At 32.5% G+C, this 134,411-nt stretch overlaps 4 protein-coding genes and 2 long non-coding RNA genes across 46 annotated transcripts; 5 read left to right on the plus strand and 1 right to left on the minus strand.

Moving 5' to 3' along the window:
* Nucleotides 1–1,869: 1,869 nt before the first annotated feature.
* LOC148629703 (uncharacterized) lies at nt 1,870–4,973 on the plus strand. Of its 2 annotated transcripts, XM_088555561.1 has the most exons (2): nt 1,889–2,893; nt 4,874–4,973. In XM_088555561.1, coding segments are annotated over exons 1-2 (582 nt in total). In that variant the 5' UTR covers nt 1,889–2,313; the 3' UTR covers nt 4,876–4,973. The 2 variants fall into 2 exon arrangements, with proteins under 2 accessions (XP_088411679.1, XP_088411687.1); XM_088555553.1 differs by lacking the exon at nt 4,874–4,973 and having other exon boundaries at nt 1,870–4,792.
* Nucleotides 4,974–7,259: 2,286 nt separating this feature from the next.
* Nucleotides 7,260–67,610, plus strand: LOC148629704 (uncharacterized). Of its 38 annotated transcripts, none has more exons than XM_088555589.1 (21): nt 7,261–7,946; nt 13,637–13,663; nt 14,315–14,359; nt 17,478–17,513; nt 50,259–50,398; nt 51,134–51,269; nt 51,688–51,717; nt 52,059–52,094; nt 54,205–54,810; nt 56,197–56,327; nt 56,797–56,865; nt 58,895–59,054; nt 59,499–59,593; nt 60,717–60,888; nt 61,461–61,577; nt 61,752–61,859; nt 62,172–62,288; nt 62,860–62,958; nt 64,485–64,514; nt 65,044–65,155; nt 66,094–67,610. In XM_088555589.1, the coding sequence occupies exons 1-21, from the start codon at nt 7,686–7,688 to the stop codon at nt 66,273–66,275; spliced, it is 2,709 nt and encodes a 902-aa protein (XP_088411715.1). In that variant the 5' UTR covers nt 7,261–7,685; the 3' UTR covers nt 66,276–67,610. The 38 variants fall into 38 exon arrangements, with proteins under 38 accessions (XP_088411801.1, XP_088411715.1, XP_088411742.1 ...); XM_088555643.1 differs by having other exon boundaries at nt 7,263–7,946; nt 56,797–56,817; XM_088555675.1 differs by lacking the exon at nt 56,797–56,865 and having other exon boundaries at nt 7,260–7,946.
* A 543-nt stretch (nt 67,611–68,153) lies between these two features.
* On the minus strand, nt 68,154–98,685 carry LOC148629705 (dihydropyrimidine dehydrogenase [NADP(+)]-like). Of its 2 annotated transcripts, none has more exons than XM_088555573.1 (23): nt 98,526–98,685; nt 88,515–88,625; nt 86,301–86,383; nt 85,733–85,820; nt 85,187–85,348; nt 83,406–83,602; nt 82,551–82,632; nt 82,071–82,158; nt 81,411–81,518; nt 80,157–80,326; nt 79,659–79,869; nt 78,862–79,046; nt 78,159–78,374; nt 77,662–77,826; nt 77,129–77,197; nt 76,345–76,428; nt 75,139–75,259; nt 74,327–74,589; nt 73,553–73,729; nt 72,981–73,127; nt 72,055–72,138; nt 71,237–71,348; nt 68,154–70,940 (listed from the first exon to the last, which is right to left on the minus strand). In XM_088555573.1, the coding sequence occupies exons 1-23, from the start codon at nt 98,562–98,564 to the stop codon at nt 70,798–70,800; spliced, it is 3,105 nt and encodes a 1,034-aa protein (XP_088411699.1). In that variant the 5' UTR covers nt 98,565–98,685; the 3' UTR covers nt 68,154–70,797. The 2 variants fall into 2 exon arrangements, with proteins under 2 accessions (XP_088411699.1, XP_088411705.1); XM_088555579.1 differs by lacking the exon at nt 98,526–98,685 and adding an exon at nt 89,123–89,244.
* Nucleotides 89,444–95,284, plus strand: LOC148629706 (uncharacterized). Its single transcript, XR_015917199.1, has 3 exons — nt 89,444–89,579; nt 91,062–91,159; nt 93,909–95,284. It is a non-coding gene; the product is annotated as an uncharacterized LOC148629706 (long non-coding RNA).
* A 5,887-nt stretch (nt 98,686–104,572) lies between the features above and the next one.
* LOC148629707 (uncharacterized) lies at nt 104,573–107,905 on the plus strand. The gene is made up of 3 exons (XR_015917201.1): nt 104,573–104,769; nt 105,324–105,384; nt 106,639–107,905. It is a non-coding gene; the product is annotated as an uncharacterized LOC148629707 (long non-coding RNA).
* Nucleotides 107,906–109,428: 1,523 nt separating this feature from the next.
* LOC148629708 (doublesex- and mab-3-related transcription factor 1-like) lies at nt 109,429–120,430 on the plus strand. Of its 2 annotated transcripts, XM_088555940.1 has the most exons (5): nt 109,429–109,699; nt 110,778–110,961; nt 113,225–113,438; nt 119,018–119,151; nt 119,575–120,430. In XM_088555940.1, the coding sequence occupies exons 3-5, from the start codon at nt 113,239–113,241 to the stop codon at nt 120,063–120,065; spliced, it is 825 nt and encodes a 274-aa protein (XP_088412066.1). In that variant the 5' UTR covers nt 109,429–109,699; nt 110,778–110,961; nt 113,225–113,238; the 3' UTR covers nt 120,066–120,430. The 2 variants fall into 2 exon arrangements, with proteins under 2 accessions (XP_088412066.1, XP_088412072.1); XM_088555946.1 differs by lacking the exons at nt 109,429–109,699; nt 110,778–110,961 and having other exon boundaries at nt 113,046–113,438.
* Nucleotides 120,431–134,411: the final 13,981 nt, after the last annotated feature.

Below are 134,411 nucleotides of genomic sequence, written 5' to 3' on the forward strand. Positions count from 1 at the left end.
AAAATAACTATGTATTCCTTTTGCACAGACCATTACACTCGTTCTCCATTCCTCTCTGTTTTGGTCTGTTTGTGTTGCCTTATTCCAGGTTTTTGGATTAAGTAGCCTTCTAGCCACCAGTCATGGTTGCCAACTCATTTTGTAGGTGAAAGTGATGTACAGTTAAATAAAATTGAAAGATGAGAATTATGAGTTTTGGACGGCAACTCATCTGGATGATGAGTACTTAGAATATAAATAACTTGCAGAGCAGTGTTATGTTATCACCAGATGAAGTCATCACCATTACGACCTGTACCATAACCTTGTTGATCGATATGGTGTGTCTATTGATCTTTATCTTATTTCTCTTCTCTCGTTCACTGGGTATGTATTTATCCACAAATATCTATCTTCTTTCAATCACTGGATACATATGTGTTATACGTTATGCCAGAGCAGAGCTTGTCGAAACTACTGCCGAACTCTAACAAACAGGCTTCTGGAACAGGGTTATGTTGCTACAAGATTGAAGTCATCACTACAGGAGTTTTATAGTCATCATCATGAACTCATGGACCGTTATGGTGTATTCATCTGCACCATGAAAACTAATTTATTCAACATGGTTTTCCTTTCCTCGTTTGTCTACCCCGGACTTGGCCTTTTTATGAGTAACTAGGCGGGTGTTTCTAGAAAAACAGAGGACGCTTACCCTGCCGGTGCACCTGGTCCATGCTCCCAGTTTTAAGTGGAGTTGCTCATTTGCTTTTGTATGATTTTAGTTACTTTTCTTTGTTGTGTATGTCGGTTTTCCGTGTCTGGTCTTAGTCCCTGGATTACATTCTTTTGATTACCGCTATAACCTTGGTTCCATTGATTACTCTTTATCAATCTATCTTTCTTTTTACATTTTTCCTTTCACATTCAGTGAATATGATTTTTTTCTGTGATTTTTTTTTTAGATTCCTGTATGTTGTATGTAATTTGTTTTTTTGTAAATTATTATTTGTGCTGATGTGACCGCTGATTTACCGATTATGACACAACAGCATGCACATGCTATTTAATCAACAACAATATATTTTCGCCGTAATCACAATGGATTTAACCCACCATTTCGTTTGAAAAGCCTGTACCAAGTCACGACTATTGTTGTACCAGCTGCTCCGGTGGTGCAATATCTATTTAGTCCATTTAACTTGGACTTGACTTGTTCATAAATCGGATTAGTGTTCGGTAATTTTGTTGTTACCCTGTTTTTGCGTTCTTTTTCTTTGTCTTGTCTTAGCCTTTCGGCTTCATAGAAGTAGATTTTGATCCTACTTTCAATTTTCACCAAAGACAATAAATTCAACAAGACATGGTTTATTACCTTCATTGTTTAAAACTTTCATTGTTATAAGTCTGTACAATAGGCGTTAGTAAATTCGATATGCAATTTCATATTTCAAACTATATTTAGAATGTTTTAATTCATAAATGAAGTCAATCATAATCAATCATGACTAACTCGTAACTGACAGACTTTGAGTTTTTCACTTATGCTGCATTATAACAAAGGCATGTCAATTTCAATAGTATATTACATACATCTTTTACATAAAGTATCGACCTGCGATAAAAAAACAAAACAAAACAAAACAAAAAACAAAAACAAAAAACAAAAACCAAAAAAAAACAAAAAAAAAAAAAACCAAACAAACAAGATCTTAGTAGCTGATAAAAGTACGTTAGTAGTCATAGCACCTTTCCAGAATAAAATCAATAATAGGTAAGTCCTGAGTTTCGCAACTATATTCGAGGATGTATTTCGAAATCCAAAAGATTAGTTTTTAATTATCTCATGATGTTCATTACATTATTAGTTAAACTTGTATCGCGCAATGCCGATGTTAATCAAGAAATATACATTCGATTTAGTAGATGTCGTTCGATAGCTTTATCTATGCACACATTGTTATAATATATAATGGATTGTATATTGTACTGCTTTATTTTGTCATTAATATAAGACATGACTTACGTACTGTTACGTTAATCACCTACAGTTCATGTGCGATATATGCGTTTACTATGCAGCAGGTATAATAATTGTATAATCAATTAACTATAGCAGGATAAATCTCCACTGTAACTGAAAAAAAGTATATGTACGCCGATATTGTTAGTCTCGACGAAACATATGTTACAGATATATGTATAAAATGACACATAACATCACCATCGATGATTTTCGTTCTTATGCTGTATATCTTGACAATCTGTGCTAAATTGTGAATAGGTCATTACGCCAAATCATCGGACGTCCACTAAAAACTAGCAAACGCATTAATGCATTTGATGGATGCGCTTAATAATACAATTGGATGTAATGGAACTGCGAACAATCAAACGGCTTTAGCAAGGAACTATGACGCTGAAGGAGCTCTAAAATTCACTGTTGCCGTGGTTATGGTTTATGGAGTTGCTGTTATTGGAGTTTTTGCGGTCAGCTATGTAAGCAGACGAAAGCCACAAAACTTCGACGTAGATAAACAGGCAAGAACGTACGTAAAAACATTGGACAATGTGAGACTTAAGCTTGAAAGGAATAACCGATTACATTCAATAAACTCATTATTGAAAAATATTCATGGAGGTAATGAGCTACAAGTACCTAAAACTAAATCTATTCACGATGGAATTTTATCTTATGTAGCATTCCCTGTTATGGTAGCATCTGGAGATCCACCAAAGAGCCTTACAGGAAGTGTCAAACGAAGTAGTTCCACCGGAAGTGAAACAATAACATCCCCATTAAATTCGGACTATCCCAGTAGACTAACTTTATCAGTGCTTGCTGAGGAAAATGAAAGTGAATTCGACGATATAGACGTGTTAATAGATAATGAGAGAACAGAAAAAGAAAAATGTGAGTTTTTTGTTTCCATATCGTGATACATGCTATAGTGGTGATTTGAAACTTTTCCCATTAATATCATTTTTTTCCTTTGAACGTGATCATATTTTAATAAAAAGATTTTGTACGTTTGTTTGCACTTTTTAAATGCATTATTATTTGAAACGAAACTAAGCGTTTATGCATTTTATGGGGTGAACATTTTGATGGTCATTTGTAACATTTTAAACTACCTTTGAAAGGTGATTGAAAGTCAACTTTCAGAGTGTACCCTAGCTACGAAATTGTAGCTTTTGATTTTTTTTTTTTTGGATTTTGCGATCTAACGTTTCAAAAATAAAAAAAAAAAACATAGTTAGAGCTACGTTTCGCAGCTAAGTGTACCTTACATAGAAATGCCAATCGCGTAACAACTTCAGTGTTACAAGTAAAGCAAGACAACAAATAATGTACGGTTAGAATAATTATACATATAGTTCATATTGTAGAAAAGGATGATAAAGTTATATGTCTGGATGTCACAAAAACATTAATGTACCAAAAGCATGTCGAAAAAATATTTAGCTTAAAATCACATTTAAACAACGTGGTCGTAATACTAGTATGTCGACGAAACATTTAACTGAAAAAGGAGCTATTTATCAACATAAACGTTGGTAAAGGAAAAAAAAAAAGTAAATTGTTTGGAATATTCTTCGAGAAATTAGGATATAAAATAAGGGTAACAACAAAATTACCGAACACTAATCCGCTCCAATATCAAGTCAAGTGAAGTCCAATATTAATATGGCAAAAGCAGAAAAACCGAAGTGCCAATGAAAAGTGACATATTCAAATACAAAATCATTCGAGAACACATAAAATGACATCGACAAACGACCAGACAGACAACGAAAAACACACTAAAAGCATCACTAACTCAACCAAAAAGTTGAAAGATACCTTAGTTATAGTAACAGACCACTTCTCGTTTTCAAATATAATCACGATTTTTAATCGATTTATGAGCTATATAATATTGTAATTGACTTCTTAGTCCTCTGTGATCACGTATTTGTTCTCAATGCTTAAAGTTATTAATTCGTTCCTCTTATCCTTCAGGATAATGGATTTCCTTCCTTTCCAACTATGACTTTAGCTTTACTCAATATATTCATTATGAATGAGGATTTCCCTTAAGTTGTTGATCGTTTGTGTTCTGGTATACTTTTATTATAGGATCTTTTTTAAGGTAAAAATCACAAAGTGACAAAGAATAAGAATGTAAGGAAATACCCTAGTGCTTGTTTTGCGACAATTTTGCTTCAATTATACTTTTAATAACAATTCAGTTTTATATAACTCTTAAACATAAACCATTTATCAGCTGCATTCATCCCCAAAAGTTGGACAAATGAAGAAAATAGTTATTACAAGTTTTAAAAAATACATAACACACTGTCAGTATATAAAACCTTTGATCATCATCTACGTCCGTCGGTAAGACATACCAACTATTTACATTCATTTGTAGTTCTAAACGAATACCGATTTGCACTACTTTTTTTGCCTACATTTAACATGCATCTGACTTTTTGAACTTTTCATTGAGAGTGCAAACAACAAAAATGTGCTGTATCAATTTAAAAACGCATCAATGATACTAAAACATAAAAATTTAGATAACATGTATTCTTAGGTACAATAAGCAGCGATAAATTATACACAAAAGATGTATTTTTTTCATTAAACTTTGTACATTTTCGGTATATCTACGCTTTTACAAGACTATCTGCCTTAAATACCCTGTAAAATTCTACTGTAACAATGAACAATAGATATATGTAGAATAGCAGAGTATGTAGTTTGTGATATATAGAATCTGTCCAGTGGTTATTTCTTACTCTGTTGAAATAAAGTTTTTGTAAGTCATATGTACTATTACTATGAATCATATAAATGCAGTTTTTCTCACATCTTACATGCATTAATAACAATAAAGTGAATTAATAGAAGACGAAGACGACATCCAAACCACGAGGACAAAGTATTATGGAGGTGTAGACAAAACTGGCCTGAAAATAGAAAGTGAAATGAAACAGACAATCGTTATTCTAAGTATGAGAAAAAATATAAATCATTTAATTTTGCTCAAGTAAAAATTTAAGTAGAAGGTTTTATATAAAAATTTGACACTGCAGTAAATGTAGTTCTGAAACTTTACTAAATGGATCTTTTATATATCATTCAACAAAAAAGCACGTATCAAACTTTGGAGATTATATTTAAAATTTGATATGTACACTTCCATTGCTTGCAAAATATAATTGATTTATGCAATAAGATGATCAACTTTTAAAAGAAAGGAAAACGCTGATGTGTAGATACCTTTTTAAGAGGAAAGAAGCAGTAAGTAAAGTTTACGAAAGAATAACCAAGGAAATCAAGTTTCTAGGAAAACCAAAAGAATGAAATCCAGGGATAAAGACAAAGATAACAGATACACACGACAATGACATGAAATTTCTCAAAACGCGTGCAACAAAAACAAAAACGAAAACAAAAGTGAATGAACACCTCTTACTTTACTAAAAACTGGGAGCACGGACCAGGTGGACCGGTAGTGTAAGCGTCCTCTGCTTTTCTAGAAACGCCGAGTTTTTCATCAAAAATTCAAATCTGTGGTAAACGATTGAGGATAGAAAAAAACATGACATGGTGAACAAAACCGTTGTCATGGCAGATGGATACACCGTAACGATCTACGAGTTCATTATGACGACCATAAAACTTCTGTAGTGATGACTCAAATCAACACAACCCTGTTCCAGAAGCCTATTTGTAAGTAGTCTATCCCGGTACAAAAAGTTTGCGTAGTTACGACAAGCTCTTAACTTATGAGTTATGATATGAAGCGTCCATGCCCAGGTGCTGAAGGGATGTTGCCACAGATACAACGTTGACAATATGGAATGAAAAGTCATGGCGTTTATCGTATAGTTCGGTCAATAGTTCCCCTTTCCCGTCGATTTCTAAGTGTGGGTCTAGAAATGAGGCTGACTTCACAGTGTCTGTACTATCCTTTATCTCAAGTTCTTTAGGATAGATGCGATGTATAAAATTCCCGAAATTAGGATTGGGTAAAGATAAGACGTCATATATTATGTATAACGGAAATCTGGGTAAACGATGCTGGATCAGCTATAAAATCAGCCTTAAAATAACTTCATTCTTACAATTTGTTGATGAAAGATATCCCTGATTTTGACATTAGCGGAACTCAAGCAGGATAACCATGCTGTGTGAACTAGAAGAACCGCAGTCGCAGTAAAAAAACCAAACAAACAAACAAACAAAAACAAAAACAAATCAATACAAAACGAACAGAAACGAAAACAAAACAATCATAGTATTCCCATTTAATGTTGCATAAATATAATACCATAACTACCATTTTTTTTTAGATTTTCAACTTTTAGACCGTTGTTTATAAATATATTGAAAATAAGTTTTGTAATAGAAAAATGCGTAAGAACCGATTTCTCGATTATCCCAATTCTAAATTCACATATGAAGTTATATCCCTTTTACGTAACGGTATAATACAAACCTGACTTCAAGCATGATAAAAAAGGAAATATTACATGGTTTTAGTGATGTTATTCCTCCTTTAGTATTTGTCAAATTATCCTCTACATGATTTTTATGCGTCACATATTGTAAAATACACATCTGCTTTTACAATGTATGAGTTGTTAATGTAAAATTATTACAGCATGCACCTAACTAGATAATGATAAAAACTTTTTATTTCACAATTTCTCGACCAATTTCCTGTCAGTTGTTTTGCCTTCTTCATCATAGAAACGTGTAAGATAAGAATGCAAAAACTAATTGAGGGAATAGCTTGTATGATTTTCATTGATGAGTGCGTACAAAACATGCTTGTGGACTTACTGATAAACTAAAGGGAACTTATTACATCATATCAAAAAGAGACAGAATGCGTGTAAGGAAATGAAACGATTGATCTTATTTATATGCGCTTAGTACATATAAAAGATAAATTTGAATATGTGAAGCCCTGAATGTTTCAAAATCAGTTCACCAAATCTTTTTTTAAACAGTCCGTTCCAAGGACTTATTTAATTGCACCAGCGGAGCAAAACCTGTCAAGATAATCTACTATTACTAAGTATAAGTGCCAAATAAAAATGACCTTGTTAGTTTTCTAATCAAGAATATCACGTGGTCTTTGTCTCTATCTTTGGATTATCATAAAAGAGCAATTTCACAAATTGACTAAATACTCTTTAATATTGCATAGTCTGACGATACATTAAATATTGTTACACTTGTACGACTAAATATTATCTTAAATCGTAACTAATTAACTAACTAGCATATAACGTCTCTAATCAACAATGTAGTATTATTTGTACTGCCAGTTAAGTAAAGGACATTTAGTGGCCCGAGACCACACTTTATGTATTCGGATTAACGAGACCTGTTTCTCAATTGATACGTATTACAGTATTTAAATATACAACAACTTTACCCGTTGAAATCCATAAACAATGCAAGGAGATAGATAAAAGGTAGTAGATGAACATCGGATATTTTGAATAAAACCGACCCTTGCGTTTTGCAAACCATAGAAACGCCGCCATTTTTTTTTCTGATGTGGGAATTTCACTCTTCATAAATGTAAACAGGTATTTCATAGCTAATTAGCTAAATATAGTGTATTGGATTTTCATTTATCTATTTTATCTATGAATTGTCACCTTAAAGTGTCGTGGGAAATATTGTCTGGTAATCTGCAATGATGACAACCGGATCAGGTGTTGTCAGAGATCTGTATCGGTACCATCATTGGCCGGAGAGGAAGGATTACTGGTCACATATAAGGAATGATGCTTTTCAGAGTAGTCCAAGGAGAGACGATGAATTACACGGGATTTTCGGCCAAACTGGAGAATATGTCGGGTTCGACAACAAAGTTAATTACAAGAATAGAGAACTGATTCGATACCATCATTGGCCGAACAGACGGAATTATTTAAACAGATGGGGACTTAACAAGGTAGGTTCCTGATAATTAAAGTGTATATTATGCAACATATATGCACAGAAACATGTTTCCGATGTAGATGAGTAATCATGATGTATCAATCCTTGTCCGTGTGCATGGCTCCTCGATCTTTCGGTTAAACATTTAAGGTTTTAGGAAACTTGGACCTATGAATGACTTTGTGTTAACTCTTTTTGATGAATCATAAATTCATTCTGTAAAAAAGTAATATGTATACATTTTTGTCTCTCAAACGTTATCAGCATTTATAGCTTGTGCTTAAAAACAATTAAGTGTTTTTTTTAATATTCTTTATTTGAAAACAAAAATAAAAACAATTTTTTGTTAACGCTTTGACGTCGGTTAAGGTACAAATTACCAAATTTTCCCCAAAAGCGGTTAAACTTTTAAACGTCGGTTAAGTTACAAATTATCCGGTTTCACCTAAAACGGTTAACTTTAACTTTGTAGTAAACAACATATTTCTCTAATCCTATTTACATGAATATAAAGTTACAGTACAAACGCTTTTATTTTAATAGGCTTTATATTCACAATATAGCTTATAATAGCTTTGTGGACTTTCAAGCGTTACGATTCTTATTAATAAGGAAACATTCTTACAAGAACTATGCAGATATTTGTTTTATTCATTAACCAAAATGTTATAGAAATAAATAAAATATACCTTTGTAATTGATTCTATATTTAAATCAAGTAAAACAACAGTGATGTTGGAACGTAGAAAAAAAGCATTGTATTAATTGCAGCAACTACCAAATATTGTCAAAGAACAGCTGAATTTTGATTCTGTATTACTTGACTTTTTTTTATCCTTGACTGATATGCGGTAAACCTCGTTTTCAAGAGGGGCACACACCATATACTTTGAATTAGCAATACTTTAGAGACAAGGAATTTGCAAGCTCGTCTATTTCAATGTCCTTGAGAGCGTCATAAACGTCTAGTTACATATATACAACAATACTGCATTTTAAATCTGCAGCTATCTTGCAAGATTGTGACATGTTTTTTGTCTCATAGACATAGCGATATGACCAATTCCTGATAGATTTATATATCAAGTCCAACCTTCCACCAATTGAAAGATTCCTTGACATGTATAAATGTTAAATAGCTGTATATTTTACACTTGTAATGGGCTATTTAAATACTGATATATTTATTTTGTCAGTTTTATAGTCATTTGTAGAATATAAAAGGTTGAGATAAATAGACACATCCAGAGTAAAAAGCCTCCTAGTAGATAAAGATTAAAAAAAAAGTATACGAATTATACTATTCAAACAATAACATCGTATTCATCACAAATATTACCCATTCTTTCAAAGACGGTGAACATATTGCAACAATTTACATCTCCTGTTCTCCAAGTTCTTGTTGCTATACATACCATTTTATCAAGCTTAGCTGTATCCAAATTTGCTATACATACCATTTTATCAAGCTTAGCTGTATCTTCATATCACAACTGGTGTTCACATCTGTTTCTTTAAATTATTTTTCTTATCAAGTAGTTATGTCTCCAGTCCATTTTTTGTCCATTGTCCATATGAAATGAACTGTAGCACTGACTCTGCAATAGAAGGTCGATTTCCTCTCCAGTGACATGTTCCTTAATTTCATAGACAATTTAAGTATTTTATAAAATTAACATCATATCCAACAACTGAAGGCAAAGAATGACACTTCATTTGTAGGAAAAATTTAGCTTTAGACTCTTAGCATATATAAAAGTATTTAGACATGACATTTGTGTACTATTGCTTCACACTAGCACAAAAATCCCGAACTAGACTTGTTTGTTTCTTCGTGACAAAATGGGAACAAAGGTATGAGGTTAGTAGCTCTTCCCACAAAGGGCCAAGTCAGTATTTATTGGGATTGAGCCAGGTGCAAAATGTAATAAAACACACAATTTACCCCCTATATTCAAATAAAACTCCTATTTTTTTTTCATTTTCAACACTGGGAGGACAGCGACTTTTTCTTATTACAAATTTGGTTCTGCAAATTGAGATACCATGCTTTTTAAAATCTTGTCGGTGGTATTGTATTGTTTTTGTATTGTCCAAAATTGTGAACTATTCATACGTTAGGTGTTGGAGCATTGTTATCATAATACATTAAATATGTTTTAACTCTACAATTTTTTTCTATCTCAGTTCCGTTCGTAATTCCTTTATTCTGTTACGGAGAAGCGACCCATCTCCTCTCATACACTATTGAATGGAATTTGATGACAATTCCACAGAATCTTTATTAATATATTCCTAATGTGTATTTTTATCTAAACCAATTTAGAGGTCAAAAAGTGCATGTGATCAAATGGACAAGTATTGATATCAATTTAGTGAGCATTGCTCGGACTGAGTCATTCTAGATTTATATGTTTTGAATTAGTTTCTGACATGTCTTTCAACTTTCTTTGTGATTGTACTTTCTAAAACATACCCTCAGACGTGTTGACGTAGTCAATTTTTACGACTGCATACAGAGGCTTTACAAGTTACAATGATACAAATGTATTTTGACCAAACTTAATTCATAAATGAAGGACGAGAAGTCAAGACTGCAAAACTCTGACAAACGCAATGATTTCTGTCCGTTTTATCTTTTATTTGAAAATATATGGTTTCGACGATCGCATATAATCTTGCAGAATGATTTATGGTCATTTAGTACACAGCAAGTTTAACTTCTTATAAGAGACCCTAAATAGGTTAATTGAAATCAGCAGTCCTTGTTCTAAACATGTGTGTATATCTACAGTGAAAACAAATCAACCTTTGTTTATTCCTTCCATGAACCACTAGAAACTGATATTACCTGAGTGAGCAAGCCCTATCGACGCACTAGGTCATGTTAAATATTTATGCATGTTATTTCTATCTGTTTAATAGTCTCTTTATTGTTTAGTGTAATATGTGAGCTAAATGGTACCTACAGTTATCACACTGACATTTCCTTAATAAAGCTTTGCTTTTTACATTTTACCAGGTTATCGCTGTAATGCAATAATTCGTATACTGAAAGAATACCACAACCGGACTTGAAAATGACAGAGCATACTATTAACCTTATATAAAGACCGAAGTTTTAGTCAGTTTTGTAAATGATTTATCCCATTCTAATGTGTACTTCTTGCCTTGCATAAATGTACAGCTGACACAGTTAAATCCAAGCTCAATCAATAAAAACAGCTTTAGTGATGTAATCACGTGATAATAAATATAATTAGTTACGTAATAGATTGCATTGATAGTATTTGGTCTCACTTTTCTTTTAAAATGAGAATGCATAAAAATACCAATAAAATCAATTACATTCGGATTACAATTTTCTTTCATGCTATAGATTTTTTAGTTTGGATCTATAGTTTAGTTAATCTGACAACTCGAGACCTAAGAAGAGATATACAGTCTGTTAGGGTTCCAATACTTCTAATAAAAATTTAAGTATAGGATTAAATAATGTTTAGCGGAAATCACGTATATTAAGTAGAAACAAAACCATCTGAAAGTGGTGCATAAATCAGCACAATCACTGTGTTTATGTCAAAATTTTGGTTCAGATTAACAAAACAAGCAAATTCATAATCATTGACAACATTCAATATGAAATATTTAAAATAATACATGTATTATCTTCTGTAAGTATGCAGGGAAAATGCTTTTTTTTTTAGTTTTCTGCTCTTATTTTTCGGAGCATTGTTCGTCATCATTCATAAAATCAACCCCGCCGTTGTAACTATCTCTATCAATATCTCTGACCTATATTGTCTGTACATTTCTACTATGAGTAATGTGTACAATAATAATTAGCGAGTTTGTCCGGGGAAAGAAAAGGCGCTTACCTACCGGTGAACTTGGTTCATGATACATTTACTTATAGTTTTAGTGTGCTTTATCTTAAGTTGTTAAATTGACCTTTTTTCTATATTCTGTCCTTGTACACTCTAGTTTTGCTTCTGCCATGTTGAACCCTGATAGATGCTTTCAGTAATTAAAAGATATATAGCTGCATTAAATGCTGACACTTTAGACGTGTGTTTTATATTGTATTGAATAAAATTAATTAATCATTACGATTTTGGTGTTTTATTAATTGTTACAAATATACTTCCTGTATCCCAAAAAAAAAGATGGTACACCTAAGTACAAATATGTAGTTCTTTAAAGAGATTCCTCATATTTTGAGGATGCTTATCCCACCGGTGCACCTAGACTATGCTCCAAGTTTTTAGTGGAGTCCGATTTGCTCATTTACCTTTGTTACTATGTATGTATTATTTTAGTTACTTTATGTCCTTTGTTGTGATTCTCTGTTTGCCATGTCTGGTCTTTGTCCCTCTATTACTTTTTTTATTTCTACTAAAATCTAGGTTCCTTTGATTGCTCTTTGTAAAAACAATTCCAAATCATCTTCCAAGTGTATCGAAGAAGATGTTTTCAAAATTCTGAAATTTTTGATCGACAACATATTTATCCAGTGTGGTGGACCTTTTTTCAACAACCGGTCCACATTCAAATGGGAATAAACTGTACTCCTCTAGTGCTGACCTTTTCCTTCACTCTTATGAGGCCTACTTTATAGCTGATCTGATCCAAATGAAGGAATAATGTTTAGCTAGACCATTTAATCTTAGTGTCCGCTATATAGATGACATATTAACGTTAAACAATCCTAGTTTCGGGGATTGCATATATCGTACCTACCCCAAAGAATTTGAGAAGGACACTACAGAAACTTAGAGATCGATGGTAAAGGAAAACTTTTGACCAAACTAAACGACAAAAACGATGACTTTTCATTCCGTATTGTTAACTTTCCTTTCATCTGTGGCAACATCCTTTCAGCACTTGCGTTTGAAGTTTTCATAACATATATGTTTCATAACATATTCGTTATGCCAGAGCTTACCGTAACTTACTAGACTTTTCGTGTCACGTTAGACTTCTTACAATTAGGCTTCTAGAACAGGGTTGTGTTGTTACAAGGTTGAAGTCATTACTATAGATATTTTATGGTCGTCATCATGGACTCGTGGATCGTTACGGTGTATCCATCAGCACCATGAAAACTGATTAGTTCAGCATGTTATATTTTCTTTTTCTCTTTCATCTACCCTGGACTTTTTATGAGCAACTCGGTGAGTGTTTCTAGAAAAGCAGAGAACGCTTATATCGGTGCACCTGGTCCATGCTTCCAGTTTTTAGTGGAGTCCGAGTTGCTCATTCACTTTTGTTACTTTGTATATATTATTTTGGTTATGTTATGTTCTTTGTTGTGTGTGTCTGTTTTCCAAGTCTGATCTTTGTCTCTGGATTACATTCTTTTGGTTTCCGCTGGAATCTTGGTTTCCTTGATAGCTCGTTGTATTATAAATATTTTTTTAGTTTACAACAATGTTTATATGATATTTTTGGTTCAGTGAAAAGCGGCATAACTCTAGAAAACATGCCACCGTTATATATACATATAATGATCGATATAAATTTAGTTCCATGTAATAAATGCTGAATATTCGGTATTTATTTTGATAGGTGGTATCATATACTTTTTGCATGTGTTAAAAGCGCAAAATAAGCACGTACTAATTATATACATGTACATATAAGCCGCTCATTATTTTTTTATATTAATTATTCATGTGTATATTATGTTTTTTGTATTAATAGGAACTTCCACCTATTAAACCATCACAGGTAGTATTTACCATTCACTCAAACTATAACTTTTTATACTTCACTTTTGTATGAGCTTTCAATTCACACCACATTTTTTTCAACGTTTGGAAGGGTACCCTTATTTACTTACTTTCCTCTTTTCGACCTGAACAAAATTTACTGCACATTTATCAAAGCACGTTTCCTGTTTTGCGCATGTTCTACATTTTATTGCAAACTTTCTGCAACACATTACTTTGCTTTTGTTTTGAATGCAACTTGCACCATATAGTTATCCAAAATAATTATCCATCTATTTGTCTGATTAGTATGTCAGCTTTATTTTTGTTTAATGGTAGTTAATAAGATAAATTAACTCGCGGCATAATCGTATATTGGCTGTTAATGTTGGATTTATAATGTGTTTCACAGTAATATTTAACCAATAGGTGGGTTGCACATTTTGTTTAGTAAAGATAAATCCACCATAAAACAATCATCTATTATATGATAATACTGGTACAGTTTTCTCTTTTAAAACTTGTTTTTTTTTTCTGTCAGAGTATCTGTAACAGAAGTGCCGCGTATGTGTATATTTTGAAAAATCATATTCTCAGTAATTTGCTTTTGCATTAAATATTGTACTAAAGTGAGAGAAATAGCATAGTACTTGTATATATTTTCATTTAGCAGAGAAAGCTGTTGACGCCTTTGCTACCAGAAGAAAATGCCAGAGTAAGTTTCAGAAATATTCTAACTATTCATGTATTAATACAAAAAATTCTCTCTGGGATAAAATATATAGCCATATATGAATGCACGAGCTTAAAGTTGACCAATGGTTAATATAAACATAATTCGATGAGTCACATATACCCGTGATGTATGTACTTCTTTTTTATTTCCTGCTGTATTTGAATAAGTTAACTTGAATCAGTTTTGTCAGCAGAGAGAGATTATTTTCATCTTAATTTTCATTTACAGAAAATGGAAGTTACACTCAAAGTGTTGCAATTTATGTTATCTTATTTAGGTATATTGCGGGTAACAACCAATTTATACCATTATTTTCTAATATTTCAAATGTATTATATTCCTATATGTAACGAGTATGGTCTAGCCGTTCTTCATCTTTTGGAAAACTTTAAGCATTCTCGAATTAATTGATTGATTGATTGATTGATTGATTGATTGTTGGGGTTTAACGTCCGAGCAGCAATATTTCAACTATATTCAGACGATGAACATGAAATGATGATGAAATGAAAAATGGGACGGGACACAAGGACAATGGGGTCAAGAAATTTTGATTGCCACTGGAAATAGGGAGAGGTGGGTAGGGTCGGGCAATTTAGCCTCCTGTGGCGGAGCCCTATGGTTCCTACTCCGGGGGAATACCACAGTAGTGTTTTTTTAACGTGCGAGGAACGTGGCATGTTTCCCAACAAGGTGCACCACTATGGTTTGCGGTCAGGTTTTCCGTATTATAGCCTGACAACCCCAGCATGTAACACGCTAGGGGTGTCCCATTCCACCATCTGGGGCACACAACCCAGTTGCTCTGTGGGCAGAGCGCCCTAGCCCTGGCTAGGGTTCTGAACTCTAGTTAGTCGCCTTTTACGACAAGCTTAGCGCTGCTGCAGGCCTATTCTTTTGACACCCGGACCTGCACGGGTCCGAATTGATTGACGATGAGAAAATAATGATGTTAATAGTAAAAAAAACTGACGAAATACGTCTTGATTTGTAAAGTACAAGAGTGTGCGAGTATTGTTTTAAAAATACACTTTATAAGAGCATATTTACATTTTATATTGACACTGCATCAATATCATTGCATCCTGTAAGGGGACGACCATTAGATTCCTAGGGAGGTGGGGCCTGGCAGATTTTGAAAATAAATAATCTGTCTCTGATCATTTTGGAATTTGGCAATATTAAATACATGTACATGTACATAAATGACTTTACGGCATGGGATAGGGTAATGTGTAGTAGTCCATGGGCTGGGAGGGTCCACCATGCACCTCCACTCATCAACTTCGTGGTGATTTTTAGGTACCTTTATACCTCCCATACCTCCCATTACCGAATCAAATTGTCGCGAAAGAATATTCACGGATTCTTTTTCTGTATAAGCCTATATTTGTACCCCAGTGGGTCAAAAAGCCAAGATTTTTTTGACTCAATTATTTGAGTGTCTAAGTCTTCCTGTGACGCTTGTAAGAACAAACTAAACAAATATAGGCATCATCATCATGTAGCCCAATGTCTCAGGTTTACAATGGTACGAAGAAATTTGCGGTAATACTTAGGATTTTGGGGTTAAATAAAAAAAAAATGTACCCATACCCCACCGCAAAATCACTCAAGTTGACATATTTTTCCATGTCAAAACCCCTAGAGTATTCATGCTTTATTAAAAAATGGCTAATTTGGTATTTTCTATTTAGTATTATCACAATTAATACTTCTGGCGATTTTTGTAGTCAGAATTTATCAAAAAATGCAATAAAAAGGATTTTAGATTTTTCCGTAAAAAGTCATATAAGTTCGACTCTACAAGTTATTGCTCAACTAAAACATCACAAATTTGGTGTCATCCGATAGATAATTTGATTTTGTACATATAAAAACCTACATGATGATAAATATATATAAGTTTATTTCATTTTGTTGAAAGAAGAAGTTCGAAGAATAAAAAAAGTAACATGGATTTTTGCCTCAACGAGATATAAAAAGTAACCAAAAAATACAAATATGCTTCGGTCTATTTTTTTGGCGACAAAAAGATTCATTAATGAGAGGTGTAATGGCACCTGAAAATCATATTTAGGTTGATGAGTGGGGGTGCATGGGAGGTTATTTCAGTCCACGTACTACAGTTGAGTATTGCAATTGTAGAATTAATTCATATACATAGATATGCGAATCTGTCCCCTGTTACAGGTCAATGAATGCCACCTGTCGGATATAGTGGAGACACTGCCTCGTATTATAGAGGATGAACTTCATTTAATAATTTCTTAAATAATAAACATAAATAGTAACACATGCTTTGATATAGAACCCTAACCACATTAAGAATCTAATGGTCGTCCCTTAATTTAAAAAAAATATAAGACATTTATCCAATAAATATCTTCAAACAAAATATGTTCATAATAATAACTGGTTTGGCCCTGATATGTCGTCGATTCTCCACGGACATCAACCTCCAAAATCGTACATCAAAATATGACTGTTGTATTTCAATACCGTTTTTAAATATTAGTAAAAGGATTCGATCTTATTTGAAGCGAAAATATAATCAAATTCTAGAAAAAAAAAAAACAACAGATAAATCGATTGTCGTTTCCATGTTTCACCAATATTAAACAGAATGCTGGAGGTGTACCTAGGTACGAATACTAGATAATGTATGAAAGTACAAATACGGCACGAGTTATCTTACTTAGATCGGAAATTAATGTTTAACCGTTGCTTATAACAATTGCTTTTTATTTTTCTGTGCAAGATCAAAACAATATTCTGATGATATCCTTTTTACAATAAACAGATTTATAAGTTGTATTTAGAAATTTTGCATACTTTTTTTTAAGAATGTATGATTTACTTTTAACCAAAACAAGGTTTATATGCGTTTCTGACTTGTCACTTCTGGACTATTTTTTAAGCTTCATTAGGTTGTATGATAGAAATCATGTGTTAATAATGACAAGCAGAACAAATAACTGAAAGCCTTAGACCACATGAAGAACCAAATATCACGACTTTTGTTATGTTTGTCTAGAACTATACTTTTACAAGCTTCATTGTTTATAATATAGTCGTATTGTTGTTCCATCAACAGATAACAAGTCCTGTTAAACTACAAGAAAGGCCATCAGTAAGTTCTCACAAAAGACACATTTGTATGCGTTAAATGACACTTGCACACCTTTTTGTTTGAAAATCAATATGGTATTATTGATCAATATGGTATTATGGATTATTATTGGGGTTAAGTCATCCATCACTCTTGTCGTGTAATCTGACCACCCAATACCATCCATATTTATTACCCCCCCCTATTTTCTTATGTACGGTACATTTCGTTAATAGTTGTCATCAACATTACATTACAACAACGTAGAAAGAAGTTCGCATCCTAAAATCATGCAGTGGTGACTAATTGATCATCCTGTACTTTCTAAGTATTGACATTTATTTAGCCAAACGTTTCAAATCTCTACTGCTGCCAAAAATAAATGTTTGGTACTACAATTTTCTGTTAAGGGACAAAACTCTTATGTCTATAACAACTTGCACACAAAATGGCTCCAAACCAAAGAATCATTTCCCGGTTCAATATTATCTGAACTTGTATCAATAATGAAGTATATAACCAGTTTTCGAATAAATAGACACTAAATAATGTTAAAGGGTCACGCGTTTTTTAATTATTTTTTAACAATTAGTACTTTAAGTACGACATGCGCGAGTTTTTATATTTTTGTCATAGAAATTAAGGCTCGGTGTGATTATTACTGATCGTTTAAAATATTATTCGGCTCAACTGTATATATCACTGTATATTTCGCAGTATATATCACTGTATATATCGCTGAAAAAAATGATTTTCTGAAGGACCAAATTTGAAAGCTCTCAAACATGAAAATCTGCCCCCTGATAATACAATGGTTGTTGCCATGCTAGATCCTAATGAGCCAATAACCACGCTTTTACTTGGATGATTTCTTATGAATGCCACCACACGAGAATAACCATATTTAAAAAAGTATTGTTTCGAACGATTTTGTTTTGATGATTTTTTATGTTTATTGTTTGAAAGGTTTATTTTTCACTGGGACAAAATTCTATAACTTTATTCTGCTTTAGTGATTTTGGCTACGCTGGTTACAGCTGTTTATTCTTATTTACAATGGCGTCGATAATTGCTTAGAACAATGTTAAGCAATGTCGACAGTCCTGAAAATAAACTGATCATCATGAATTTCCATTAGATATTTGATTAAATTCAAACTATTTCAGTCGTGTAAATAGACAAATATACTACTAGATAAAGATACAAGTTCACGATGAGAAAAAAAACATCTGACAATATGACATTTACGTTAACCAGTATATTTTTCTTTCTTTAGCTTGATATAGTTCAATGTTTCGATGTTTATTAAAAGAAAACTCAGGCGCAATTAAGCGCAACAAGACCGCAACATACAGAAAACATAATACATAACAATTTTACAATGTACATAAATACCAAGATAACATAATTCATTTATATATTTTGTTGACCTTATTAGAACCGTTTGATGGTTGGCAATTTACGGTCCATTTTAAAAATACCTTAGGGTTATTGCAGGGCAATAATTGTTCGGTTCGATTGAGAGTAATTTTTATATCTTTCATTGAAGGACAGCGTGTACTCTCATTAAGCCAAAGTTTAACATCAGACATAATAATTATACAAAGGTTACGACTCACTCCTCTTCTTGGCAATTAAAATATATATTATTGTAACACATCAGATATTTCAACATACGTTTGTCTCTATCTGCCCTATTAGGAACCGGTACTTTTGCAATATTTCTTTTATGAAATGTGTTCGTAATTACTTTTAATTCTGAGTATTTAACAAATTGGTATTTTGTATGAATTTTATTGTTTGAATCATTGTTTCTTTGTCATTACCATTCATTTTATAGCTTTATTAATTCAGCACAATATGATCTGACCAATTGAGGCCTATTTCAAAAGTTTCCATTTTCCATGAATCCTAGGCAAAAGTTGGTAATTACCACGAACAAGTGTCAACAGATATATATATTAACTAGTGTCAACAGATATATTTTGTGTGTTTTCGTCTTTTGTGCATTGCTGGATAAGGTCCTGCATTCGGTACCTATAATTTAGGATCTTACATGTTGAGATGAGTACACTGAATAATCTTGCATAAAGAAAAATTCACATTCCCTTTTCCTCACACGAACTGTACTTTTTTAAATTTTATTAAAGGGTTTCCTTAAATAATGAACTGAACAACTGACATTGTGTTTGCCTAAAAACTTCAAAAAGTTAGATAACAATATAACGGTACGTAACATTTGTTTTGGTCAAAAGTAAATATAACGAACAGATAGCGTTAGTTTAAATACATTATTCAGTTAACTTTATTTGTATTTCTTACAACTAAATTAATCTAAAGAATAAAATAGAACCAATAAAAACGTGTGGCCTTTAAAATTATGGTCTGTAGTAACTATGGAGAACATAGGTCTGATTATCGTTCGTCAGTCCTGTAGTTGGTCTTTCCAGCGAACATAGGTCTAATTATCGTTTGTCAGTCCTGTAGTTGGTCTTTCCAGCGTCCGAACATATAGAGTCCAGACGATTCTAGAAATGGAGTTTTCATGATTTTGTCCATTTGAATCCTTTTTTTATCAGACGTTATTCCTTTTTCAAAGATCATAGCTTTAATACATAATACCGAAACACAAGGCGTAATAAAAATGTGTACGGAAAGAGCAAACGTGTTTCTTTCCCGTGTTACAAGTTTTAGATAACTAGTTTACATCCACAATTGAAACTATGAGAAAAGTTTCTCCTATATTTACCTGTATCTGAACCAATTAATATACAAAACAGCTTAAGAAGGCATCGCATAAAATGAAAATATGACATACCTATATATAAACTACTACAGTTTATAACATTTATTTTGAGTGCCTTATAGTCCTTAGATCAACACCTTAAAATGGAACTGAGGCAATTCATAACGATTTTGGAACTCACTAGGGCTGTTGACAGTTTTCGGGGTTCTTTTTATGCGTTATCCAATGTGTATCGAGTACCACAATAGCATTTCATAAAGTCAGAGGTCCTAAATGTATATTAGGCATTGACAATTGCCACGTGCATTCAGTTTTTAACTGTCTTATCACATTAACTATTTATGGGTTGATGCTAACTGGTAATTAGTAATGTTCAGTCAAGAATAAATTTCACTTTTAACGAAAATATCCATAAAATGATTCATCAATTTACATGTAAGAGGCAAAAAAGTTCATTTTACCTCAAACGACAAGACAATAAAGTTTGAAACATGCAACGTTTCTTCTTATTCAATCATTATGTTGCACATTGCATAGCAATTGATGCATTAGATTGAAAACAGTTTTGTTAACAGAGGATGAATAGACGGAGAAATGCATTATCACTCTAAATAGTAATGACCTACTTAAACTTTCTGTATAACTTTCAAATGAAATCAGTTTATTGCTGTATACTTGTGTTGCTATTGTGTTTCTACATAATATAGTTGCTTAAAAATTAGCACAAACAAATATCAGGACATTAGCTTAATTGATAAAGATTTTAAATAGTACTTAACACACCTCACCTTTTCTACAAATTAAATAGATCGAAACACGGAAAATTAAAATATTTTATCGAAATACAGTTTGATTTAAATGGTTTCATTTGGTTATTGTAATCATGTTGTAATGCAATTGTGTTTTGTTATTGAAAAGCAATGAGGAGGTCTTTGTAAAGGGGGTATATCATATATGATAGTGAACTGTCGATGTGGCTTTACCAAGAGTGGGTTTTAACGTGATCTTATCTGAAAATTTTTTGGCTAGCAATTTTTATATTTTGTATACATTTTGTATACATGCAGTCGCAAAATTTGAACAGTGTAATTGTAATTGGATTTCAAAATAATGATAAATTCCCATATAAGCACAGAATTATATCATTATTAGCGCAATGATCAATGGTATTTTGAATTGCAATCAACTAAAACATGTTTCTGATGATATCACAAACCTTGATTCCCATGGAATTTATTCGATCATTTTAACATATGAATAAGTCATCATTGTTGGGGTATAGATATTTATATGGTTAATAAAAACTTGGTCAATAATCTCACGGGGACTGTACTTCGATATATTAGAGTCCCATGATTTTAAATATACTGATATTTCCTTTCTGCTGATAAGCATCGGTTCAAATAGGACTGGTCGTGTGGTATAACTGTTATCACAGACACATGGGAGCAGGGATAATGACCCTTTTGATACGAACAACATCCGATTTATTGCAAGTGTACTCTATGACAACTGACCTCAATGGAAATGTTCTTCTTTTTAATTTCTAAAATAATCCTCTCCTATATAAGTGAATGGATACAAGTCTTTTGTATAGCTTTCGAACACAATGTAGTGATGATTTGACGAAGAATGTTCATCAAATGATTTAAAAAGCGATTAACATATATCGAATATACAAACATTAATTCTGAATGCAAATACAAAAAAGTCATTCTGTGCCAGTTTTCGTCATGAAGTTATCTTTTTGAAACCAATATTTGTTAACGTATTTAAAGAACAAAATTGATTATTTTCATGAGTATTTGAATCAAAGAAATTAAGTTGCTATCCATATCAGTATAGATTCGAAGTTTTAAACGTCTACTTTTATCGATCTGATATTAACCTATTGAAAGAATTATTTGGACACTTCGATACGAAACTCTGGTTAAGAGTTAACGTTTTAACGTTGTGCGCTGTTAGGTAAACGTATGCGTTGGTCTCGGCTGATTGAGCGAGAATTCTTTAGTGGTTTAAATTCATTCAGATGCAAATTCTAAGTTTTTAGATAGAATTGTACAAATATTTCGAATTTGGAGCAGGTAAAAGGACATATAAATGATGATACCGACGTTTCCAGAAAAGTGCAAGTGATATATTTTTTTCGAAATGTGTAAAACGGGATTATGAACTGAGAATTTATAAAGTGATATTTTCTTTCGACTGGAATAGATTTAGATACTTAAAGTGAAACCATGCCGAGGAAAGGACGACGGGTGAGTAGAAACATGTAGTTTGTTTTTAAATGTCTTTCTGATATTTAATCTATGTTAAATAATAAAATATAACAAGATTGTGTTTCAAAATTTGCATGTTAAATACAAAAGATTTCTTAAGCATAGCCAGACCTTATGAAAACTACCCGATAAGTTCGTGTAACATTACAATTAATACGTTTAATTTGAATATCAAATAGGTGAATTACTAAATATTCGATGTAACTTTAATTATAAATCATACAAACACACTTCAGATGTCAAAATTAAAAAAAAAATGAAAAAATCTTACTAAGATAAGAGTTTTTTAGATTCAGATTTGTCTACTAAGTGTTGATATTCATGAACTTGTTTGACGTTAAGATTTTTATATGGGGATCTATTCTCTCAAAAGTCTTTACTTTTTACAACATAGACGTGTACTTTTCTATATTCCCATTTTGTTTAATACCAATGGGCAATTCAGATTTGTAGTATGAATTTCTATTGTAGTGTACCTTTAATACCAATTCATGAAGGCAGATATTTGTAAGGGTTGAAAGGATCAAGTTAAACTGTCTATCATCCCATGGAGCTTACTTTACATTGTCTATAGATACAGCTTTGTTGATATTACTACTTTCATTTAACCATTATCAGCTTACAAATTCTATATAATGGTTTCAAATCAAACTCCTGAACATAAATGAAGTTCAGTATAGAAGTCATCTGATAAGTAACCTAGTGGTTTTTATTTGTCATAATACTTGTCATTAGCTTTAGAACACTTTTATAATCATGAACAACTAAGAGCTGTTATATCGCAATCAACTCGTCGTCAAGCAGGCTTGTATGGAGTTTGGATAAGCCAGCGTTTCAATATCGTTCACTTTACATAGAATTACTTTCGCCTATCTTCAGGTCTATTGATAACTCAACTGTGTATATACATTTGACAAAATTTATCTAACGGAACCATTCATATACTCTGTTTGGATTTTATCAATAATCATTCATCTGGGTAAAGTCGTAATAATACTAGATTCATGGGGGTTAAAGGTCCAGCGCGGGTAATTATTAAATTGCAGCATACCATGATATGTTCTTCATATATATCTCATAATCTTCTATCTTAGTTACGACCGTATCTTTCAACCGTATCTAATTCGTTAACACGTATTATAAAAAAAAAGCAAAATGGCTATAGGTCTAATGATTTTATATGAAATAAAACTTGTACATATGCAAGTTCTACCACAGTTTACTGATATAAGCACTAAATCCATGTATACGGGACTTCCAGGTACGCCGAATAAAATGTTCTTGAATTATTTACATTTGAAAAGACTGCAGAAAATGTTCTTCATAATAATCAAAGGTTTTTTTTTGTGATATATTATTAATCCTACACAAGTTTGCTTAGCAGTTTATACACTTCATTTAGTCTTTGCTAATAAATTCAAAGGGTTGAATGTAACTTTTATTGTATGTTAGATATGGGAAATTTGATTTATAACAATATCATTAAACGAAATTGACATATTGTCGATTTCCCACTTAAAAGTATTGGTCCATATATTTGAAATTTACATTGACAAACACGTAAATTTCAATTTTACGATCGACAATCCTTTGAAACCCACTAAGGGTATGCTACGCTAATCAATAGCACCAACCCATTTTTGTATAACCCATAACGTTTTTTTTTTATTTGATATTCATTTGCACACCGATAACTTGATTAATTCTTGAGTGTTATTTTGAAGTTTGGAAAAGTGATGTCGACACAACATGACTGACCATTGGCTCCCTAGATACAGTGACAACAACTGTATCAAACAAAATTGATCATGGTGATATATTTTTAGTATTGTTTGTTTTATTAAGTTTAAGTGTTTCTAATATATTGGATCATCATTTCTTTCTTATGTCACTTTCTAAAGAAATTTAGGCGAAACCACATTATATCATTGGGTTAAATACAGTTACTTGTTTCACTTCATTTGTAAGCACTTTCTTTGTTAATAATACTGAACAGTATTAATTACGGTGTAATAGGAGGAACCACAGTGGGAATGCTACTCAAAACTTTATTTAGTGAATGGACAATAACAACACGATAAACCGAAGAACCAAATGAAAACCTAGCAAACAAAACACCAAGAAGAAAATGACCAAAACATACTTCACAAAAAACTAGGTGCTTTAACCTGGTCCTTCGAGAAGGGAGAACATCATCCTTTTTTTTCCAGAAACACCACCTGCATTTACTTTAGGATTTACTCCCGAAATCTGTATGTTTTCGGGAGAAGGTAGCTATAACGGCAGAAGAATGTCTAACCGGAACAAAATATGGAAACACTATATCTTTTTCCTCCCAAATCGATGATTGTTTCAGAGTAAAATAAAATGTACTCGATACAGAACTTGATATAGCAATTACCATATACAATGTCCATCACCCATACAGATTGAATTCACTAATGAACTCAATTGTTCATAAATTGTTTAATTTAAAAACGAAACTCGATCGAAAAACTTTATTAAAATATACCTCGTAAAATTAAACACCGTTCATCGGAAAAATGCGTTGAGTAACTAAATGTAACAGGAAACTCTTTTGTTGTTTTTAATGTGTCGAGCGTTTGTATCATACGTTTGATCAACATTTGTATTTATTTGTATTTAAATATATGGAGAATGTTTAACAACAGCTTTGAATGTTTGCCTTGTAACCCGTTTGTAAAATTCCATATTTCATACGCTTTTTGTAAATTTTCAACTTACCTCTCATTAATATAAAGAAGATTGCAATTGAATATTCTGAAGATTGATTCTTTATGAGTTCAGACCTAGTAGAATTTCTGGTTACAATGTTCATTGCATTGCAAATATCATAGAACTGTATCTATGTGTTTGTTTTGCATAATTTCTTGAGATTCACTGTTGTCATCATTACTGACTATTGCTACAACCGTATTCGGAAGTATATTTTTCTAGAAAATAATAGTATAAGTATAAAAAATATACACGAGGTCAATGAAATTTGACTGATCGTTGGTTAGTAATTTGACTTCAGATCTTAGTTACTGGTCATGTATTGTGTATTACGTTAGTTCATATGGTAAGGCATGGTTTCAAACCTTTTTTTAGTAATAATCATCTCTTTAGATTATATAGCTTGCTCAACTAAATAAGTTTATTGGGCTATGGTACATACTAAACTCCGGTAGCATTTAGTACAGTCATTAAGTGATCACCAGAAAATACTTTCTTATATGAAGGGTTGTCCCCTACCTCGAATTATACATGTTTAAGCTAAGACGGGTGAAACCCGCCTTAATCACAATTTAGTATTGGTCAATAAAACTTAATAAAAGTGCGTCTTTTTCATTAGTCACTTAACTAAAATAATTAAATGAAATAGAAATTAAACTTTTGACAGCTGTCACAAAACTATTGTACACGGCAACTTGGATATTTCATTAGATAAATCCGATAAGATCATTTTATGGGATCTTGGATATTTTTTTTACTTAAGGGTACATTTTTTATGATTAAAGTTTGCGTTTTACGACATACTAAACAAATGTATTTTGGGAGATCAGAGTAGGAACCAATAGGATCGGGCTTTATAAAGTATGAAACGGAGTACAATAAGTGACATCCTTCCTTTAGCGGGGTTCCATTCATGGTCTTGACATATCTAGAACGTTGCTAGATACTAATACTCGTCTAGTTCCATACATCATCTTCAACAAGGAACGGTACCTATTCAAATCAATGACTGAAATCTTCAAAATCGCTATTCGTCAAATATTCTCTGTCACTGATTTAGCTTACTTTCAGCATCATAAATGGGACGAATACGATATGCTCTAATATCGGGTGACTTCCGCTAAAATCTTGGTTATATTAATATGGTTGCGTACTCTTTCGTAACCGAGATGACCCGAATGTTTTCAATTACACGGAACCAAATTAAACAACTGGCAATGGCTATATATAGGGTAAACTGGGTAATATTACATAAATTCAATGCTAACTGATCATTTCATTTTTTAATGTAAACTTCCCGCTCTCAGACAAGCATAGACATGTGTATATTTTTTTAAAAGAGGTACGTTGTAGCGATTTTGGGTCACTTATGATATTGACCAGGGAACCAGATTAAACACCTGGCGATGGATATTCATAGATATAGGGGCCGAGCTAATGTATATGACCTGTATAGTCTTGTAACGAGCCCCTGTGTCTGAATCGGAAACTGAGTAATGTTCAATTTTAACCGATCATTTCATGTAATTTAAACTTCCCGTTCTCATACAAACAAGAAAGACTTGTAGAACACATGCGTATGATATTTAAGAGGTACATTTTTATCTCGTATGAAGCTAGAACTATGACACTATGGCGGTTAACACGGCACAGATCTGCAGCATGTGAAGTATAAATATCAATAAAAATCATATGCGCATATAAAGTACTGAAATTACGAGATTGCAAGAAGTCACTAACAATACTAGCGACTTAAAAATGTCCCTGTTATGCATTTCTATGTATAGACAAGGGTAACACCACTAACAGCCACGGGTTGATATATATAGACTGCTTTCTTTGTTTGACAATGCATTATGCATTCCCTGCCAATGTTAGATAGTTGTATCATAGATTTATGTTCTTGCTCGTGAATTTAGCTTTCCTTCATCGAATCCTGGATTTGGTTTAGTCATATGCTTTTTATGTGGCTATATATGCCATAACCTTCATAGAAACATAAACGTTTATTATCACCCCTGGTTTTCCTTATTTTCAAATGTTTCTATGGTACACAGCCATTTCGTATAATCATAACACACCTGTCATGTGATTGACGCTTACGCTTATACAATTTGATACAATAAAACAATGGAACGTTTAACAAATGTGTGCTTATCGTATTCAAATATAATTAATCATGGCTACCACTAGCAAACCGAACTGGGTGGCGATAAGATAGTTTAGTTGGCACCCAAGTTACAAGTAAATATTTCGTATATAATTGGAATGCGAATGGGAATTTAGGATCAACTAATGTCTGATGTTGTATATGGTCAAAGAAGTAGTAACATAGCAAACGTTTTTTTTTAATTTATACAATTTCAAATCACTATTCTGACGGTGTAAATTTTACATAACATTTGTTTGTGCCGGCGGAAAACACACGATACCCACTTTTGTCTCGGTGAATACATGGCTAATTTTTTTTTATATGAATGCCATTTCACCATGATTGAATATTAATTATGTCATATTACTGTGGGTGAATATGTTTCATTTTACCGTGGGTGAATATAATGTCATTTTACTATGGGTGAATATTATTTCATTTTACTATAGGTGAATATTACGCCATTTTACAATGGGTGAATATTATGTCATCTTACTATTGGTGAAAAAATTGTCATTAACTATCATGGGTGAATATTATGTCATTTTACTGTAGGTGAATATTTTGTTATTTTGCCTCAACGACCCCATGACAAAGCCATGGTATACCGCCAAGCATACATGTCATCTTAAAAGTAATACATGTATGCTTAAAACTTGATATAAACTTTATCATCAGTGAAATCCGTTTCGCTCATAGGCAAGTTGAATCACGATATAATTATATATTCTCAATGGTAGCTATGGCACAAATAACGTAATGAACCATAAAACAAATCATTTTCATATAAGAGAGAGTTTCTTTCATTTCGTTTATAGATTTTCAATAAATAACAAGGTGGCGATTTATTGTAAAATTTCTTCATTAGCAAGAAACTCTCTTTTATGCCACTTTTAAATTGTAATTTATAAAGATCCAATTTCCTGTTGAAATGTATTCATTTTTTAATCGTATGGGAGGAAACCCCATTTTAAATACAGAATGAAATTAATGTATCATTTTAAATACATAAACATTGCTATGTTATTGTATTGTCGTTTGGACGTTATCTTACATATACATGTAATGTAACAGATGCACAATTTAATATTTCAAACCACTTACAACCGCATTACTTGATATAATAAGAAATTAAAGTTTTCTCTCACATATTTTCCAAACCGCCTAGTGTCTCGGTATATAAACACGAATATAGCAGACTTGTCTCTCTACATAATGGTTGCATAAGTAGTGAAAATGAGAATAACTAAAATGATTTTAACGGATTTAACGGGTACTTTCGCCTTTGATCTCCTTTACAAATATATTTTTTATGTCTTAGTTATGCACTTGAACGTTTTATTAGTATGTAGGATGGCGTAATACATTTTGTTAAGTGTTTTGGCATGTGCGTGTTAAACGTTTACCGAATGACATATAATACCTGACTTTATTAGTAGAGACTAGAGTCAAACAGTCCTGCATTTAAAAAATATTGAAAGTTAAAAATTTTGCTAGGCTTTACTTCTGATGATGATGATGATGATGATAATAATGATTTTAAAATTGATATTTGGCAGGAAATCATAAAGAAAATCATAAGCGAAAGAACCTGTGAAAGTACCCGGCGGGTTAATTTCCATTTCAGCTAGGTACCCAAAACATACGTCAGATAATTGGCACTGAAATTTGTCTAGGTGTTGATAAGAGAATTTGATATATTTTTTTCATATCAGATGCAATAACACCCCAGTGACCTAAATAGACCCTGAAGTAAGGCATGAGTATCTTGGGGTTTTATGGCAGATAATATGAAACAAAAATAAATGTGATATTCTATAACTGAATCTTCTGAATTGAGCCAATGACTATATGCACATTATCTATAATAATAATAAAAGTCATTAAAATTGCCATCGTAAAGGATAATCAGTCGGATCGTTAGTGGCGATCTCTTATGGTGTTCCAATCACATCACCAAACAGAGGGCAGTGGTATGTCAATATTTCTCATGTCTGATTTGTTTTCACTACAAAGATTCACCGAAAATGATTTGAACAACTTGTCATCTGCTTTAAAAATGTAGTCGAGGACCCCTTCCCTACCGGTACGCCTGGTCCAAAATCCAAGATTTTATATGGTTTAAGTTTTCAAATAACTTAAACATGTATTCTCTCTAATTGAAGTTTCAATACATGTCTAATTGTGATTTCCTTAATTTCATTTTCAAAGAAGTATTGCATAAAAATAATCTACTTTTAAATTATTTCAATTGAAATGCTTGAATTGATTCTGTTTAATAAACTGTCGTTTGATATGAAGTAATTGTACAGTGTGAGCTGTTACGTGTCAATGTGTCTGTTAAGTGTCCTACTGTCGCGTATAGCAAAAGGTTGAAAGATTCTTTTATTACAGATTTTAACAAAAATGGTGATTTTTACCATTGAACTGTCTGTTAACTATGTTTCAATACTTGTTTTAGTACGATTATATTATAATTGCCGCTATCAATTTAAGTGGTACGTTTAGCCTGATATGATGGTATTAAAATTATTTTGTGCAAGGGAAGTAACCATGTTCACAAATGTCGAAAAATAACAAGTCCTCTAGTTTTTGATAGTTTATTTAGAAACAGCTGGTTAGCAAGCATGAAGTTTGTTTATTTAGAAGCCAATATGGCAAGATTTCTCTTTGTGAAGTTTGTTTTGAAGTTTTTACTCCGAATTTTCGTAACAAAATGCAAGACGGTTTTCCCGCACAATGAGTTACGAAGCTATTGTTACACAATTAATAGAATAGCGCCCATAATATGCTTAAGGCATGAAAAGTATCCCATAATACTGACTTAGATATTCCCCTCTTCACATTTTTAAGTTATGTATTCATCAACCAAGTTCAGTGAGCTAATTTAATAGAGTTATTCCCCTTTATCACTTTTATTGTGCAAGTTGGACTTGCACCCATGACTTAAGTCAGTTAGCATTTTTAGGTTCATTCATGTATTATCGTTTGCAAGAGTTACTTAGTGACAATGTATAACATATATGCTACATGTTTTGTTTAGGCATTATTCAATATTTTACATTATTGTTGTTATATTATTCATTATTTACAATTATTGTATGGTCACTTCACATTGCGCTTCGGAACAATAAAGAACAAAAAGATCATTTTTGTGTCTTTAACATATATTTCAGCCCTTTACCCAATGTCTACCCAGACGTAAAGGAGGTCACGTTGGCGAGAGTCCGACCCAAGAAACCTGAAAACAAAATTCCGATACTCGTACAAAAAATATCCCAATAAGCAACCCTGACACTACAGCCGATCAGGCATAGGAATTTATAATATTTAAGAATGCTTTGAGAACAAAACGTCATTTGACGGTCAGTTATTGATTATTAATCGCTTTTTTTAAATTAACCCGCGTAGGATGTAAAGGAACGGTACAACTTAAGCTGTCACATTCTCGATGTATATGGGTCAGTATGTCGATGTTCTATACCTGATCAGGCATAGTTACATATATCAAAATGATTTAGGAACAAAACCTTATTCTGGACAACTTGAGGATGGACGTAAAAGGTTTGAGACTCTTAAGTACTAATATAACAAGGTAGAAGTGTTTAAAGCTACCTATCTGTCTGTTAAAGACTCTAGATTACTTTATTCTATGGCAATGTTTGCGCACACCCTACACCATAATTCAAAGTCGATGTTTTACAAACACTTAAGTAGGCAATTTGTATCATATTTCAATGTTGTTTGATACTTGGTCCTTGGACGTGGGATATCCATATGGAAAGGTTCAAGAAGGCCCTGATTTCGACAAGTACAACATATGTTCCCTTAGATATATTAAATGGTTCATAATTATTGCAAGTATTTTTATGTCTTTGTCTTGTAACCGTTACATATGACTTGTTTAACTGAACAAAGACGTGTCTATTATTTTTTTTATTATTATTTCGTCTATAATTTGGCTTAATGCAGGCCAAGATACAAACATATTTTTTATTAAACTGGAGCTTAAAAGGTAGTATTGAAATAAAATTTCTCTAATAGCTACAGACAGAGTTTAAATTAGAAAGAATGAGATCGGGATCATTTGGAGCTATTTCAGTCAAGTTTACTTGTCAATTGACCTTTGTACATAACCACAGTACACAAAATTTTTGACTAGCTTAAAAACAGCTCTTAGATGTATCAAATAGTGTTAAAGACTTGAGCTTCATTACAGACAAAAAACATAAAAATAATACTAGCTTCCATGGAAGCCTTCGGATTTTGACGACTTCATAAACAGCTATGAATTCTTTCGGATTTAAGTAAGTTTTGTGGTATCGAGGCCAGGTTAAGAAGTGACTTTAAAAGTTCCGTCAAAATTCCTACGTAAACGATTGATCAGGAGAAGTAGGTTAAGTCTTAAAGTAATGAAATAAAGCACTGCCACCACCACCACCACCACCACCACCATCATCTAAAATAAAGTAGACGAACAAAATATCAAGACATGATTCCATTAGCTTTCCTATAGTGGAGGTCTTTTCCGACTCACATATTCTCAACTTTTCAAACATAAATAATTTAAATGATAAAGTGGAATTTCTGTTCTTATATATTTTACATAGACCTTGTGATACTAATGATTTTTATAACAAAATGAAGTTCAAAAGTAATATTAATCTGAAACCAATAAAGGTGATCTGATCTCTTTAAAATGGACAAACCAACAATGACTTGACAACGAAAAGCTCGTTAATCATATATCATTTCATTTCTAAACGTAGTCATAATTGATGCAAATTCGGTTTAAAAAACCTGCACACTTCAAATGATTCAATCACTCAAGAGAGAACATAAGGATTTTCCAATTTGAGAATTATCTATTTAAAACTTCAAAATAATAGCAAAGCACTTTATGAATGACTCCAACGATTTCTTTTGAAACTACCATATTTTATTATTTCTTACAGCACGCGAATTAAGAAGAAATGACGCGAAAATAAAAAGTATAAATCGGTTCTTTCATTGCTCGAAAAGGAGTAATGTGGTTATTCATCATAAATGTTTACAATCAATAGATCAAGCAACATTAAAGAAATGTGAATACGTTTTTACTTAGCAACACACTATACACTTACTTTAAACCAACACGAAGAGCATCTCTACAATTTAGTCGGTTTAGAACTTTGAATTTGTTAAATCCAAAATATAATACAATTTCAAAATTTTTAAACAAGGACCTGTTCGTCATTTGACTAGTCAAAGGGACTTGCTTAAGTGTGCAGCCCTATCAGTATATTTCGTATACTTTATATACTTGTCAGGCTGCGTGTTTGATAGTCTGACTAAGCCCCTGTGGACGAAATGAGATAAATGGACCCTGCTTCAGACTTATTGTTTCACCAGAAACGACACCTATTATACAACACACATATTTTTTTTAGATTTTTTTTATTTTGCTCGTTAACCAAAATTGCATAAGAATCAAAGCGTTAGACCCAGTTCTAAGTTTAAAGTAGTAAAAAGGAGTTAGAATGTAGTATAGCATATACCAGTCCAATATAGCACTGTCTGACCTCTTTTTTGTGGGCAGTGCTTTTTCATATGTCACAATTTATTGCGACAAACAACAAAAACATATTTCCCTTCGTTCGTCTAGTACAAAAATTCCAAAGTAAAAATTAGACAGTTGTCAATCTCGATGATAAACTCTGATCGAAATATGTCAAACATCTTGACATTTTTTAAGCTGTTTTTCATACTATAACAACCTGATGAGTGTTTTTATCAAGGTTATCAAGTTACATGTATTAGAAAGTTTACATGATCATATTATTTATGGGAAGCCCTATACAATGTATGCATCGATGAATGTTTGCTAAACAAGCAGTTTTTTTTAAACATTATGTATCCACATGTAAAGCATTTGTAAAGTCTATCTGAACCTTACACGAGGTAATATATGAGGTGAAAACTGACATCCTCGAGATTATAGTGGCCAATACATACCTTACACGGCACGACTAACACTTCATCAGATTATCTACGGTATTAAGGTAGCCTGGCGGTTAGGAATATCATTTAAAGGGTTTCTAAGTACAAGTGTCATTAAATAAGGCTATGAAAAATTAAGTAAACATCGACTTTAAAAATTTGTCGAAGAAAATGCTCAATTTCACAACATATACTTATGAGTCTACTGGACTACATTGCTTAATTTATTGATTTTGGTGGTATAACTTAAAATTATGGTTCAGTGAAACCTGTCTAAACCGTTTAGACAGATGTATTCATATTGCCATGGACTTCAAAAAGTGTATGTTTTAGAGAGGTGTCCGGTGCATTCATAGTTCAGATCTAGCTGTAGTTGGTATTAGTACCTCTTTGATTGTAATTGTACTAATTACACATATAACACATGTCCGCCGTCGGTATAGATGAGGTCTAGCCCTTTCACAAATGCACTGGTATTGGTACATTGATATCGTCAGCGGGGGTTTTATTTAATAGACTCCTCCTGGACATAAGGACATAAGGGGGGGGGGGGTTATACTGGCCTATAATTTTGTCAAAAAGATTCATGATTTTGATGCAAATACGCATGTTTTGCTAGACTCCATGAAAACCGTTTAAATATTATTACTTTTAAATATTTTGATAATTAAAATGATCTCAATTTGATTAATGTTTTCATTATATCCTGAAATAAGTACCTTGGAACAATTGAAAGCGCAAAGTAAAGCCATAATACGGCGGCGGATTACCAACAATGGGTCAATCAATAAACGGTTTGATATTTTAATACAAAATAAACCTTAATATATTAATTATTATCAAGAACAAATATCTTCAAGTCACACGATCCAACATTCATAAAACAATTTGTGTCAAGCTGTGGTAACTTGAAGATAAATTAAAAGATATAGGAGTGCTTAATCACAAGGCGAGAACTTGGTTACGTAACATAGGTGTTTTAAAGTCAATGAAAAGTGAGAATTTCGATGCTTTATTTGATGCTCAGTTTAAAATCAACAAAACAGATCTGCCCTCAAAAAATATCTTTAGTGCTTGATTTTATGTGATTTGTCTTGCTTTTGTTGACAAAAGAATTTGGACTCTCTACAAATCATAATATGGGCATTGTTTCGGTAAATGCTTAAAAGTACGACTTTTGTGATAGGTGCATTACGGTTTTATCAAATAAATAAGGATTTTAATTTTAATCTCAAATTTATCTGTTTGTTGGATCCAACTTCGATTCTGCTATGAAAATTCATAGCGTCAAATACCCATGACGTCATACCCCCAGCAAGAATGCTTAGTTCTGTTTTATCTGCATGCAAATAGTTTTGTAAGAGCACTTACTAAGGGTGCTATTGATCTATTTTTTATTCAGGTATGGCCATGACCGATAATGTCCTCAACTTATAAATCTCGTGAAAAGTACGAATCGAGAATTGATTTTTTTCTACTACTTATTGAATACGTTAAAAACTTCATTGCAGTATGCTTCTCAGTACATTGTTGACTCGTCTAAACGTTGCCTCCTATGTATTGTGGAAGGACCATATAATTATACTATATTACCTAACATTGAGATGATAAATGTGATCGGTTTATATTGTACCATTTGATTCTAAAATATTTCATTATATCAGGTATAAGCTGTTATAAGATGCATTATTAGGTTCTATATTGAATTCAAAAAAACAAAACAAAACAAAACAAAACACATACAATGTGTAGAACTAAAAGAGATAAATGTTCACTAGGAGGAGATAGTACAAGTGTTTTTAGTTTCTTGAATTTTGTATATATTTTTAATGAATTTGTCACCGTTCTTAACTTCTGACATGCAATCTTTGATATAATGTTACATATGTTACATGTACACACACACATTTATAAAACAGTCAAGTGCACGTAATAATCTGTTATTGAACTATATCGATGCATGTTTATCTAATTGTAAAGGCTTTTTCTTCATGGAAGACTACTATTATTTCTATTAATGACCTTTAACAAAACATTTATTATGGGCAAGGCATTTGTATGAGTAAAACAGTTAGTGCATACGAACTATGAATTCTAAAGTATCCATAAAGTCATGTAAAAGGTACATAGGTTTTCAATGACGCAAAGACCATTATTGAGATGAATGGCTGAAACGGTGTCATTCCATTCTTCAGTTCCCGTCACAAAACTCTTTTATCTATCAGTCTTTGATTTAAAAAAAAAATATAATAACATAGACAATGTTGACAGCTAAGTCCAACAAATGTTTTAAAACTCACCAGAATGCATGTGTTTTGTTAACAAATAGATTTAACAGTTCCTTTCAGATAAATACCGGGAAACGCAAATGTTATTAAAAGATACATAACCTGAATCAATTTTCTTTGTCTTAGCAGAATATCATATTAATAAACGTTTCATCGATTGTTTTAAGGTACCCTTTTGACTGCCGGTGGACCACATCAGTTAGTTTTTCCATGTTTTTGTTGAATATTGGGTTTGTAATTGGTTTATGATTGGGATGCTGAATTTGTTGCAGCTATGTATTTGCTATTTATTATTTCTGTTCGGACATTTGATTCATGAATAATCTGATCGATTGTCCTTTTAGCATCACTATAACACTATAAGGTTGTACTATAGTTCTTCTTTGATACAGGCCAATGTTCCTTTTCCTTGAAAGAGGTTTTGGCTTTGATTTACAAAGAAGGTGCGTTCTGTTTTCTAGAGTCATCCCTGAACGCCACATATGCAGCGAACAGCACCTAACGTCTAAATATCACTTAATGACATTCGACAATTTCAAGATTCTTACCTTGCAGAGTTGCCGATTATCGTTCGGTGAATTGTTTTATTATATATAAATGTCCCGATCGTTCGAGGGAACGAACGTCTGCTGCTATGCGGAGGTTGCATAATAAGCAGACGATTCCAATTATTTCTGTCGAGAATCTACAAAAGAACTCTCATACCTTATCCACTCGGACATTTCACGTCATTGTTCGTTGCGAACAGTTTTATTTTAGGTGTAAGTCTACCTAAGGAGTAAAGTCCACGTGCACCTGAAAGATATTAGGATAACTCGTTACAAATCCCTGATGTTAACCTTTGATCGGTCAAATTAGCTATTGATTTCAAATACTATTTTGTGGGTTTTGTGCTTTACGGAGGTGTCATCTTCGTGGTTTGTAAAGTATGTGTATATTAAATCAACACACGGAAAACCGCGATAATAACGCAGGTTTAGCAATACAACGAACAATTAGTATTATGTGAACAGGGCACTGATTGATACAAAAAAGGAATAAAAAGGAAAGGAAGAAATTAAGGGGAAAACAAATGATATTGATACATGTAGTTATCACATATAGTCAAAAGCGAGTGTTTAATAATCCCTTTTTAGGATGAATAGGGTATGTAAGTCTCGTCACGTGACTCCGTGGTTTCGTAAGAATGGGTCCTAATCTACCATTCAAATGTATGGAGATTCGTCATTAACATAGCATTGAGTTCAATATTAAAAGCAAGGTATCATTTTTGGGTAAAAATACTAATTAAAAATGACAATTATCAAGTTCTAACAGATAAAAATGTTTAGAATAGCATAAAATAGAAGATTTTGTATTGTGAAGCAGCGTTTGAATTTCCCGGAATACACACTAAAATGCATATCGGTCTTCGGATTTCAATACGTTCTACAATGGAAATTCCGGAAGGGAAACTGAAACTAGAACGAGACTTACAAACCCTATAGTTCATTTATATTGGAATTACTCATGCGTGATAGACGAGCGTTGGAGTTAGAATTGGAAAAATTAATGCAACCACTTGAGCTTGAAGCTATTACCATTTCAGGATTAGCTAAACAAGACAAAAACCTTTCTTACGCATTCGCCGAGGTTTAATTGGTTATTGGTTGTTCCAACTGCAGAACACGATTGGTCAATAGCTTAAGGTAATTGGCTCTTAATTTCCGTTGTGTTAGGTTATGGTTTCTGATTTTATCCGCCTCCTTTTCTTTACACACAATGAAATTAGAATTTAACACTGCATGGACCATTGAAGTAATTAATAGAAGTGAAAATGTGAAATTTTAGAAATCTGGTGTAACTATGGTGCTTAACAAGAAGAAAAACCTTAGGAAATGTTTTTGCATTTTAGTTGAACGTGGTATTGGTTCATCTTTCGAAAGCATGCTTTTTTCCTACAGTTTTAAAATGCGCCGATGGCTGTTTACCGAAGTGTACCACGTAGTTTTATACCTGACTTGTTATATCGACATGAGAAACTTGTTATACAACATGTAACTTGTTTGTTGTTATTCCTTAGCTGATACTAGTTTGCTATATAGATAGTCAACTCTCTGAGTTGTAAAGTTGCTATGCCCAGTAACCTAAGTATAATATGGAAATGAATTCAAGGGGGATAATTCAACTTAAAGGTAAAATCTTTGTCAAAGTCTGGTCACAGTCTTAGTTATATTTGCAGGAAGATTTGAAGAATATCTTCTTCAACTGAGATTTAAAAAAAAGCATTTCAGGATTCAAAGATGTTTTAAATGACAACGCATGACGTTTGTTCCTGTTTCCTTCTCACTGTAATATTGCATATATACGTGTCGATTCGTGAATATATCTAATACCATTTCTGTAATAAAAACACAATTATATGCGTGTTGTATCTACACCTTATTGGATTTTAAAAGACATCACTTATATGATTAATTACGGATTTGAACTTAAATCCCTTGAACTGTGAGGAAAGACTTTTTAATGCATTATGATTTGATGTGGTTTCTCTCCCAAGAATCGAATAGGGAACTACATTGAATGCAAGTCATTTCATGCAAATATCACGACACTTAGTTTTGTCATTGAATAAACAAATATTAAATTCTAGCATTTACAAAAATATTATATAATGAAAAAAAAAAAACATTTTTTACAATGTTTGAAAGCATTTTAATTGAGATCGTATTACAGGAAGGAGGTGTTTCTCTATATTTACTCTACACTTAAGACGAAATGTAGGCTACGGTATAGAGGAGAGTTAAGCCCTCTTTGGCTACGGTATAGAGGAGAGTTTAGCTCTCTTTGGCTACGGTATAGAGGAGAGTTTAGCCCTCTTTGGCTACGGTATAGAGGAGAGTTTAGCCCTCTTTGGCTACGGTATAGAGGAGAGTTAGGCGTCTTTGGCTACGGTATAGAGGAGAGTTTAGCCCTCTTTGGCTACGGTATAGAGGAGAGTTAGCACTCTTTGGCTACGGTATAGAGAAGAGTTTAGCCCTCTTTGGCTACGGTATAGAGGAGAGTTTAGCCCTCTTTGGCTACGGTATAGAGGAGAGTTAGCACTCTTTGGCTACGGTATAGAGGAGAGTTTAGCCCTCTTTGGCTACGGTATAGAGGAGAGTTTAGCCCTCTTTGGCTACCGTATAGAGGAGAGTTAGGCGTCTTTGGCTACGGTATAGAGGAGAGTTTAGCTCTCTTTGGCTACGATATAGAAGAGAGTTTAGTCCTCTTTACGTATACGTTTCATAATTATTTTAAATGTATTTAAATATAAGTAAAAACATCTTGCGTTGTATTTAAAGGGAAAAATAACGAACCGTTTAACTGGTTAATCCGACACCCGAGTGAATTAAAGTTAATCTAACATACAATGTTTGTAGGATCTAGAATATGGTGCTTGAAAACTTAAACATTTCTCTTAACAAAGTTGTAATGCTGCGGTTTAACTTTGTATTCGAAAGTAAAATCTATGATGTCGTAGATTACACCAGAATATTCAGAAAACTGTCAAAGACTAAGCCACGTTTAAAGTGACCGGAATAAAAATTATAGAGTGTATATACCATGAATTCGTGTATAAGCATACAGAACAGAAAAAAAGAGAAATATGAATTTGAAAGAAGACCACGTTTTGGAAAAGTGCTTTTAGCCTCTATTTGTGCATAATGCCTTCTCATAGACAAGTGCCTCTTAACTTTTCTGGTTGTTTTTCGTTTCATTTTGTGGCTTATAGATCAGTACAGTTCGAAGAAGTGCATTTTTGTTATTCATAGATAAGTACATCTTAAGGGCTCGTAGACAACTTCATCTTTAGGGCGCGTTGACAAGTACATCTTTAGGGCTCGTAGACAAGTACATCTTTAGAGCGCGTAGACAAGTACATCTTTAGGTATCGTAGGCAATACATCTTTAGGTTCGTACACAAGCACATCCGTAGGGCTTATAAATAAGTCCTTCTTTAGGTATTGTGGACAAGTTCATATCAAGGGATTGTTGACAAGCACACCTTTTGGGATTGTGGACAAGTACATTTTAGGGATTGTAGAAAAGTGCTCTTTTATGATTCAAAGACAAACGCATCTGTAGGGCTCGTGGGTAAATGCATCTTTATGGATCGTAGGTGTTACCAAACAAACTTCGATCCTAAGATTCCTTAAATGCCTGGTTGTATTTTGTTGATGGCACTATATATTGTGCCTCTATTTTGCTCTATAATTATTTTCAAAGTTTATGTAAACACACATTATCGGATATCATACCACTTGGCTGTATTAAATGTGCATTACCATTCTTTAGAAATTGAAGTAATAACATCCCATTAGAACCATTTATCAAGAAAAAGGCTGTATAAATAACTGTAATTCGAAAACTGAAATTAGAAAAATTCGACATATCGCTGATAGGTCTATGGGAAGAAAATTGGTTTTTACAATTCATACATGCAATTATGAAAATTATTTTTTAATATTTTGTACTATTTTTGCCTGGTAATATTAAATCATTTGGGTTTGACATTTTTACATATTGTATGAATTACAGACTCTTCTGTCATACAAAATAATTTGTTTAAAGCAAATTTTTACTGCGCGAAAAACTTAGACGTAAGATGAGTTTGACCTTTGGAAAAGTTTTTATTTTCAAACTCTCCGTACCCATGTGTGAATAAAGCATAGTTTACCATCTTTCTTTGTAATTATTCTATCTTAACCATCTCTTCTATGAATCTTTAGTACTTACAAGTAATGCCCTTGGACATAAAAAGGAATTTGCAATTTATGAATGCTGATAACGAAACGCGTGAATGGACTACAAAACCCTATAAATGATCAGTTAATCATGTATTAAAGTGAAATATTGAAAGCTAAGAAAGGTTAGAATACTATTTTTATTAGAAGAAAAAAAGTTGAAGCGAGGTCCCAATTTTTATTCTCTTCCCTTCTCGAGAAATACTAAATAGATGGTTGTATGTTTGAAGCAAGGCCTTATGGTTAAACCTACTGAACATAACAGTTATATTTTGTGATTTACATTTGTAATTACATCTGTTTTGTAATTGACGTATGGACGCAGAATTTGCATGATTTTTAGCTGGAATGCCAATTAATAAGTTAACCAAGTAGCACTCGAGATAAGAGCCATGCAAAATGTGATACAAAAATGGTTGGAAAGACTACACATTTTCATTTTTAATAATTTGGTTAGAATGTAAAAGTAAACGGGAATTGACATTGTCATATATCCCTTGGGCTTTGGAGATATATAGAATGTACTGTGTAATTCAAAATTAATGAAGAATAATAATATTGGATTTTCGATGTGGATTATCTCCTAAGACCAGACAGATTGGAATGAATAATTATGTATTTCATCATATAGACCCACAAAGCAGCTTAATACCAAAATAGAAATATGCAGTCTTTACAGGTTTATTACATAATACAGAATTTGGATGATTCTTTAACAGACTACTACTTACATTTAAGTTCCCATTTACATTGACCCGACGAAATGTGTTAACGATATATACAGTAAAATCAAAGACATAGTGTAAACATGATCAGAATTCGATAAAAAAAAAACATCAAACAACTGTAAAAAAGGAGATTAGAATTATTAGTATGATCTGAAGAAATAATGATTCAAATTTGTTAACAAAATATATAGGGTTTTTGAATAAACATAGGTTTTTATATTGTCGATTCATAATATTCGTAGTGATGAATTCATTTGTAATGCAATTCTCATAATTCATTTGTGAGTCACGGGACGTTTTATTTCTATCTTGATCCCAATTTAAAACTGTGCATCAAATGGATTACACAACTCTTGTCTCATTCCGCTTAAACTCGTATTTTACTTTTAAGTTATGTAATAACATTACCTTTGCATGACTTGTCTCTTTGAAGATATACGAAGACAAATACATGAACTTTCCGCTGTATTAAAATTTGCATGTCTGTGGTACGATTCATGAAACTGTTAATGCTGACTTGTGTCAGCGAATCACAAAAATCTTTAAAGTTCGAAAATAGAAAATGGGTTGTCCCCCGTACTACATTCAAAGATGTCATATTTCATAACGAACATTGGAAAGGCTTTAAAAATTCCTATTACACAATTTGTGTTGTGTGTAGGCCTTTTAAGCTCACCTGGCCTTAGGCCATGTTAGCTATTGCCATCACTTTGCATCTATCGTCGTCCGTCATCGTCGAAGTCAACAATTTTTCAGAACTCTTCCCTCTGACACTACTTGACCAATTGGAACCGAACTTGGTATGAGTGTTCCTTGGGTATCCTGCATAGAACTGACATAGGGATTTTTGATCTGTCGAAAAACATGGCCGCCGTTACTAAAATAGAACATAGGGGTCACACAGTAGTTTTTCGCAGATATCTCCAAAACCTTTAGGTTAAGCCAAATTCAGACCGGATAGAACATTTCAGCTTGATGAGATATATCTGTGGTCCAATTTCCGTTTTAATTAGTTAAGCCATGTGGAGTTATTGCCCCTTTTTACTTTTTTTTTTGCTATTTTTGATGTTATTTCTTTCAAAAAATCTTCTCCTATGACACTACTTGACCAATTTGAACCAAACTTTGTTTAGCCACATTCTTTCAATTGCTGAAATGATCCATATTATAAGGCCTGCAAAAGATATACAAGTAAAATTGTTTCAGGGGCCAGTCGAAGGCAGACTCCGGGTTTGAGTATTTTTGAACTGTTCATTTAAAGCCTATGAATTTTTGCAGTCTGGTTGGATTGTTATACCTTTTACACAATCGTTGTTTCCACTTCCCTCTCTTTTTTCTTTCACAAATCAATCCTGGCATCTTTTAACAAACAAGTACTTACAGCTGGTACAATTGATGAACTATAAATTATCTTTGCTACCATAGTCAAACTATAGGTGTAACTATGTGTAAGAAGTGTGTTTATGTATAAATGCACCACCAATGCAACAATAATGACGAGGTCCATTAACCCATCTTGTGACCATTAACCCACCATGTGACCATTAACCCATCATGTGAAGATGAATTAATACTGGGTGGTGTAGGAAATGGAAACTTAATATATGGTGTGGATACAGACAGTATACCGATACAATTTTGAACACAAAATGGTCGTGATTTTTTTCTTACAGAAAGTATTCGTCATTGATATACACTGAAGCTACCGTTAGATTGACAAATACTACAAATTAACTTCATTGATAAATTGAGACGGTCGTTATCCTCCTTAAAGATCCAATACGTTGATCCCGTTTTAGGGTTTCTTAACTTGTATTTTTCAATGCGTACATGTCTAATACAGACATCTGGAAATATCAGCAGGTAATGTCTATTGCTTTGATAGTTTTATTTTTAAATTATTTTTACCGTTTTCTTTTCCATGAATTGCATGAAAATTACCCATTGAAAATATACAATTCTAAAGACGATACTGTCGTCGTAAAATAAATCCATGTTTCAACAAGAATACAAATTCTTTTAGCTTTCTTAAGTTACATTCAATAGATGTAGTCATTAGAATATATTATGTCTGCCACAATATAACTCCCACAGTTCACACTTTGTTTTAAAGGTCAACTGTTTAACAAATAGAAATGTATAATTACTCTGTCATGAGAAACAATAGAGAGAATCGAAAATAGAGAAAATTGATCCATGCCTTTCATACAGGTATAAATTATATTAAATGTTCGAGCAGGTTGTATACAATATATACGTGAAGTGATTGCACCTTACAAAATACGAAGTAGCTTTTCAACTCCGAATAAATAGGACCCACCGTTTAATTGAGGATTTCATATCGCTCTTAGATACGATAAGGATATCAATATTACATATTCAATGTACATATTGGTCTCAAAAGGAACTATTCGATGGCAAAGATTGTTTGCGAATGATATCTAAATCAATCAAAAATTTAATCCTCTATTAAGACAAGGACAAACACTGCCTTTTCCACGACATCTGTGTATCTAGCAGTTGACAGGACCTAATTTTTTTCTACTTTTACAAGCTGTCAAGAGTATTTGCTTTCTGTGGATAACACTGATCTGCATTAAGAAAGACGCGATTACCCGTAGCATTGAAAAGAACTCTTTGAAACATAAGATTTTAGTGATAGTAAATTCTCTTTGAAAGTCTGTGATCTGTGAAAAGATCCTTTTGTTTGTACATTTGTAAAAGGGGCGCTAATGTGTATATAAATATTTCTAAGTATATTTGCACGGATTTAAGATCATTGGATAGATATTCACCATCATGGCATGGGTTTGGCCTACGGATCAACTTCCATCCGAGAAGAAAACATGGAAAAGGCCCTCATCTATAACAAACCAACCAAAAAGACCTCAAGTATGTAAATTTACTTTACTCTTACAGATGATAATCTTTATCTTCAATTCCTTAAAATTTAAAATCTGGTAGTGCCTTAAATGGGTTCCTTAAACAATTTACTTATCGAACATTCTTAACCTTATCTAGAAATTTGTAGACAAGAAGAACTGTATTGCATGTTAAATCGGATAGGGGTAAAAAATCACATTAACTTGGAGAAGTCAGGGGATGCAAAACATTCGTAATCACATAAACAATGTATAATATCTTATTAAATTGTTTGGTTTGCCATATAAGAAGTCCAGATAATCATTGCGTTCGCAGCCTCCCGGACGGCATAATTATTTGGACTATCCCGAAATATGCCCGATACATAAAATGTAGTCATCATTTTCATATTGAAGTGCGTAAATTTCTCTCCTTAAACTGATACTGTTCAAGTTTGTATGTTTAAAGTATGACATTGAAAATGCCAATGTCATAAAATAAATTTCTTTCCATTACAAGTTTTAAGCCCCAACAAAGTTTTGTCAAGACTTTAGTTTTCTTTATTTCATATTGGCTATTTATCTTTCTCATCGGTATTTGTCTAAGTACGCAACACAATTCGACGGATTTGGCGAGGCTTAAACTAATAAAATTGAAATTTCTCTTTTCAATAAAACAAGATTTACGCCTTGGTATTTTGAACCTTTTGAGTACAGTCGCATAATAACGACCAATATTTTATTACTATTACACGAATGCAAAAGGTAATATTGAACCCTTCCGAATATTCTAATGTTGATTCTCAACTTTCCATTGATAAGAACTCTGGTTTATTTTCAACCAAATCTCAATAAAGTTGTATATCTAAGTTTTTAAGACTATATCAGTTGTGTGGATAAAGATTGGTGAAGTGCAGAGACCTATACTGCTAACTAAATCAAAGCACGTTCCTCTGCGTATCTATGTTTCATTTTTTTTTACTTCCGGTTAGTGTCTTGATATACTAGAAGACTGGAATTTGGCATATCCCTCATTGATAAAGAATTTATAGGCATCTTCTTTTGCCATTGAATTTTTGTGAGAGATTTCTTTTGAGGGAAGACAAAAACATGCACCAGTTAACTTGCTAATGTAAATTATTTTATATCTTCTAGTCTGAAGCATGCTTCTAAGAGTAAATCATAATTTCGTGTATGAAGTGGTCTATCACTTATCTCCCGCTCAAGAAACGTATTCAGTAGTTGTTGAATGGATAGGTTTATGATTGTATATTACCTTTAGACTTAGTTGGTGTTCGTGTGTTCCGTCGACTCTGAAGTCTTTCTTACTGTGAATCGTGAATGATAAACAAAGTTTTTTTCTGTTGCAACACTTTTTTTTATGTTAGTAGGCGCCTTGGAATACTGCAATATGTACTCCCTGTCTTAAATTTCCTACTTTACGTTTTTCTTCATAACTTTGTTTTCTTTCACTTCATTGGTATTTTAATTGAAAGAACAGGTAGACTTGCACTTTTAATTGGTTTTGAAACAGGAAGGCGGCAAGAGAGATTGGAAATTGTTTCCAGGTAGCAAAATTCAAAGTGCAAACTTTTATTTGAAGATGAAAATCAATAAGGAATACTTCAGTCCAGAATGTGAAAGAAAGCAGAATTGCTTGAAGATCATAAACGAATATTTGTAAAATCTAATTACATTGTATGTAAGCTAATTCACAATCAACACATCACTCGTTTGATTGAAAGCAAATATAAAAACTTCATCATCAGCTTTATGATTGTTACTCCTGATCTCAATTTTATGTACACACGGTGCTTAACACATGTATGTTCCTTGGTGTTAGGTGGATTAAAAACAATATCCACCATTTGACCCACTAAATCGTGCTTCTTAAAGTTAAGTTTAACTTTAAACATTCCGACTTCTATAGTTTACTCTCAACAGTGCTGTTACAAGTATGTATACAATAGTCTACAATATTAATAATTAAAGTATGTGCATTATGACAATGCAAAAGTATAAAATGATATCCCCGAAACGTAAGGTTAAACAAGCACACAAATTTTGCTTAGTTACTGTGTATAGTATAGCTAAAGAACTGTATTCTTAATTCTAATTAGTTAAATATATATACATAACATTCTCTGTTTTGAGTTGTAATTTTACACCGAAATAAACATTTATTGATGTTGTTAGATTGTTTGATTTGTTATTTTCAACAAAGAGCACCAACAGTATACTGACATTGAACACGCTTTTTATTGTCCACAATTAAATGCCAAATACCCTTTATTTGTTCTCTGACATAGAGTATAACAAATCGAAGATGATATCCTTTGTATACATTCTGTTCATTAAAAATTATCATCGAGAAATATAAACAGGAGTTAATGCATTAAGTAAAGGGCCCACATTATAGTTCTGTGAGTACCTGTTTACTGCTTACATGCCAATTATGTCAAATAAAGTGCTCAATACTGAATATGGTGAGACATCTTCTCTGGATAAGAAGAACATGACAAGCAAAAACAAAGTAAGTATGCGCAGATTATTTGTTTACTCAAGCTTGGAAATTTTCGTAGGTTTGCAGAATTTTTTTGTACAAAATTCACTAGAAATTTTAAAAGCAACCAACCTAAAGTCCGTGTATAAATGTCAAGTCATCAATTACCCACACATTCCGGCACAATATGACCAAACTTCACTAATGTGCTATTTTTTAATTAAGGATGGAAGATGCATGTTGATAGTGCATTGAGAATGATGTCTATAAGCTTATCTCGCTATAGATTTTGGTTCTATATCCTTGTTCTTTAAGTGGTATTTATAAATTTGTCGTTTTTAATCATGAAGTCAAAACTCGTCTTAAATGAATTCCTCTGTAGAACTCTATGTATTCAAATTAAAACATTTCTTCCGAACATTTTTTTAATGTTACGTAAAATTTGTAAGCACTAACTGATTGAGGTCAAGATCACTTTATATCTGTTAAACACATTATGTATAAAGGAATCTAATTAGTAGAGAAAACTGTCTCTTGAAATGTTTGTAAATGTATGTCTATAAGTAGTTCGTAGGTAGTCTTTCTTTCAGTAAATCGGTATTTGATCGTTCGTTGCTAAGCATGGTTTTGTCATATATCAAATAAAATGCTTGTTTAGTAAATATTTACCAGAGGACTTATTCTAACGATAAATCGTTATGCAGGCGTTTATTGTAAACACATTACCTATGGAAATGATCGTTCTGATGGTCTGGTCGAGTGTTTGAGATAGGTTTAGTTCTGGTATGTTTGCTCACGCTTCCATCTGACCTAGTTACTGGTCTTACTCAAAACATTGGTCCAAGTTTCAAATATTATTCTGGACCTTCTTTGTGGTTATTTTGAAGGTTTGTTTTAAGTTTTAATGTTCCGATATGAAAATTCTCATGACAATGTTTACATTTTGTTATGACCACTAAGGAATAATTGTTATATTCAAATTTTTATACTGTTTCCCCGAAAGGCGACTAAATAGTGCTCAGAAACCTAGCCGGGGGCTAGGCGCTAGAGCAGATTGGTTGTGTACCCCGGGTGGTGGAATGGTGTACCCCTGGCGTGTTACATGTTTGGGTTGTCAGGTTGTAGTACGGAAGGCTTGACCGCAGACCATAGTGGTGCACCGTGTCGGGAAAGATGCCACGTTCCTTGCACGTTAAAGAACCCTGCTGTGGTATTCGATAGGAGTAGGAACCTTTGCGCTCCGCCACAGGATGCTTAATTAACCGACCTTGCCCATCCCTCCCTTTTTCTAGTGGCAATCTAAATTTGTCGACCCTGTTGTCCTTGTGTCACATCCCCTTTTCATATCATCGTCATTTCATGTTGATTTAATCATTATTTTCATGTTCATCGCCTGAATATAGCTGAAATATTGCTGCTCGGGCGTTCAACCCCAATAATCAATCAATCAACGACCAATATGTCAAAAACATCCATTAAAAGTTATTATATTCAAACCGTTTCTAACTAAACTCTTATTTACAATGATAACCTGTTGAAACCAAACTTTGTCTCTTATTACAATAATACCCTATTTTAACCAAACATTGTCTCTTATGACAATGATAACCTGTTGAAACCAAACCTTGAATCTTATTACAATGATACCCTGTTTTAACCAAACATTGGCTCTTATTACAATGATAACTTGTTGAAACCAAACGTTGTCTCTTATTACAATGATAACCTGTTGAAAACAAACCGTGTCTCTTATTACAATGATAACCTGTTGAAACCAAACCTTGTCTCTTATTACAATGATAACCTGTTGAAAACAAACCGTGTCTCTTATTACAATGATAACTTGTTGAAACCAAACCTTGTCTCTTATTACAATGATAACCTGTTGAAACCAAACCGTGTCTCTTATTACAATGATAACCTGTTGAAACCAAACCTTGTGTCTCTTATTACAATGATAACCTGTTGAAACCAAACTTTGAATCTTATTACAATGATAATCTGTTGAAACCAAACTTTGAATCTTAGTACAATGATAACCTGTTGAAACCAAACCTTGACTATCTTTGAAACCTGTCTTATGGTATCTTTGATTAAGATTATACTTGAATCCATATTGAACCGAATAATGGAATCATATCCAAATTAAACTCTAGTTATACTGAAAGCATGTACATTAGTAACTCGATTTATACTGAAAGCTTGTTACATTTAAACAAGATTTATTGAATCGCAATTAAAACTGAAACCTGTCAATATAAAGGAGACACAATATACCGTCTTAACCGAAGACTGTGGTGGACAACCATAATATTAGTTCGACTTCAGTTTTTTGTGCGTTTTGAGCTATATATGCTCGATGAAATAATTTTCAGGTAGAAACCTTTAACCACTTCCTTCAACAGGATAAAGCAAAGTGAGGTCTTCCAAGGTCTTTCAAGGGTCTATACGAATTCTAAACATCTTCTATGAAGCACAAGCTGCTAACATTTACCATGTAACGATGCTGTCATTGTATCTAAATTTGAAATTATATGATCTTTATCTTACTTCCTTAGTGCTTTCTGATTATGCATATGTTGTAGAAATCCTTGTTTTAATTTGCTTTATTCATGTGAAGTTCATGTGCAGATTATTCTTTTAAAGAAAGCCTACTTTCTTAATTTATTTTTTATCGCAATATCTGAGTACTCAAGGTTTTTTACATATTACAGCAGAAAACTGTCTTATTCATATTAACTTCATGTTTCAACTACATGAATTATTTTGATCCTCATAAAGTCTGACTACTCTCCGATATACGATTGAAGTTACTTTTCTCTGTAAAGCCAATTATCAATAATCTTTTGTAAACAATCTTGCCATATCTAACATAAAAAAAACCCATTTTTATCCATAGTACAAAAGATGTCATCATGGTGTAGAATCTGACGTCTCCAAAATTTAACTGTAATTCAACCATTAATAACAATCTCATTATAATGAAATTCTAAATATAAGTCATATTTATAAAAAAAAAAATCAATGTCATGTCAACAATAAATTCTATTTTTATATGTAGGTATTAATGGGTTAATTTTATGAAATTAATCTTTAAAGGTATGTAAATTGAACAGGTTACAATTGGATTTAAATCAAGGCGCATTTAAAATATTTATTCCAGTATTGTACAGTATGATATGGATCAACAATATCTCTACTGGCAACTACTGAATAACTACCATGTTTAAAACCTCGACCTTTACCGTTAAAATTTGGAGGAAATCCAAACCTGAGCTTTACTTCACCGAAAAAGACTGTTTGCAAATATTTGGTTTGTTGTGAAAATTATTGCACCATCGATGTATATACTTTTAGTTTCGATGAGATATTCGTCTGTACATGTAAAAGGCAACTATACTGAATAAAGTATATGACACTACATTAAATAATGATTTAAGATAGTTGTATAACCTTAGACGACTTCCTTATCGTCCATTCATTTCTTTCCCCTCTCTCTCTCTTTATTCCCTATACCCATTTACTTCAACCTAAATACAAATGAAGTATCTTAATATTTAAAACATTAAAACAGATAACATTCACTATATAAGACTTTGTTTGATATTCTTGTCTGACAAAATCCTACCACAATACTGATGCATCCTTACTTTACGGTAAGTGCGATCTTAGTAATGATCTTAAAATATTGAAAATGTATTGAAAAACTTTTACTTCTTTTTTTTCAGAGTGAGCGTATGGAATATGACTTCAGTAAGGCACCAAACTACAATGTCAATATTACCTCGCCATTTGGTACAAACTTCACACCGGAAATGGAATGGAAGCTTGTTTCCAGTCACTGGAAACCTCATATTACAAAATTACGGTAAGTCTCGTTTGCCAAGTAAACTCTAATAAAAGTACAAATATATAAACGAAGCGAAAAACCAAGACATTACAGACAAAAGGTAGCCGAGTGATCTCAACATTTAAGACCGCAGATTGTGATAAAAGTGGAGAGTCCTGATTTCAGTTTGAAATCTGCAATTTTCTTCTACTATACTCGTATTACTAGTCAAGCGATTGTAGCGGGAAAATGTTTAAATGAAGTGGCTTTGCGGCTGGTATGACTTGCATAGTACCAAAAAATATGTGCTATATACTCCCGCCATACCGTGATTTTGGTATTACAACTCTGAATTGTACAGTGTATGTGATCTTGTATTTGTGGGGCAGAATAATGTTAAAATTAGTCGATTGAACAATGACTAATTCCTAATTGATTTCCATATCCGTTGTTTACGTGTTTTGATATGTTTAGTAAACAAACCTGTAAAAAACTGGTATCCTTAATTCCGTTCAAATTTGAGCATATTTTGTTATTTACTTTAATACCTAAATAAACAGAGTGATTGCAAATTTTCATTCACCTTCGTTGTTGAGGTAGTACAGATTTCCAGTTTTATCCAGTATAGATTGAAAATTTAAAATATCCTTGCATTTTAAAATAGTTCTTTACCTTTTTAATCTCTGGAGTTTTATGCTAAGCCTCTTTAACTACTATATTGAACAAATACTGCCAAAGGTCAAGTCAATTTACTTAGTTTGTCGTGTGATTTAGAGCCAACGGTACAGAAAACCCACCAGAGTCATATGGGCCTCGTGTGCCTCCTGTACAATCCATAGCAGAAAACCCAACCAAAGTAGATCCTCGACTTCTAGCAGAGGGAACAAAAGGATATTATAGCGCTCAAAGAGTAAGTATAAAATGAGTCTTGTTAGTCTATGAGTAACATGAATACGATATATGGAGTGAGTTTCTTGGAAATTAAAGTCATGGTTTACCTTTGTTTGGTTTATAATAGTATGAATTCCATCATCTAATATCCTATCAAAGGATAATTATATTGATATTTTTTTTTTCAAATGTTTTAAGGAATAATAGTATGAAAGCATGAACATTCATGGATGTAAATAACTTATAGTTAAATCATGTGAAGAAGGTCCAACCAAATTTTATTTCGAAAATTATACTAAATGCAAGGCCCGAATTACTCCAAACGTTGACATAGTTAGCTTCCGTTTTACTTAACAACAAACATCGATTCACGATTAATCTGGATCATCTTTGTCACTGACTTTTCCCTATCTATTACTCATTTTATATTTCATTAGCCATCATCGAATAACATAGAATACGGAGAGGTATGAAAACGATTTGTCTAGTATAGTGCACTTTCTCTTAGTCATACACACTGTTGAATTCCTGTATGCTTTTGGATTTTGAGTGATTTTTTTCTTAAATGCAAATTTGCCACATTATGAACAAAAAACAAATGATATCCAAAAAGATATAGATAATTTTGAATTAATTGGTGTTCTGTAGCAAATAATACAATGATGGCAGATTTGCTGCGATAAACGGTGATCGTTTGTAGTCATTTGTAATTTTAATGCATATTCATTCATCATATCATATAATTGCAGTCATATGTGATCAACATGATTTATACATTCACACTATTTCACAATATTATACATATCAGAGACAGAAGGCTCTGCAGTTTTTTAGACAAAATGTGGTATGTATAAAAGACATTAAAATTGCATGAAATACCTGTAACGTGACTAAGTTTCAAATTTTCATTTCCAAAAAGCATGTATGCTCATTTCAAAATTTCTAACGAAATTAGATTTATTTTATTAATGATGTAGACTATGTATAGACTATTTGTTTACTAGTATATTAACGAATGAATATCGCATTTTTATTTGTTAAAACCTTGATCTTGTTTTCATATTCAAGTCTCCATAAAATCGTTTACTGCATAATTTTGAATGTTTTATATAGAAGTCACTTCGGCATCTACTTCTAATACTGTACTACTGGCCTGGATTACCTAGGACAAATATAGGTTACAAAGGCGATGACTAGCTGTCTATCGTTGCGATAAAGTGTTACTGTTGGTTGTTAAGGGACTTCCCTTCTCCTGCGTTTTGATATTCTGTTTTTATTTTTCATTAGCTATAGAAAGATGACATCATTTGCATTCATTATGCTATAAATGGTCTAGCGTTCTTCTGAGGACCTTGTTTGGTAGTATAGGTCTTCTGAGGACCTTTCTTTGGTATTATAGGTCTTCTGAGGACCTTATTTGGTATTATAGGTCTTCTGAGGACATTGTTTGGTATTATAGGTCTTCTGAGGACCTTTGTTTGGTAGTATAGGTCTTCTGAGGACCTTGTTTGGTATTATAGGTCTTCTGATGACCTTTTTTGGTATTATAGGTCTTCTGAGAACCTTTTTTGGTATTATAGGTTTTTTTTTGTTCTACAACACTGTTAATCATTTGAATAAACATATATTGGTTCTAGAATTTTGTACAGTACCGGACATGATTGGTAGATGTTTCTGTGAAGGCAAATGACGTTTATCATCCACTTGATAAGGGTTCTTTTTGAATTATTTTGTTTGCACCCGGAATTCCCTTTTACATCTAGTTCCGTGTTTGGTTTCTTAGTTTATTTAAGTTGTTTATCTATTCTTTTCTCCGTTCCTTTTTTATTTTTGTGTTATGAACATCAGACTTGCTGTGGTTTCCTTTAATCCATGTAATTTTCCCCTAAAGCTGACAATTGGTCTTGTAAATAATGTATGTTCGAAGTAAGGTGGTCTATTAATGTTGTCGCCCGTGTGTGTTTGTATTTCAGATTAACTGCATGATAATTCCGCATTCAAAGGAATTTAAAACGGTGTGTTATTTGATATTATCTTCTAATCTGGAACGAAACTTAAAATAACAGTTTTAACTTTCTTTAAAATCCTAATGTTTCTATTTACATTCATTGTTTTTTCATGGACCATTGACTTTTAAAAATTTACTGTTACGAACCTGGTTTTCAAATTAAAAACTATATCTGAGTAAATAAGAGAAGGGGAATTAGTTAGTCGCTTTTCGATTATAAAAAAATATTAATTCTGTAAAAACTTTAGTTAGAACTATAAATCCTTTCCCCAGTAGTTAATACAATTAAGTACCTTTTTCGCAGTTATAACACACTCGTTATTTGTCCCATTTTTCAAAACTCCCAAAGGGAGCCTCTATAACGGTACCTGCTTTCTTGACACCGACAATCTGTTTTCTTTAGAGACTATATCGGCCATTACAGTTCTCTGTGAGTAATAAAATATTTTCCACTATTTATTTTCTATCTTCTAATTTTAAAAAAACAACATTTTTTAATAACATGTATATTGCACTTTCTGTCTTTATTCTTTACAGACAGTGTTTAACAAAAGAAGAAGAAACAAAAGTGATTTTATTTTTCTTGTTTGTGTATTAGTAACATTTAGTGTTATACCAATAGATTTTACGGTACTATACTACACTGTTATTCATATTGGAAAGTGTAATTATTTTTGGGTTCTCTATAACATGTCGACATACTTATAATGACTCCTTCTTCATTACTTAAGTAACAGTAAACTGAGAGTTTGATTAACTAGATTTTCCACATGTATCTTATTGACTTTTTTGATATTTTGCATTTCAACGAAATATGCTTGTGATACGATACATGCTGTTCAACCAATTGTTAAATGCAGATCTAAACCTTTATAACGATCGGAGATTGGAAAAAGGATATTCGATCTATATAGTGATTTTTTTTGGTACAAATGTCTCATTTCAGGATAGTTTTTCTTCAAATCTCCATAAACCACCAACATATAACAGACCAAGACCCGACTCAAAGACACTCTCGCCATACAAAAATCTACCTCCTATCCGAGCTAATAGGAGCAAGAATCAGATGTCAACAGTGTTTGAGAGTGAACCGTGGGTACAAAGAGGAGTTTCACCAAGACTACAGGACGAGACAGAGTATAAAAATCAGTACCACGACGGAAGACCCCTTAGTGACCGTCCACAAAACGGATATCACTCGGAAAACAATTTCAAGATGAATTTCCAATCAAATGAACATTTTCAGGCACCAAGAAAAGCCTACAGCGATGGCGGGGATAATAACAGAAAACCAGAAACCGATGGTCCACGGGAATTTTTGCTGCAAAGGTATCTACCAACAGAACGATATGACTCATACAAGCTGCCATCAGACCCTGTTACCTTCTCAGCAGCTGATGAAGATTTGCTCATGGATGTTATTGGGAAAGAACTAAGTCATATATCCCCAGCTAACTTAGAAAATGCCTATATAGAAGCCACAAAGTATGATAGACAGTTTATGGACTGGTGTTCTTTGAATAGGTTGGAACAAGCTCTTATGTCTCAAAACGTAAGTTGATTCTTTTTATTCAAACACTTTTGAATTAGTCAAATTAAATGAAAAGCTGACTTGTTTTTTTTTCAATTTATGTTTGATTAAGACTGTAGTAAAATGCATCCGTGTCTGCCTACCTTTTAAACCTTTTGTTCCATACACTTGGTTTTATACAGATAAGCACTATTTCTTAATACATAACAAAATATATGCTTTTGAAATTTGATTCATTTTGTTTATTTTCTGATTAGATTAAAATGTATCAGCACATCTCACATAAAGAAAGTTCTAATTAAGAGAGTAATCAAGGGAATCAAGATTCCAGCGGAAATCAAATGAATGTAATCCAGGGACAAAGACCAGACATGGAAAACATACACACACAACAAAGAACATGAATTGACCAAAATAATACATACAAAGTAACAAAAGTAAATGAGCAACTCTGACTCCTCTAAAAACTGAGAGTACGGACCAGGTGCACCGGTATGGTAAGCATCCTCTGCTTTTCTAGAAACGCCCGCCGTGTTGCTCATAAGAAGTCGAGTCCAGGGTATACGAAGCATTTAGTATTTGGCCATTCAACGTAGTCATGAGCAAAGTCTCATTCCTCGTAGTCACTATAAATACTTGTCAGCATGTTTTATGTATTACAGAATTTATTAGTAATTCATGAGCAAGTCTCGCTCACAAATTTAACAGTACACATACTAGGACACAACATTTAATTATATCAATACGTGATACTAAATTTGTAAATTGACGATATATCCAATACTAATTAAAGTAAACGAACCTTTGTAGTAAAGATAGATAAAATAGGTCGCCTATTTAGTTCTCGACTTATTTGTTTAAAAATGTTTCCAAGGACATATAACACCCTTACATATATTTTGCTTTCTCACCCATGGTGCTAACTGTTGTTCATACATTCTTTGTGTTGTTTTACATTACTTTCATTTGTCTATATTTCGATGCTCTTTTAAAGCTAAATTGTTATATTGTTATATAAGTTATCAAAATATGCCTACCTGCAGACAATTGTTTCTGTGAGACTCAGCAGATAAGTACAATGAAAAGTCGGTTCGATTGATCAAACGTTTTCGTCCTGAAAAGTCAATTCGATTGATCAAACGTTCCCGTCCTGAAATATCAGTAATAACTTTAAACCACAACCAATCAATCAAACGATCCAAATTTTTAAGGGTTGAAACATGGCTTTAAAACACATGAACTTAACATGAATAACTCAGCGCTTTTTTCGAGATGAAGCTGCTTACCTTACCGAAATCCATGTTTCTAGTTATAGTCCAATTCTTTGTTTCCTTTCTGTTAATTATGGTTTTGTCTTCCGAACTGTTCGAATGATTACCTCTGATTATTACGTTTCCTTACCATTAGGCTGCACCTGCTCTAGATACCTTGCGACTTGTTGCCTCAATGTTCCGTGATCCAAACCTAGCAGGAATGGTCAACTACAAAGAAATACTGAAATTCCTCAGTGCTGCAATGCAGAGAAGTCATCCAGATCGGTAGGTTACAAAAAATCACAACAGAAAAACCTGGGAGATAAATACCTAAATCGTCAGTTTTAATTTTTTAATATTGGATTATAGAACGCAGTTATGATGATGCTTTTTTATTATTATTGTTAACGATATGCTTTATAGCCTTGAAACATATTATTTAATGTTATTACACATATATTTATCTTAAGATCAAAGCAAAATATAGAATGCGTTAGTCCGTAAATGTTTGCTTTAAAGAGACATGTTGTTTTTGCTTCATAAAATCTGTGGTCATCTAAAAGATTGAAAAAGAAAATTCGACACCGGAACTTTCCTATTGTAAGTAGATAAAATCCACGAGAGGACCAGTCGAATATTTAAGGTTTTAGGTATCTTGTGGAAAACTGGTAGAATACTGGGTAACTTTTACCGTCTTTCCTGTTCCATTATCTGCCTTCATTTAAACAATATCACATGCTTTTCATGATTTCAGGTTTAGAAAACAGGATGATAGGTACGGTGATTCCAGTTCTAAATACTATAGCTCATCTCAGAATCCCTCGTAAGTTGATTCAGGCTTGTCAATGCACATTTTTTATTGAACACACTTTAAGTACAACTCTGCCTAAAAACCAGGTAGAGTAATATAATGGGTGATTCATGCATTTCTTAATCATATTTTTTTAAAACTGCAAATCCTGTACATAGAAACTATATAAGGAAATATAAGTGAAAATAAAAGTAGTTTACTGGAGATATTTTAACTTAAACTTTGGTTATGTTCTACTGCAGAAAAAGTACGGGAAAATTTCCCACCCGATTTTTTACACTATATCCAGGCGAAAATTATTTCAAGATATATAGGAGATCCCAAATATTTTTTTTATTGGAAATCCTTCAGTAGGCCTCATAGAAACTATTCAAAAATAAAAGTGCACATGAAAGTTGCCCAGGGGATATATTAACACTTAGAATTTGGTTATGTTATACTACAAAAGAGCACAAGAAAACTTCCCGCCAAAATTTTTACGATATATCTAGTCAAAAAAATTTTCACGATATAAAGCAGATCTGAGGAAATTAACATAATTACGAAAAGTTGTTTATAGGACATAACAAATGTATTTGAACAGTTCCATATGATATGATGAATCACCCCTGCCTGGTTTTTTAGAAAGAAGTATACTTAATTATCAATGTTCACTCCCATATATCAAATTCTCCAAATTGCACTTTTTGCCAAAATTAATAATGATAAAGTAATTTGACGATTGAGGGTTAGCTTACTTATTTTTAATCACTTTTTCTCATAGTATTTATGCACTTTTTGCACAATTTTTATAATTTAATGAGATTCTTAAAGATCTACCATAGTTTCAATGAGTTTTATTTAAAAATAACATTTTTGAACATTGTTGTACTGCAGGTTTATTACTAAGGACAAGCTTGAAATCAGTTTACCCCTATCTTGCTGAAAGTGACAATATCGCAAAGTGGACCTTGCACTTTCTAAGTAAGCAATGAACCAAACACTTACAAGATGGTTTTTGATATAAAATTTTGGAAATCATATTTTTTTTCGTTAAAAATGATTATTTATTAATTTTCATGCTTTGTAGAAGTTGATAAATGTACTAAACAAATATGTATTGCTTACTTGTGAAGTTAACGGAAAATTTTGCGTGGACGTACTGAATGGTTTATATTGCTGTCGTATGCTTATTGTGGTTGTTGGCCTGTCCCCATGGCGAAACACCAAAAGTGTTATTTATCAACACCAAAGTTCCCTGTCTCTTGTTGTTGCGTTTTCTATTTCTTATGCAATGTAATTCAAATTTATTGAATTCAATTTGTTTTTCCCTGCTATTCTATTATTCTTTTCCAATACTCATCATGTCTTTTTTTTCTCTTCTTGCCATTTGTCTTGTATGAAAAAGCACATTCAGCTGTTATTAGTTTAAAAATAAAGCGCAGCATGTACATTTGATGAAAGAAATAGCAAATAAGGAAATGTACTTATGAAAATCATTGTCATTACTTGAGATACTCTGTAACTATAATAATATATACAGAATGATTTATATGAGCACATTTTCATTTAAGTGAATTATTTATGAATAGAAAATATAAAAATTATCAACACAATAAAAAATTTGGACTCGTAACCTCCATGTGATTGAATATTTGTTTTTAGCATTTCATTTTATCTAATCTTCTAGACTGCTAGCTGCTGTGAACTAATAATGAATGTTTTGTGTTCATTGGACCTGAAATCCATAAACTACTTCACTTTGGTGTCGTTGATTAAAGCTATTTCACTTCTTTAATTTTTCTGATAAAAAATCGTTTTAAATTTCAATTTTGCATAATTAAACATGTATAGAATACTTGAAGTCATAGTTTCCTGTTAAATGATATTCAATTATAAATAGTACTGTTATAACATAATACGTCATTCTTATACAGTTCAATCATGTCAATAGACTTAGTAAGCATTTTTAAATTTATCAATTAAATGAGAATTTCAAACTTTAGAGCATAAACCTTATACATGTATAGATATTATTATATTGAAAACATGCTTATTATAGGATACAGAACCTAGAACCGTTTAAAGAAAAGGAAACCGCCAAACTCTTGAGAATGGTGCATGAAGCTTTAAATGAATCAGGATACCGCCTTGATATAGAACAGCTTCACAGAGATTTCCAATCTATGGACAACAAACGGGAAACCTTGTCCAAAGCCCAGGTATTGTAGCAACGTGAATGACTGCTCGTGTCGCCTTTTTTTCAGTAAAAGCTTTTGTTAAAATACAATTAAAGAGTTTATTAGTTCATTGATGTTGAAATAAAACATTTATTATTTATAATTGAAGAGTGTTATACGTTTGGCACATTTACCAACAATAATTTCTTTCAAAATATTCACAGAATATAGCGAAGCTCTGCCAACAAAAAAGATAATTTTACAAAGTGATTGTTATCTTTTTTGTAATTGTGGTTTCCTTTCTCTTGGCCTTACTCCGTCGCTGTATATGTCCACAAATAAGAACCAACAACACGTATGTAGCAAGGCTCATTTGATTTGTATCAGATGTTACAAAAGTTTGTTTTTGTGATGGGAACAAACCGAATATTCAGTGTTGAAGAGCAAATGATGTTTTCGCAGTAAATATTATTTGATTTCTTTTAGATAAATCATGTACTGTACCAGAATAGAGTACCTTTACAGGAAAGTCTGGTTGATCATATATTACAGAAATTCCAACAGTCAAATGGACAATACAAGTAATGTATTAAAACTGAAGTGCGCGTTAGAATCTAAAGAAACAGTTACTTCGTTCAATTGGATTTTTGTCTTAAATTCTCTAAATTTGCAAATCAAGTACATATTTATCTTGTAAAATCATAAAAGATCCATAAAAACATATTGACAGATGCGTTATCCTAAAAGAAGACAAAAATAACTAGAAAAGGCAAATTATGAGCAAAATGCATATCCTACGAAATCAGATTCCCTTACAGTTAAACCTTGAAGAAAATACAAAGAACTTATGTAATTCTATCATAAATAGAAATAGAACGGCAGCTGTAGTTCACTTAAAGCTGCATTAGCTGTCATTTTCGCAATTTTTTGTTTCTGTTGAAATATACCTTAACTTTGAATTATTTCTACTAAATTGTACTTTTCCTGTATAATTTCATTTGATATCCACAAATGAAATGCATTAAATACATGAAATAGGTGTCTGTATATTTACTGTCTTGCAAGACAAAACGTCGACCTAGATAAATTCGTATGCATGTGACTTCTGGTGACCTTAATCCGTGCATGTGCTCTAAAGATGGTTTCTATAGTAACATATCTGATTGCAAAGCGAAAGTGGTTATTCAACGGCAAGGAAGACCGATGGACTCAGGTCGTAAAAGAAAAAAAGTTCGAATATGACGCAGTGATCCTTTTGAAATTTACGTATCGTGATAATAATGTGGCTCAAATATGGTCATTATTTATTCTAAAACTAATCAAGAAATAGATGAAAGGAAATGAAAACAACCCAGGTATATGTCCTCTCGGCAATCTTCGGAAGTAATGGCGAAAAATAATTAGACCAGAGCTATAGATCTTCCCTGATTAAAAAAACGTTGTTTTCACAATAATATTCTGTAGGTATTATCGACATTTATTGCTTCAGTTGCATTACTACAAACTTATTTCATTGAATCAGCAAAATTCAGTAGAATCAAAACTGAACAAATTTGGCAGCTAATGCAGCTTTAATCCAAAATCAAACAAAACAATGATACTTGAAAGACATAAAATTACACAAAAATATGGTAATTGTCAATGTGCTAAGCATTCGTACAATTTTTTGTATTTAAATTATATCATTGTTTTTTTTTTTCACAGTTGGTATCAGTTTGTTTCATTCTTAGAAAAGGTCCAATCAATTCAAACTGGTTTACCAATGCCACAAAGCAAGCGACCACTTGAGTACGCAAAAGATATCCCTAACCCTCATGACAGTTGGCCAAGACCACGTGAATCTCCTCGTCAATCGCCACCACATTCGCATAGAAATGTAAGTTAATTGAATAAAACGTTTGCCTCATTTTCCTTAATTTTGTTTTGTTTACCATCATATTCATTTATTAATGATAAAAAGTTTTTAATATCTACATCTCTAATTACTTCTATTACAATTATTATGAATGGATCAAACTTGTTTTTCTAGTAAAAAATCATGTACTAGAAAAGATTTTTAAGACGTAAACCTTACAAACATTGAATGCTAACCTTAAAATGATTTGTAATTATTTACAAATACACACATCACTTGGTTTATGGAGCACGCTATTTTGGTAGCGAGTGTATCTTGTTTTGATATATTATTCAATAAAGCACGGTTGCAAAACATACGTAATTACACATTTTGGTGTATTCCATGATCTGCCCAATGACATTCGAAATGACTAGTTTGATTTGGAGGCTAACTCTAGTTATGAACGGACATATATAAAAAGTAGTTCACTTTGCATTCAGTTGCAATCATAAAAACGTCGTATGTTCGGTCATTTAAAAACAAATCCGCCAGGAATTTGAGAGATAAATACAGTTTAACATTGGAACTAATAGGTTCAATGTAATAAATAGGGGTACTACGACTCGAATGATTATCGAGATCCACCCTTAACTGACAGAGAAAGAAGAATTATACAAAAATTGAGACACACGGAAGAAGCTATAAATGAATTAAAGAATAAATATAAGGTAAATGAAACATGATATTTTCATTTACGTCATCATTTTCAGACATTTTCACTAATTTGATCAGTCATACAGTCATTTAGTCAAAACATTCTTTCATTGCTTAACTTTTGGAACAGCATTTTGGATTTATAAATGTTCTGTGATATCCATTTTGGATTTCTTATGTCTATATAGGGGTACAATTCATACAGAAGTGATTATGATTCCGACAGAGAACGACGCATATTAGACAAATTGCGCAAAACTGAGGACGAAATAAATGATTTAAGAGTTAAGAATAAGGTATAAAGATGGTACTTCTAAGCCTAAACTAATACTTACATCTTGAACGGATATAGTACTATCCTAAAAAGACAGTTTGCTTGCTTCATGAGTTCTAGTTAACACATTTTCATCTTCATTTTTGTTATTGCTTTTTTCCTAAATGTATCTAACATTAAATTTTGATTCGAAGCTGGTGTTATTTCTAGTAGATTTTTTCTTATGTATGTGGGATATCTTCTTTACTTGTGCATGCATTTTCGATTTACGAAATGTACCAGTTAAACTTTAATAAAATTTGATATAGAACTGTTACTAAATCTTATGATTTAGGATGATCATGTATCACCGTCCCCTTCCGTAGAACTGGAGTCAGAACGAGAACGGAGAATCAAGAATAAAATTAGTCGGATAGAAGATGACATTTTAGATCTAAAATTTAAGGACCAGGTACACAATCACCAAAGTCAAGTTACTCAAAATATATATTATATGTTTATATATATATATTAGAAGTAACCCACAATGTTTAGACACCTTTTAGATGTTTTAGTAAATCATTGTTGGCTTATGTACTTGTTGCCATGCTTGTTTATACATCACGTGCATGTGCATGTTTTCGTCGTTAATTTTCAGACTGGTTGGAGATATTGAGATAGTTATAGTACGCTATATCAACTCTCAATTCACATCAATATTAATATATATCGTCATGTCTTTCCTTCTTAAATGCAATTGATATGGCGTGTTAGTAATTGAAGATATTATGTAATTGTAACGTTACACCTTCATATCTTCTGGGCATAGATTTATCTGTGAAAAGTATCTGGAACATAATCTATGGTTCTTATTTATCGGTTGATTACTAGATTCCAGTTTTAATTAAAAATACTACGTTTTTTTTTTCTGTTTGAGATTCTCTTTACTGTGTTGGTGAAACTGGTTTCGTTAGATTACCAAGAAATAAAGTCTGTACATATTTACATATATTATTTTTTATTAATGCTGCTTAATTTACCAGGGACATAACAGTTTTGATAAGGAAAATAGAGAAAAACAATTATTGGAGGAAATAAAGAAAACAAAAGATAATATCAATGATATGAGATTTTCAGATAAGGTAACCCCCAAAAGCCGTTATGTAGCTAACAGCTAGCTTTGAGAAGTTTGTGCTATGTGTACCATCTGTAGTTTTATATATACGTAGTCAGTTTCTTTACAATGCTTACCAACAACACTGGGTGCAAGTATATGTACTATTTTTATTCAAATAAATATCACAATTTTGTGCTTCAATTAAGAGGACGTCCAAGCAAAAACCAGGCAGTGATTGGCGCATGACAAATTTTGTTTAAATAATTTTAATATATTACATATCGCAAATGTATCATATCACATAGTGGAATATTAGTTCGGTTAAAGAGAGAGAAATAAATTACATAGAAAGCATTGAAATTCGTTGAAACAGAGAGATACATGCCTTTTTTTTCATTTTGTGCAAAATTTGGTGACTTTCTTATGAAACATTTTCTTAGCCATCCATTGTTGATTAAGGAAAATATACTATTGGACATATATATGATATTAACATGGGAACAAAAATTCCTTGGAATTAAATTCACCACGTGCCATCCATATCATAAGAACTGCTTGGTTTGTAAATGGGCAGTCCCTTAAATTTTTTACTTAGAACAACTATGTTCTAAATAACTTGACACTTATCTGTAGAACGAAGGATATCGAAAGGATTTTTAAATTGCACGCTGTTTTACTCGTATTTGTTTTATTTTTAATATTTCTATTTTTGTTGTTTATGTACATATACATTTTAGGGGATTTCAGTGTTGTTATTTCTAAACTTACTTTAAATAGTTGTTCCACCAGCTCGTACAATCAAAAAATGTTTGATCGAATGTGAACCATAATCTTTTCATAATCATTTCATTACAACACCTGTCATGTGATTAAAATGGTATGGGTTTGTTTTCAATGGCACTGGTGTTTCTATATAGACCTAAAACACACAATACGACTTATGCAAAATATATATTTAGTACTTGCTTGATATTGAGCCGTTATGATTTTTGGAAACATTGGTATTTTAACACCCAGAGTACATGAATGGTTTTTCAGCTTCGGTAACAGAAATGAAAAGACATGCGTAAAATATTTTTGTGCAAATGATACAAAATTTAATTTTATCTTTAGCCCTATTTAGACAGACCCGGAAAGGTAGTTTATTTTCTATTTTATTTGGTGTCTGTTTCCACTTTTGAAATTTACATGGCACTTTCATTTACAATTACATTTGTTATTAAATCATTGTTTATCTTGTTTTATAAGAAATGTTTTCAATCATAAACCAAACCGACGACAGTTTTATGGTATATGCACTTTGTTGTTTTCAGCAGTTTATCATTACAGATTCCAAATTTTGCTTATCAGCGTTTAAAATTTATAGCTACCTAGTGATGCATTTATTAATCATTCAAAACTTTACAATTGCTTTTTCGTACTTTAGTATCAGTAAATTGATGCAATATATATATAGATAGATTCTATTATTTGATAGCATGTTCAAGCTTTGCTAATGACATAATGTAAATGATAACAATATTGATAACATAAGTTCAAAATATATTATAGGACTTCTTTTACAAAGACACTCGTGGACAGGTATGCTCACCATTATGAAAAAAAAATCCTGGAATTCGAATTAAATTATTTCAGTGGGTGCTTTAATGTAATGACGGCAAAAGTTTAAAAAAATGCAATTCTTTTAAGAATTTTGTGTCTAATTTAGGACTTTTGTGTTAGTTTTTTTTTATAGATGTTTTATAAGTATAAAATGTGTACCCCACGGAAAATGATTAAATTACAGATTTCCATTCTTACATCTTTTTTCTTCCCTTTATACTCCAACATAAATGTGATCTATACTTCACATTCCTGACTTGTGTTGGGTGCACAATGATGAATTACATTTTGAGTGAAATATAGTTGCACAACTTTGTTTCATTGCACAGTGAGCAAAATAATGACGACTTTTGCACTTTCATTATCAGATCTTTAAAAATGCAATAAAAACGAGGAAACATCTCAAAATTTTTTGATTCCAATTTAAAGTACAGATTTCAAGTAATTCAAATGACGACGTATTTATTGTACAACAACAATGTACGTTCTAATATTGTTTGGAATGCAGATAATGAGAGAAGGCATGGAACTTAGCAATCCAGGTTATAGCTGGTCTGATAAATTATTGAAGCTTAGTGGACAACTATATGCCATTAATGAATATAAAGGCAAATCTTCAGGTAAGTTTTCTGTATAACGAACACATACCAAAGACTATATGAACACAAATACCTCGATTAATTGCCTTGAAATATTTGTAGCATACCAGAAAAATAGCCAAAATGAACTTGCAAGTTGAGTTATAACATTTATTTGTTTTAAGAAAAGTCGTTTAAACCTCCAACAGCAGAGAATTCGTGCTTGTCAAAAACCCAGAATATACACTTGTATTTCTTATATAGATATAGTTACAGACCAAACGATCAGTTTAATAGTTTGATTATTGTACTTTAAAAAATAAAAAAAATATTAATTGTACATGCAGTTGGCGCTTTTCAAGAGTTATCGTTCTTGATTTGGTTTTATCTATATATGAGAGAGAAATGCAATTTCCTTCAACACTCTATACGTTGACGTACTCCCAAATAGAGTGGGGAAACGCTCTCGGACCCACGTGGGATCTGGGAGTAGGCCAGAGTGTCAGCACAGCAGCACAGCCGCTAGTAGGACATACTCTGAGTTCTTCGGTCTGGTATCCCGAAGGCTGGGCTCCGCTACCTTCTATTACTAACTGGCAATACTAACAGAATCCCCGTAAGGGGCGGCCGTGCGAAATCCGTCGGGATAATCAAGACCGCATAACCCCCCCCCCCTCCCCGATCATCATCATTTCCTTCAAAATACAGATCTGTATACGGAGAGTACAATATTTATGTTTAAATTTGGCGTATGTAGTCTAAAAAAATCGTTTGTTGCGTGATTATTATTCTGTACATGATTCACCTCTATCATTGGTAGTGTCTGAAGGGATTGGAACTTTAGTATGAAGTTACCCTAGACTATATCTCTGTTCTTCTTAGCGTGCCTAGTATTATTTTGATACGTACCATGCAAACCACGATGGTATTAACTCCTTGATGAACTAGAGTTCCATCTCATAACTTACTCATTATTGTAGGTGCGTTGCCATACACAGTTATTACTGAGAAGACAATGGAATTCAACAAGCATGCGCACATGGGAATACCTTATGACGTCATTGTGCGTTTAGGTCAGGAGTACAAAAATTCTAAAGACGAAGTAGATATTTTCAAATTTTTAGATCACCTTGGTAACAGATACCGTTGGTATAAGGCATAGTAACAGTTTTAGAATGTGCCGACTTTATTTATGTCTTGAATTGCTGACATTCCGTCCTTAAAACTTTCAGTTCTGTGATATTTTGTAGAATTTGGAAATTTTACCATTTTGCATGACAAATTGTATTTAATGAATCAATAATTCTTACGAGTAGTTTTATCCATTACACATTTCAAACTGAGTATGAAACCTAAAAGGAAGTGTCATTTCAGTGAAGGCAGTATACAATAGTATATAGCCAAATATTCATTTATGTAGTAGAGACTTAATGGTATCATTAGAATGATAGACTGACAAATATTGAATCACCAAAGCTTTCAAATTAAACAATGTTTAAGAATTTTATAGATAAAAACATGTCTCGATAGTCTTAATTCTTTTTTGTTATTTGTAAACTTTTTTAGTTTACAAGGTACTTCGCACTTTTGATATTTCAAGGTACATCATTTAAGCCCTAGAGGTTTTCATTTTAGCTCGAGTCTCTGATTAGATGTAGTAGCTAGAATTATTCATAGGGAGAGAAACTATTGTGTTGTGAAGGGAAATCTGCATTTGATAGATTTTCGTATTATTTTTGGTAAACGTTTTTCGTATTATTTCTAGCTAGCAAGTCAAACTACGTTTTGATTCAGAAGTGATACATGTATCTGTGTTTATCGCTCAACAGAAGTACCAAAACGGAAGAAATTAATGTATTTGACTAATGTATCCGTATTAGGCTTTGTCTTAAAAGGAAAATTAGAAAATGCATATTTATGAGGGATGGATATTTATATCAATGAATTATTTTTATTTTTGGTCTTAAAAATTTTCCAGACTTCAAGAAAAAGGACATATGTTGCATTGATAAGTTACTAGTTAATTCAGTTGCTCATAATGAAATGAAGAAGTATTCTGCTGCATACGTATGTAGAACGAATCAAAATTAATTGTGTGTCAGAACGGTGAAGGCTGTTACTATATGTACATCATTAAATGTTACGGTTTTTTATGTGAGGATGTTATTTAGTACGTGTTGTCATTTGTTTGAACACATGTCGGTTTTTGAAGATGATAGAAATAGCAATTCAGTTGGCCTTCATGGAATTTATTCTTGTCCATCAAACATTGAGCACTTTTAATTTTGATCTTTTTCAACTTGAAATGGATTCACCCGTATCTAAACATGTAAACTAAATCACTTTTAACTTAAAACGTTTGTAATAGTAAGAATTCTAATTTTTTATCTGTGATATTTCATGTGGTATATTTATATTGTGTATATTTTAAGCAAAGAAGTTGTGATAATTATATTTATATATGATCCTAATAAAATAGTTTTTATAGAATCCTAAATTGTCAACTATTTTATGTAGAGTTATCCACCTAATTATACCAGATACTCATTGATGTTGTGTAAGTATTTTCTACAACATCAACCACGTGAGCTACAGTTTGCTTTAAATGTGAGTAGGAACAATACAACGAAAACCATGTGATTGTCAAGGCTCCTGGAATTCAAAATTTTCAAAGAGAAAACAGGCAAAAACTCATGAACATATCATTTTGACTTTGACCTGCAGTTCATGATCCCAAAGTACATATAGTTCAGTGGTATTGTTAATATTGTCAGACAACCATGACAACTGAAAAGTGAGTGCACAAACATGAGAATCACAACAAACTCCTTATCTAGTTGCAGACAAAGGAAGTAATAAAGAATACAATCACATCATTTAGATGTTCTTCATGCTCATATCAATATTTCTGGATCAAAGGAATACAAGTCCTACACCAAGCATACTGAAATTCTTATAGACAGTTAAGCAAAAGAAAAAAAACATGTTGAGAAATCAAGTACAGTACATGAAGCCTTAGTTAGATTATATCAGAACAACATCTGGTTACAAAAGTTTATTATAACTGTAACATGCAATAAGTATAACTTGTGATTATAAGAGTGCCCAACAAGACAACAATAGGCTATATATAGTACATTTAAAGATTGCATAAATAGTTGTCATCCATCCGCATCAGATGGTCAAAGTAAGTATATAGTATCAACAATACAAAAATGTATTAACATTCTAATAATAGAATGTATAGTCATAGTGTTAGTACAGGAAAAAAGGCCTGAATGTCATGATGTTTTGTCAATAAAAACTTAATCCATTGAGATCAAAATCATCTTGTTTGTAATGGGTAGGATCATAAAAGTATATCTATATGTATGATTGTTCAGATATGTTTTCCTCTTAATATATAAGAAATAATTAACCAAATCTTTCCAAATTTTGACACAAAATTGTAAATACAAGTCTCTTATGTTAAAGGTGCAAATTGATGTTATTTCTCAAGAGTCGCTGCTTGACTCTAAGAACTTGAACATAGAATATTAGTGATCACCAGATCAACCTCTAGTTTGCGTTGTTAAAATTTGAAATTTCAGATCTAACTTTACTACATGCATATTGTATATTTTCTACATAAAATTCTACTTCTGTTTTTTATCCCAAACTTGAGACTAGACCACTTAAAATCAAGTGATTGTCCCTTAAGTAGTTCCAAATGTTCAAAAACAATTCTCTCCCAAATTGAATAATCCCGTGTTAGTGAATCTTACAGCACCATAAAAATTAACATTACATTATCAAAATAACTAGAAATATTAAATACAAAAAATAATTTTTTTCATGATAAAAATAACATCAAAAACTACTGACATTAGATATGTACTGACTTGTGAGGTATTTGAGACCAACTTGCAAATACTGATTGCATTTTATCATAAAAATGATCCCATTTTACACAATTTTCAATTAACAATTAATAATAGGTTAATTCTCATGGAATTGACCCCAAAAAGAATAAATTATATAAAACTGGCCTGGAACCAAAGAAAAAAATAATGGCAATACAAAAAAAGCATAAAATCATTTGTGAAATTACAATTTAGAAAGTACTAAAACATATTCAAAATTTTAAAAAGTTTCATTAGCATTTTTTTTACACCAAAGTATGGAAAGTTCTTTTTGGTTCATGAAAAAATAATATAAAAATGTTATGCGCTCTGAATAAACAATTTAACAAGACAAATTTTTGTATCCTTATATAATTTAATGGAAAATAAAGTCTAAATGCCTTTCCATTGAGTTTTTGAGTACAATGATACAACAATGGAGTAGAAAATTTGTTTATAAAGCAATGGTCAATGATAACATCCACATTTCAATTATGACAATCATCATACAAAATGCAAAGCAAGAAAGCAATAAATAGCATTCTCAATTAAAAAAACACAAAACAAATTTACACTTATCAGGACAGTTATACCATATTAATGCACCAAGACGGAGGGCGTAACAAAGCACCAAGAAAATACAATAGTAAATTCTGAAATTACTCATTATAAATAAACTGTTTTAATGATAATCCTTCTAACAAATTCAACGGTATTTAATAAGAGGGCCATATTTTAAATATGGATGATCAAAATTTAAAAACACAAAAATGACTATTGACTAGAAAACATAAAATGTATCCAAACAGTTTTAAGGATTTGCAGTACACATTATGAAAATAGACAAACATACCACTTTATTTTAGTAGATTAACTTATACTAGCATAGTTATTTTCAAAGTCAATATGCATAAGCTGAATGAAACTGCTGAGAGCATATTATTTCAGTCAATATGCATAAGCTGAATGAAGCTGCCGAGAGCATATTATTTCACTACGATTTTTTTGCAAAAAAAATGTTAAGAACTATTGGTTCCAGTTCTTCACTAATTCCTGAGATTCATTCTCCTAAACAACCATCTGAGCATATTGAGCTGGGAGATAAAACAACAGCTGTGACTAATCACCTAAAAATCACAAAAAAAAACTGCTACTGCAGCAATCAATGTTCTTAAATGGTAAAAATAATGACAGAAAAAATTGTTTAAGCCTAAACTACATATATGATTTTAAATTGTTTGGATTGTCAACAAAGAATGAAAATATGTATTAAGTATGTAATGTATAGGAAAGCTTGCAAACCTTATTTTAACTGATCAGTTTTGTTTCAGCACTTTTACACATTTAAGACTAGACATGTTTACAGTTTTTCCTTCATATTCTCAGAAAAAATATAATATAAAATTATGGTTGTATAAAACAAAAGTAAAAATTTGAACACATATGTACACATGAATACAGTACACCACACAAAAAACATCTGGTTACAAATTGTTAAACCTTCCCTTTTATCTAATTATGGTTTCCTCTGTGACCAATCATATGTAATGTTTATCTACAAAATAAAATAACACATATTTTCAATGTCTTGATCCTGGAGTTAATGATTTTAGATCTAGTTTTGTAAAAATATGAATTCATATTTTGACCATGTTAAATGCTGCTTGAATCCCAAATAGAGTTAATTTCATTTTAGGATGGTTTAATCATCAATCCCCAGGACAAACAATAAAGTCATATATCTAAAGTAAATCATTTCCATTTTAAGTCTGTTGCACATCAAACTTTCCTAATAACTGCAAATTAGTTTGTCTGCAACATGACAGCTGGTAAGGGGTTGAACCCTGTATTTATGGGGATCCCTCTCTTTGGTGCATAAGGTGTGGTTCTCTTCACCATCTTGATGCAGTCAATGATAGGACAGACAGACAGACAAAGAGTACAACCTGAAAAATAAGGAAAAAATCTGCAGAAAAAAATCGCATAATCTCAGAAATAGCTTTCGATCCACTGAACATTTAGGACTTTGAGAGTTGTAATCAAGTAATTTTCTAGAGGAATTTTTTATCTCTTTGAGGAATGGAATAAAATTGCTGAAAAATAAATTACAGAATATAGGTCATCAGTATTTTGTTAACAGCAATGTTTTGAACATGTTGTTGGTAACATGAATGATAGCCAAGAAAGAAAATAAGGTACCAACAAAAAAGTTTGATTTAAACTTTATATCAGAAATCTATACCTGTGCAATCTGCATTTACGGTGGGAAGATGGGTCTCTGGATCAAAATGAATGGCCTGGTATCCGGAGTCATTACAGGTCATGTAACACTTTCCACAATTTATACACATTTCCTACAAAGTATGTATCAGTAAAATATAATCAAAATAGTGGCAGTTTTGAAGTCAAGACATAAAATATGACAGTGAATCTGATAGAGATAGAGATGTTCTTCCAAAACTGGTCTTCTTCTCTTTATCAGCTACAGTAGGAAATTACCAATATTTTTTAGTATCACAGCAAACATCTGAGATAGCAACTATCAGGCAATAAGAACAAAAAGAAAATCAACTTGATACATGTACCCCTACTCCCCCTTTAATAACATGTACTTTTTGACTTCAAACTGATTTGGATCAAAATCTAAAATAGGATGTGCATGATGGGAACATGATGGGAACATGTAATTAACATTCAGTGAAAGTTTCAATGAACTCCATTCAGTGGCATTGGAAAAGTAACATATAAGAGATGCCCTCTTCCCCTAGTGTGATGGAAGGAAGGAAGGGTGGACACTCCTATCATTATAATATGACAACAAAAGACCAATACTCATCTCTCATACAATTTGAATTCTTACTAGTTCCTCTCCTATTTGTATGTGCAACATTATTTTTCTAGCTAATCAAGCTAAGAACAGACTGCTCAATCTTGGAATAATTTATGTGGATGCCATTCTACTGAGCACATAATCAATGATATATTTGATTTGTTAAAGTTAAGTTTCAATCATTAGGTGATAAACGACATGTGAGTTTTGGTATTTTTACATAATCTTACCTCATCGATCAAGGCTACAACCTGCTGTGTATTGTCTAACTGTCCATAACTTCCTATCATTGGTAAGGCATGTCCTATAATATCCTGAAATAATGGCAAATGTCTGAACATTGTTGTTCATTGTTAAATTTTAGAGCATGAATTCAATTCCAGTAATTTTATTTTTCACTAGTTTTTATTTCTTTGTTTTAAACAACATTTAAGCTAATTTCATCATAGTTTTTCTTTTATTTTGTTCTTATCATATTTCTAGTTTATTTAAAGACTTACAAAATTTCAAAAGATTGATTTCACCTTAACCATTCCAGGGTGCTTCATCTCAGCCCTTTTTAATGGCATTTCCTTTGATTGAAAGCTTCAAATAGTGTCTGGTGTTTAAAACTCGCTAGAGAAGCGGCAGATGACTCTTTCAAAAATTGGAGCACACCTTGATATTTTGGGAAAAAGGACTTTGACCTTTCTTTTGACAATTTTAAGGAATTTAGAATGGCATGCCAACAATAGCTAACAGAGAAGAAAAAAAAACAAGACCAATAAATGTATGGACATGTCATATATTTGTCAGCACATAAGTGTCTTTAATATGTATTATATATAAACACTAACCAAGTTAGTGCAGTGTAGGGTAAAAAATTATGTAAGTAATGTCATAATGATAGTATATACATGTCTGCTGAAAATGGCTAAATTTGACATGCTATAATTGTAGGAAATGTATTTATCAAATTTCTCAATAATAAAAGGTGTACATCTTCAATATGTATATAATCACTGTGCTAAGTTATAGGTTTACTACTCCCTGGAGTTACAGATTACACGTTTAAGCGTGGTGGATAGACAGAAATGACCAGCTAATAGATATGCTATCACTGTTGGTGACACAGGTAAAAGTTTCTGCTAAAGTTTAGAGCTTGATTTAGTTGTACCTTGACAGTAGGAACAGGTTTTTTAGGTGTTAGTGGGGGTCTGTTACTCTCTGGTTTATTCTTCTCTGCCAACAAGTCTGTCTCCCTGAAATGTTCTGCCTTGATCTGTTCCTTCTTCTGTTTGTAGGGGCCAAAGGAGGGGAGGTGCTGTGATAACAGAAAAAAAGATGCAATTCTACTATTTCATAAAAAGTTGGCTTATTGGAGTACCATTAAAATAAAAATACTTTTTTTTCTTCAGTAAGTAGTTCAATTTTCTTCCATTCAAGATATTAAATCATTCAAGTTTAGTAGAGCTTGTCAAAACTGAATTTTATCATTGAGATTGGAGTAGAGTTAAAATTTAAATCTAAACCTGGCCGAAGAATCCATCTACTCAAATATAATTGAAGATGGGGAAAATAAGGAATAACCAGATTAGCTTGCGAAATATAGATCAACAGCTGAGAATGGAATAGAAAGCTTTATTCCATAAGTTGTAGAGGCGCTTTATAATACTGAAACATGTTATTTTTTTCTTTTTGAAAATGGACAAAATATTAATGAGCAATACATTATATTTTGACACTTACCTGTCCAATGATATTAGCTAGTTTGACAGGTTTCCCTTGTTGATGTTTGATGGTAGGTGGACTCTGGCCATCCCAGTCATGTAATTCATCTATACTCTTCAGATACAGTAATGTCTTCAGACCAGAGATATAATCATCTATCAAAGTAAAGTCCTGGTTCTGGATAGCACTGCATACCTGTAAATATCACAGTTAATTTAATATGATTTTAGGGACAGTGCTATTCATACTCAAATAACATCTGACATTTTTTGACATTGTTGATAATGAACCACAATCTTATAATTACTGAAGTCTCGACCAATGGGAATATGCAACACTTCCTGTAACATATGCTGCAAATCTGCTTTAAAAATTCAAACAATCACTTCCTAACTGCTTATATCACTTCCAAATATGTCACTTCTGACAGGACAATTTGAATTAATCATATTTCATCTACACATATATGACAGCTAACTCTCTATCCCAACAAAGTGTAACAATACTAAATTATCATGATTTACAAATTTAAGGAAATTTGAGAGTTGAAGGTTAAAAAAATGGTTTAAGACTTAAATTTGACAAGCTTTTTTCAATTTTCTAAACCTTAATAAAATAGTCTATATATATGAACACAGTAAAAAATGTATACAGGAATACCTGTTAACTGTATTTCAGTTGATTCACAAATGACGCATATTCTTTTATAATATCACAAGTTGATATGCTGTAAAGCTACACAGCTTCTGAAAGATGATAAGGTACTGTTACTGAAAAAAACAGTAAACCTACCTGAAGGACTGATGCCCCTGCTTGTAAGAATTGTAAACCAGCCTCAGCAGAGTCAATACCCCCTGTAGCCAGAATGGGGAATCCTGGTATAGTATTGCCAATGGCTGATACAGCACGTAAAGCAATTGGACGGATAGCATTGCCAGACACTCCACCATAGGTTGTTCTCTTCTCTTTACCAATTCTTGGCCATGCTCCACCATCTCCTTTCAAGCCCATCAGTCCAGATACAGTGTTGGTGGCCGTCACTCCATCAGCTTTACCTATACAGAATAGTAGTCCAATATCGAGCTTTCATTTGCATCATACAACAAAAATACATTTCAACCAAATATAATAGGAGTTATACAGTTGACACATTACAAAATTCACTTATTCAGGCATTCAGGGTGTGAATTGTTGAATGTATTTTTTAAATTGTAACTACACATAAACAAAAAGATTCTGATATTTTGATGCCAATTTTAGGCTTATTGTAAATATTTGAGATATTAGAGTTGGTTTATTATTGGTCAGTATAGTATTCCAAATGCATATACAAAATTTGAAAAAATCGTGAACTTACACTTTAAACAGTAATCATGTATGGCTATAAGACAGAAATAATTCAAAGCATATTACAGACAATCTGTACCAAAACCTTTCACCTTCCTAACTATACCATTACTAGCAACATTTTCTACTAGAATCAAATAAAAGATTTTATAAAATTAATTAGCCTGGGTTTAATTTTAGGCAAATAGCTAAAGAGACATATTACAGAAAATATATGCATGAAGCTCAAACATTAGCTACATGTAGATGTTGTATACCTTCATAGGCAGCCTTAGCTATAACACTGATATCAGTAACGTTAGGAGTTAACTTGGCAAAGAATGGAATCTTCACAGCTTGTCTAACCCATCGACAAATGTTACGTACCAGCTCTGGGTCCTAAATAATATCAATATATTATTACATGTTATACATGTAGTAAATAAGGTCATACCTTGTTTATAAATATATTGGAATGCTTCTTTTTAGGTCATTTGTTAGCAACATTGAAAATGCATTTTATCAAAAAGCATATTGTCTTGTTGTAGGGAATAATAATAAAAAAGTTTATGATGTGCTTAAGGTAGATCATACCCTTTACACAGAGCATTCTTTTCTGTCATCTTGCAAAATCATATATAATATATATATATATATATATATTTTCTTTCAACTAAAAGTGTTTAAATGATGTAAAAATAACATATTTAAATTATTTCAAATGATTAATTGACATAAAAATTAGATTTTTTAAAAAGCCTCTTTCAAGGAGAGATAACTTGCAGGGAAAATGTTCTATTGAAATGTATAGGGAATTTTAGTTTTTTAAATATTGCAAGAGAAAGATTTCGGTGATCCCCAATTTTCATTCTGAAATATGAAAGAATGTCTGTTTAGTGTAAGTGTTTGTAAGAATCATATCATGCAAAATGGTGAAAATTGGAAACATTTATGTCAAAAGCCCATCAGTCTGATAATATAATTTCACTAAAGGAAGCTTTCTATTCTTTGAAAGGACATTTAAAACAAGATATTATTTGAATTTGGAATTATTTTGGAATTTAAAAAATGACAAAAAATATAATTTGTGAAACTAACTCTTACTAAGGGGGTTAGTCATGCCGGCATGGCTAAGGGATAAGGTTAGTTGGATAACAAAAGGCATGGAAAGTCTAATAACCCCCATAGTCATAATGCCATGCCTAATGCCCTTAAAAGGAGTAAGTTTTATAAATATTTTTCTTACTATTTTCCTTAAATCCAAAATAATGCTAAATTCAAATAATACCTTGTTTGTATTATTGGAGGTCTAATTTTAAAATGTACTTCTAGATTCATACAACCTACTTAAAAGGAAAATACTAGTATACTGTATTTTATCTGCTGGATACTGATGATGTCATCAAATCAAGAAAAGATTCAATGTTCAGAGATTTCCCTTCAGAGAACAGTTGTATAGGTTTATACAATATAAATGTATTTACCTGTCCACAAGCCAGTCCCATGCCCCTCTCCCCCATACCATGGGGACATGATAAATTTAACTCCAAGGCATCTGATCCTGCTTTCTGTAAAATATTTCATTTTTCAATCTGGCAGCAGAACACAAAATACAAATTTGACAAATCACATTTTATGACGATAACAAAAGGAGTAGAAATTTGCAATAGATGTGAAGAGAATCCACTATATCTACCTAAATTTTCATTTATATTAAGATTTAAACAATATGTAATTCTCTAGTCCCCTTTAACAGGATTTTTGGATGTTTTAAATCTCTTTTATACTAAAACATCATATCTGCTGACTATGTATGTATTATACCCATCTGAACATAACTTAGTCATAACAGGAATTGTCAGTCTTGTTCTAGTTTCATTTTTCTTACCAAAATTTTGGATGCAGAACATATTGAGCAACATTTTATTGTTTAATTCTGGGAACTCAAACCACCATATTACAATACAAGTCCTCTATTTGTTGCTTTTTCTTAACAATTTTACTGTGTAGAAACATATATTTGTCATTTTTATTGGTATTTTTACACAGAAAGATGTTTTACTTTTAATAATGAACTCAATGCTCTGTAAATGACGCTTCCATGAATTTGACTGGTAGAATAAGACCCATTCCCATGAACCCACCAAGTCATGTGAGGAGGCTTGCATGATCCCTAATTTCAAATTTTTCCACTTAGGCTGGTACACCTGCAAGACAACTAATAACCAGGGAGTTTAACCACTATAAAAGTTAATAAGAAGTATTTACCTCAGCCATCTGAGCAAGTTCTGTCCAGTCCTCCTTACTGTAGCTACACATTACACTGGCTATCAGAATCTAAAAACAAACACCATAATTTATTTCACTTGCATATACTGATATATCATAGATGTAGCAAATCACAGAAATATGGTATAGCCAATGTTAATTTATGATTGAAATATTGATAGAGGGAGAATCCCCTCACATTTTTTTAGATACTAAAACAGAAAAAGAAAATTTAAAACACCTTTTCATCATCAGTCAAAAAAGAAAGGTTCAGTCAGAACCACATCCTGTAAATGTACTAAATTAATGAAAGTGTGTCAGTAAATATCTAACACATGTACCATTACTTGTAGTATTGCTTACATTTGTGAAAATAAAATGTTCAATACAGACCAACTACATGGTATTTTAAATTGATGGAATGAATACAATATTCAAACTATGTAAGCTGAGAAATAAGGCTGAAAGAAATGCTTCAAATCCATCATAAATAAGCAGGTGTATTCTTCAGTGCTTTACAAGCTAATATTCACCTTCTCCGGGAAATCTCTCTTCAGTTCAGTGACACTTTGACACCAGTAAGCAGCCGTTTTCTCACTGATCAGTTCAATGTTCAGGAAAGAGCCCTGTCCAGGGCCAAACAGTTGTCCAGATGTAGTACCTCTCACAATACGAGGAGAAACATTGGTTACTATATCCTTCAAAATAGAATTACAGAAATTGAATGAAGAAATATCGTATCAATACCTTTCAGTGGCTAGAGAAAAAAATTATTTACATAAATGTATGAATATTAAGCAAGTAATTCTTTTTCATCTGAGCAATATATATAGCTACATATATCAAGAGAGATTATCAAAATTTTTAAACTTCAAAACATTGACAGACTATATGCCCACTTTCTACTATACCATCAGAAATGACAAATAACTTGTAAAACCTCTATTGATAGTAATAAACAGCACTATTAAGAAAAATCATCATGCATTTCTCAAAGGATAAAATTTACAATATTACATAGATGCCAAACCTTATCCAGGGAAAAAGTCTTGGTCAGGGCAAATCCCCACCCTGCCTGGAAAGCTCGTCTGATCATAGCACTACTGGTAGTGGGAGGGGCACTGGCCAATCCAAATGGATTAGGGAACTTCAATCCACAGAATTCTACACTGATATCAACTGTGTCTATTGGTGTGAAGAAGTTAGGAAGGTTTGGTTCCATAGATATTGGTATCCCATGTAATGACTGAAATGGTATCAGTTAAATTATTAAACAGTTCTGAAATGGAGTATATGTTCTTCACATGTGTATTTCAATTAGTAATAAATAAGTAATAAATGATTGTCTCTTGACAGAACAGCACTTAAAAGAATCGTTTTACTATAGATGTTTAAAAAAAAATTATCTTTGTCAAACCAGTAATTTTGTTAATTTTTGAAATACTCTACATCATCCATCCATCTCAGGCTCCCTGGAACTCCAAGCACTCAATATCCTGAGATTTCTTTAGTAAAAAATACCGATATGATATTAGATACAATCAATGCAAAATCATTCAGTATCTCAAACACCAACTTAAAATTCACACTAAATAATTGTCCTGTGGGTAATAAACCATTATACATGTATATACATGTAGCTAATCTAATAACTTATCAGAAGTTATATTTGCTTTGGTATAAACAGCTGAAGATCTATACCATCTGTATAATTAATGCTGCAATGTTCATACCTGTAAATACTTATGGATATACCATGAAGCTGTCTTTCCATCATTAACAGATTCGACTGTAGTCTGAGCTACACCAGCTAGATCACCACCACAGAATACCCAGGGTTCACTAGACTGCATAGTATCATTATCAATCTCAGGTAACCCCCATCTGTTCATCTTCAATGGCTGCATAGCTTCAACAACTGTAACAGAACAAGGTCAATGATTTTTTTCAAGGGGTATAAAATAGCATTTAGGTTAAATATACTTTCTTAGATATACATGTATTTTGTGTTTGTTTTTCCAAGTATCTATGACTTATGATATCTGGGTACTATTTTTAGTTCAGTTTTACAAAATTATTGTGGTTAAATCTTGATATTTTTAAATACTTTAAAATTTTGCTGATTTCAAACTCTAAAAGACATATTGATTTTACCAATAAAACATAGAAAAATAAGAGGCTACCTAAATGCAGTGCCAGAATAACCATTTTTTATGACAACTCTAGTGCAGTTATTTTGTTGGGGGAAAAATTTGGCAATTCTGAAGCAAAAAAGTATGCCAAAAAAAAATTGCCAATTCGAAATTTGGCAGATGGCAAGTCCTGAAATAAATACTTAAACTAAAAGTATTTTACAGAATTTAGTTTAATAGATGATTTTGAACAGAACACAAAAAATATGCAAAACATTAAAAATCTGCTTTTACATAAAAATCTCCCACAACAGACAATGTCAATGGGGGAGATTCTCCCATATGAACTGTTCTAAAGGTTAACAGGTATACCAATTTTAACACATGCACAATCTTACCAGATGGATCTGTAAGTCCTGAACCAAAAGCAGAAATGATATAATCCGCCTTAATTCTAATGATCTCCTCCTCATCCTCAATCCAGTTACCCTCATCATCCTGCTCTGTCCTGACAAACTCCATCCCACTGACCTTACCATTCTTATTCATCACTTTCCTGGGGGACAGGAATGGCAGGAACTCACACTTCTCCTCCCTTGCAAGCTCCATCTGTAAAATAATTTTAGAATATGTGTCATAGAATTAGAAATCCTATTAAATTTTATTAATTTTTCCTGTATTGGTGTGGCCCATACTTAGACTTGCACTAAAAGCAAATATAAAGAAACTAGAGCAGACCTTTCTTTTAATAACAATCTGTTGCCTGGACAGATTAATTTACCCCTTGTCATTTTTCTTATATATATATTGTCCTTCATGTCTTTCATTAAAAGAAGGCTAAACAACTAAGATGTTAAGAAATTTACTACCAATATATAAATATCCTATCATCTTACCTCTTCCGGTACAGCCCTGATATTGGTGAATCCCTTCCTAAAGACAACATAGACCCTCTTAGCCCCACATCTAAGGGCTGATGTAGCACAGTCAAAAGCAGTATCACCAGCTCCTAGAACTATTACTTTACCATACATCTGGGGTAACTCAGACTTGCAGGCACACATACCTAAAAAATAATATTTGAAAATCAAGATTTTAGAATTCATGTTAATTTGTTAAAAATCTGCAAGTAAATGAAGGTGTGAGAATGCTTACAAGGCAATACATGTAAAAGAAAATTTAGGAAAAAAAATGATGTACAACACTCAGATTCCAACTTGGTCTAGAGACTATTTAAGTTCGTTTTCTATGTATATTTAATTTGATCAACATTCTGTAAATACAAGCATAAAAATTTGCAAGAGTGCTTACAAGACAATATCATAATTTTTTTAAAGATCAATGCCAAATGATTCTCCCAAAAATTTTAGTATAACACACAGAGAAGCATTAAAATACATCAACATGAAAATACAAAAAAATGATCAAAATCAATGAAGATCATCCTGGTGTAGGAGACTTTCACAAAACCTGTCAATGAAGATGTTCCTGGTGTAGGAGACCTTCACAAAATCTGTCAAATTGATGAAGATCTTCCTGATGTAGGAGACCTTCACAAAATCTGTCAAATCGATGAAGATCTTCCTGGTGTAGGAGACCTTCACAAAATCTGTCAAATCGATGAAGATCTTCCTGGTGTAGGAGACTTTCACGAAATCTGTCAAATCGATGAAGATCTTGGTGTAGGAGACCTTCACGAAATCTGTCAAATCAATGAAGATCTTCCTGGTGTAGGAGACCTTCACAAAATCTGTCAAATCGATGAAGATCTTCCTGGTGTAGGAGACCTTCACAAAATCTGTCAAATCAATGAAGATTTTCCTGGTGTAGGAGACCTTCAAAAGCAATATTATCATATTTCAAAGATGAAAGGGGAATAACAGTGCCAGCAAAATTTAAAGCAAGTCTTTAGATCATTAAATCACATTATCCACAAACATGCAAGTTTTATATAGTTCTATTTGCAGAGTGTTTTCAATGTCAGTCAGACAGATGCAACCATTAATGACCAACACTTCTAAGTCACTGCAGGGAACACAAACTTTAACTAGGAAAGGCCAAAAAATAAATTTATTACAAGTATTTTGTATTTTGTTACACCATTAGTTTTTATAGCTTTTGTATGTATATTGCATACAGTACTTAAATACCTGCTTTGCTGCTAGCTGACACTTTAGGGAGATAGTCCTTAGAAGTGTAAAATCCCATAGCTTCTGTTAGTCCTTCAAATACAGGGATCTTCTTTGGATCTGGTAATCCTGGAGAAAAATATCATAACTCACTTAACTATATTTTTATCTTCAATGCTCTTCAAGTCTTACATACATGTACAGATACAATCAAATCTATATTTCCAATGCAATATCATTGTAATTTTTATTCATTGAGCAATGTTATAAATTTCATGGTATCAATTCAATGATTGACTGGCTAAGACATTTTAAAGATTTTTATTGTTTTTTTTTCTTCACATGAATAATTGATAGTTACATTAGAAAGCAGATAACTGTATTGTATACACAGACTTGTCATCTTCAATCTGGATTTGACTATGGCAAATACCTGTTGACAGAATATGTTGGTGCTTGCAAGTGAAAACAGTTATCTCCTAATTAATTTAAACTTGTGATAGAAAGTCCAAATATAGTTCAGTTAAAGTTGAAGGCAAGTTGAAGGCAAAAGACTAAATATTTTTCTTCTACAGATATATAATATCCAAAATGTTTTACTCATTTCTAATTAAAATTTCTATACCAACTATGATATAGGTCCACTCAGAAAAAGGAATATTTAATATAAAATGTTCTTACCAATGCCACAGAATACAGCATCATATCCATCCTTCTTTAACTTCTGTAATGTTATATCATTTTTGCTTAAAGCTCTGCCTTTTTCTATCTAAAATAATTATTATAAAATATGTGTTATGACATTGGTTTCAAAATGATATTTACTAATATGCTAACATGTGATGCTTACACTGTATTTATTTATCACAGAATAGTTCAGGCCTTTCATTCACTTCAGCAAACATCTATATTTGCCATGTATAACTTCTTAGGGAAAACTTTGTAGGTCTTTATACAATGCACTTTAAAACAGAAAAGGAATGTGAAAAATCTGCTGTTTTTACCACTTCATAACAAATGAAAGAAGACCTTGCTCAAGAAAGAGCACATTTAACCTTTTAAGACAATAAAAGTTTAATACAATGGATTGAATGCAATATCCTAATGACATTAAATGTATTGTGAAAAACTACCACAGTTAACAGTTGAAGCTACAATTACCTTTACACCCAAGTCTTTCATCAACTCCACCTCAAAATCCACCACACTGTAAGGCAATCTATACTGTGGAATCTCTGCTGAACTGTGTAATATAACAAAAGTTACGACAGATGATAGAAGATGATGAGAATGGACACCAAATGAGGACAAAAGCTGGCATGGCCTTTTAGGCCAGGTGTGCTAAAAATTAAGGTATGAATAAATATATTTTATCATAAAAAATTAAAATTTGGAAAAACATCACTCTGATATCTATAAAACTCTTAATAACAAGCAACTTGTGAATAGGCAATATGAGACTCAACAATTAAATAAGCAATGTGGTATGTATTCCATGCACTAAGGCTATACACAAAAAACTGCTGATTCTCAGGCCACTTTCTAAAAAAAAATGTTACAGGAGGGAGGCTTTTTTTTTTTTTTGGATCAGAAGCAAGTCTTTTTTAGAAATTTCATTGAATTAAACAATTCTGTAAGCATACAGGATGTTGAGAAGTTGAATAAAATATTCCATGGTATTAAAACTTTACTGGTATATGAGATGTGGCAAGAAATAAGAGCCATCTCTCTGCAACGCAGCAAACTTTTGTTTTTAATGATAAATGTTAAATAACAGCCTCATTTGCATCATATTTTTTACATTTCAGTCAAGTGAGCAGACGAATCCATTAACTAATTAAAAGATTCCCTACTGAATATGAAAATTTCAGGATTTTGATGTAATAAAAATTGCAGATGCGGGAGGGTTTTTAGGGATGCGGCGGTGCTTGAGAACCTAGCATATTTTTTTTTTAGTCTAAATCAATCATGCAGCAGTTATAGACTGGCAAAGGTGAATGCAAAATGATTGTGTACCTCAGACCACCAATATAGTTTTGTTTCTCAAAGATAGTGAGATTTTTGTATCCTAGTCTGGCAAGAAAGGTAGCACAACTTATACTAGCAGGACCACAACCAAGCAAGGCCACCTTAGCTTGGTAACTCTCTGGTAGCTGGTCCACTGGGGTCAGGGATGGGTCTCTAATCTGTGGTACCTTCATCTGCTTGAACACCTACAGTGTTTGACAAGAAATATAATTAATATAGATATTACATTGTATATATACAAGTGCATCAACTGTAAATTATTTCAAGAAAAAAAAAAACATGTATGTAGGACTTAGAACTGAAAAATGCAGCAATGAGAAAATTTATAGATTTATTTTTACTCTCATCAATTTAACTCAATCTTTTTATCCCTATGTAAAAATCTTATGCAGATTAGCATGCTCTCAATACATCACATGCCCACATTTCAATTTCTGTGAAAATTAAACCAATCCAAGATTTTATTACCATTCAACATTCACCAACATTAAAAGAAATTCCTTAAAACAGGAGTGATATGCAGGTGACAAGCCTGAATCATCATTTTTAATTTTTTAAATGCTCACTCCACTGAAAAAAAAACCCCAAAAAGTGGACCCCCTTGAACAATATTTGTGAAACAATCCATCCAACTTTTCATTGCTATTTACAATTCACCAAATAATTGAAGGAAATCCCTTTAAAAAATGAAGGCACAGGATGGGAGACAACATGCTTAATACACAATGACAGATGCACATAGTCAGGTATGGACTGGCAGACAGGTCAAAAACATTATATTCATGATTACTAAATGAAATAATTTTCTTAGTCTTTGATAATAAAACAACTGAAATAGCAAAATTCTACATGAATATGTATCGAAGAGAATTTGATACATTTACAAAATGTAAATCATATACAAAAAGTATTAAAAATTTGTTTTTCCATAATGGACCAGCTATATGTCCAGGGTTTGTAACAATAGCCCAAGGAAGACTGTTATGGTCTGAGGCAATGCTGAGGACTATTACAGACTATTACAGTCTTCCAAGGGTCAATTTTAACTGAAAGAGGACACATAACAGGTCTATTACAAAGAAAACACATTTCTTAATGCTTATCTAATAATTTAAACCAGTTTAAAAAAATTTAGAAGTCAACATGCATAAGAAATTTTAGTAACAATACATTTTCTAAATCAAGAACTCAGTTCAAAATTGAAAAGAAAGTAATTTTTAGTTTATTTCTGTATCATGTTAACAGGAAATTATAGTAAAAAACTAAATTTACATCCCTACAAATGCACCTGATTTGTAAAGCTATTGATGTAAGATGGTCTATTTATAAAAATTACAATGGACCGGAATGAAAAACCATAAAAAGTCATGAAGACCAATCAGAAAAAAGAACAATAATCCATAATAACTGGTTACACCTACAATGGACTGAAAAGGAAAACTTTGTTGGGCAAATATATCCATAATGTAATTAACTAGTTATTTAAACACTTTCTTATATCACATAACTCCCCCATTCCAATTTTTTGCTAAATGCAAGTTAAATGCACATCTTTATTTAACATATACTTTGTAACTTTGTATAATATGTACTCATGGGTAAAAGCTTTATTTTTTATTTGTTTGAGAATTTTTATAATTACCACCCAGAGGCCAAAAGTTTTAGAAACTGACAGGCAGACAAATGGGCAGCTATGAAGAGCACTGTATACATTATATGTTCCCAGTGTGAGTTTAAACATAAAACATAGCAGATAAATTTACTGTTACCTCTGTGGCAAACTGCTGCAGACCTCCAATGTTGATTGGTCCTTCTTCTGATGCATAAAGGTTACAACCTCCAACACAAAGGTCAGAGGTTGGACACACCATACCACATGTAAGTCCCAGGGGATTGTCAGATAATATGTATTTAGCTGCTCCATAGTAGTTCTGTAAGTAAATCAATTATCACAGGTAGAAGTGGGATGTTTCTTAATTACTAAACATGCAGTCAGAATATAACTGGGCTAAAATTAACTTGCAAACATTTATTTGTTTTCATCGGGAATTTTGTGCAATAATGTAATGAAAGGCATGTAATCTACATACTTGGAACAATATACATTTACATAAATTTGCATAAATTTGTGTTATTACTCATTGTTATAAAAAATGAATTTCCTATTAAGTATGTTTTTATACAAATGTAGAATATTAAAGATTACTTCCTTCTTTTCATATAGGATTGTGTATACATTTTATTAATGCATTTATGATAATGAATTACATGTTATATATTTACCAAAGTGTCCATCCAATTCTATATACTCTCACCTTGTTAGATATACTGGTGATGAAGGATTTGATATCAAGCTGGGTAGGGCAACTTTTCTGACAAGGGGCATCAGCACATTTAAGACATCTAAAATAATTGTAATAAGATGACAATAGCATTGTATCACAGGTTATCTTAATGTTCAATTCTCACAACTCCTAGTTTCAAATCCCATCAACCCCTACTCCTGGGTTCAAGCATGTAGATTTAAGTTACTGGGTATTTTGTAATTTGGAACTTTGCACTTATGAATTTTAATGCAACAAATCTCCTCTTGAAATACAGGTTAAATTCTGTGTAAAGAGTTATCTTGTTTTCAGCAAAGCATGTTTATAAAAAAAATATTGAATTCCATTTCAATACACATGTATACTTAGTTGCAGTGGGAGAAATAAAATAAAATAAGAGGGAAGGGCACTAATAATTTTAAATTTCTACAATATAATTAACCAAAATTCTGGAGCAGAAGAGGCCCTCCCCTGGATCAGCCTTTTAGCTGAAAGTTCAATGTAATAGAAAATCCATATTTTGTTTTTTCCAGGCTTTGAATTTGTTTAAGTATTTTACCTGGCAGCCTCCTTTAAGGCACCTCTTTCACTGAGTGTTGTATGTTTTATATCCTCAAAGTTCTTCTCCTTAGTTTCACAACTCTACAAAAATAAAATTTTTGATATAATTGTCATTAGTACCATAATACAAAACTGGTAATACATACCATCATAAATTTGTATATAATTTATATGTTCATGTACGTATAATGGTAATCTGTAATACCAAGGACATGTAATCCTTATGTTACCAATGTTTGATATTTTTCATGATGTTTTAAACTTTATATGCATCATGACATTTTGCAACATAATATCGGTATACATTTCAAGGTCACAAGCATATATTTTTATATGGAGAGTAACATGTATCAACTGTTAATCCAAAGATTGATACATGTATTAACTGTTAATCCAAAGATTGATACAATGTCTTCATTAACTTGAAGAATATTGCTACACATCTTTTCAGTAAAAAAAGATGAAGAGGAAAAGTCCCATATCTCCTGTAATGTTCGATAAATCAAAATGTTGGCATGATATGTTAACTACATACATGTACATGTATAATAAATAAACTCCTACAAAATTTGAACAAAACCCTTTGAGTGGTTTCTGATTAGTTGCGTCCACAGAATGTTCTTATAATAGAGCATGCACAAATTCAACTAAGTCCCATAACTTCTGTAAAATTTGTCAAATCAAATTGGAGGCACAAAAAAATCAGTCAATCAGTTTCATCAGATTTGCATTCACAATATTACTGAGGTTTTATTCCTCGAATGCCAATATCCTTTGATCTACCGACTATTTACCTGCAAAATTTGTTGGCATTCAAGAAATAGGTGTCAGTGGTTATAACAACAAAGGTGCATGCTTATCAAAACACTCATACTAATTAACAGATAGGTAAATTACAGGTGACTTATTTCAGTTCATATTTCAGATAGTTATTCCAGTTGTTAAAATCTTTTCATTTTTTGGCTGTTTCTACTTAATTATTTCTTCACAAAATCATACATATACATGTATAGCATAATAGACTTTTGAATTATTTTTGTTAGTACAATAACTTGAACATATTTTTATCTATCATTCTACTTTATTTAGGAATACTATTACTAGAACTGTTACTAAGTATGACGTTTTTGTTCAGTTAAATAAATTATTTGTAATTGCCACACAATGTAGGAGATCAGTTTTTGCTGTTAGTGGTTTAAGGACTATACTCTTATTATCATAATTTGATATCATATGAAGCATAAAAAGTAGAAAATAAATATATTCATATAAATTAGTTAAAACACTAGAATGATAAAGAATGAAATAAATCATTAATATAAAGTTCAGAGTTTGAAAGAGTAATCAAAGGTACCAAAGTTATAGTGGTAATAAAAAGAATGTAATCCAGGGACAAAGAGCAGACATGGAAAACTGACATACACAACAAAGAACATAAAGAAATGAAAATCATACATACAAAGTAACAAAAGCAAATGAGCAACTCGGAATCCACTAAAAACTGGGAACATGGACCAGGTGCACCGGTAGGGTAATGTTTATTGATGTTAAATTTCTGAATTTCATTAAAATTTTTGTATATAATTTATACATTTCTTAAAAAAAAAGTAAAACAAATGTTAAAATTTTATTATATTTTTACAAATTTTTATTAATTCAAGTTTATTATACTCTTACATATTTTTTTTTTAAATCTGCTGTTTTCCATATGAAAAAAGGTATAAAATGTTCCATTTATCAACTAATTAATCTCAACAGTTGAATACCTGTAAAAACATTTTAATTGTTATAAAAAACACCTGTTGTTATAATATAAACATCTACTGAAATATTTTTGTTGGCATTCAAGGAATAGGTAACATATAAAATGTTGGCATTCGAGGAAGACACCATTACTGACCCATGAACTGATGGGACAAAATGTGACATGCCAAAGATATCACTGATAAAATCTTACAATTTGACTATTTCCTCTTGTGTCTGTAATTTGCCTACCACTACAAATGGTGTCATAGATTGTCTTGGGCACCTTAAAATTTGTATTAAACCATTCACTTTTGACTGGGTTATTTGAAAATAAATGCATGTGAAAATATCAAGCCCCCTTGTGATCTGCCTGTCAATACATTCATGTAGTTATGTTTTTCATATTTGTTCATACATTATTAGAATTAAAAAAAACAACAACATTGTAAAGACTAAGTTAGCTTACACTGCATCCTTTCTGCTGGTTCCTTTTCCAGTGCTGCTTATTTTTCTTTGTGGCTGAGCTTGGTACAAGACTTGCATTTGGTCTGATTTTAGGATTCAAAGCAAGAATACTCTGCAAAATATAAAATGTCTGATAATTAAAATGACACTGTGGCTCTTTCACCAATAGATGCCAGTGATGTCACTAAGTTTTTAAGTAGCTGGCTAATTAGATAAAGTAGGCGGCGAACCCGCCCATTACGGCAGGGGGTCCGGGGTAAAGCTCTGGGGTAAATGGTGCAATATCCTGCATTCTAGGGCTCTCCTGGGCCATTGTACAGGACAATAAGATTACAATTTTTATACAAGTTTCTGTTAGTTAAGCCTAAAAAATGTGATATTTTTTTTAAATTTTGAACAAATTGTTTATTATTGAAAAGTTCCCCATTGCATAGACCCTTCTTTTTTCCACTTCAGACAAGTGACAACAAAGCAATCGATCCAATCTTGTTGAAAATTTTGTTTTGACAAAAATGGCACTTGTCATACCCAATGACCTTGCTAGTATTTTATCGAATTAAAATAAGATATTAAATATCATCGATAATATGATTGTTAATTTATATCTACCATTGTCACTGTCTGTCTTTTTGGCCTTAGCTGGCCCTGGTGACAAAAAACTACAGATAGATGATTGACCCTGTGTCACAGGCTTTGACCTTTTACGGCCCGACATGTTGCTTTTTGCTGACCGGAAACGAAGTATTTTTAGTTCGGTGAAAATAAGAAAGTCTATATTTAGAAACAGGGAAAAAACGCGGACTATTTATTTTAGCAACCGAACAATGCATTAAAGTCACACCGATGCGTCATTCAAGTGCAATCTTTAATATTTGTGGATGAATATTGTCAGTATATTATATAAAGAGGGTCTTGAAGAATATTTCATGAATTTTATTTTTGTGGGGTACGAAAGTAGCCGGCGATTTTTGCCGGCTGCCGGCTTCTAATGACATCCCTGGATGCATTCACACTTGGAGACAATGCTGGTGTCAAGTGGCGACTAAATGACCAGAGTGAATTTGTGGTAGGTCTTAGATTTCCTGTTTGAAAGTAAAATTTCGAAAATAATGTAGAATTTGGTAAGTTAGGTACAAAAAAATGTTTCCTATGATTGTAGGGAAAATGGATTTTTATGGACAGCTTTCCTGCACAGCCCTTTAAAAAATATTCTAAATTACTGAAACAAGATACCAATACATGTACATGTGTGTGACACGTTTTAACACCTTACTACATTAATATTCGAATATTGTTTATAATTATAAAGAACAAATGTTTTGTACTAGCATATACATTAAACATTATCATTATGCAGACTAGGGGCAGCGTTAATGACATGTACATGTACTTGGAAAGAACAGTAATTCATATATGTACATGTAGACACAGTATTAACTTTATTTCTGGCAATATGAACTTTATTTCCAACAGTGTTATTTTTCATATCAGGAAATTATTTTTTCATTTCCTGAAAATATTTTTCTGACAATTTTGTTGATGTTTTAGTGGAATTTTGAACAATATATACATGTACATACAATTCGACACGCTGATACGACCTGCTTGAGGAAGACGACTTGATAAGACAATTAGACACACTGATACCACCTGTTTGAGGAAGATGAGTTTATGAGACTGTACATGTTTTTGTGGTCATATAAAAGACACATTTTTCAAAAGTATGTACAGGATGGTTTACAATGTGCTTTTTACATGTAGCAAATCATCATTATGTGTAATTTTTTGTATAACTAGAAGCCCGGTTTATCACAGGAGCCCCCGCGTCATTTGTTAGAAGTGATTTTTTTTAGTAAAACAATGTGCCTGTAAGACACTAATGATGCCCCCGCTCGCTAAATTTGCCAAATAAGAACATGATTATTTTTACATGAAGACATGGTCTGCAGATTCAGAAATCATTCCAAGACTTGTGATACTCATGTTCCAAAGTCCAATAACCCAGTTCCTTAATATTTCATGAAAATCAAGATCCTAAGACCTTGCACACCATCATTATGTGTAATTTTTTGTATAACTAGAAGCCCTGTTTATCACAGAAGCCCCCACGTCATTTGTTAGAAGTGATTTTTTTTTAGTAAAACAAATGTGTCTGTAAGACACTAATGATGCCCCCACTCGCTAAATTTACCAAATAAGAACATGTTTATTTTTGTATAAAGACATGGTTTGCAGATTCAGAAATCCTTCCAAGACTTGTGATACTCATGTTCTAAAGTCCAATAACCCAGTTCCCTAATATTTCATGAAAATCAAGATCCTAAGACCCTGCACACCATCATTATGTGTAGAAACACCCTGCAAAAAATAATTTAGATATAATTCAAAAACTACAAGAGGAGATAGCCATACCAGCCATATAGCCCTATTTCTGAGTAAAATGACGAAATGTAAGTACCACCAATTTCAGTAATATTTCATGAAAAGCAAAATCCTTTGGCCCTGCACACCTTCATCATGTGTAGAAATATCCTATAAAATATTTTAGATGTAGTTCCAAAACTGTATGAGGAGATAGCCGGACAAGCCATGATCATGTGCAATCTGGACAGATGGATGGACAGACAGATGGACGGACGGACAGGGGTAAGTTAATATGTCCCACCCGACAGTTTGTCGTGGGGGCATAAAAACAATAACAGTATATTCCTTAAATAGCTTAATACCCTAAAAACTTATTGTAGTGTGACAAGATATCTGTATTTAGAATTCATTAAAGAGTATATCATGTATAGGTTTGAGGTTAAAGTCATCATTCAAAATTTAATTGTTCACAGTTTTTGATTAAAGTTATATTGTTATCATAGTTACAATGTTATTTCTTTGTGTTTTTTTACCTGTAACTTTTCTATGAAGGTTCATACATGTATATTTGGAAAATTTCAGGCAAACAAACAACACATACATAATTGATGGTCTTTGATAATGGGAAAGTTGGCGGAGATACAATGTATACTACCATCAACCAAAACTTTTAATTTCTTTCATTCTTGATAGATTTCTGGTGAAGACAGTGACCCTGTCTTCACTGGCAAAGCCAAGCAATCAAAATCGATGTAAAAAAAAGTAGCCCCGGCAAAGCTCGTAAATATTCAGATATAAATAAAAGTTAAAAATTATGTTGTTTGCTTTGTTTACAAGTGATATCAAAATTTTCAGAAAAAAAAATCTTCCATAACTCTCTTCTATTGAACTACTTGTACATAATTGCTTCTTTTTTTAACATTCTTAGCAATTATACAATAATTAATTTTACATTTTCACATGGGTGCATTAATTTGCTCCATTTTTCAACACCATTCATTTTTAGTCATAGTTTTAGTAATTTAAAATGAAAGAAATAGGTTCTCGAACTTGTGAATAGTGAAGATCTGGGATATCTTCCACGAGTGTGAGAAATCCTACGTCTTTCCCTCATTCCGCTATGCTCCACTCGGTAAAAGACAGTATTTGTCCAAGATCTTAATTATGCACTTGTTTAAAAACCTACTGTTATCAACTCTTCAAAATGGAGTCACCATTAAAAATACCTTGGTATAAAGGCAGAAGTTAATTCAGAGAATTTTTGCAATGGTGACAACACTGAGGAGAGTGGAGAAATCAAAATTTGTGATGACAGTAGTGAACATAGGGAAAATTGCAACATATGCTTTTACACATTTTAAAGGACCAATATGGAGAGTTATGATTCTATGCCTATAAATTCACATGAAAACAAAAGGGTTTTCTTCAAAATTATATGAAAACAATCCCTTTTCAAATATTACGTCCTTTGGAAGTCATTTGATTACCATTTGATTTTCATTCACCTTCCTTTCATTACTTTATTTGTTAGTTATCTTGACCTACACTTAGAAATCGATGGTAAAAGAATACTATTGACCAAACTTTACAACAAATGTGATGACTTTTCATTCAGAATTGTCAACTTTCCTTTCATCTGTGGCAACATCTCCTCAGCACCTATGTATGGAGTGTTCATATCACAATTCATACGTTATGCCAGAGCTTGCTGAAACTGTACATGCAGACATTTTGTATCGCACTAGAATTCCAACACATAAGCTTCTGAAACAGGGTTATGTTGCTACAAGATTGAAGGCATCACTACAGAAGTTTTATGGTTTTCATCATGAACTCGTGGATCGTTATGGTGTATCCATCTGCGCCATGAAAACTGATTTATTCAATATGTCATAGTTTTCATTCCTCATTTGTCTACCCTGGACTTGACATCTTATGAGCAACTTGGCAGGTGTTTCTAGAAATGCAGAGGATGCTTACCCTACTGGTGCACCTGGTCCATGCTCCCAGTTTTTAGTGGAGTCCAAGTTGCTCATTTGAACATATTAAAAACATGTTGCAAGTTTTCCTATGTACATGTACATGTATCAAATACTGCATGTCAGATGCTTCACAGTTCTTGACTACATAATGTACATTCCAATAATTTATTGTTAAACATAAACCAAGCATCCTAAACATGTGCTTTAAATAGACATGTAATTAATAGCACTATCATGGTAAACTAAAGTACAATGTACAGGGTGTTGCTTTCCTTAATAAGCATCAGTACAAACGAGTACTCTTAACTAAAGCTACCAGCAAAATGAATGTGAGACATAGACCCAGTTACATAAAATGTATGAAGTATTCTAACTGACAATACTTTTTCATGCGTGCATGATATGGTATGATGTTAGACTAATTATTAATGCTTGAAATATTAATGTAATCAAGTACATATAAATTTGATGATTACACTTTTTTGTATGTTTATATACGGGTATATGTTTTACATGTACATGTATATACAGAAGGTACAAGTTACTAGATGAAATTAAATTATAAGAACCATTTGAAAAAATCTTCTATCAATTAAATTATAAGAACCATTAGACAAAATCTTCTATCAATAAATAGTTAAACATGTACATGTGAAATTCCTTATTTATAGCAATTTTTGTCATACATGAACAGTACAAATGTACTTCTTCATAAACTAATTTCGTATGTATGCAAACAAAATAAAGAGGCTACATTAGTCAGGACATGAATGTCATTTATTTTCATGTACTTCATGTATAGAAGTATTTAGGCAACACACCTTATAAAGGTTTTATAACAAACATGCCTCGTTTTTGGACATTGTCACAACAATTAGGTCAAACAACATCATACATATGAACTGACCAGAACCAATGATATGTATATTTTTATATCTAAGTACAAACTATTTATATTGCCCTACACTGGCAACATACATTACAATGTACATTGGAATTTGTTTATGTACATGTAGATTACAAGTCAGTTTATTTAAATTACTATACAGGTACTTGTAGTTAGTCTGGACTCTAGCAGGGCCTAATCTAGACACTGATGACAAAGAGAAGCTGGACAGTAGCGGGGCCTAATCTTGACATCGATGACAAAGAGAAGCTGGACAGTAGCGGGGCCTAATCTTGACATCGATGACAAAGAGAAGCTGGACAGTAGCAGGGCAAAATCTAGACATTGATGACAAAGAGATGTTTTAGTAAATTCTGTTGGAAAAATAACAATACTTAATACAAAAGCCCTCTCAGAGACTGTAAACACATGGTAAAGGGGAGAAGTGAGCATGACAAAGAGAAGTTTCTGCTCATTTCTTCCTCTAGATTAGGCCCTGCACTAGTCTAAATAGTGCCCTTAACTATTTAAGCATGGTGCTGCATCATGCCATCAACTTAAAGAATTATGCTGCTCTCATTATGAATTTTAAAAAATACCACAGACAAACCCACTTTCAGTTTAAAGAATATTTTGATCATTTGTTGACTGATTTTCAATGACTGGTAAACATTTGCTTCTGTAAAGTTGCAATATTTGGCATCCATTTGCATGTATAACATTTCTACATTACACTAGGATGAATTTTACTCAAAATGACATTTTTTTTTACAGTTGAGTGCCACAAAATTACACAAATTACCATACCTTTACAAATATAAGAGAAAAACTACATGTATAGTCTAAAAATATCTTATCACAAATGGTTTTATTTAGTACATGTATAATTTCATAAGGTTACAATGTTTTGCAATATACATTGAGTTTGATTCTCAAATGGAATAATGCTTCATTGCAGGAATAAATGAATCTGCAAGAGGTACATAAACTATGACCATGCATATAGGAGAGTTCACCAATAGATCTACATATACATGTACATGTAATTGATGTCATATTCACTAATTTGCATTTTATTGAGTGTCAAATTGGTTGACAATAAACCATGTACTATATACATGTATCTTAATTTTCTTTATGATTCCCTAATACACCAACAAAAAGTTAGTCATGCCCCAGAAGCAACAAAAAGTGACTGTCAATATGGAGAAAAGTCATTGGTTCCTTAAATCAAAAACATAAATATGTATAGGTTAAGATTATGTTTCAGTAAAAATAACTTTATTTTTTCTGGTAGTGTCTGAGTCTTTTCTTTTACTTTTTTACTAAGTGAATATGTGTTTTCAAAAAGTCTAGTGAAAATGTGGATGTGCATGTATGTACGTGTATCTGTGCTGTTCCACTGTTGTTGTTGTCAAGAACCTACACCCTCTCAGAAGAAATATAACACTGATTGTATTATCCAAATTGAACCAAGCTTTACTAAGATATGAAAGGAAATTGTTTTCTTTTTTAAAATAAACACTTTTACAGCTGTAAGTTGCATCTGAATTTTGTTTTGGTCACAAGTGTAAAATATTCCCATGATCTGTAGAGTACCGTAATATTTCTGGTATCTCACCCGCTAAACCTGAAAACTATGTTGCTAGAGATGCCGTTGAAAAATTGCAAAATATGGTGAAGTGCTATAAAGTAATTGACCATTTTGAAAGCCACTATAGGGGGTCTGAAATCTTTTTTGCCCAAAAAAAACCAAACAAACAATAAATGTTTAAAATTTTGAAAAAAAAACAACATTTTTTTACTTACTTATTAAGAAAAAAACAAAAAACAAAACATTTCCTAAATATTCAAGGCAGATTTTTAAATAAAAATATTGATTTCATTTGCTGAAATATAAATAAAAAATATTGCACTTATGAAACAAAAAACCTCATCCAACCCACATTCTTTGTGTAAAAGTGGTTTCAATGTCCTTTACCATGTACATGTATTCTTACGAGTCTCGCTGATATTGGCAATGCCCACTCCATATTACATGTATAATCCCTTTTGGGAGTCAGTATCCAGAGCTGTTTTTATCAATTTAGATCGAAGATCAGAATTGATATAGCAGTCGCTAGAGCCTTTAGATTTGTAAAGCCTGTTAGCACCTGCAATTACCTTGCACCACCGCAGGAAAATAGTACCATTGGCTTACCTCATTATAGTTCAAATGCAGATAGTTAGGTCCACTTCATAGGTACATTGTATTTCTAATACATCATAATTAATTTGATGCCATTTACGCCAATAAACAAACCCAATAAACATTTACTGCGAACTTATTATGCTGAATAATTTGGTTTGAATTGACAATGATTCAATTAAAAGTAGTTGACATCTAACCTCTTATCAGTATCTGTTTATTTCTATGCATTTACCCGAATAAACCAATCGTTGACTGTCGATATATACAAATTGCCAATAAATGCTTTATTTTTAGTTTAAGTCGCCAAGGAGCTAAAAATATAAATCCCTTTAGACGCATAATAAACCTTTTGATGGTTAGCTATAGAAATGGAAACCCAGTGCGATAATAATAGTCATCATTCATAGAAATGAAATATAAAAAGGTATGCTGAGTACCAATTGGAAGAGCTGTTTTCAGATATTTCATGCTGGCCCTGGCAGATCCATACATTAAGTATTTACAAAAATGGGGCAGTGATTCTGATCAAGAAACTTACATAAAGAAAGAGGTTCCAGACAGGGAATACACGTCCTGTTCTTGACTATTATTTGCCGCATATTTTTACCGATCTTTCAACAAAAGGGTTGTATCAAACCCCGAAACCATTCGGATGTATCACCCTTTGTATTGTGTATTTTTATTACGGTTACCACCTCATGATATCAGAAGCCCGGAGAAGACAAATAAAAATAAAACTTTGCTTAGACGATGGCATAGGAAATTGGAAAATGCATTTCTTTGAAATGATGTCAGTCAGTGGTCTGGTGATATTGCTTTTTGAAATAATCATTCTATAATGTATGTGTCTCTGGAACTAGGTGCCGAGAAACTAAGCGCTTTTACATGACACATAGGTGTCAATGCGATAACTTGTAGCACTTGGGCTATAAAGCGTAACAACCAAGAAATGTAGCTAGTTGAGGGACATGTATATCAGGTTGTCTTTGGAAAAGCAGAGGATGCTTACCACACCGGTTCACCTGGTCCATGCTCCCTGTTTTTAGTGGAGTCCTAGATGCTCATTTACTTTTGTTACTTTATATGTATTATTTCGGTTATTTTATGTTCTTCGTTGTGTGTGTCTGTTTTCCATTTCTGGTCTTTGTCCCTGCATAGCATTCGTTTGATTTCCGCTCGAATCTTGGTTCCCTTGATTACTCTTTAACAGACAGGTTCGGCCTGCAGGTTGATAAAATGAATTTCGACTTGAAAAGATTATGGAAAGGCTAGCCAGTACTTAGTGGTGTAATACCCCTGTTTCGGAAAACCAGTCGCCTGCACATATAAGAAAGTAGTTCGAAATTGCATGAAGTAGTCCTAAGATAGCATCTTATTATTCTCATAGTTAAGTAGAGGTATAAAAACTTAGTATCATCTGAAAGCTGAATGAATCAGCAGTAGTCTAAAAACTTCAGTTTTTTTTCTAAGTGTAGGGTAAAATAATTCTATACAAAAACTCTATGCCCTTGATATTGCTAAATTTCAAAATGAAAGTAGTGATTTCTGCACTTGGCTATTTTAGCTTAGGTCCTTTCTTAGAAGGTATGTTGATATTTTTATGAGAGTTAAGATAAAAGGTGCCCATCATAATGAAAGCCCTCCAGCACCATCTGTACTGATGTAAAATTTGCTATGAGCCTTATAAATAGCTGAATTTAACATAGAAAGTAAGGGAGACATGAAATGGTGGCATTACGCCTTGTAGTTCAATTATGCAATATATCAGAGAGTTTGCGTTCATTTATCAAGGTGTTTCATATAAACCGACATCAAACCTGAATATAACACAAACTGGCGAACTGCAACCATGCATTGTGAATTTTGGTATGTACTTTTTTTTTTAATGCCCTTTGTAATCAGAATGATTAATTTAAAAATAAATCAAAGAATTCAATATGATATTAACCATTTATAACAATAAGCTTGTGTAAAGATACGTTTTAATTTCCTATTATACCCTATTTTTAAAATATGACGATTATTTGCGGCGTAAAATTCGAACGATCGATATAAATTGATATAGTACATGAGTACATTGATTACATTTGGTCGTCCACTGTCAATAGACCATTTTGTGGTAAGTTGGTGAGCATGCTCAGTATACACTTCCGCGAGGTAGAGCGTGGGTAGAACAAGAGAATTTTCCTCGCGGAAGTGTATATTGAGCATGCTCTACGCATGCTCATCGACTACCCCAACGTTAGCACAAAAGGGTCTATTATATACAGTGCAACCCGAGGTCAACTGGTCAATGGACCACTGTAGATATTGTCAGTGTTGATGCATGTGCAATGAGATACAATGATATCACTTATTGTGATGCATTATTGTACATGTATTTGTTGACAGAGATAGTGAGGCATTTCGTACTTGTATGACGGTCATTAATACATATAATGCTTACCTACATTTGTATGTCCGGAATCCAGTCCAATTTAAAATTAACGAAAAGCAGAAACAATTTAGAAACGAAACCTTCCTACAGCCAAAAAAGTTTGAAGTGAAAGTTGAAAAAATAAAATGCAATTATTTTTATAATTATCATACCTCAATATCCTGCACATCTTTACTCAACAGCGTGGCCATGTCTGCAGTCTTGTTTACAAATATCCCAAGAAATGGGTCAATCAATGGTGGTCAAGTCCATTATCTCATAGGTAGATACCGTTCTCGAAAACCACACAAAAAGTATATCTAATCGCAGTACTAATCGATCGTTTTACAATTTTAAGTACTTACTATCAGTAAACAGATAAAAAAATCAAAGCACCAGTGTTTTGAAACTGTTCTATACAATATGCGAGCGTGCATTGAACATTTCTGCCGTTTATCAATAGAATGGTCCATTTCACGAATACTCGGGTCACATGAGAAAAAAATTAGATTATGAAAGGATGGTACCGACATTTTGGGCCGTTCTACTTTTTCTGCGATGAACACAGTGGATGGACACTAACACCAAAGACATTTTTGTAGAGGGGAATGAAATTTTACTTTTTTTTAGACATCTTCAGCAGAGGCGGATCCAGGATTTGAGTTTAGGGGGTGTGTTGATTGAATTAAATGCCGTGCAAAGCAAGGCAAAAAATATGGGTGAAACTTGTGGTGAAATTTTTTTCCTTACCGATTTAGGAGGGGGTGTACGCCCGTTACGCCAGTCCTTGGTTCCGCGCCTGCTCTGTCTTCACGTCTCTGAAGCGTTGTCAGGCGGCCCGTTTAAGGTTTTTAAGAGTAAGCAAGGGAACCAAGGTTATAGCGGTAATCAAAAGAATGTAATCCAGGGACAGACCAGACATGGAAAACAGACATACACAACAAAAAACATGAAGTAACTAAAATCGAACATACAAAAGTAACAAAAGCAAATGAGCAACTCGGACTCCACGAAAAACTGACAACCCATATAAATTAATTACCAATCCATTAGAGTTCAGGTTAATATTGTCCCTTTATATCAAAGCCTTAGAATTACATATTTGAACTGCGGACTGCTGGCCGATCGACGTCAAATAACCCATCAGTATCTTGCCCAGAAGAGTATAAAACGATTTCCTGTCTGATAAATATACAGGTACGAGGACACAATTTATGTTGTAGTCAACAGACCCATCTCGACACATTTAAAAAATTCCACCGCTTCACATTCAATAAAACTTCACCAATATGGAAACGTGTAAAAGCAGATGCCTATAAGAGTGGTAGAAAAATTCACCATCATATTTTTTATTTTTTAGCTTAAACTTTGCTTCGGAGACCCCGTAGACATGGAAAGTGACCACTGCCAAATGTCCTAAATTTTGACCTCCTTCCATAGGACCAAATCAAAACTTCCACATAAAATTATAGACTGAAAAAAAATCTTGTAAATTTGATCCTTGCTCTATATTTCTGCTGTAAACACTAAGCATAAAGCATATGACAGCAAAGGAAAAAAAATCAGGAAGAACCACACTAAACAAGAAGGAACTATATTCTTATGTAACAAAAAGCCCAGGGGAATTAATTGTGATCTCGTACCCATTACAATACATATTCCGGTCTCAGTATCGTATTAATTTTCCCATAGACTTCTATAGTGAAGTGCATATTTTTAGGAATTTAAAAAAAAAAATATGTAAATTGATTCAATAAAACTTACTTATGTAGCATTTCTAAGGACATGCGAAAAAATAATTTCCCCGCAAAGAAAATAGGGTGAGTCCACGAAGATCGGACAGAAAAGTAGTCTTGAACTATAAATAGCCATTTTCCCTACTTTCACTTTCGTTTTGCACTCACCAAACCAACCTTTTCAGTGGAACATTTTTATGATATTATGCTAGATTTTCTTTTAAAAAAGTTCTTCATCTTACAGTATGATAAGTCATCGTCATATCTTTCGACAAAACATTAGTTTGTAGAGAGGCAAAAAGAAAATGCACTATATTTTTATAGCATCCATGTTTTATACGTACACCCGCTCAGGGAAATGCAATACGATACTGGTACCTTCCGTGTCCTAGCATATTTGAAATATGGGTATGAGGCTAAGAAACGGGGGTTTCGCGAGGCTTTGTCGAGCGATTTATCCCCGTTTCGCGCGGAGTAGATTAAGTGACTCGTTACCAGTTATAAGACGTGCGGTTGCAACTTATTATTATCTCCAAAATCCAAGACTTGACTTTTTGTTGTGTAAGAATATAGTTCCTCGTACATATTTTATTCACTTGTTTATTGATTTCTTTATTTGTTTATATGTTTGTTTGTTGGGGTTTAGTGCCCGAGCAGCAATATTTCAGCTATATTCAGGCGATATTTCTTTATTTAAACAAATTATTGAGTGAGAGGTTTTTAACGTCATTGACTGCACTGTCGGGTCTCGCACGCACGGTACCTTTGTTTGTTGTTTGTTGGGGTTTAACGTCCGAGCTGCAATATTTCAGCTATATTCAGACGGTACCAACATATTATATAATATATGTATTATAATATGTATTAATACCACAACCACAAGATTATTTTTTTTTTGTTAAATATAAATATGAATGTGCTAGTCGCGTGATGTAAGTTCGTTTTGTTTTATTCGTATGCTTCTTAAATAAATAATACAGTTTTGTAATATACATCGGTCCAAAAAAATGTTAACATTTTGGGTCCGCCTGGTTTAAGTGATATTTGATGAAAGTGTTTGTTGCATGAATGCATTTCTGTAATTTCATGCATCCCGGACCTACAAGGTTAACATTATAGGCCTGCCTTACTCGTACAACGTAAGAGGTTGGAATTCCGTTCCTCCATACCCCAACGTTAGAATGACACCAAGTCAGAAAATAGCTTGCCAGACAACCTCTAGCATTGCTGGAGTAAGACCTGCCTTAGTATTTGATGAAAATTCTGGCTTCAAATGGAAATCAGGGACCTGGATTATACATCAAAAGAATAATCTAAGGATAACAACTAGACGGCAAATATGAGGAGCTTCGGGAAAAACTTTTAACATTTTCAAAATCATATATGAATATGACGAAGTTATCAATTGAATATAATTAACATTTTCAAAATTAAATGTAGCACAAAATATAAAGCAAGCCGATATCCACTAACAAAACACTTCGGAGGTATACTTCGAAATATGCCAGTTATGACCTTTCAGATGTTATGGGTAAACATTTAGCCGAATATGAGGCTATGTCTGTCAGACCATTATAAATAATTACTGTTATTCACTTATAATACAATTTAATTTTATACACATTATGTTCTGTATGCGCGTTAAATAGTTTATATTCTCTAAAAAAGAAGGTGTGGTATGATTGCCAATGAGACACCAAATACCAAACGATTAAGCGTCTACATATCACCCTACGGTCTTCAATGATGGGCAAACCCATATCATAAAGAAAGCTGCAAAAGCCCCAAAACAAATGAAGTGACATTATTCATAAAAGACGAAAATCGACCTAATGTATGTAGTAAAAATGCAAAATATTGAAAACAACGACAACCACTGGATTACATGTTCCTGGCTTGGGAGCGATCCACCCTCCCTCTAACATGGGACAGTGATGGGGAAATACAACAGTAAAACAAACTATAAAAATCTGTCGAATTTTGATTTAACTCTTTAGATACATGTAGATAATGAATACAACAATTTTAACAAATAGGAAAAAAAGACAACAAGCTATACCAACTTCAGAAGAGTACTTGGTTTTCCTGGAAACAAGTCCACAATCCAAAAACAACAGATAGGCAGACCAAGTTCACTGAAACAAAAAATACCAGTAAAAACTTGCCCAATAGAATTTATAGTGAAAATATATCATACAATGTCTAAACAAAACCCGGTCTTGTGCAAATGCCAGATAAAAAAGCGATCACGTTCAAATAACGCGGGATTCGTTACTCTTGTGAAAGAAATGCTAAACGTAATCGGCATACTAGGAATAGTGTACCTTTGTATACAGTTAATTGATATTTGATTGATTGTTTGTTGGGGTTTAACACCCGAGCAGCAATAATTTGATTTATTAAGAAGAGGGTCAATATTAGAGCCAAGAAATACATAATTCACATATTTAACAATGATACGGTGAAGATAACCCTTACGGATAAGTTAATTCAAATATTTTTCAAGACTATAAGGGTTCTGTTAAACATTGGAGCCAAATATTACATTATTACCGTAAAAAAACGAGGATGTGAAATCACATGTACGGCAGGTACAACCAAACTTCAGCACTAAATCTTTAGATTTATGTAAGAATTTAGTAAAACTCTTGTGGTAACGAAATTCTTAATTCAACAATTTACCGGAAATACCGAGATTTCGTTCTATTTTCTTATTGTAATCGTTGTATTTTAATGTTCACTGTACCAACGTATTCTGTGCTCTGACTCTGTACAATGCCCCATTGTACGGGCCACTGATTTGTGAATTAAGTATTTGTATCCTTGTATATAAAATCTCTTGACCTAAACTTAAAAAAAAAGACGGTAAAGGAAGACTATTGATCATGCAAACTTTACCACAAGCATGACGACTTTTCACTCAGAATTGCCAACTTTCCTTTCATCTGTGGCAACATCCCTTCAGCAACTGCGTATGGAGTGTTCCTATAAAAAATCATACATTTATGTCAGAGCTTGCCGAAACTACGCAGACTTTTTGTATCGGACTAGAATTCTAGCAAATAAGCTTATGGAACAGGGTTAATATGTTGCTACAAGATTGAAGTCTTCACTACAGAAGTTTTATGGTCGTCATCATGAACTCGTGGATCGTTACGGTGTATCCACATGCACCATGAAAACTGATTTATTCAATGTGTCGTAGTTTTTCTTCGTCTTTCGTCTACCTCGGACTTGACTTTTTATGAGCAACTCGGCGGGTGTTTCTATAAAAGCAGAGAACGCTTACCCTACCGATTCACCTGGTCCATGCTCCCAGTTTTTAGTGGATTCCGAGTTGTTCATTTGCTTTGGTTACTTTGTATGTATGATTTTATTTACTTTATGTTCTTTATTGGGCATGTCTGTTTTCCATGTCTGGGGTTTGTCCCTGGATTATATTCCTTTGATTACCGCTATAACCTTGGTTCCCTTGATTATCTTTTGTATGGTTTTTATTTTTTTGTCATTTGAAACACACATAATTTTATGGATTATAGATATATTATCTAAGCTTCGATGAAAACATGTATGCTAACCGAACTTATAATATGAAGGCAGATCCATATTAAATTAATTGGTGATTATATGATGGTCGTTATTGACCATGAAAGACTTAGAGTCATAAAGCTGTCTCTTTATATGTAAATTATACAACTCCACAACGAATATGCACAGGACACAGGTATACATTAGCAATATATCAAAACTACATACATGCAAACATACATGCATACATATACATACATACAAAGACCTACCTGAAAGTTAAAGGTGAATAAACAAATCATTTTAATCATTACTGGTTGAAGCTTATTTTAACCTAGCTGATATTAACCAGGCCGGATCCATAATTATACAGGGGAATACAGAATTTTAAAAAGGCGGATACAGAAAGTTAACATTCAGGGTCCGCGGGCACAAAATGCTAATATTCTGTATCCGACCGGACCCAGAACTACGACGGGCAAAGAATTAAACGGCGCTTGTCAGTGTACACGAACAAAGGACAAAAAAGAGAGGTGGAGATGACGCAAAGCATCCTTACTCTAGCTGCCTTCAATTGAATGAATGCACTCGAAAATCTCGTACCAATTTATAATCTTTGGAACAGTTCATATTGGGAGATTCTGTCCTATTGACAATGTCTCACACCCGGTCTCAGAAATTTATGTTATAGCTTAATGATAAATTCAATGATTAATATTTTTCACAAAAAATATAGTAATTTTGAGTAAACTTTCATTTTTATGTAAGCGATACTATTTTTTATCTATTTTGTGGGAGGATTATATCTGGATCTGGGCAAAAATCAAAAGTCGTTCGATATTGACCAATATCTACGTATCGAGCCGGAAATGCGATTGTGAAAGAAGACCTTGAACGCAAATAATATTTAAAAAGAAAATAATACTTTGAACTAAATTTAAATCTTACAAAATATTTACATGATATGGTATGATATTTTTACAACGAACTTCAGTGAAGCGTCAACTGAAACTTTAAACTTTCACATTCGGTTCACATTTTCATTGTGGTTCATCACACCGTACATTTTTGCCAGGACTGTTGAACTTCTAGGGAAGAAAACACAAAAAATACAGGTTTTTTAAAACTGAATTGACACATTTACAGTGAGAAGGTAGGAGTTATATGTTCTTCTTTATCATATAATCTATACAGTTTTTTTTTTTTTTACATATATAGCTTTGTCGCACACCCAAATCGCGAATCGTCTTTATTTCAAATCTTAATAAGCACTGTCTTATTTAAGAGGTTTTTTTGCATTTATTTTCACGTAGAGGAGCTTGAATTTTCTGAGTTCTTGTGTTTATATGGTGTTGAACTAATATATACATTCAATCTAAATACAAGTTCATGTGAATTAATGAGTTATTAGTCTTAATTAATAACGTATATTTCTGCTTGTTTACATGCATTCAGGCACTACTAACCAAGCACCACACCATGAACTCAATCAGCAATAACTGCAAATGCATTCATACAATCAATTATTGGATATTCAAGTTGAGTATAAAAGAATTGTTAAACTCTGGAAATTGATGCGTAACCGTTTAATGGAATTCCGATGTCTTTAAAAGGCTACATTCTAATATTGCAATATAATACACTTTAAACAAGGAAGGTAGATCACTTAACAATAGAACTGATCTAAAAATACATTATATTTTGTAGTATCCAGAAATATCGTTGGATTAATGTACCCACCCTGGAAGATTTGAAAGGTACCATACCAGTAAGTATACGAATAAGTTATCTATTCACGCAAATTAAGTTCATTGAGAGATTCTAAATTATGGGAATTTTATGAGGGTATTTTACACACCAGTGGTTATATTAAATAGAAGTGAAGTGTAAATGGGTAAAAATTCGTACCTATTTGAAATATTTGCATACTCAAAGATATATATGGATTCTGAATCATCGTTGGTTGCACGCCATGAAGATTAAGGTACATATACATCTTTCTAACACCTTACTCTACTTTAGTTTCAACCCACCGGATAGCTAGTGTCTTATGTGTGTAAGCAAATTGTATTTTGTCAGGTATAAATATCTGCTGTTTAGTGTTTAAGATTAAATAATGTCTACTCTCTATAACTGCATATTCCATTTGAAAAATTCGTGTTATTTCACTAGTCATTTAAGGAATGACTATTATATTTTCTCGGTCTGTGAAGGAGTAATCAAGGGAACCAAGGGCGGTAATCAAAGAGTAATCAAGGGAACCAAGGTTATAGCGGTAATCAAAGGAGTAACAAAGGGAACCAAGGTTATAGCGGTAATCAAAGAGTAATCAAGGGAACCAAGGTTATAGCGGTAATCAAAAGAACGCAGAACGGGGTATTTAAACGAGGAAATGAAAACTATGACAAGTTGAATAAATCAGTTTTCATGGTGCACATGGATACACCATAACGATCCACGAGTTTATGATAACGACCATAAAACTTCTGCAGTGATGACTTAAATCGTGTAGCAACATAACCCTGTTCCAGAAACCTATTTGTTAGAGTTCTAGCGATAGAAAAAGTCTGCGTAGTTTCGACAGAATTGAAATGACCTCAATCACGTGGTGCACAATAAATAACTTGAGTAGCAGTAACCTTCAATTGTGCACCACGGGCATGGAGGTTATTTCAAACAGACCGTAAAATATAACAGTCATTCCTTATAGTTCAATTTTAGTATCGTAATCATTCTAAAAGATTGATAACGCCAAACTCACGTTACATTTGTTCTATGAGATGATGAGCGTATTTATTTATCCAATCAGAAGGCGTGTTACTTCTTTTTTAAAAATAAATTATATCAACTTCAAGGTGTACGTGTTTCCTATTGCCGATTTTGTTTCTGACAGTACTTGGTATGGCTATTAAGATTAATGAGAGAATGTAGCTTCTGTATCCTTCAATTTGCGAGTTTTTAGAAGCAGACATCGATTTTTTCCTATGAAAATAGTTTTAATTTATTACGTTTTCTACTGTAGATAACACATTAATCTGTAGCCATGAATGATAGAACCGGACAAAAGGTTCCCCAGTCAGCTCGCAGCAAGTCGTCTTCAGGGTCAAATGAGTCGTCACCCATGAAAGGATTTAAGTTCGATCCAATGAAGAATACGCACTTATGGACCATGTGGAGGATAGGAAATACAGAGAAAATAGTGAACTTTACTAAGCATAAGTCAGAAGAGAGTAACCGACAGAATGGCTCCGACTATGGTATTTTCTCTGGAACACCGTATGGCAGCCCCACTTTGCTTGTCCCACCACTTGCCCATAATATCTCTGTTACCGGGACAACGAGAATCAAAGCCGCCGAAATGATGAGTATAGTTACTAACGAGGAACCCAGTGACCTGAAAACAGGACAATTTATATATTTTGGACTTCCGCGGGTAACATTGAAAAATAACAAGCCGGATTTTACACCGCGCTAACCATATCGATGAACTTTTTGGACTGTATATGATGGATATGACATAAGAGAGAGAGAAAGAGAGAGAGATTTGAATTTCAAACTCTGTTAATTGTACTTGTATCTACATGTATATATGGCTATAATTCGGTCACTTGTTACTCGATTTTTATATTTTTATACTAAATAACAACAATGAAACAAGAAGTTCAAAAGAAGGAAGTTTTCCCTATTTAGTTGATGTATTTAACAATCTTGTAAGAACAATATATGGTTGCTTCAAAAGATCAGAAAAAGCTGTGAATTTACAAAATCCAGAACTTTACTATTTATGAAGTAATGTTCTGTCATTTGAATAATTCAATATACAAACGAGATTCTTTTTATAAATAATTTATACATTGATGCTGGATTTGTATGTACCAGTTGTCGCTTATGGCGATGTAGTATTTTAAAGAGTAATCAAGGGAACCAAGGTTAAAGCGGTAATCAAAAGAATGCATGTAATCCATGGCCAAAGTTCACCCAATTGTCATATACCTGTTATATACAAATATGAAGATATTTATGATAGCATTTGAAATACTTAATTCATTTTTTTAATAACACGTAAGGACCAGTTAGTCTTTAGACTCAGCTTTATAAGATACATGAAATACTTTGTATACTAGTATTCCATTTGTACGAAAAACCTTTTTGTTGTACTTTTTAATTGGGTATTGTCTATCACAAGAATTGCGATTTTATAAATATGTGTTCATTTTGTCTTGCGTATTCGTTTTGCATTTCTTATTGTACATGTATATGATATTTTAATTAAAGTACAGGTGAACTTATTGAATGTTTTAAGTTGAGCAATGCATATTGTCACCTGGATGGAAAATGTCCATCCATCAAGAGCTGGACTTAGTCACCTATCATCTCTGTTGAAAGTGAGAGATATTTGGCAAATGAAAACGCCTTCATCAATGAAACTTTATGGCAGCTATGCTATGAAATAAAATTGACGAAAACGTGAGAAAAACTATAGAGATACTTCACCAACCACTGACTTTTGCCAATCGGAACTCCGAAGTATTTCTCGTTATACAAAATATACCTCGGAGGCACTAGGCGGTATTTGACCGATCCGATTTTGAAATTATAGTTCAACTGATTTTTTCACCATTGCCGGTACTTTTTTAGCTTCTTACATCGCGATAAATTTTTGGGAGAGTTATTGTTCTTTATTTCTGGTGATATCTTACTGATTTTATTTTTCTCCACTTAGTGGATAGAACTTCTTTAATTCGCGTATGACTACAATTCCGGCGATTTTTTTCAAGAAGAATTTCTGCATCCAAGATTATTTTTAATGTTACAGTAGCGGAAATGACAGAGTAGTTCCGATGGTGACTTTTGCCTACAATTACTTTATTCGTGAAACTGGTTAGTTACTGTTAACTACGAGTTTAACCTCCGTCCATTTTGACTATTGATACAATAATATTGGAGTGGAATTCATATGTAATATATCAGAATTATATTACTAATACACTACAAAATCTCTAAGGAAGCCCTAACCTTAAGTTTTTTTTAAGATACTTCAGTGCTGGTTTTTAAGTAGTCAGGAGACGGCTATTTAGATATAAAAATCAAACATGACAAGCGCTGCAATTTTGTTTAAATGGGGGAAATATAATAAGTTCAGTCATATAATATAACAAAATGTCATAAACACTTTACGGTTAGAAAACCGACTAAAACGTCAATTCTTCATTGTTCCTTCTGAAAATCATACAGAGTATGATATTCACATATTTGCTTTTACACTTCAAATAGTCTGAAAAACAATCTCTTTATATTATTTTTGACTGTTGTAGCTTAACCTTTTTTTTGAAAGACACTTCGTGTGCTTTTTCGAAGAAGAATTTAACTACAATTAAGCTATGGATTTATATCCACTGAACTCAATTTTCACAAGCACTTTCACTTTTGAAAGCAGCATCTACTAGTGCTTAAGAAAAGATTCTAGGCAAAAAGTGTTTGTGCAAAAAAAATATGAATTCATCAGTTATTACGCTTTCGTGCGATTTTAAATTGAAGTTGTACTTTAAGTTTTCTTATATTTCCTCCGAAACATCTTATCTTCCCTTCACCTTTTCAATTTGATGTATTAATAACATATTTTGATGTTAGGGTAATAAAACACTGACATTGTTTAAATATTTTTATCCTATTTCAAGAAAGTAGATATAAAAATCTTATGAATGTTGTCACAATCTGCTGCCGAAATGTACATAAAAACTGATAATTACACTTGACGTTTACTTTATATATATGTAGGTCCCGAAATATTTTTTTCACGGTGTGCCCAATGTTCATAGTGACATACATAGATGACGCGTATACATGTTTACTCCAACTTCTTATTTTCTTGATTGATAATTTCATTTTCAGTTTTCAGCTTGTTGTATCCTTGTTCCTCGACAGACTAGTCTTATATGCCATTCTGACATTGTTGGTTAAAATACAAATGAGTCACAGAAGCAAGGTATTTTGAAGTACAACAAAACATCGGTGGCCATGCTATTCTAAAATATCAGATACGAAACATAGAAGATCGTAGAGATGAACCGAAATCAAAATCAGTAATGTATAGCTTAATTTATTTAATTATTGAGATCACTTTCCACACATATTAAACCCTAATGTTTATGTCCTTATCACGACCCACAAAGAAAACAGATTTTTTATTTCATCTATTCCGAATTCGATTATCAAAATAATCAGAAGACAACTGTTCGGTGTTTTCATGCTTAGATTGTATTGTAACTGTTTTGACAAGAGGAGTTCTTGTAGGTTCAAATAATTACTCAAACCGTCAGTCAAGACTTCATGCTACTTCAATTAACTTTCACATTTACATTCATCACGTTATAAGATGTTTATCAGATCAAAATGTAGCCGTTTTTTCCGATTTAATGTTATATTTATTTACATTCTTGTCCTATTTAGAAAATATAATATGTAAAACTTGGGATTTGTTTGCATTTATATGTAATTAGTTTTCATAAGATTCCTAAAAATTATATATGAAAATGAATTATTAACAATAATTACAGGTTTGCAGTGTTTCAACAGTTAAAAACTTCCATTATGAAGCATTTAAATACAAGTCAAATAATAATTAAATATTAATACAAATTATCGATTATATCAGTGAATATATTACATGGTTTATGCTATAGATATTTTCCGAGGAGCGGATTGACCTATTGAAATAATATACATGTATTTTTTCTATTATTCCCTTGATTTCGAGTTAAGAATTACAAAAAAGATTTTTTACTTGAATCCAATAAATTGCTTAACAAACAATTCTATACGTGTCATTATCAAATATCATTTGTTGCATTATATCAAATATTTCACGTATATTTTTTTCTATTTATTCAGTGATTTGTTAAACGATTCGGATCTTGTTTTACCAGCTTTACCTGTCCTGATCTTTTTGAAAAAAATGTATCTATGGAACTGTTTCTTGTTTTTTTCGTCTACATCAATTTATTTTAGCAGTTAGATTGAAGATTGATGTTACGTTTTCTTATAATCGTGGCTTCTAATTAGATTTTTACAAGAATCTTTTACTGTAATAACATGATACAGTCGTAACAGAAACTCAAATAGTTGCAATTTGACAATTTTATCATCCTATTTTTCTCAAAGAAAACTTATCTGGTTGTGATGAAGATAGGATGAAGAAATACGCTGAAGAACATATGCTCAAAATTTCACAAGATAATTGTAGGCGTTTCTACAACTCCTGTCCAATGATGGTCCAAGATGTACAAATGTCTAACGTAGTTTGATAATAACATCATAACTTTGTTGGTACTGCTAGCACCATAAGGTAAGAATCTAAAAAATGCTATAATTTTATAATGTTCATTATATGTAGTTGACTGTATTCAGTTAAACGAATAAAGTTAAAATATTGTCATACGTATTTGTTTTACTACGAAACTACATGCTTTCTTTTCATAAGTCTGAAATGGAATTAAACTTCTGTTTATCACATTTATCACAATCATTTGCTCATATGCACTACCGTAAAAAAGTAATCTTAGATTGGTTAACTGTACTAGTACCGAGTTAAAAATTAATGTCAAGGTCATTTTTGTATGTTTTATAATCGCTAAGAGTAATTAAGTAAACTATGTCCGTATAGCTGCGCATTTATAACTCAAATTCGAATCTTACTACACCTGCGTCTTAATTTAGATTAAGACGACCCTTGCTTGTCCATTCCTAAACGGGGTTATCTTTTAATTCAAAGTAATGTATATATCACTAGCGTCATGATAGCGTTACGTTAGGATCAACAATCCTTTTGTTATAATTAAATTACGAAGATAATCAATTATTTGATTTAACCTTGTCAATTCCAATTATTGAAAAAATGACTGTATCTTTTTTTTCTGCCTACAAAAATATCATCTACTAAATAATCTACAAAACATTTTAATTTATATACATGTAAGTGTACCCTACGGGCACTTAGGTTATTTATATACATGTAAGTGTACCCTACGGACACTTATGTTATTTATATACATGTAAGTGTACACTACGGGCACTTAGGTAATTTATATACATGTAAGTGTACACTACGGGCACTTAGGTTATTTATATACATGTAAGTGTACCCTACGGACACTTAGGTTATTAAAAATACACTTAAAAAAATTACAGTTATTACTTTACTCCAGCAATGCTAGAGGTTGTCTGGCAAGATATTTTCTGACTTGAGTTGTCTGGCAAGCAATTTTCTGACTTGGTGCCATCCAGCAATGCTAGGGGCTATCTGGCAAGCTATTTTCTGACTTGGTGCCATCCTAACCTCTAGCATCTGACATGTTGAAAGCCACCGCAAATGTGAATTAGCTAAATATGTGTTTTAAAATATTTGAAGTCTTTTATTTACACAAAAGAAGTTTAACCTACCCGAAATCGAGCGATAAAAATCCTAAATATTTGTTAAATACCTAGAAAACATTTGTAATGGAGGCAGTTGTCAAAATAACCAGTATTTTGAATTAGGTCAGTAATTTTACGGAATACAATGTATTTTTGACAAAACGAACTTAGTGTTAGTAAAGGCAATTCGTTGGTTAATTTGATATGTTCGTTTCGCAAATTTTAAAATCCGTAATTTTATCAACTGGAATTCCACACTAAAAAAGCTAAAAACCAAATATGAAGTTCATTTTAACTGCTTTTACAAAGGATTTCCAGGGTTGCTGGATTTTCTCATCAGGTAGGTCATTTGTTTTTCTTCAGTTTAGTCACCTTCTCGCGTGTTATGGTAAAGAAACTGTATAAAACGTTTTAAATGGTAAATAGTTTACTATAATTCTGCCGATTTCAAAGAACGTCGGAACGAGCGTTATGCAATATGGCGCTCGGAAGTAAGAGGTTAGGGTATGGAGGAACGGAATTCCAGCCTCTTACGTTGTAGGAGTATTATTACTTATGATTTTATTTTAGCATTAATGTTTAACAAGTTTGGCAAGTGACATCACTATCTCATATCAATTAAAATTATAGACTAGTTATTATACAGTCAAAAAATGTTACGTCTGAAATTAAATTATTTTTCAATCGAAACGAGAAAAATGTTTTATTTACATAGCATGGTCAAAATGAAACGTCTTTTCGTTTTGAATGCAGCTGATAAAAGGGGAGGCAACTAAAATAAATTTTTATAAAATAAATCAGTATCGAATAAACATGTAACAGCAACTTTAAAAGATTGTTATATGTATGGCTATTTCCTTGTCAACAAACACACACACACACACACACACACCCCTGAAATAGGTTTGATTGTAATGTTATCATTCCATTTAAATAAACAAATACCACACAATAAGACAATTGGATCATACATTTAACTTCGATATGGCTATATTTGTGTACAGTCTGATGTTGCAATTAATGCTTCAAAAGAGTATCAACTGACCATCACCTGCAAATATTTCTTATATTTGTACTTGGCAAATAGGAACATTTAATTTATACACCATTTTGTACACATTAATATACCTTTTACTTTTATTTTATTGGATGCTGATTATTTATAGTGCACTATTTGGTTCATTTCTGTCCAATAGAATTTGCATTGAAAATGAGTGACAAAAATAGCCAAGCTTCCATTGGACGTAAACAGCTTCGAAGGCCAAAATGTGCCCGATGCCGGAATCATGGAGTTGTTTCATGTTTGAAAGGTCACAAAAGATTCTGTCGCTGGAAAGATTGTCAATGTCCTAATTGTTGTCTTGTAGTGGAAAGACAAAAGGTCATGGCAGCTCAAGTAGCTCTTAGAAGGTACATGTTTGATTTTTCAATTTAATGAAAAGAAGTTTCTATTATCATCAAATATTTTTTATGATTATCTAAATTAATTAAATATGCACTGGACGGAAGGGTAGAATTTTTCTAATGTATTTTTCCATGCCAAAATTCAGGAATCTCAACTTTGAACTTGAAGAAGTACGGGACATTTTTGTACCATCCAGGACTTCACATAGTATTGTTTCTTGTACAAGGCTATGCTGCTACAAGATTAAGATTATCACTACGACGTAGCGTACGGTGTTGGTGTCATATTTGGTAACGTCGAAATCGGCTAAAGTTCGACGTCTTTTTTTTGTATTCCGACGTACATCGTTCTATAATTGTAACGTGTAAAAAGAAGTGTGCTTATTTATTTTTTTTTACATAAATAACACACACGACATGTTTTATTATTTAATTGTCCGATTTGATATTATTTTTTTCGTACGTTTTGGTCAATTGAAATGATCAGATTACATCCTAATATGGTAAATAGTCTGATATTAACCATTTAAAAATGATTTGAAGGAAATTTTACCCTATGAGAAAAATGTTAGGAATTATGAAAACATATTTCGTGATGCGCTAAAAATAAGTAAAACACCCTAACTAAAACAGAAAGCCAACAAACCTACAAGCAAAAAAGTCAGTAACACCCACCCCCGGAAATAAAATTGTGGAAACGTATAAAGTGAATTTAATTCTTTTCTAATTTGTTTTATATCTCTGATGTAGATGTAATGTGAAATGTTCGAATACATGTACTCGTTTCGTAATTCTAAGATCTGTTGCTAAACATAAAACATTGCAAAACATTTCGAGAAAACAAAACCTTGGCAAAGCTCCCTCTTTGAGAAAATTTGATAGCGAAATCTTATGGCGACGTCGTCGTCGTCTGGGGACACTTCGTTTCCGTGCGATAACTTTAGTTGTGGTTGACGAATTGTTCTGAAATGTTGATATGATTTTACCCACAACTGAGAAATTCCTATTTAATTTGGACTTTGTTGCCCTTGCCGCTTTAGAAAAAAGGGGCCAAAAAGGGTAAAAATACGTGTTTTATTAAAACGTAGATTGTTTTTTTCGATTTTTATTATTCTATTTTAAATGTGTTCTTTATTTAATTCGGGTAAACAAATGTACAGCAGGTTATATATTTTTTGGACCGTTTTCAAGTTATAGGGGGTCAAAGTTGGGCAACATTTTCATATTTCTTTTTCCTGTTTTCTTTTCAACATTTCTTTCATTATTTTATCAGATTTGCTAAAATCGTTTTTTTAATTCATTACATCCATAGTGGTATTAATTCAATCTAGTAGTGTAACTTTTCAATACTTTTTATTGTTTTTAAAATTGACGTTAAAAGAGTTTTTACGCCGCAAAACAGAACGTTACTTTGGAAACGTCAAAAATGCGCTTTGTGACACTTTTGTTAGACATGATTTTACATTATATATATAACCCATTTGTTAAGCCAAAGAAAATGAAATGATAAAACCATAGAGGAGATTGAATACATTTTTAAGTATATGAAGAAATCGACTCAACACCATTTGCCTTTTTGAACAATTCTTTCGAATTTCGCATGGTGTATGCGTGAATAAATAAAATATACAAATTTTAGATGTTGTGACATTTTGGTTAGACACAGACAAAATGCTGCGCTAAGATACACGTTCGACCAAGTACCATTACTTTTAGAATATACTATCTGCAGCATATATACGTGTAAAACTCAAAATTTCTTAGTTAACAGTTCACTCAAATGTAACGAAAAAAAGCTTTTGATAAAGACCGGGTAGCACGCAACGTGTAGAAAACGTCGGGAAAAAGACAACGCTCTTCGCATAATTTAAAAAAAAGTTGAACATTTTGTCTTCAAATCGATTTCTTTCCATTTTTACAATGTCCACATCAAAGGGGAGATATTTGTGATATTGTAATACGCTTTGATCTTATCATTACGTCATGAAAAATATGAAATCGTTTGCAGCACAAACTGTTCTTCCCAAAAAAATTTGTTTTATCAAAATACGCCAAGAAACAACTTAGATATATTGGTGAAATGGGAAGCAAGCATTTCTTAATGTTGCCCGTCCACATATGAAAATGGACGTTCTCGTGATCGAATAGTGCTTTCCCTCCGCAATTAATGGCATCTTTCAAAGATTTATGATTATAATCCTAAAACAACAACCATTTTCGAACATTTTAATATCTATATTGCCTTTGATAACTCCACATTCTAATAGCAATATTTAAGTTTTCGTAACCAGCCCCGTTTCAGTCGAACGTGACACCAACAACGTACGGAACGTCTACAGAAGTTTTATCGTCATCATCATAAACTTTTGGATTATTATGATTTATCCATCTTCTCCGTGAGAACCTATTTGTTAACCATGTCATACTTTTCATTTCCTCTACCTGGATATGAATATAATGATAAACTCTGTGAGTATTCCTAGAAAACAGATGACGCTTACTGGTGCACCTGGTCCAGGCTCCCATTTTTAGTGAATTTTCCAGGTTTCTCATTTGCTGTTGTTACTTTGAACGTGTTATTTTGATATTTCATGTTCGTTGTTAGGTGTTTTTTCCTGTTTAGTCGTTATTCTTGGATTATATTCTTTCGATTACCGTTCAATTCCTGGTTCCCTTGATTGCCTTTACAATACTGAGAACAGACATGGCTATTAAATGGAAGTCTTTACTTTGAGCTATCAGTAAATACTTTAATTACATAACATTATGAAGTGAACTCCAAGGTAACAGCAATGAACATGAATTTATAAATTCGACATTATAAGGATAAAAGCTGTACAAATATTTTATATTCTGTAAGTGTTGTCATATTGCTTTCTGAAGCACGACACCGCATGTTTTAATATTTTTAACGCATGTTATGGACAAATCATTGGTTCCAGAGGAAATAACAGTGATATAAATACCATACAATGACTGAAAGAAGTAACAACTTGCGAAACTCGTCATTACTTACATCTTTGTAATAATATTCTGTTATCGCTTTTATATGATGTTTGATCTTGATTTTTTTCCCGCAATGCTAAAGTAACGATATATTTATAATCAATAGTAATTTTCACTCAAACTGCATTAATTTCTTGCTTTGGTGTGGCTGCTAATGCGAGAAAACTTCATTTCTTGATGATAATTATCCGTTGTCCGGTGATTTGGTTTGCAACAGTCTGTGTACAGGCAAGAATAACCAGAAAATGGTTGAACACGTGTCCTGATTAAATCGTTTTTAAAATATCCCATTGCCATATCGCAGATTTCACAATGTAATTAGAATTCGACAAAATCTGATGGTAAACACATGTCAATATCGACCAAGCTCAAGCAAGCGAACAATAAGCCTACGAACAATAAGCAGCGAATAATAAGAAAGCGCGGAAAAAATTCAATACCTAAAAAATCATAAAACAGAACAAACCCACAACGGACTGTGTCATTCACATGTATCATTTGGATAATTTCGTAATATTTTTTTTTACTATTTTTATACACGTACTTCAAATGCATTTCAAATTGCTTTATTGAAATTGAGATTAAAAACTTTTAAAATAAAATTTTGAATGCTATTTCTAGACTTAACATTGACTATCTAAAAGCGACAGAATGTCGAGTCTACTAATTACTATTTTTAAAATGTTTTATTTTCCATGTAAAACAGATTGAAAAATTGAATTCATTCGTTATTTAGCTTTTCCTAGATTGGTGCTAGAAAGTAGTTTTCACTCTGATATAATTTATTTTGGACACTGGGTTAGTGCCTTCATTTGTAGATCTGAGATGGAGAACTCGGTTAACTTTAATTTTATAACACAAATCAGGTACACAAAGAAAGAATAATGTCGGAAATAAGCAATTCCACTTCTATATAAATACAAAATATATAGATACAAAAATAAACTCCACCTCTTTTTTGTCAAAACAGACAAACAAAAACATATAAACAGAAAAAAAAATTGAAAAAAATAAACGAAATAAAAACAAATAATTACCTGTCACTGTTAAATTGTACTCCTCAGAAAACATTTCTATAAATAGTTAATTCATGACTAGAATGAGAAAAATAAGGTGTGTGTTGGGGGTGGGTGTTGCAGTTATCATTTGGGCAAGTGTCTGATAGTCTGAATTCCTAATGGCCTATGAAATTATCGCCGTTTGATACCTTTTCAAGTTTGGGAGAACGATTCATATGCACGCCCTGGAAATTTGGTGGTGAACTTCTATTCTATTATGGGTCAGGTAATCACCGTACCATTGTTCTTGTAAAATCAGGTTTGAAATTGGGTGGTTCAATATGTTATGTAAGGGAACCCTTTTCAAGTAGTAGTAAGATATTTTGTAGCCTTATTCTTTTAAGAACAATTAAAGGCTGAGTTTTCAATATATTGGTTAGTTGACCATCAAATTTCTAGGATGTGCATATGGATCGTTCCCCCCCAAATCAGCATCCCTAACACATTATTTTTTTTCATTCTAGTTACGAATTAACTATTTATAGAAATGCTTTTTCGAGGAGGAGTGAAATTTAGCAGTGGTGGTTCATAATTTGTTTTTATTTCATTTGTTCTTTTTTTGTATGTTTTTGTTGGTGTGTTTTTTTCGAAAAAGGGATAAAATTTATTTTTGTATCTATATAGATAACTATGTTTACTTTTAACATTATTCTGTTTCTATGTAACTAAATTGAGTTATACAATTAAAGTTGGCAGAGTTATAATTGTCAGATCCAGATATTTATAAATCGGACCCTAAACCAGAGTCCAAAATTAGTTAATTAATAATATCAGTATGCGAACTAATATCTTACGTCTATGAAGGCATTCAAAATTTTATTTCAAAAGTTTTCAATCTCAGTTTCAATTAAGCAATTTGAAATGCATTAGAAGTACGTGCATAAACACAATAGTGTAAAAAAATTTATTACGAAATTATCCAGTGATACATGAATAATATAAAATAAAATGGCAAAGTCCGTTGTGGGTTTGTTATGTTCTATGGTTTTTAGATATTGGATTTACCCCGCGCTTTTTTTATTGTTCGCTGGCTTGATCGGGCTTTTTCGCTTAGTTGAGCTTGGTTCGATATCGTCCCAATGCTTTACTCTGGTTGGAAGTTTAGGATATATTATTATTCTTAGATTATGTAAAGAAATATTTGTGCTGTAAGAAACTCATTATCGTATTTATACACAGTGGTTAAATTATTGCTTTTACATGACAAAACAGTTATTTTAGTTAATATAAGCGTATTTGGGTTCCAGGTGTCCATTTTACTCCTAGTACATGAAGTAGAAAATGTGGTGTGGTGGATTTAGTACCAACGTAGTAAAAAACGTCTTAATGACAAGACAGGACCTGATGACATGGGATTTTCGTTGATTCTGTGGTTTCTTCTCTGCTACTGCATTTTTAACTTAAAATCAAATGCCAATGAAAATACTATTATCTGTCTTTAAAACAGCTCATTTCTAAATAAAGTATATTTATTTAGAACAAAACCTGATCACATAATAGTATTTTTTAAACGTTTTCAAGGCACCAAGCGTCAGAGCAGCCGCAAAAAATTACACAGAAAGTTGTGGATGCCACAAAGATTTTACAGGGAAGAAAGCCGGCAAATAGGAATCATAGACTTTTTCATCAAAGAACGACGTCGTTATATAATCCAAGTAAGTGCAATTTTATTTTTTATTTAAAATTGATTTACGGTGGTTGACTTTGCAACGCAGGATCCTTTGAGCTGTTAGAGCCTGACCAATACTATGACATTATGACATTAATGGTCAATATTGTAAATGCTAAACATGGGTCACTTAGTTCAAACATACTACACTACGTTTTCCATATATCGCATGGAATCTTAGAAAAAGGACTCTTTGAAAAAAGAAAATCTGTTGATAGCTTGTTATTTATGTAACACGAAAATAAAAAAAAAGAACCACAAAACAGTATGTAAGAACAAAGACGTGACAAAAAGAAAAAAAAACAACAAATGATAAACACAAAAGTAAATACAATCACGAAACGCGAAAACAAACATAATTAAAAGTGAATGCTATAATTCAAATATTACATGACTATATTTTTTACAGATGTACAGGGACAATACCCGGAAAACATAAAACCATTTAATTTATCTAGGTTGTCGTATTATGATCGGATGAGAAGAAGGCGATGTTTTTCAGACAAAGGGTTGGATTCAGCACTGCCATATACTTCTTGCTTCAATGAACCAAAGGAAATTTTCTATTTTCATCAGCTGTTCAATACAACTGTTTATCATCAAACATGGAAAGAAGACGGGGTAAGCGGTGGCGGACAGTTAAATAAAAACTGTTTACAATTTAAGGAACCGGCTTATTTCCTTGGAAGTCAAAACAACCGCTTTATTTGTCATACCGATTATATTGGATTTAATAGAAATCACTTTAGCTTAGAACATTTCCACAAAAGATGTTCGAACAAGACACACTTGGCAATTACTTCAACGAAAGACGAGACTACCAGGGAACTAACTTTGAAAAATCAAATACGTAAATCTAATTCATTGAAATTTTCAATAGCATCAATTATTGGTGAGTGAAAAATTGAAGATCAAATTCATCAACATTTTTATTATTTATGTGCTATTTATGTTTTTAAAGACCTGCTATATCCAGAGATTACTAAAGTAAATTAGAAAAAAACCTTGAACAGTTAATAAAATTAATAGATAGAAAAAAGTTGTGTAAAAGTAAAGATGTCACCACAATTTAAGTGTGATTCCGCTATCTCCTTTTACAACTTTGCTACCTTATAAGTTAATGTCAGTACTGTTATATAAATATATTAATCAAAGGTTATAGTTTTCTTAAAATGGTCTTGTTCGAACATGGAAAGAAGATTTTATATTGAGAATGGCATGAACAAAATCTGTTTTCCTTTGTGTATAATTAGATCATTCAATAAAAAAAAGCTTAATTACGAAACGTTTCTTTGTTTGTTGGAGTTTAACGTCCGAGCAGCAATATTTCAGCTATATTCAGACGATGAACATGAAGTAGATGTTAAATTGAACATGAAATGATGATGAAATGAAAAAGTGATGGGACACAAGGACAATGGGGTCGACAAATTTTGATTGCCACTAGAAATAGGGAGAGTTGGGTAGGATTGGGCAATTTAGCCTCCTGTGGCGGAGCCCTATGGTTCCTACTCCGGGAGAATACCACAGTAGGGTTCTTACACGTGCGAGGAACGTGGCATCTTTCCCAACACGGTGCATCACTATGGTTTGCGGACAGGTTTTCCGTATTATAGCCTGTCAACCCCAGCATGTAACACGCCAGGGGTACCCCATTCCACCACCTGGGGTACACATCCCAGTTGCTTTGTGGGCAGAGCGCCCTAGTCCCCGGCTAGGGTTCTGAGCACTATTTAGTCGCCTTTTACGACAAGCTTAGCGCTGCTGCAGGCCTATTCTTTTAACACCCGGACCTGCACGGGGCTAATTACGAAATAGCGTTGTGTTCGTTGTAAAGGTTACGACAAAGATGACAAAAGTATTGAACAGTATTGAAAAGTATTGAAAAATGAAAAAGGGAAATTTATATACGAAAAAGCAAAATCAATATTAAACCGGAGTAATTAAACAAGCCACTATAATGCAGACTTAGTATAGGTATTTCAAAGATGTATTGTGGGTTTAACTTGGTTTAACAGCTAAACAATTACCCTGCTTTCATCGTGGACATAACAGTTCTAGTGTAAGTTTGTGCTATATACACATGAGTCAAAATATCTAATACAGTAGTCAACTCTTATAAAACATCAATTAAATTCAAGTCATCACTTTAATATCTATCACCTTGTCATTAAATAACAATTTTGTCTACAAACGACGACTTGTTTACATTTCTATCCGTAGTAAATTTACAATTTTAACAAGAATTGTTTTGCTTATTAACATATAACGGTGTATTTCATTGTTCTTATAAAAAAAACCCAAAAAACAAAAACAGAAGCTTTCCTAAATTTAGAACTATTGCATATCGTGAGCATCGGGTATTGATATTTTGTTGAATAAATTTGTACTGCAGAACAATAAAATTGAATAATGTACCACAGTCGTAATGGAGCTGTGAGTGCAGCTATCTCCGTATGAATAGAAAGACTCAATGGGAATAACATGATTTTGCATTACAATGTATATGATGACATTTTCATATTTTACTTAGACTGTTTAGTAAAAATCAGCCTCAATTTCTACAACATGTTCTAATCTTCTTTTGAGGAAATCTGTAAGTCCGCAAGATTACCTTTGGGCAGTCACAGCATGAAAGAAAATAGCATTATAATATCAATGTCACATTGACGACTTTATTGTAGAATCGAGTATAAAAAGATGTAGAATTTGCTCTTTCGACAAAACTGCTCGTTTTGCATCTTGCATCACCATATGATGCCACTGATGAGTTTTGATGTTTTATTCATTATTATTCAAAAAACTAATAACTGTCAGATGATATAGGTTTCTTCGGAACAAATTCAATACAAAATAAGTGATGTATGATAAAAATATTATCAAACAAATGAAAAGTAAAAAAGCACGCATACGCAGAATATTTAGTGTGCACCTGGATGGATGTATTTCGTAATGTAAAGAAGATATGATTTCAATCTTTCTACCTCTGAAAGAAAACAAGTATTAGGCTCTAAATTACGATAGTTATACAACTTAAATTGGCATTTGTGAATCCTAATCTTTATCTTTGTACTCTAAAACCACATAAGGTACAGCAAAACATGCACAGAAAAAATAATAGACATAGAGATGAATATAACACCCAATGGTTCACATATATTTTCCAGATAAAAGAATTAACTTAAGAATGACTTGGGGTGCTATAGGTCGAGGGTTAATACGGCATGTGATACCGATTTTGACATGCCATGTTCATTATATCGTATATTTTAACTATACTTTAAGTATAGTTCGTGAAGGGACGTGGTACAGGGTATGCGATATACGTCTAGAGGTGTGAAAGAGTAATCAAGGGAACCACGATTCTAGCGGAAATCAAACAAATATTATCCAGAGACAAAGACTAGACATGGGAAACAGACAAACACAACAAAGAACATAAAGGAACTAAAGTAATACACACAATTTGACAAAAGTAAATGAACAACTCAGACTCCACTAAAAATTGGGAGCATGGAGCATGTGCGCCGGTAGGGTAAGCGTCCTCTGCTTTTCTAGAAATACCCGCCGAGTTGCTCGTAAAAGTCAAGTCCGGGGTAGACGGAAGAGGAAAGGAAAAATATGACACGTTGAACAAATATGTTTTTTATGGTGCGTACACATTGGTGTAAATGACATCAACGTACCAAACAAGAACATAAAAATAATCTCGTTTTCGTCAAGGGAACAACCATTAACCGAATAAGCTTGTTACAATTCAAATTAAATTATTAGCTTTAAACTATAACACATAAGGCAAATAGAAACACAATATTGATGTCGGTTATCGCAACTGACTTTTTGTGTGCAGCCCCACTGAGCAAAAGAACTGTGAAATAGTCACTGTTTATTTACGAGAACATTTTATAAGGACTATTTCAAATTAGAAGAACACATTTTGTTAAACATCATTTGCTTGTATTTCATTGCTTCTCAATTTAGATGTATTAAAATATATACAAGAAAATTTTCCTACCGAAAACTATGAAAGCCTGTAATATCAAAATACATGCTTGTAAAATTATGTAATCGTCATCGTAAAGTTTTGATGTAGAAAGATACTTAATCTATAAAAGCAGAGAAAGGGTACATAATTATCAAACATATCAAATGTATAACATACAATATATTTTACAAATAATGTGGTTAATGTTCAATCCAAGAAAGAAACCGAGATTACTTTGCAGGCGGATGTCTGTTTAGATGGACACTTTAAAGCACATCGAATGCAGATTATCCCACAAACCATATAACAGTGGATCCTTTTGACAATACTTAAGCTCTTGCATCCATATCTGCAAATGATTTTGTGTAACGAACAGTCGACTGCACAGTCATCCGGTGATGAGTAGGCATTGGTAATAAGGAGGATCAATGATACTACTGTGGCAAATTTCATGATAATCTAGAACAACATATGGTATTTCTTACTCCAATTTAAAGGCTTTAGATCAATAAATACAATAACTTTTTGTAATATCTAATATTCATTTTATTCAGTTCTCATATGTGATTGTATTCTATTCTGTTTCGTTACATTGTGTAGTAGTATGAAGATATTTATTTCACTTTCAAGTTATGTAGTTGGATTTATCTGAATTGTACAATTATTGACGCTTCGTTATTTTGTTGTTACTTTTTTGAAAAAAAAGTTTGCCAACTTATCAAATCTTTTGACTGTGTATATATATATATATATATATATATATATATATATATATATATATATATATATAATACACCCTTTTCTTATTTAAAATTAGATAAAAACACATTATGATGTACAATACTGTAAGATTGTGAAAACATCGTTCTTACATTCTATGAGTACTTACAAATTTTCTAAAAAGCACTTAAGTGAATACAGATATGTTAGATAAATCACAAAACCATTAAAGCTAACAATTTAACTATAACATTGTAGGAAATAAAGTATATCCTGTTTACTGTCGCAAAACATTTGATATTTTACAACGCAGTAACTTTTAGGTTAACGCACGCAAAATTAAATAACGTTGCATAGAAATAAAGATCACGTGCAAAAAGATTACTTTTTTGTTGAGTCCTCAACAACCATGGGTCGTCTTTGCCATACTCAGCAATTGTCAACAGAACAATAAACTTTCAACACTGAAAGTTCTTGAAAATATAAAGAGGAACTTTCTGAATGAGCTCGAAAATGCTGTGTACTGGGTCGTAAGTGTAGCAAGCTACGAACAGCGAGATACAGTTATTTACTTATTTACTTACTTAAGCTGACAAAGACCACGCCAATTTAATTTCAAATTCTTCGGATATTTTTGCTTCATAAAATAGGGCTGTTTTAATCAAAAGAAATAATTTTGGAAATTTTAGGGACAAAGCTTGAATACACGTTGCGAACGAATATATTTCTTTAAAAATCCAGAAATTTATAGTACAAACAATATTGTCGTGTTTTACTTTTACTCGAAGTTTTAAAAACAAAAGAAATAATAATATAATAATTAAAAAAGAGAAATAAATTGATAACTTAAAACAGATTATTAGATGAAAATAAATTGCTTATATTAATCAGGAAGAAACATGTCTTTAAACCTCTTTTATTTGTACGCCAACAATCGATAGGAATGACGCGCATTAAAAAGTTCTTCGAAAGTTCTACCTTGGCGTTCGCTAGTCATGTTGGTTACGAAAGTTCGTTCTGTTTGTCAAAGTTTCTATTTATCGAATAAAAAAGTTAATAAATCTAAGTGTGAATATAGTTCTTAAAGTTAGAAGATTTTCTAAGTTGTAGAGTGACATTAATTAATTTTGACATTTCTCAGCACATATCACACAGGAATATTTGCATCTGTTATGATAGACGAAATTGAAAAAAAAAAATAAAATCTAAAAACATCTTCTACTACATTGACAGTTGTGAGTGTAGTCGTGTTATTTTGAGAAGATAAATACACTACACTAACAAGAAGCAACAACACTATTGATAATTTTCATGGTGACCCGTATCAGTTAAAACCTTATCTACCCTACCGGTATACCTGGTTGGACCTTATCTACCCTACCGGTATACCTGGTTGGACCCGAGTTGCTCATTTAGTTTTGTTTCTTTGTACTAACTGTTTTAGTTATTTCATGTTCTTTGTTGTGTATGTCTGATGTCCCTGTCCAGTCTTTATCCTTGGATTATATTCTGTTGATTTCCACTAAAGGACGTTTACCCTACCGGTACACCTGGTCCATGCTCCCAGTTTTTAGTGAAGTCCGAGTTGCACATTTACTTTTGTTACTTTGTATGTATTATTTGGGTACTTTACGTTCTTGATTGCTAATGTTTTTTGGCAGTTTAATAGAATTGTGAGTTAATAAAATTAGATATTTCAGCACCAAATAAAACATTCATTTAGCATCAAGAAGTAATGAAAAAGTAACACTAAAAAGTGTAATATAGCAATTCATATTTCAACAATTAATATACTATTTCGTGAAAGTGTACTGCTGTGTTGTATGCTTCACATATGCTGTGTTTATTGTTGTAAAACAGGAAAAGGATTTTTTTTGTGTTCTAAAATAGAGACAGCGTTTTTGAAGAGTAAAATTCGATTATTTGTAAACCTGATTCAAATGACAATTTGATAATCTGTTCGAAAGACATTTTGTCGAAAACAGTTGGATAGCAAAGAAGATCTCTCTCCAACCATCCGATATTTCACTTTCTGTGTCGAAAGTTCAGACGACAATTTCAGCTTAAATTTGTGATGTATAGTTTTATAAACTGAATATTTCTACAAAAAAATCGTGAAGTAATGCAATGGGTTGTTAGTCTGTCTGAAGTCGATAAGAATGGAATATGTCTTAGCCTTAAATTCTTTACATGTCTGATGTTAAAGAGACAAAAGTAATTCACGTGACGAAATATTCAGTTATACTGTTGACATTATTCTATGAAACATTTAACAGAGAGTGAATTCAATTACTTATATTCAATGATCCAAATCGCTTTCACCTTTTCTTTTGTTTACTTTACGGAATTTGATTAAGCATTTGCCATGCTAGCAGCAACATCGTGTTATATACAGAGACATTTATCTTTCAAACATTATTTTGAAGCTGTCATTGCACAATTTATCAAAAGAAAATTTACCATTTAATTAAAAAATAAATTAATATGCCATGAAAAATGTAACTATATACGTATGCTTATATCATTTTCTTCTGTGTAGTATTTCCGTAAAATGAGTCTGCAGCACCATCTGTTAGGGTTAGCTGATGTATACCATACTGGAATAAGAAGTTAGTTTACATATATCTTAATTCTCATAAAGCCAATATACATTGGTACAGAGATTACAGCATGCAACATACAATACAATAAGCACAATAGCTATATACAATACTTACAATAACGTATACAGGAGACTACGGTACAGTGCAAGAAAGCCGGAGTCCCTATATGATAAATTGACCAGTCTTTTAAGTTTCAAGCAGTACTGGTTTTCTTGTGGACATCAGTATTGAAAATTAAAGTGTGTTTTGGTTACAAAGATAATATTTTGGGAGAAGTCGTTTACGTTCCTCATTAAAGGCACTACATTCCAAAATATAATTATATTCATCACCCAATTTTCTACAATTACATAAATTACAAGTACGATTTTCTCTTAGAATATTTCTCCACCTGCATGTCTCAATAGGTAGATAATTATTAGTAGTTCTAAACCTACAAAACGTTATAACATCTTTCTTTAAAAAAAAAATTAAAATAAAATTCTAATTCTAATTCATTTTTGAATAATCTGTTATTGATTGACTTTGCCGAGTCAATTATAAGTGTATTACAATTTTGTCTAAACTGATCATGGAGTCGTTGTTTTGTAAAATATTTCAAGGCAAATATACTAGGTGGTATATTAGTCTCCAATATATAAGAACAACCACATTCATCAAAAATCGATCTCATAAAAAGTAACAATTTATAAGTTCTATTTCTCTGGTCAAATATCTTTTTCGAGACTCTGTACATTATATTAGACATTTTCTGCTCTTTTCCATCAGCTAATCTAAACCAAAATGAAATACATCTAATTTTGATATCAATATCGATAGAAAATATACCGAGCTCGACATAAATCATGTAATTCGGAGTAGAGGATTTCAGGTTTAAAATAATCTTACAAAATTGTAAGTGTATTCTCTCGAGTACACCGTTTTCCTCAAAGCCCCAAATTTCACATCCATATAACAGTATTGGTTTAATCATCTTATCAAATAGCTCCAATTGTAGTTTAACTGAAAGCCTATACAATCGTACAATTTTTAATACTTCATGCTTTATGAGCTTTTCGGCTAGACGTTTTTTTTTTGTTAAATCAAAATTGCATGTCCTTGTTAAAGTAATTCCGAGATATTCAAATTCTTTTACTATGTCGATTTTCGATCTTTTAAAAGAATATTCTTCATTTGGGTTGATTCTTCCAAGTCCGAATATCATTATTTTTGTTGATCGATTTTTACTTTTAGTTTCCACATATAACTATACAAACCGAATGCGTTAAGCTTTATGTGCAAGTCTTTTGAGGATTTAGACAAGAGGGCCGTATCGTCAGCGTATAAAAGCAAAAATAACTTTAAAAAAAAATTCAAGTTCCTTTTCTGTGTCTTCTGAAAACACCTGATAAGCCATCAATATTTTGCGACACGAAAAAGTCTTCTAAATCGTTAAGAAAAATTGAAAATAGAACAGGAGATAGATTTTCTCCCTGTCTGACGCTCATTTCGCAATTGAAAAAGTTGGATTTTGAATTATTGTGGGAAATACATGATTTAATGTTATCAGTTTGTGTGAAAAGTCAAGATGAAGAAAAACAATCATTTCTTTCACTACCGTTTGTCAACAAAGGTATAGATGCAATTAATTTGGCTAACATCCTCCATCACAAAAAACGTTACCAATAAAATTCCCCCATATTTCAAAGACAAATCCATACCAATTATTTCATATTCCTATACTTCACCCAATGCATCCAAAATTTTCAATTATAAAAGGCTAATATTGCAGAACCTCGCGATTGAGGACTTCAAGGCTAAACCACCTGACTGTTCTTTGAAAACCTCTCCATTCAAATATGGTCCTTCTGGTCACGTCGTTACAGGAGATTGAACCATTATCGAAAACGAATCTCTGCGTAATATCCTTTTTAAAGGTCCCAAGTACCGTGAACCACGCTCCATAAATTGGAATTATAACTTTAAAGTTCTTATGGATGCCGTCGAGGACTATGCAAGAAAATGGATAAATCGAGAACAAGAAGACATTGATTCTCTGTCAGAGTGGTTAAAGGCCGTAAGGTCTTTAATTTTGAAACGAATGAAAGTTTTAAGTAGGTCAATGAGTGCCAAGGCTACATCAGTTTTTAAAGACCCCGATGTAGCAAAAACATTGTCTACTATACATGACAAACATGTAGTACCAGCAGACAAAGCCCCAAAACAACATTGTTTTGTCTGCAAACCGTTTTATATCCAATGTTTATTATCAGAGGTAGAGGTAGAAAATAGTAGCAGTGATAAGGCCTATACTGCTACCACTCTCTCCAAAGAAAAGATTGTGGAAAACCATAAATCTGTGCTATCCTCTTTTGGTCTCTCTACCAAGGACGATGATTGTGATTTACCGTCTATGTACTGGATTCCTAAACTCCACAAGAATCCATACAACGTTTCATAGCTGGATCTGCAAAATGTACCACCAAACCTCTTTCAAAACTTTTAACTTCTGTACTCATAACTGTCAAAGAAGGTTTGCAGTCCTACCACAACACTTGTTACTCCCGTAGTGGTATTAATTCAATGTGGATCCTGAAAAATTCGAAAGATCTTTTGGAGACAATCAGTTCAAGACTATTATCTGAATATAATACCATTAAAACCTATGATTTTTTAACACTGTATACTTCTATTCCCCACACTCAGTTAAAATCCCGACTTAAAAACATTATACATCGTTGTTTTTCCAAAAAAGATGGTACACCTAGATACAAATATATAGTTCTTGGTAAAGATTCCTCATACTTTGTAAGAAATAATTCCCAAATCATCTTCCAAATATACAGAGGAAAATGTTTACAAAATGCTGGAATTTTTAATCGACAACATATTTGTCCAGTGTGGTGGACGTGTTTTTCAACAAACGGTCGGCATTCCAATGGGAATAAATTGTGCTCCTTTACTTGCTGACCTATTCCTTCACTCTTATGAGGCTGACTTTATAGCTGATCTGATCAGAAAGAAAGAATATCGTTTGGCTAGATCCTTTAATCTCGGTTTCCGCTATATAGATGACGTATTATCTTTAAACAATCCTAATTTCGGGGAATTGATACATCACATCTACCCAAAAGAACTTGAGATAAAGGATACTGCAAACACTGCGAAGACAGCCTCATATCTTGACCTATACTTAGAAATCGATGGTAAAGAAAAACTATTGACCAAACTTTACGACAAACATAATGAATTTTCATTCAAATTGTCAACTTTCCTTTCATCTATGGCAACATCCCTTCGGCTCCTGCGTATGGAGTGTTCATATCACAACTTATACGTTATGCCAGAGCTTGCCGAAACTACGCAGACTTTTTGTATCGCGCTAGAACTCTAACAAATAGGCTTCTGGAACAGGGTTATGTTGCTACAAGATTGAAGTCATCATTACAGAGGTTTTATGGTCGTCATCATGAACTCGTGGATCGATATGGTGTATCCATCAGCACCATGAAAACTGATTTATTCAACGGGTCATAGTTTTCCTTTCCTCGTTTGTCTACCCCGGACTTGACTTTTTATGAGCAACTCGGCGGGTGTTTCTAGAAAAGCAGAGAATGCTTACCCTACCGGTGCACCTGGTCCATGCTCCCAGTTTTTAGTGGAGTCTGAGTTGCCCATTTGCTTTTGTTACTTTGTATATATGATTTTAGTTACTTTATGTTCTTTGTTGTGTATGTATGTTTTCCATTTCTGATCTTTGTCCCTGTCCTTTATCCCTTTGTCATTACGTTTGTCGTAAAGTTTGGTCAATAGTTTTCCTTTACCATCGATTTCTAAGTGTAGGTCAAGATCAGTGTCTGTAGTATCCTTCATCTGAAGTTCTTTTGGGTAGATGTGATATATCAAATCCCCGAAATGAGGATTGTTTAATGATAATACGTCATCTATATAGGTTAGAAACCACTAATTCCACTTACCATAGGCTTCTATGCAAATTTCACAATATTCAATGGCTTCTCTGGACTTTATCTTAACTTTAACTGCAAAGGACTATATATCAGAATGATTCTACATATGTCAGCTCACAATCCTCAGAATGGCATGTGGGGTTAGCGTCCTTGCAGTGCAGTACTGGTGACCGGAAGTGAAGTGTCTATAAATATCATGGGAAATCCCAGTGTTTTCACAAGATAGGGGTATATTTATAAATAATTATGGAGATTAGACTTCACATCACAAGAAGCAAAATGCACATATAAAATGTAAAAAAATGTTTTTCCTTTCAGAAACTGTTTAAATTTTTTAAATAAGATGAGAAATTTTTTCACAGCACTATGAGAAACAGGGGTAATTTCTGCTTAGGACTATTTTTGCGTACGTTCCAAATGCTCATTGGTTGAATTGGTGGTCTGTAACATATATAGTGGAAACTGAAACTGAAGGATCTAGCCAAACGATATATTCTTTCTTTCTGATCAGATCAGCTATAAGGTCAGCCTCATAAGAGTGATGGAATAGATCAGCAAGTAAAGGAGCACAATTTGTTCCCATTGGAATGCCGACCGTTTGTTGAAAAACACGTCCACCACACTGGACAAATATGTTGTCGATTAAAAGTTCCAGCATTTTGTAAACATCTTCCTCTGTATATTTGGAGATGATTGGGAATTATTTCTTACAAAGTATGAGGAATCTCTACCAAGAACTATATATTTGTATCTAGGTTGACCATCTTTTTTGGAAAAAAACAACGATGTATAATGTTTTTAAGGCGGGATTTTAACTGAGTATGGGGAATAGAAGTATACAGTGTTGAAAAATCATAGGTTTTAATGGTATTATATTCAGATAACAGACTTTGTTGTGGTATGACTGCAGACCCTCTTTGACAGTTGTAAGTAAAGAAGTTAAAAGTTTTGAAAGTGGTTTGGTGGTACATTTTGCAGATCCAGCTATGAAACGTTGTTTGTATGGATTCTTGTGGAGTTTAGGAATCCAGTACATAGACGGTAAATCACAATCATCGTCCTTGGTAGAGAGACCAAAAGAGGATAGCACAGATTTATGGTTTTCCACAATCTTTTCTTTGGAGAGAGTGGTAGTAGTATAGGCCTTATCACTGCTACTATTTTCTACGTCTACCTCTGATACTAAACATTGGATGTAGAACGTTTTGCAGACAAAAACAATGTTGTTTTCGGACTTTGTCTGCTGGTACTACATGTTTGTCATGTATAGTAGACAATGTTTTTGCTACATCGGGGTCTTTAAAAACTGATGTAGCCTTGGCACTCATTGACCTACTTAAAACTTTCATTCGTTTCAAAATTAAAGACCTTACGGCCTTTAACCACTCTGACAGAGAATCAATGTCTTCTTGTTCTCGATTTATCCATTTTCTTGCATAGTCCTCGACGGCATCCATAAGAACTTTAAAGTTATAATTCCAATTTATGGAGCGTGGTTCACGGTACTAGGGACCTTTAAAAAGGATATTACGCAGAGATTCGTTTTCGATAATGGTTCAATCTCCTGTAACGACGTGACCAGAAGGACCATATTTGAATGGAGAGGTTTTGCAAGAACAGTCAGGTGGTTTAGCCTTGAAGTCCTCAATCTCGAGGTTCTGCAATATTAGCCTTTTATAATTGAAAATTTTGGATGCATTGGGTGAAGTATAGGAATATGAAATAATTGGTATGGATTTGTCTTTGAAATATGGGGGAATTTTATTGGTGACGTTTTTGTGATGGAGAATGTTAGCCAAATTAATTGCATCTACACCTTTGTTGACAAACGGTAGTGGAAGAAATGATCATTTTTCTTCGTCTTGACTTTTCACACAAACTGGATTAAAGAGTTTGTGGAAACCAATATCCAAAATAATGGCAACAAGTCTGTATAATGATGAGGTGGGGTCAGAAACAGGAGTCTCAAGACTTGTTTTGTAAAGGGAGTGTAGTAGAGTGAGAGGTATAGAATAAAGTTTGGTTGTAATGTGATGAAGTCCAAGAGGTTTTTGTATGTAAGGAAGGAGACCATCTATGGAGACATCATGTAACTTAGGTGACGTATAGTGGCGATGGCCATCACTCCTTTCCCGTCTTGGATTTTTGTCAAAAAAATTCATCACATTTATGCTATTGTTATATTGGCTTGAAAGGTTTCCTATACTTTTGATGTTGTCATTGCATTCGTAAGGTATTGCAGTACCTAGTCTGCGTATCCAGTACTCCTCTCTTTCCCTACGATAGTTTTTACTTAGAACGGGACTGTTCGTAGGATGGTAATTTTTTTAGTTTTTGCTCTAGTTCCAAAACTTTATTATTATTGATATTGCTTTTGATTTCATATAACTTTTCATTATCTCAAGACTTCATTTTTTGTGTGACTGTCCCGCTACTTTCAGGATTACGACTTTCATGTATTATGTTTTCATTATCTATTTTTAATGTGCAACAATAGGTGAATGAACATCTGAGTAAAGTTTACTCATGTCAAGTAGTTAGTAAATAATGCAACTTGTAAAATGGATATGCTGGACAAAAAATGCAATTAACTTGTATTTGGTAATCTCTTTTTCATTTACTCACTGCTCTAGTGATTAAAAATTAATTCTAATTTTAAACGAGGAGCATGCAGTATCACCACGTAAAGGTGATTAAGTAATTCATTTATTGTATGGTTAAATGATCGATGTCAAACAATATATTTAATTGATTAGTTTAACTTACTTGATTTACTATTATGACTATCACTAATAAAGCGACATTTCTTTCCAGGACGAATCCGAACATTTCTTCTGAGGTGATGGCTGAATGTTTGGCTAGGACAATTTCGATGAAAATTTTAGTAATTGTTTTGAAGGCTATTGAATCTAGAATAGTGTATATAAATGTGGTGTTTACTTCCAGGAACACAAGTTGGTCCAGGAACCTGTAATAGTACGTTCCTGAATATTCCGCGTCGTTTACTGTTCTTTTTATTCCTTGTTTGATTTATAACAGTTGAACTGATTTATGTCTTTCAATGGACCAACGCTCTACATGTAGGTTTATGCATAAAGTGTTAGATACGTACGTTAAGTCAATAAATAATTATCTTTAATTGGATTTTTTTACCAAAATAAACTTCTATCGCATTTTAATCGTTGTTAAAGAGATAGACAAACAGGAGAGTTTTATTTTTTTCTTACGAATATTGAGATAGTCGGTGATGGATTAGGGTTGCCCATTATAGCAATTTCCGAGGTCGTTGTTTCTTTTATAGTGCAGTTGATCGAGTTGAGTTCAGAGAATAAGTTGTCTGAAATGCTTTTTTTTATTCACAAACAGCAGAAAAACCTTGATTAAAATTTATGAGTCTTGGAAAATTACCGAGACGGATTGTTACCTCCTTTCAATGAAATAAACCAGGAGTAGACCTCTGTTTTGCGTCGGAAAGTGACTATAAAGTAAAATTTCTACTAGAGTCGCAAATTATATTGTTTGTTAACAGTTACTTGACCAATTTACATATATGCCAACATTTATCTATAGAATCTGTATAATTTATGGAGTGAAGAAAGTTTGTTTTTCTTTGTAATTTTATCTTCGAAAAAGTAGACAAATATGTGTTTACCCTTTTATTGTAAAACCGAAATTATCTATTATTTTATAAATGAATACTAGTATTTACAAGTCCAAAGTACAAGCTGTAGATCCGTAGATTTTTGTGTATATATTTACCGTGATCCTAATTATAGAAAAAAAGTTTGTATTATAGGGAAACTATACACAAATAATTAATGAAGTAAAAGAACAGCTGAATTTGCCAACAAATAACTATCTTTGAAAAGATGATTAAACGATGATCATAGCTTTTAATAAAACTAATCTTGTATTCTCGTTATTCCACATTTGTGTGTTAAAATGAGAACTGTACTTCAAATGGCAAAATGTTTTCTTTGATGACAAAAAG

This window comes from Perna viridis, chromosome 1 (assembly GCF_037379345.1).
Source record: "Perna viridis isolate PV_CMFRI_1.1 ecotype Kerala chromosome 1, ASM3737934v1, whole genome shotgun sequence".
Classification (NCBI taxonomy): Eukaryota; Metazoa; Mollusca; class Bivalvia; order Mytilida; family Mytilidae; genus Perna; species Perna viridis.

Excerpts from the sequence above, each read along its gene's own strand:
- LOC148629703 (XM_088555553.1), top strand. The coding sequence starts at position 2,314 with ATGCATTTGATGGATGCGCTTAATAATACAATTGGATGTAATGGAACT.
- LOC148629704 (XM_088555589.1), top strand. The coding sequence starts at position 7,686 with ATGATGACAACCGGATCAGGTGTTGTCAGAGATCTGTATCGGTACCAT. Across the intron at positions 54,811-56,196 it reads AAGCTCTTATGTCTCAAAAC|GCTGCACCTGCTCTAGATAC; the intron begins GTAAGTTGATTC and ends CCTTACCATTAG. Across the intron at positions 56,866-58,894 it reads AGCTCATCTCAGAATCCCTC|GATACAGAACCTAGAACCGT; the intron begins GTAAGTTGATTC and ends TGCTTATTATAG.
- LOC148629705 (XM_088555573.1), bottom strand. The coding sequence starts at position 98,564 with ATGGCCACGCTGTTGAGTAAAGATGTGCAGGATATTGAG. Across the intron at positions 79,870-80,156 it reads TCAGGGCTGTACCGGAAGAG|ATGGAGCTTGCAAGGGAGGA; the intron begins GTAAGATGATAG and ends ATTATTTTACAG. Across the intron at positions 75,260-76,344 it reads TGGGACTGGCTTGTGGACAG|GACCCAGAGCTGGTACGTAA; the intron begins GTAAATACATTT and ends GATATTATTTAG.
- LOC148629708 (XM_088555940.1), top strand. The coding sequence starts at position 113,239 with ATGAGTGACAAAAATAGCCAAGCTTCCATTGGACGTAAACAGCTTCGA. Across the intron at positions 113,439-119,017 it reads GCTCAAGTAGCTCTTAGAAG|GCACCAAGCGTCAGAGCAGC; the intron begins GTACATGTTTGA and ends AACGTTTTCAAG. Across the intron at positions 119,152-119,574 it reads GACGTCGTTATATAATCCAA|ATGTACAGGGACAATACCCG; the intron begins GTAAGTGCAATT and ends TATTTTTTACAG.